We start from the raw sequence: 106,945 nt of genomic DNA on the forward strand, positions 1-106,945 counted from the left end.
AAAACACTAAATATACTGAGAATAACAAACAAGAAATGCGAGTGTATAACACTGTGTCATATGTATCATCCAGAAACCAAACTACTAATAATTGTTCAAAACCTCACAAAAAAAAAAGCTTGTCTACAATATTTTTGCAAGATCTTCAAAGTACATACAATGAAAAACATAACCCCCCCCCTCCCTCTCTCTACCACCCTTCTATAACAAAATCTTATGCCCTAATTATACATTAGGATTCATAAAATACAGTATTTTGACAGCTCAATGTTGTTCTATACAAATTTCGTACCTCACATAACTCCGATAAGTTTTATCTTGACTATTAATAACAAATGTAATTAAAGAATACAGTATTACAACCCAACTTAATCTTTCCATAATTACTGTATCCATATACTACACTCACACCTAACACAATTAGGACAATCGTGTTGAGCATGCTTTTCCATAGGCCCATGTACACTGTTTACCAATACAGTAAAAAATTACAACACTATGTGAAGATACGTATCCTTAGTTTATGGCTTCAAGATTATATCTACATTTCAACAGACTCTCAGCTGACAATTATCAAAGCCCCATAAAGATACAATTGCCTTATAGCAACAGTTACATTTGAAAAAGTGTGATGTCGCGGGACCGAGGAAAATACAAGATACGTTTGTTTTTTCCAACACTCTTGCAATGCCATAATTACCAGCAGCAACTCTTAAATATTATATTGCAATTTATGCAAATCGTGTACTGAATATACGACCAATTATAAAACTTTAAAACAAACAACATTTCAAGAATAGCAAGTACAATATAACACTAGACAAATGAAGAAAAATAAATTTTGAAAAATTCAGTCTTAACTCTGTAAATGCAAATACAAATTATTTTGACAAACATAGAACTTACTGTACAGTAATTACCACGTTCAAATGTTTGGTCGAGAAGTAAACTCGGTAAAGAAACAAAAGAATTTACCATTGTAATGACTAAATTAACTCATAACTATTATGAAATATCAGGAGTTCTTACATTCTTGTACAGCCACTAGGATGCATAGCATTTTGGGCAAGTCATTAACATGCACTAGCACACAAGCTAGCACGTGCTAGTTACTAGCACATTACTAGCACGCATGTGCAAGCCACTAGTACGCACGTGCAAGTCACTAGCACAGCCACTAGCACGCATAGCATTTCAGGCAGTTCTGAAAATGCTGAACACGTGCTTAATGCAAAAAAAAAACTTTAAGAGAAAATAAATGAATACCTGTACTTATGATTATAATTTCCTTCTGGTTCTTAATACACTAACAATTTCAAAAGTTTCTTGGTAACATTTATCACAAAAAATCAAACTATCTCGATATTCAATAATAAAAAGTAAAAATCAAATATGAAGTATATATTAAAATGTAATCATAAATAATTAAAAAAACTGCATATTAACCTTATCTTTTTGCCTGTTGATGGTGCATGCTATTCTTAAATAATTCAAATTCTTTCCTTACAGGAATACCTCCATCTATTTTACTGAATTAGTAAATCTCCTGAATAAGGGCAAGCATTTAACCATGACACCCTTGCCTGAAAAAATGCACAAAAGCCATATCTGTAAGTCATTATATTGACAACATAAAGCTTTACAGATCCCTGAGTAGATGTTGGCTGGACTAATCCTGTTTTGTGTAATCAAATTTTATGTTTACTGGTCATGATTTAATTCTGACTTAAGCACTTGTACAATTTGATTTACTACATCAAGTATAAAGAGAACATTTCCGTGACATATCCCATATCTATAGCGTGTTACACTGGAATATGGAAGCACTAGCACTACCTTTCTAAATGCTCTGGAAAACCACCATATAATTCTATTTCATGCTACATAAAGATATGACCAGGATTATGTTTCTAGATAAACAAAACACACACACACACACACACATGCACACAGAAAACATTTGTTACAAAAAATACTTCACTAAACAGTTCTACACACTTTAAAATATTGCTCTTATCCAAGAACTTATCTTTTGCCTGTACATTAATAGAACAAGGACTTGTTAATCTACTACTGTATCTGAATCATGCAAATAAAAATGACGGATATATTCTGCATTTATATTATTAAACTCTAGCAGACAACACCCACTGGTATTGTGCATCATCCAAACTTCATTATGAACCATTCATCCAAAACACCATGCACTTCACATGTTTCCAATTCCCTTCCTTTGCAGGAAGAATGGAATAAAGCTAATCTCTCATGTATATTAGAGCTAGACCTTTCCCAAACTATAAATTTAACATCTTATTTCTGAAAAATTAAGGCATAACATTGCACAAACTCAATTTTTTTTTTTTTTTACACAAAATATTTTCTAGGGTTATTTATTAAGGCTGGCCAGCAGTACATAGTAAATAATGGAAGAACCACAGAAAACACAGCCCAATGTAGCTAACTTATCATTGTCAAAAGCTCTTCCAACTCAGCACCTACAGTACTAGGTGTACCTCACTTTCAGTGACTGTAAATAGGAAGAGGGATGGAGCGAGAACCTTACAAGCAGGGCCATTGCTCATAAAACAAATTTACTCCATAAGAGTGCTTTTTCCTTCATGTAAACTGGCTATTCCCAAGTCCATATGTACAGCATAAAAAATAAAGTGCAAACCTTCATCCAATTACCACGTTCAAATTACATGGTGACATTACTCGACATTCTTAAAAGTATGGTAAATATTACAACCTAACCATTTACTTGTAACAAACCTCATAACTTAATACAGTAGTTTTTTTTATAAACGGATCAGAAGACAACCTACAACAGATAAACCACATAACCGACAACCGAACGAGAACTGAATCATCTCCAGCACCCAGCACTACCGGGTGGGTAAATACAAGGCAGAAAGGCCAGCTTCATTCTAGATTGACAGATGTTGCCTTTCTAGTCTCCCCATAAATAGTTTATGTATAAATGAGGCATTAATAGAAGTATCAAATACATTCCGTAAGTTGGTGGAAATACAGTGCCATACCAGTAATGTATATGATAATAAATCCACCCTAAAATGAGTCAAGTTGGAATTTGATGCAATGAGACTTAAGCTTCAGTATTGGAGAAACACATGGCAGTATTAAGGCTAACATACACTGTGAACAAAAAACTTGTGATTTGTAACATATCAAAAGGAAGGAAACATTTCCATAGCAAAGTACATCTTTCAGCAGCTTTCAGTTCCATTTTGTATAAACAACCAATATACTAAAACTACACTTCCACCTAAAAGGCATGTATTAGCTTGGATCAGAAGCTTGCACAGCAGCATCTCTCAATGCGGACACCACCACTTGAGGAAGGTGATGGCGCAGCATGAAAGGGGATATCAGGATCTCTGAAAACTCCTTCATTTCGCCCCATATGAACTTCCACTCTCCAGCATTACCATCAAGCCTGGTGGGGAAAAAAAAAAGTTTGGGAGCCTGTCTCGGGGAAAAATAACAATCATAGTTAATCCTCTTATTTTTAAGCATTACAGGCTCTTCTTATGGACATTTTGGACCTAATAATTCAGTTAGACAGAGAATCAATATCAAGAGCAAAGTTGTAAAGCCATTTTTCCCACTCATGATTCTTCTGTTCCCTCATATTCATTCTATGGCACCATGTGACATCTCGCTCTTGACATACATTACACAACTCTCACTGAACACTATTTCACATTCTTTATGTTTTTTTATCAGCACTACAAGCAACTTGATCTTTTACTCAGCTTTCCTCTTTTCTTTCCTGTTCGTGCATTTAAAACATTTGTATTATAGTGCGAGAAACATCCGCTTCATTTAAATGACAGAAAAAATTCTAACGAAATAATCAACCAGTCCCTCAATTGTTATTTCTACATCTTAAAAACATAATGACTGATGAAGAATGTGTGTTTAATTGTGTGTCCACACAATCCTGGCAAATTAAAATAAGAGCAGGAGAGAAAAATCAAGATGGGGCCATAATTACTGTACACAGCCAACTACATCACTCAAAAACTTTGTATCCAATGGTACTCATATATTCCACAGTGCACTTAAGCCACTTCAAATAGCAACTATTGGTCTTGTAACTAGATAACCGAGAGTTCCCAGCTGCTCGAGGCCTAGTGTTGCCCTAGGTCAGCCACCAGGAGTTCATCATTATCCATGCATGTAACCGACTCATTAATGTGATTTTATATGGCACCAACATGCTTTCTTCTTTCATCTCTTAACTTAATAAAGAAAATTAAACACCCTTTCAATATGCTAGTGCAAATTATATTGTTATGTCTATGAAGGTTTCTAGTAGCAACACTGAAGAGTAAACTATTACATCTCTGCCAACACAAAAAGCCTTACCAGTCAGAGAAACTAATGGCTTAAGAGATTGTGGACAATACCAAGACAAAAAATCTAACAGATCAACTCGATAGAAAACAACGATCTTAAGGCTGCAAGTTTGATCAAGATTTGCTTAATTAGGCTTAGGACAAGTTAGGTTATGTTTATCATTAGTATGTCCCTTTTAAAATTCTTAAAAAAAATTATTAAAAAAAAAATTCTAATAATTTTTTTAGTCCCTTTTAAAATAAATAAATTATATATATATCTATATATATATATAAACTGTAGTAACTATATGTATTATAATTATTAGAAGATGGGATTTAATTTGCTTATATAAATAGTGTTTATTATGTAACGTAACCTGCTTACTGAGAAGATGTGACACCCCTGTGTCAAGCTCTCATACTGTAACTACACTTTGGTAATTACACAAAATATTCCTCCCTATGATTGCACAGTCAACTAATGACCCAAAACATTCAGTTTGAAGCCCACACTGTATGGATAAGTTTGGCATACTTCCTTACACCTGATTCCTCTATTCACCTAACAGCACTAGTAAATAGGTACCTGGGTTTTATTAATGTTTTGTGGGTTACATTCTGGGGAGTCAGATGCAGGCCTTGGGGAACTTTGATAAGCTTACAGGCTTCCTGTTGTTGATAATAGGGAAAATATGTCTATAGTACTCACTTCTCTTCCTCTGGTAAGCTTGGGAAGCAATACAAGACTCGACCAGGTAGATAGAGAGGCGTTTCTGTGTGTCGTGGAACCTGGCACCTTTGAGATCCATTATCAGAAAATGTCACACGCACATCATCAATGCTCTCCTGCACAGAAGGGGATGATGTCTATAAATAATTGCAAAATATTAGAACATTGTTATACATCACCTTACATTATGACAACAATACATAATAAAGGACACACAAAAAGCTAAATATCAATTCTAAAAGTAATGTTGTTCTACAAACTGTAATATATCTACAGAACTTCACAAATACTTTAGGTATATACATAATTACACATTTAGTCTCAATAGTTATTTGAATATTTTAACAAAGGCATTCTTTAATGTGATAAGAGATGAATGCTAACAGTCATAATGAACAGCTCAGTATTAACCAACATCCAAGTAGCATGCAGGTGCAGGTGTTCACAAGTAAGTGCATCAAAGCAATGTTCAGCAAAGTAATCAGCATCCCAACAGATGTGTATTGCATTGCTCATGATGTGTACTGCTCACTCTTTACTGGGCTTGCCACATTTATTCAGTTTCTTGCCTCAAGCTAATGTTCTTTATTCATTCTTTACATCTCTGCCCACTATACCAAACATGGTTTATGAATTTAAGCTCCCTCAATCATACTGGCACTTACTCACATATAGCTATACCTTCCCACGGCATGTTCATGCTAAATATGTGAATTCTGACTGTAGAAAGGATTACTGTATTTGCATATTTGTATGAAGCTGTATTTGTATAAGCATATATACTCATGTTGTTTGCTGTCTAGTCTGCAAATCCCTTTGCTAATTTATTAGTAATTTAAAGGATTTTCCCTAAAACTGTCAGAAAACTTTTTGGCTGTGGGAGATATTAATTTATTAAATCTATAACAAACTGAATGATCATTACAAGAATATAACAACAAAACTGTGCTTATGCCATTTATGTTGGTGAAAATAATTAGGTAAAGATGTGTAAAGCTGCAATAACCAAGCAAATGCTGTATATGCTCATTTTATTCTCAAATTCAATTTAATTACCCACCGCCCATGAAACATGTAAGATATTAGATTCGTGTGATGCTTCTGCATTTTAGCCATGAGGTGTCACTTAATACCTTTAACCTCCCTTCCTTACTTTCCTCATCTTTGGCCAATTGCCACTCCCACAACTATCCCTAAAACACTTCCCATCCTCTCTGGCCATGTAACTTCCCATTAACAAGCAATTAAAAAAAAAATGTATCCAATACTGTGACGAGATAACTGAGAACCTCCCTCACCAAGGTAATCATCACTTACTGTTAACCTAAATGTGCTCCTAATTTTAGGAATTATGCACCTCTTACTCTGCTACTGGCTGTAATCACAGACATCTTGACTCGTGCATGCTATAGATTATAACATCTCTGACATTTAACACCGAGCAGCTACTTCACCTGTAGTCTTTATATAAATTAAATATGCTAGACCTTGCTCCTGTTGCTATACTACTCAACCTCTGGTATAATACCTCTGCAGTTTTGTTTTAATGTTAAAATTAAACAATAATGCAATTAAGCCACCATAACACTTTTATAAGAGTCCAAACAAAAAATACAGCACAGAAAAAACAAAACACATCATTACTATGGCACAACAACATGGGACAGAAGCGTTAATGCAACTATCAGAATTATATATGCAAGACTTAACCCATGCGTAAAGACCACAGCTGTCCAATGGTTCGTATTTACAACACAATCATCTGCATCTCTTTACAGCACCTACCTGCCATATTGGATGTGGATATAAATACAGTACTTGTTTACCATCTTGGGAATATTTGTATTGGAATATGATACATATAACAAATTTCATACTAATACAGGCATTACAAGAAAATTGTCTATGAATAGCACTGGTATTACTAAGTCAGTGATGTTTCTAAAAAGCTGAAAATATTTATAGAAAGCTGGAAATTGAGTACTTGATGAATTAATTATGAATTCACTACTTATGAATTAGACATACAAGTTCACTCGAGTAAATTTTACATACTGTATCCTGCCCTTTTGTGAACAGGAACACATTAGGTACTAAGCACAGGTAAAACTTTCAAATATTGTACTGCTACTTAAGATTTTTAATAAATCTGTTTCCTTTTTATCTCTTATCAGATGCAGTTTCTTACCATTACATAATTCAAATTTTTGTTTACACCTTTTGAAAATTATTATATAATTATCTATGATTGGAAGACCAAAATTGGATTGGAAGACCAGAACTAAATTCATAAAGAAGGTTTCTGTGTGAACAACATCACAAAAGAATGGCAAGGCAATGTTGAAATAATATAAAAGTGTTCAAGAGACATTTTTAAAGAAATTAACAAAGGTGAAGATACAGGGAGGTTTTCTACAGATGAGAACAAAGAATAGAAACCTATGTTCAGCTACTGGACAAGGATTTTGGGTGTTATTGATGCCCAGCTACTGAACCACCACCTTGACACCTACTGTACCCATTGTTGAACCAGGATCCAGAGAAAACCAGGAACAGTGGCTTTGGCTTTACAATAATGTAAAAATGTGACCCATTGAGAGGATTGCTTGAACTAGAGGGGTTACGTGGCCCATCAAATGAACTAAGAGATCAAGTGCTGTCAACCCTTCGTTGATACTGGACCAGGAGCTTTAGGCTGTTAAGGCCAATCCACTGCATCTGACTTGGGTAGTGACATTAAATTATTTAAAATATGTTTAGAGATTTGGGAGTATTTAAATTAGCTAACAATTTTAAACATTAACATTTCAATTGAAACTGTGTTCTATACCTAAATATCACAAGTGCTTCTGTAACCCATCCACTACAGTCCACAGGATGATTATGCGAATACTGTATATAATATCATAAAATTAAAATATTATCAACTTAATTAGCCAGCAGATTCATGCTACAGTGCAAGTCAATTGGAGTCCACGAGCTTTAATAAAGATGGCAAAAAAAAAGGGTTAATTCAGCCAAGGGACCATCCGAGTAGGGGAAATCAATATATACTACTGTATACACAAGACAATGAGAAGCGCAAATAATCCAACACAGTAAGTGAAAGAAAAGCATGAAGAAGATTCAAAATTACTAAAAATGGAAAAAACTGAAAAATACAAGGATAGGAAAGGTGGACATGAACACGTATTTGGGAGAGAATTTGGCTGGAAATAAATGGCAAGATTTCTTTCAACGTTTATACATGTTGTAATCAAGATGTAGTGAGTTACGTGTATGGCTCATGAACCTTGACTGACTGACTGACTGACTGCAGTAGGAAACAGCATATGAGAAGAGACTGATAAACAAGAGCTTCTTGTCTCATATTCACCTGTTTATCATGAAATCCAAAAACTGGGTTGAACTTAAGACACAGGAAACAACATATAAGTATTATGATAGCCTCAGGTTAATTAAGCATGATTTGTTAAAAAATAAAACCAATTTTGGTGTTACACTAGTAGATTACCTTCAATTAATATACAGTATTTAATACTGTATATTTTAATTATAACTCGTATTAACTTTAGGCAAAAGGACAATTTGTTCAGCCTGAGTTTTGATATAATACTTAAGGTAAAGCTTAGAATATTAATGGTGACTCAAGATATATATTATATCATGAAGCTAAATCAAACCAGTCATAATAACCAATGAATTGCAACAGACATTATTATACTTTTCACTATCTCCAACCAAAGATTGATCCAATGCTCCGCTTATTTAAAATATTTCTCACACTTTAAATGGAACAAAAAATGAAAAAGCCCAATAGCAGAGAAACCCCTATGGCAATTTCACCTTCAAATGTTATTTGTGACGCTAACCTCTGGCCCCAGTTCAGGACATGCACATCTTATAGTGGAAATAACAATGCCTACCACCTTTCCAATTCTTCCCCACATACACAAGTGCAGCATGGTTGAACACAATACCCCGTTCCTTAAACTGAATGGGGAGTTAAAAAACCAACTCTTAAGGTTAATTCTGCTCGACATTATGTTTGCAAGGTTCAAGATTCCATTTAAATCAAAACAGAACTTTGTTATTAATTCCGTACAATAAAAAGCACTAGTAGTCTCTGTCTTTAGTCTTCAGTATCAGACTTTAGAAATTATTGCTCTCCATAGTGATCCAGATTCTTTAGACATTTCTTAATTTCTTAAATTCAGTAATTGTAATCTTAGGGTTCATCTATTAGTGGCAGAGCTTAAACTAAAGCATATCTTCCAATTTCATTATCAGATTCTGTCAAGAAATATAGTCAGCACACTTATACAAAACAAAAACATAACTGCCATACTTACATAGGTAAAAGAATTCGAGGCACTGTCAAGAAGTGGACGGTCTAGAGATGGACTCTCAACCGAGTTTGCAGAGTTCAGTGATGCTGCAGATATACCAAACAACATGTACCAGCAGCCCTGAGCTAGTACACGGTACTGGCAACAAATAAAATAATATGTAACAAATTCGTTTTTGTCAGAAATCAAATATTCGAGGAAATTTTTTAATCACAAATAAGCTACAAAAAAAAAAAAAAATAACTATCAATACTGTACATCTGAACCCCATAACTTAACTCTTATTGTCAATTACAGAGTCCATTATTACCCATTACAGTGGCCCCTGATGCCCAGTATCTGAAATATATTGTTCAATGTTTTGAATATAACAGCCAGTTTGTACATATGTGCCATAAGCAGCAAAAACCCATGCGTTCAAAATTAACAAGATCATCTTTTATATACTGTATCCTAAAATCACAATTAAAAGCTCACCCTGACATATTGAATAATTGGAAAAGACTTAAATATGTCTTTACAAATAAAGAGAAATGAAATCAGGCACATCCTGTTTATAACACACCTTTAAAAAAAACAAGGACACACCTTTGGCTGACGACAGGTATCTAAAACACACATAATCTTGTGACGGAGGTCATGGAGGGAATTCATGGATAAGCGAGGCACAAGATCATCCCCAACGACTACCGACATCACAAAGCTCTGAAAATACCACTTCTTGTACTAATCATGTTAGATTTTCCATAACATTTCTACATCTATTACTCTTATCACACTCTTGTTCATCTCCACTTCAGTTTGCATCCACAGAAAATATTTCTCATTTTTTTGTGAATAAATATTTACGCTCAGTGCATCACCTTGTGATTCATGAGCAGTACTGTATACCCTGAGAAGGAAGAAGGGCGCGCACCAGGAACATTAAAGTCTCATCACCAAAAACGCTAACTTAAAACAGAATATTAAAATGAGAACAATGGTCTAAATTTTTGTTTTGCATAAAAGATGGACATATTAAATCACTTCAAGTTAAAACCGTAAATCAACTATACATTACAGTAGTGTACAGTTTGTACAACTGTACTTAAGAATCTCACACTTAATTTTAGAATTTCCCAGACTCCTAAGACTCTTTACCTACAAAAACAAAAACAAAAAAAAAATCTTTGACAAAAACAAGCTATTGTAATTATTATTTACATAATTAAAAAGTATTCTTTTTCTTCAATAGAGTAATTTAAGCCTGCACTCTTTAAAGCTATTACTGTACTGTCCTTTAACCCTGAAACTGCTTCTGTCGCCCCTCAAGAGAGAGAGAGACCAATGGTGGTTGTCACCCGTGGCAGATTTAATGCGATTCGTAATATTCAAAATATACCCCAAAAATATTTGCGTGGATGCGATTCAACTTTAGAATGAATGGCATCTACTTTAGGTGTGAATGGCATTCAACCTCTGACAAGCGTTTGCCATATTGGTAAAATATTATAATCCATCAACAATGATAGGAACCATTGATGCTATGCAAAATTTCAAGGCATTTTATGGACCAAGATGATATTTGTGATACAGTAATAAGAAATCTATTACAATTCTTTTTCTTGAAAACTAATTCTTGGAATTTGATATTTAAACATTTCTTCACCTCACTATAGCCAAACTAAAAAGCATTAGAAGTTTTTCCACGCATTAAAAATATGTTTTACAATATAGGAAACAAAAACTTTATTTTGGTATTTTTTTTTTATATGAACCAGGAAATCAACCTAAAAATGGGTGTACAGGTAGAGTTAATGTAGTAGTACAGAACTGTATTATCTTTAATTTAAGCTTGCAATATTATTTAAGCTTTAATAAGAAAGACAAGAATTTACCTGTGTAGCCAGAGCAAACTCCTTTGAGCAAAGACCACCCGGCGGGGAAAATGCAAAACACTTAAGACTGGGGTACTGCGGCCGCATCAGAGTTGCCAACACCACTGCCGTCCCTGCACCCAAACTGTGCCCTGTCAAACAATATCAATATATATAACACCACCTTTTCAATAGATCCAATGTGACTTACACTGGAGGCAACCGTTACCAGCTTCCTGGACCTCTATGTAGAACAGATAATTGGAGATACTTTTCACCCATATAGAAATTAACCCAAGAACCACATAGCAATCAGAATCCATTCGATTTGGCAACTCCTGCAGAAACTTGTTAAATTCAATCTTTAAAGGTTCAACCATTCTTCCATCCAACCCTTTACAATAAATGTTGGTGGGAAGTCAGGTTGTGGACCTCTGATGTGCAGCGTTATCTTATTGTACTTATGGTACCTGACTTTCATCGAGTTCATTCTACACCTCCTGCCACATCTATCATGCCAGTATCTTGTAATATTATTGTGCAAGTTTTGCACTACTCTTAAATTATTGTGTGTGTTTATTATGAGATGTTCATCTAGCTTCCATTCCAGGGAGCACAATTTTAGTACTTTGAGGCAATCCGAGTACAGAACTTTAAATGTAAAACTAAAAAATGCAAGTACACTAGACATTGCTGTATATATTTTAGCTACAGTATGTGCATTAAGAAATTGTACAGTAACTAAAAACATATCATGCAATAATAAAGGGAATATCACAATGGTGTAATTATTCTGATAAAAAAAAAATGCACTAGCCAGTTATGACGAGTCCATAGCCGGTGCGAGCAGACAACGCCTCAGCCAGGGCTCGCGTTTCTTCTAACCTGCGAAGGACAAACCTTGCTGCATGTACCATGCCTTTGTGAGCAACACAACCTTCAGGAATCCCTTCAACCTCAATCTAAACCAAAGAAAAGAGAAGAGCATTATTGTAATTCTATTTTGAATTGTATTTATTTGCTCATTTGATTACTTTGTTAGTGTGGCTCCAAGCTTCCTGTGTGCCATCCCTACAACTGATACACAAGACCATCCTATATAAATATACAATATCACATCTAACTATAATTATGAAACTATTTTAATCAGTTTTTCCAAATAAATTTTTTAATTGATTAAATTATGATGGTAATCTTCATGCAAAGAAAGCTCCACCAACACTAACATTGATGCTCTGAGCGTTGAGGTCAGTGATTGCGTCGTGGAGCGAGAGTGTTCCACGAATAGCCACCACAACATTTTGAGTTTCATCGTCAATTGCAACAAAAAATGGCACCTGAAAGAGAACATTATGGTGAGTGCACCATTACTGAAATATCATGCGCTGTCAGCAAATGTACATACTGCATTCACATAACTGAATTGGAGTAAACACAATACAGGCAGAAAGTGTTTTGATATATAAAAAGCCTGTCCTGATAATTACAAACCCTGTCAGCTCAATCTCTTGCAACATTAAAACTAGTACCGTTTATTATTATTATCATTAAAAAGATGAAATGCAAAGGACAGCAACCAGGAAAGTGATGGGACAGTCGATATTCAAAAGGACTTCTCTAGCACAAATCATCACTACACATTTGTGTAGAGTAGTTCATCAACTGAGTTAATGAACCTTAGGAGTAGAAAAAGTACTTGTGAGCAAGAGCTAGACTAGATCAGGTAGGTACTAGGAGGAAGAACAGGCATTTTAACATGGATGAAAAGGCTAAATACATATACAAATGTGATCAAGGCTCAGGAGTGAGGCTGCTGGCAGACAGTGTTGGCACAGAATGTGGTGTCTGCTCTAAAAAGTTGTTTTGTAGACTGTCTGATTTGCCATAATCAGTAATAATTATATGGGTTCCCACAGAATTGTGCAGAATATCTTGAGCTAAAGGAAGCTAAGCATGAGAAAATTTATGAGATTCATTTGAAAGATTTTTTGGTTAGTTTTTATTTTAAGGGAAGAAAATTTTGCGCAGTCAAAATAGAGAAGAATGCCTGGGGCAAAGAATGACAGCTACATGCAAAATGCAGGACTGCACACTTGTGGAGTGAGTCTAAAGAACAACCAACAAGGAAGGAAAGACTAACATCAGGAGAAGCACCAGAAGCCCCCTGGCTTTGAATATCAGCCATGGACAAAATGGCAAAGAAATTCATCAAAGCAAAGCAGTAAACAACTACATATCCTCAGCATAGGGACAAATGCTGGCAGACTGGACTGAACCACCATTGGGAGAAATTGTGAAAAGTAGATCTTGGAACATGAGAAATGGCAGACAAACAGAGCTTCAACCCCGAACAGTGCAAGGAGCACCATAAAAAAAATTCATTCAATCACAATCAAAATTAATCTTATAATTGGAGATCAAAATGTCTAAGGCAGCTGGACAAAGGCCACACCTACCTTACAAATGCCAACAAGAGCAGCTACCCCAAGACCAAACAAGATGAGATGGTATAGGCAGCAATTGAGGAATTAAGAGAAGTCAGATGAGAAAAAGAGAACACCAGTGGCAAACAAAACTAAGGAAGGATACTGAAGAAAGGAACAGACAGAAGGACTACAAAGTCACCACACTGTGCCACAGCAATTAAAGACATCGATGTAGCACTAAGAATGCCACCTGACTAACACAGATTGCACAAAAGGCTAAGAAACCCCCCCACACATGAATGTTAGCAGAGAACTGCAAACCACCAAGGCTTGGTGCATCAATGAGCTTTATGGAAAGGCAAAGCCCTGGGAAGGGATGGGGCCAAGACAAAGGCAAGAAAACTCAGGAACTAAGGCTAAACTAACCACAAGAAAGCCTGTTGGTGAACACAGCCTGCAAAAGAATGCAACCCACAAACAGCCCTTATCCATTTAACTTGGGAAGAAGCCCCTGGACCAGGAAAAAAAGAAAAGATAAGTCCATCTTCCACAGGAAATGGAAAAGGCACTCCATAAACTGGATGTTGCCAGGACCATGCACAGGTAAATCATGCCATCCTGCAAATAGTTGAACAGACTGCAAAGCCAGGAGGAGGAAGCCTAGACTGCACCTCATTCCATCGAATAGAATGGAAAGGAGAGAGAGAGAGGGCTACTGCGCAAATAGTTAACATATCCCGAAAGAGAGCAACACATCCAGTATGCATCTGGCACTTGCACGCTCAACACATTGATACACGGGAGATCAGGTAACTGATCACATGAAGACTCTTGCACAGTTGGCTACGGGCTCACTCTGTTCCTTACATGATTGTTACCTAATGTTGTTAGTGAATAAAGCTTATGCCTATTGATGCATATAATAGGATCATGAAATGTATGGGTCTAGCAGTAGGTTTCAAGTGAGCTGAGGTAGGATAACAGCTCTTGCTTGCAGTTTCACTAGGTATATCATTTGACAGCCCTTATGAACCCTAGTCTTTGTTATAATAATACAAAAAAACACTGATAACCATAGTTCAAGAAACCAGAAGCAAGGCTATCTGGCTATCCTTTGAGACTAGGTAAAATGTGCATGCACCACAGCCAAAATTCTTACAAAATCCACCGAGTCTTCTTGCAAATGTACAAATAAATAAAGTACAACATTTTATTACATCGGGGAGACTGTTCCACAATTTAAGACTATTTGCCAGGCATTTCCTTTGGTTAAGTTGATCCCAGAAGACATCAAAGAAACACTGTATTTATCGTGAAGTGTCCGAGTTCAATTTCAGCATTATAAAAAAAATTGAAGCACAGGATTAGTATTACAGTAGAGTGCTATAGACCAATGTGTGTGTAGTTAGAAAATCATTGTTATAAATCTCACCAATGACTTCATAACTGTGTATAACCTCTTACCTCTTGACAGATGGGAAACTATGCTATATACTGGAGCAAATTTTGTCAGATTACCTCATATATTTTGTTGTGGAAGGTGATGTAGGTGATATTGTCCTCGGTGAGATTAGTGATTGCCTTAAGTGCTGCTGTGTGGCAGAGGCAGCAGTTATCCTGCATAACGAACTCTGGAGATGATCTGCACATTAAGATTTATTTCAGAGTTATTTAGAAGTGATAAAGCATTAGTTGGAAGTGGAATTTATAAGAACAGCTCTGCTATCTGATGCATAGATACTGCATGGCCAACTTAATCAAATTTAAAGTAACTATTTTACCATGCTAATCCACATATTGTACTAAGCAAGCAACTCTTACGGTATCACAAAACAGTAGTTTGACATATTGACCCCCCCCACCACACTGTTGAATTAACATAGCTGTTCTTGCCTTGAAAAGCCCGATTATAAAACTTCAAATATAAAAAGTTAGTTTCACCCACCTGCAAAATGGTTCAGTAAATAAATTTTAACCTACGTGCTAATAATAATAAAGCCATTTATTAAGTTACTTATTACCTGAAGTTTTATTCCATATTATATTGTAGCAACATTTTTCACTTTTATGGAGCATCAGTCCAGTAAAAATAGAAGATCACTACAGTAGTACTGTATATGAAAAGAGCAAGATGTTCACACACCATTCACCCAATCTGCCAGACTACACAGCAACATAAAAGTCACACCACTATCACACCTGTAAATCATTCACAAGAGTATCCCTCCACTTCATAAGATTAAAAGTATAAAAGTAGTGTTTCTCAAAACATGTCAGTTAAATTATGTCACACAATAACTCCCTCCTGAGGAGGCCTGACAGCCGAGTGGACAGCGCTTCGGATTCATAGTCCTGAGGTTCCGGGCTCAATCCCCAGTGGAGGCGATAACAAAGGGGCGGAGTTTCTTTCACCCTGATGCCCCGTTACCCAGCAGTAAATAGGTACCTGGGAGTTAGACAGCTGCTACGGGCTGCTTCCTGGGGTGTATAACAAAAAGGAGGCCTAGTCGTGGACCGGGCCGCTGGGACGCTAAGCCCCGAAATCATCTCAAGATAACCTCTTAAACTGACTCCACCAAATCATGTTTTCTGCCACTATGCTTTCTTTTGAACCAAATTTCCATGCACACAAATTCACTCAGATCTTTGCTATATTTACTATACATTTCTTTGCTATATTTGAGCATTTTTGCATATACAGTACATCCATACAAGCAGTTTTTCCTTATTATGTCTTCTGCACCATTATGCTAATCTAATCTATAGATATATCTTTCAGCATTCTGCCTTCAATACTTCTCACACCAGCAAAACCAATCAGACTCACATTTGCACTTCATTTATAAATTTTGGTCATCAGATTTTAAAAGCACCATAGAATTCCAAAATTAATATTTGTTTGTTTATTGTCATGCATAATGCCATTACTCAAATAGTACTTACAACAGACCATACAGGATGGTATCGGGTGCATGCAGTGACCTGATCCCTGACCCATGATCTGTTAATAAGGAAAGATCTGTGCATATATTTACCTGCAGCACATACAACACCGCAAGTGCGACCATAGAGAGCAGCATGCACCACAGAACTGGCCATAAACAAACCAGGGCCAGCCGTAAGATGCCAGAGCATACTTCATAAAGTGATAGGCACTGCCAACTTTCATCCACTCAGGACGTGGTGACTGCTGGTACGGCAACCCTCCTTCATCCTGCAATGCACCTGAGGAAAAATCTTTAGATTTATAAACACAGTATTTATATAATCATAATGATCATGATCACAAATGTATTTGAACTGGCAAAATATTTCTTCGATTTTAAAAAATGTATTTAATGTCAGTGTCAGCATAAGGCAATAAATAAGACATTAAATGGCAGGGAGGCATTCATGTCTCTCCCATAGAAACTTTAAAAAACGCTGAAAATAAATTTATGTACAAATGAAATATGCAATTACCGAGTACTTTTGCAGTACTATAAATCATGACCTTCCCAATTAATTCAGACCATCTTCCCAAGGCTACAATAGAGATAACATTCCAGATGACAAGTCTAAAGGCATGCAATCAACTCAAGTTTTATATGTAAATGATAAATAGCTACTGTAAAACTTCATAAACAAACCCAAAGCAAGTATGGTTGTTCCCTTTAAATTTAATTTTTTAACACACATTTTCACAAACGCTCCCCCCCCCTCCCTTGTCTCTCCTGCCCCTCTTCCTCCCCCATCTCTCCTTCCCCTCCCTCCATGTCAACTTCCCCCGTCCCCTCCATCTCTCCCTCCCTCCCCCATCCCCTCCATCACTCCCTCCCTCTCCCGTCCCCTCCATCCCTCCCTCCCTCTCCCGTCCCCTCCATCTCTCCCTCCCTCCCCCATCCCCTTCATCTCTCCCTCCCTCACCCATCCCCTCCATCTCTCTCTCCCTCCCACCCCCGTCCCCTACATCTCTCCCTCCCTTCCCCATCCCCTCCTTCTCTCCCTCCCTCCCTCTTCCCTCTTTCCCTTGCAGTAATAGCAGTAATTTGCAGCCCTCACCAATGCTGGCGGTGGAGGAGCGGCTGATAGGTAGATGGAGGTTGAGCTTTCTGTTGGACTCCTCCCGTTGCTCCTCGTGTTTCCTCTTCAGCCTCAGTAGCACCAGAGCAGCAGCTAGGTCGGATGCCACCAAATCACTCTCCTCAAACAGAGAGGCAAATACATCTGCAAGTTATTGTGAACCAATATGAGTTGTGTGGAAAATAATGAAAAATGCAGATATATTAATGAACAAGTTATAACAATGCAATTTATCAACAAGATTTTATAAACCTTGGCACATGGCTTTGGTCCTTGTTCACAACCGACATTACAAATAAAACTAACATTAATATAAAAAAAAATCCCAGTTTTTTCCATTTTAAACATTATTATATACATATTACTGCAAAATTGTTATGAAAGTGTTACATCCAAATTAGATAGCCTAAAACTATTAAATTATTAATTTAATACTAAAATTAAAGTTACACAATGTAAACAAATTTTTGTTGAGAAGATAAATCGAGAAGATAAATCCATAAAACTCGCCTTACAAAATTTTAAGCCAACTCATTAATCCTCAAGTCTTGACTTACAAGACCAAATAAAATAATGTACCGATAACTTCCGATAGATTTCCATAAAATCCACCTGGGAAAGATCATCAGGGCAAATCGGGGGAACCTCTGACAAGCCACTAGCTTCCTGTCCTCGTCAAGGCCACTAGTGTTAAGTCACCCTCAGGTAAATTCAGGTAATTGTAATTTCTATGAGGAACAATCAGGGATACCAGCAGAAGATGTATAGTGGCAAATGATGGCTGTCTACTTGTCCAATTGGCACCAGTGATGATCTCATCATTAAAGTTCACCACTTTACAAAATAGAACCACTACATAAAAAATAAAATTATTGTAATTCCTTTACAGGGGAAAACTCAACACTATTCCATCTTATTACATGCACCCTTCAGTCATAGTGCTTGTCTCTACCTGCAACATTTCTGAAGGCTTCAGAGCTATTCTCATCACGAGATCTGACGCAACAAAAAAAACGACAGCGGTTCTCCCACAGCTGAATATAGTGACTCCTGAAAGAGAGAAAAGTTACTGCCCTTAAGTATTTACAATGCCACTGAGCTAACAAAAATAGATAAATATACAATATACATATAGTACTGTACTCTACTACAATAATACAAACTGAAGCTGTGCAAAACTCTAAGCTTTAGGTATACAGTACAGTATATGAAAAGTATTTTCCTGAGCAATAAACTTGGATGGTCACTAAAGCAAAATTGTACTGAACCTTGGTTAGGATATGGCTTAGTCAAAGCAGGTTGACATACTACACCACAGCTGATGCAAACTGTACTTGACCTTTAATGTGCAGCTATCACAATATCTGCCACTTTGACCATGCACATAAAAAAAAATATGTTTTTTATAATATTATACATTTGCATGGAAAGTAAGGAAAATGTTAAAATTCAAATATCCAAGTTGTGTGTTTCAAGCTCATTGGGAGAAAGCCAGGTGTGCAAGTCAGTGCATCCGTGGACTAGTACCCACAATTTGCCGATTCAACATGTAGGGAAAATAGGTGTGATGTTCAAATTAGGTAGTTTATGCTCATTATTCACTTCAGTTTACACAATGTGTGAAATAACTATTTCTATGTAATTGACAACAATAGTGAGTACTGTACATAGGAATGCAATACAATAAAATATGTACATCTATATTGCTTGTAAATCATTTAATAGGACAACTAAAGGGAGTGTCATGCGGCCCATTCCTTTGCTGCTATTCTACCTGGAATCATCGAGAAACAGATTCACACAGGTAGAAAAGACCATATGGTGACTTGGTAATTATATTGCTTGTGATACAAGATAATTTCATCTATAGTAAGCAATTAAAAATCCACAGATGTAATATAACAATAAAATCCTAAAACCTGGGTGATAACTTATCAACATATGACAACCACATTTCCCAGGGTTCACTGTATGACAATAACTGCACTTTAAGAATTAAAGAACTGTACAACAGTCTGGATATCTTAACTGAAGAAAATTATACAAACAAATTTTTCTGCAATACCAAATTTATGAAAATTAGCTAGAAGAAATATTATATATCATGTACAATACAGTACAGTACTGCTTATTTATAACATGTACCCAAAACACCTCACAGCAAATGAAGCAACCAATGAGATTAAATGCATGCAAATAACAGGAAATAAACAAGCCCTACACAAGACTAGGGGGTCTCACCTACCCTAAGGCACCACCTTCAACAAGCCCTTGCCTGCTGGGTCGCTTCATGGGATCAAATAACAATAAAATCCCAATGAAAATGAGTCCAATGGCAACACAGGTGTAGATGACAAGAGCTGGAACAAGAGAGTAAGATAAGAGGAAAGTACATCAAATATAAATAGTAATGCTAAACAGAAAGTCCCTTACTTATAAGCTTACAAATTTCAGTTATAAAAAATCATTCAAGTTACCGGTACTTTTCTTTTACAAATTACTTTTGCCAAATATGTAGGCGTCTCAAAACCTTAAACTTTACCATATTCCAAACTCTTTGTAAAGTAAAATACTAGTATAGTATAACCAAACATTTTGGCAAAATAAATTTCACACAATTTACTCCATCCATCTACTGTTTGCAAAAGAAACTTTTCATAAATTTTGATGGTACCTTTGTTTTCTTAGCTTGAATCTATGGCCACTTTCTTTCTGTTCTGGGTTTTAAAATTTCCTCCTTATCAATTTTAGTGTTTAACCAAATAAATAATAACTGTAGACTAATTCATAAAATTAAATTTCACATTAGTATCACCTTTCATCAGAAGGGGTAAGGCTGTATCAGGTTCACAGTGGATCTGACCTGTCAGTATCCATACACTTCCCATTACATTCCAATGCAACCTCTGGAATACCAAACATAACTCTGCAAAATGTATCGGATGCAGCATTAGTCAAGCTCATTTATTATACATTAACACAAAAATAGACTAAGTAATACACGTAATTGCATTTCATACAATAACAAAATGTAAATGCAGCAGTATTATCAATAATATCTGCAGGTCTAAGATTGTTATAATTCATCTAAATAATAATCCAGTAACTGCTTACAGTAAATGTATTACACATACAGTATAATACTCTTACAGTATAAAACTGTATAAAATACGGGCTCACCATAGCCCGTGCTACTTAGAACTATTTGTTTCAGGTTCTGAATCTTTAACAACAACAACATAAAACTGTATACTGTAAGATACAGTACTTAAGTGTCCTACAGTATAAAATTTGTAACAAAAATTAACAATTTGGAAAGCACCTTGTCACAAGGAGACGAGATACACGTTTCCGGGGGGCAGTATTCATGATGGTGCCACGACTGCTGAAGAACACTAGTAACACAGTTATGATGAGCGTTGTTCCCAGAATGACCATACTGCCTATAAGAAAGAGGCGAAGGAGGTGGCTGCCACTGGTGCACCTGGAGGTGTCGGCTTCGTGGTGGATAAACAGGGTCAGTGTCAACCCAAGCCTGTCAGATCAGAGTTTAGCAACTTTTAACAAAACACAATTTTTGTTTTCTATTGACTGCACAAACTTTCAAAACACAGTACAGTATCTCCAAACTTTTGTAACCAAGCTCAGCAGACATTTTGAATAATATTTTTCCCCCTGGAAAATGCATTTCTCTCGGCCCTCGCATGACATTATGCACAATTCTTAATGGGTGAACAAACATTACGTACAAGTTTTTCTTTGCAAATTAAAAAATGAAAATTTACATTATAATATCGAAAACATTTATAAAAAAATCCATAGAGTATTTATTATTATTATTTAAAATTAACATCAATTCTGATTTTCTCCTAAAGAGCCATGAAATTTTAAAATCATACTTGTATGGTACACTAAGAAAAAACAAAAATGATTTCAAACTTAATTATTTTGCACAAATATGTTTATGTAAAATCACGTCATATGCTCCAAAAAAAAAAATTAATTTTTCTGGGAGGGGCTCCTTGAATAGCTCCTCACTGCTACAACCTGAAAGTAACCAAGCCTTGTAGAACACGTCAGGCCTCTGGGAACCTGAACTTGAATATAACCGCCCCCCTCCCTCAAAAGAGGAAAAAGGGTTGCTTAGGGAATAAGAGATCACTACAATATAAAAAAAAAGTGCACCATAACAAGAAACTGCTTAGACAAACTTGTAACCCTGATGGAAGTTTTCTTTATTTGGGATTTTTTTTCTTTCTTTCTAATGGGATTTCCACAAACTGCAATACTACCTAGCTTTGTCCTGCAACACATCCTGTGTGTTGCTCACACAGTCTTATCTTAATCACACACTATATCAGCCAATAATATTATCAATGTTCCTTCCTACCTTTAAATTCGGCCAAATACACTCTTCACCAGTCATTATTGAATCATTCAACATATCAAAACCATTTTAGTACACTTTCATTCCTTACTCTATTCTACCTACACTGCACATGTTTTTCAGACATTTCATTTCTGCTCCTCTAATTCCTGATTTTATACCTCTATACATAACAGCACATAAATTAGATATGCAAAATATGATACTGTAGCTCAGTCATTTTCCTACCTTTAACTTGTTGGTTAAAAGTAGGGTAATGGTAATGGAACAATGGTTATTACCCTACCCCATTACCATTACCAGGTAATGGTAATAGGGTAGGGTAATGGAACACACATTGGTTTTCATATGGATTCTAAAGCACTTACCATCCTGCACGCAATATAACTTCTATAATGCCTGGAATAACAAGGTCATCACTTCCAATGCGCCACCGTCGCTGGAATACCACTAATGCTGGCATCTTTCTTCACAATCTAGTATCTAAACAGGGAAATGAGATAGTGTAAATTACATGATCAAAAACTCATCAAAATCAAATACTGTAATCATTAAAATAATAATCAAAAACATGATTATTATTATAGTACGTATTATAAACTAACAAATGAAGTACTGTATGCTATAGAGCAGACAGAACAACAGCAGAGGAAGTTGCTGATCTGTACAATGTAATCAGTGCAGCAGCAGAAACCCAAGCCCTTATAACTGGAGACTTCCACCACCAAACAATAGACTGGGTGTATCTAACATCACAAGTGAAAGGAGAAAAATTTCTTGACCCCTTCATATGATCACAATAATATAAGATAACTACAATTATAGAAACCTTAGTAAAGGTCCTGGATGATAATTCTAAACTACCCTCACAGAGACTATTAAGGAATGAGAGAGGAATTGCAAAACACTTCCTGAAAGGAGTTAAAAGAAAATCAAGACATGGAAGTATAATAGGAAAGCTTCAAAAAGGTTATTACAGAATGGGTTAAAAAATATGTGCAAAGAAAGAACTAGACGAATGACACAAGCAGAGAGAAAAAAAAGCTGTAATAACCAAGCAAAACCTCTGGAGCAGGTATTAATTAAAATAAAAATAGATTATGAGATATTCAGAAAGGCTTTAAATTCAGCCAATTGGGAAATTATTAGATTAGCCAAAAGAAACTACAAAAGAAAGCCTGCTCAAAACAAAGGAGAATCCAGTATTTCTATGCCTATATAGAAAGTAAAACTAAAATAAAAGACTAGGTAGGAGGACCTTTAAAGGATGAGACAAACCAAGTTAAAATTGACGATAAAAGGGCAGCCAACATTTTGAACGCATACTGTACTCTGCATCAGTATTCACACTAGAAAGTTTAGACAACTTCCTTATACCAACACAAATGTTTGAAGCAGGTGAAGACAATGAATTAGGGGATATTCAAATAACATGCGATGTAATCAGGAAAAGCAGTGGCAAACCAAAAGATTCAAAAGCTCCAGGTGTTGACAGAATTCAATCCAAAGTTGTTCCGGAACTGACATTTGAACTACTGTTATGTCTGCCACTGAAACTTCTTTCCAGAAAATTAATCAACCAAGGGATAGTTTCCTTGGATTTAAAAATATGCAAATGTTACTCCTATTTTCAAAAAAGGCAGAAAGAACTTATAGAAAACTACTATTCAATTAGTTTAGGGTTTATAACCCTATGGGTGAAAATAGCATCTGTTTTGTCCTACATTGTTGTTTGTTGAGCTTGAAACTCTCCTTGTTTGTGTTACAACTAAAATTTTGAAGAAGCCGTCTGGATCTACATCCTCCAAATTGTTCAGTATTTAAAGTTTCAATGAGACTGGCCCTGTCATGTCTGGTTTGCAGTGTTGTTAGCCTTGAGGCCCTCAAATGTTTCTGGTACGAGACCTGACTTTTGTCGACTGGTTTTGAACTTTCACCAAAAAAGCTGCCTTTCTGAAGACAAGGTCTCCATACATTGTCACACTAATCCAAAGTGAGGGAGAGGGGGAGTCACATTAGACTTCAAGGAAAAGAAAATGGTTATTCAGCAGTAGCACACTTAGGTGTGCCCCATCTAGACTAGGGTACCCAAGCACGGAGACCTCGCGTTCAAAAAGTACACACTTGCTTGGAAAATGTTGAGCTATCTACTGGCAGGTGCACTAAGGCATCAAGCGAGAGAACGCATCCAGACGTCTCTGTCCTGCCCAAGAATTAATAATGGGCTAATTAATAGGTAAATACTGGAATTCTGAACATGTTACTGTACATGTATACTCCTGTATTAGTTAATGTGTTCATTTAGGTATAATGCAGTGGCGCATTTGGTGTTGGCAAAGATATAGCTAGGATGGCTGCTATATTAAGGGGGAGGGCTAAATTAAATATTACTGGGCAAAGTGATTGGGAGGAATGAGAAAACTCTTAAGAAACTAGCTATTTCCTGTGCCCACCAAGGTCACTCCTGTTGCAGGCTTGTGGTCAGCTACCTCCACCTCCGGGTCTTGCTATATCCTCGGATTACTACCACACACTTATACTTATATTAAGCTACACGGACTAGCACATGTTTCACATCCTCCGCCGCGGACGAGTTAGCTGGCACATTATCAACAGGTGACACCCCCACCAAAATCACCAATATTATCAGAGAACATCATGCATGACCGGAAGCGAGATAGGCTCAGAGAACACCCAATAGGTGTCTCCAGCACCCACCTGCCGGACACACGGGCATCTCTAAGCTGTAGTCTCACACACACACGCACCACGCCATGCCAGTGTCCCTGCAGGTGTTCAGGAGGTGGGCGGACCCATGGTGAGGGAGGTTGTGAGGGGCGGGGAGCGTGAGTGTCGCCTGGTGAGTGACAGCCCGGGTACTGGAGGTGTACGGGACCGCCTCCACCACACTGGGGCTCAACGCTCCATATACCACCACATGCATGAGCGCTTTCGTCATTTAATACCTTTTTTTTTTTTAAACATACTTAAATCAGATAAGCGCTCGGGTTATTTTACTGTTTCTCTCCTATGTGGAAATAAATAAATAAATAAATAAATAAATAAAATATATATATAAACACACATAGACACTCACCCTGCAAGTTGACTCGAACCCAAAGAGCCAGCTGGTTGATACCTGGATCCAGCTGTGTGTGCAACTGACATAACTGGTACGCCTAACTGACTATATACCACTCAGACCCTTCAAAAGGAATGGAAACTTCGGAATATTTCCGCAACATTTCCATCCCCCGAAGGCACCAGAGCAGTACATGGTCACATTACGTTTTTCATCAAGCAACTGCATTATCAGGGAGAACTCGTGTCTCTATTCACACACATTTACTTGCCTAAACACGCAAGTGAGAGGTTCGCTGTTCAGAGCCATCTGGAGGTGATGTTCGCTCCAGCTGGCTACCAAACTCACCACCTGTTAATTACGAAGTGCACAAGGGGACCGCGGTACCAGACAGAAGACTCCTGCCATCATCCCGGCTCCCCCACAAGAACCAGGTGCTGTATCTTCTGCCAGTGATTGATTGATAAAGATTAAGCCACCCAAGAGGTGGCACGGGCATGAATAGCCCGTAATTCTGCCAGTGGTGGGCCTGCCCCTGATGTAGGGTGGCCACTTCCTGGTTCTGGGATAATATGTCACCTACTGTGAGGGGACCACTCACAGCTGGACACCACAGTCAACTGGAAGTGGGGGATAAGGAACTGGATCAAAATGAGATAGATCGCAACCTCAGCCTCCCTATCACCTCGCCCTTGGGTCGCTCCACTGTTCAAGCAGTGGTTGCCCTTCATGACCGGTTGCAGGAACACCAGCAGCAGTCACAGCAGGAGACGGAGCGGCTGCAAGAGCAGCTCCAACATGAGAAAAAATCCGCCAGCGATATTGCGATGATGTTCACGTGTATGAGGGGACTTGTAAGCAATGACTGCCAAACTCCTCCTTCCACCCCTGAACCCTCCAAACATGTGTTCGGTTGCCCATCAGGGGAAACTTCTAGTGATCTTGAAATCTTGTGTAGTGGTGCCCTTCCACGCAGGTTAACTGCCAAAGTTGTGCTAAAGTATGTTCAAAACGACTCTATAGCTAGAAATGACAGACAAATTGCACTAGACAATTGGAGGCAAATGTGTGACATTGGTAATAAACTAAGAAGTGTTCCTGGACTTATATCGTATTGAAATAGATAATATATATTAAGTGGACTAATAATATCAATCTATATAATGCTTACTGTAAATGCACAAATAACTAAGTTATCCATTCTTAGCTGGAACATTGCACCCCTCAATAAAAGGTTCTCAGATTTACATCACAAAGTAACAACTGAACACATTGATATTGTATGTCTCCAGGAGTGCAGAGTTCCCGCAAGATTCTCACCCCCGAAATTGCCCTCATTTGTTTCTTACAACCTCAGATCCAGTAACTCTTGCATTCTATACATCAAACAATCCCTACCCCATCAACTTCTGCCAGAAAAACAAACTGCCGGTCAACAATATCATGGAGTGAGAATCTATGTGAGCAACTCTATCCTCAATGTATTTAATCTATATGCTCCAGCAGGAAAGTTAAATTATATTGATCTTCCGGCCTGCGCTCAAGCAGAGCCCACCATCATTCTTGGTGACTACAATGCTAGACACAAGGACATTGGTGGCTCTCGCTTCAGTAACGGTAATGGGAATCAACTGCTGTCGCTACTAAATAGTCACCAAGATGTGCAGATTGTGGGTGACCTTGAACCCACGCATATTTGTGGAGGCATTCTAGACCTCTGTGTTGGTTTCAACGTCTCTCACGTCTGGTACACATCATCTATTGTAACAGATTTGTTGTCAGATCATCACCCTAGATTGACTACTCTATGTATCGGAAATACCATCCTGCCGGTGGGACTTTTAAACGGAAACGGCTCAGTGTTCCTCCTGCTCGACGTGAAGACTTTGTTGCTCATGTGTCAGAGTGGTACAGCACACATGATCCCCACATTTAACGACGGTCTAGTACAGAACATTCAGATGTTCGCTGACTACTATGAAGAAAGCACCTCAAGGTAACCCTTTAGGTCGGCCCCCTGCACCATCCAATAGTTCAAATTCAAATTCTTTATTCAGGAAAAGTACATACATAGTTGATTTACAAACATAAAGTTGGATTTATAGATAGAGCTGGTACATACAATACCTAAAGCCATAATACGCATATAGCATTTCGGGCAAGGTGGGGGGAGGGGGGAAACCCCACTTAGACTAAACAGTCGGAACGATATGAAAAGTAATAAACACCAATGCCTTATACAATGACCTCAAACTACGTACTTTGAAACGCACTGCCAGACGAGTTGGACTTGCATATAGGGAAACACGTACGCCAGCAATGCTCAAGTTCTTTCAGAAAGTCCTATAGGGGTCTATAGGGGTATAGGGCTATAGCGCATGACAGAGCTCAGGCAAGATAACTGAGAAACTTTTTTTAATAGTCTCAACTCTCACACACCCCTCAGCCAGGCATGGAGGAATATTAAAAGAATTAAAGGCGATAAGATCGGCCAAGTAGCACACCCTCACCCTCTACACAGAACAAACGAGTTAGTCGATGCTTGGGCAACCATCTCTGGCTTCAATAATCTTCCCCAGACATACAGTTCAGATTAAATACTGGTTACGGAGATCGAGAAAGGCTCGTTGACTTCATGATCCACAAGGAAGATGAATGCAACGTGCCATTTACTGAGTTTGAATTACTCGCAGTCCTAAACAAAGTAAAGCCACATCCCCCGGTGAGGATAGTATCACTTATGACATATTGCGTCTGCTCCCTTTAGTACCAGGGAATCCCCTGCTTGAGCTGTATAATATGAGCTATGTTACTGGGGAACTTCCTATCTCTTGGACCAACAGTATAATCATTCCAATTCCCAAGTCAAATCAAGAGAATGCTTTCCGCCTAATTTCCCTTACTAACTGCATTTGCAAAACATTCGAGAGAATGGTCCTAAACCGTCTCCTCCATAGAATAAGAACCATGCTATCCCCCCAGATATATGGCTTCATGCATGGAAGGAGTGTGCATCATTGCATCACCACCTTTCTTACCCTGCACACTAAAAAGTCATATACCACCTTCCTAGATCTTAAGTCTGCCTTTGATATTGCAAATCGACATGTTATCTTGAGTGAGCTTGCAAGAATGAATATTGGTAGTCGGCTTCTTTGTTGGATCAGGGGTTACTTATCCAACAGGAAGTCATCTGTATTTTTCCAGGGGCATAGGAGTGTAACAAGAGACTTTGAACTAGGTACCCCGCAGGGTGGTGTCCTCAGTCCTACCTTATTTAATATCTTAATAAAAACGCTGTTAAACTCTGTACCGAGCAAACTCAACGTCCACATCATTAGCTATGCTGATGATATAATGATACACACCACTGGGTATGCTAACACGCAGAACACTCTTAACTCTGTATTAGACTCATGTCAGGACCTAGGTTTAGTTATCTCAGCAGAGAAAACAGAGATACTAAATCGGAGCCCACCCAGGCAGGGAGGAGCTGTTCGCAAAATGCAACTGTCTGATGGCTCCCAGCTTGACTGTGTAAACAGATTCAAATACCTTGGCCTTGAGGTACCACTGTATAGTCCTGTTGTATTCAGACTCTGTCGTCAGTATAAAGAGAGGCTCCGAGCTCTCAAGGCACAGCACCGTTCCTGTGCCAGGTAAGTCTACTACGGGCTCACCATAGCCCGTGCTACTTGCCCCCGCTCCTGTGCCAGGTAAGTTACGGGCTCACCATAGCCCGTGCTACTTGGAACTTGTTCCGAGTAGCTGAATCTATAAGAAATAGTCACTGCTTTCACAACAAAGCAGTGAAGTTCTGCGAGGAAGAAAATGTATTACCATGATTTGGTGATTAACCGACTATGATTAACCGAAGTAGCGCGCGCGCGCATCGAGCGTGGTACTTAAAAGCGCGCCTGCGGAATTCAGACGCCTCAACAGCACAATATTCAACACGAAGTTTGCAGAATGCATGGTGAACGATCCTAACCGAAATTACGAGGTACCGAACGAAGTAATCTTATTGGAATGTGACGACACCACACTGTTTAAGGACCTTTTCCCACCAGACTACGCCCAGTTCAAAGAAAAACATCAAATGACTACTAGAAGCAAGAAAAAATAGAAGAAAGCAGAAAGAAACCTACTGAGGGCAGCTGCCCTCTTCCCCCTCTTTAGGGAGATGGGGACCTAATTTTGCTCGTTTTGAGATGGTGGTACCCGACGTAGACTCCACACACCAAGAGGAAAGAAAACCTGCCACTGCCGCCTTCCAGACCCGTCTTCCAGCCTAGCCAGATGTGGGGTTGCTACAGCATCGACTCTTTGACACGCAGCTGGATCAAGCCCTGGCACTTTCTCTTCAACTTCATGATTTCCTCTCACCGACTTCTTTTCAGCTGTCCCCACTTCAATGCTCGCCCCAATGGACATCTCCTGTATCATTGTCATTGTCACTCGGCGAACTCTTGCTCGCCTCCTCCTCGCCAGATACACTATAAAACGCCCACCCTCCTCCTGGGAAACCCTGCTTCCCCGGTTTTACTTTCCAAGGGAAGACGCTAAAGCAGTTTGCTGGGGACACTTGTTCTATCTTGCAACGAATTTGTGTTACCTTGGGGGTGCTCCGACGGAACCCCCAAAGTGATAAGCCAAGAATACCAAGAAGTGGAATTACCGTAAATTCAATCATGCAACTTTCAATTAGAGATGTCTCTTTACTGTATTTGATTTAATACATTATCATTATAACGGCTATCCATTAATTTTATTTCTTTATAATACTTTATGGTTATTCAATAATCATTATTAGTCACCATAATTAATTCCACTTTAATTATCTATTTATTCGTTATAATGAGCTATTGTGCTTCTTCATTTAAGGATTATCAATTATTTAATCATTAATTATGACTATTATTATTAATTAATTATTTGTATTTATTAAATAATTAATTATTATTATTGTTATAAAATAAAATAAGTCCCCCACTCTGTGAGCGTTTTCTTCCAACCGCAGAACAACAACAACTCTCAAGGCGGAGGCCTACGGGCTCACCCATAGCCCGTGCTACATAGACACTTCGTTCTGAGTAGCTAAATCTAAAACAACAACTCTCAAGGCCAGTTACGGCCCCGCTCCTGTGCCAGGTAAGTCCACTACGGGCTCACCATAGGCCGTGCTACTTGAAACTTTTTGTTCCAAGTAGCGAATCTTAAACAACAACAACAACAACTCTCAAGGCTGTTGCAGGTTATCACTCAGGCTATGGTGCCAATGTCAGAATTGTCAAAATGATGTACCTTGCATACATCAGATCTTTAGTGGATTATGCTGCACCTCTGCTTGTTTTGATGCCTGAAAGAAAGCTTGGAGGGCTTGAAAAATTGCAGAACGAAGCCTTGAGGATACTACTTAGGTGCCCTCGTACCAAAAAAGATGCTTAACATGAGAAAGGAACTTAATATTCCGAGCGTTGTTGATCGTGTTATTGAAATTAACTGTCAAATTGGTTTAAAAAATGCTTAGGCTAACTCATCCTAACCCTTACACAGAAGCCCTCTAGAATTTCTTTATTGAAGGTCAGCATTGTTCCAAATGGATAACTAAAACTGGAAATGATCTCAAAATGTATCAGGTTTTAATATGTACCAAGAGAAACAACAACGGCACTTTCCTGTACCTTGGGAGATTACACCCATTCCAATTTTAATCCCTCCGTTTCCACCCTAGAAACAAATTAGAGATCAGCCCAAGCTTCGTCTTGAGGCAAAGCTCAATGCCTTAAGCCATATTGATGCTCTCTCCACAGAGCATTCTCTTTCTCAAATCATATACACTGATGGTTCCCTACACCGCCCCACGGGTGCAGCTGGAAGTGCAGTTGTTCTGACAATGGGTGATGGCTTATGAACTATAAATAATTGGGCCTCTACCCTTCAGACCGAACTATTTGCCTTGATCCTTGCACTGAAATGTGTACAAGTCTCCAAACTTGATACATTAATTGTAAGTGACTCCTTATCATCCTTAAATGCTCTCAACTCTTTAAGACATAATTGTAACATGCTCGTGTCCGAAGCTAGACACAAATACAACAAAATTATTAAGGATGGTAACAGAGTCCATTTCATGTGGTCTCCATCTCATGTTGGCCTCCAAATGCATGACAGAGCTGATAAGTTAGCCAAAGAATCTGCCTTTAAAGGAGCCGTTGAGTGTAACCTTGGATTGTCAATGAGCAATCTGAGAGCAGCAGTACACCGAGAACTTCAACAAGATCTTGTAGATCTGAGGCAAAGTGAAATCGACACCAATAATTCCATCTATCATCATACTATCATGCAAGAGGAGCCACACATCTATGGTTCATCCAATAAAATCAGCAGACTTCTAGATGTTACTACTGCTCGGCTTAGACTCGGTTACACGTATCTCTGGGAATTCTCAATATCTGCTGATGTAGACCTGACCAAATGCATGTAAACTGTGTCAACAAAATTATTCGCACACCCTCCGTCACTATGTGATGGAGTGCGAAAAGATACGTGAATTCAGAGATAATTCTATAACCAATGTTCCAGCAATGTGTAAATATTTAATTCAAAATGATCTGCTACCAGAAATTTTAGTAAAATATCCCCAGTTTGCTAACTGTAGGTAGTAACTAAGTGACTGTAACCTATCCACCGCTGCCCACTGGATGGGGGGCGGTGTGCAGGACAAACATATCAATTGTGACACTAGCTCTCCACCTATGTCAGTTGCTTAATTTAGAACCTGTACTTGTGGTCGATCTCGAACCTATTTATGATGTGACGACTTATACTGAATTTTGTAACTAGCTCATCAAGATTGCAACTTACTTAGCTAAATGAATTGTGGGGTTCAGTCCCTGAGCCCATTATGTGCCTCTGTAACCCTTTCCACTGCCGCCCACAAGATGGGTATGGGGTGTATAATAACTGAACTATAAAAAAACTAAACTTCTTAAATTTTCAAAAACAATTTTACATACTCTGTCATTTCTTATATTCACTTGGGGTAAGGTGATACAGGACATGATTGAGATGAGGTGATACAGGACATGATTGAGATGAGGTGATACAGGGCATGATTGAGATGAGGTGATACAGGACATGATTGAGATGAGGTGATACAGGACATGATTGAGATGAGGTGACAGTTGTATCCAGACCACGGTTGTGTGCGGTCGCAAGGTTGGCGCTCTTGGCGTCCGCTGATTGGTGGGAGGTGGAGGATTGCCCCACACTCTTCGTTTTTTGCACGTGGTGATACAGGATATTGTGCATTTGTTCTCGATTATTGACAACGTCGAAGAAATGGCTGAGGCGGTATGCCCAAGTGGCAGTGAGGAGGACAGACAAGATGATAATCGACCGTTTGAATTAGTAGTGAACAAAAAGAAACGGAGAAATAATAACAGACAGCGAGACAGTGAGAGTGACGATGAGATTGCAAAGAGACCAAAGAATGAGACCCTACTCGGCAAGACTCAAGACAAGACAAGAAGGAAGAGGCTGTTGTTCCCTACAACATGCCAATTGAATTTCCACCAAAAGCTAGAGTGGACGGTACGTTTGGCTAAACAATGTTTGGAATACGAACCACTTTTCAAGGAGGGTCTTCACCGGCCCTACATAACAGTTGGGACTGAACAGGCCGTGGAACGCCTCACGACGGTTGGATTTGAGAATGTAGTGATGGTTCCTCCAGAAGAAGGTATGTTGCACACAAAGATCATAGTTTTCAAGTTTCCAACTTATTTGGATCCTGACTGTCTTCTTCTTAACAATGATAATGTTGTCTGGGCCAAGAGGAACAGTGTTCGTGGTGACAAACGAAGCCAGGTTGTTGCCTTGGTAAAGGGTGAGGCGCCGGAGAAAATTTTTGTGCAAGGACTAGGCTATAGGAACGTTGCAAAATACGTTGAGGAGCCTATACTGTGCATGAAGTGTTCACGTTGGGGACATATGGCATGGAAATGCCAGTTTGACCCCAGGTGTCGGTATTGTGGGAAAAATCACGACTCGCGAGAGTGTAGAGTCAAGATTGAAAGAAGTGAAAAGATTATCCCATTTTGTTGCAACTGTCGAGGCAGCCACAATGCTGGTTCCTCTCTATGCCCCATGAAGCCTCATCTGAAAGAGACTAGAACGGGTCCTACAAGCAGGATAGATGTATCCTCGCAGCAAGGAAAAATTGTGCAAGAGGAACATGGAGGAAACAGTTGGAAGCCAACGGCAGTCCCTATGATCAATGTGTGGGAAAAAGGGACGGAGAAAGTAAAGGCGAGCTTAGGGAAAGTACATCATGCAGTGGAAAAACTGAAACCTTGTGACGACAAGGTTCAGGACAATATGGTCACCTCTGAGGTTGGTAATCAAATTTTGGAGTATCTAAAAAAACTAGATAAGAGGATTGAGGCATTGGAAAAATTGGCTATGGAAGGTGGACGGGGTAAAGATGGTGGTGAAACAGGACGTGTAATTGAAAGTAAAACGAGACGTGAAATGGAAAGTGAAACGTGCGTAGAAGAAAGTAATGATGTGCATGAGGTAACGATGATAGAGGATAGTCAGGAGAATACACTTTCTAGTAGTGTTAGCGGTGTTCAACCTCCAGCTGTTGTGACAAATGGTGAAAGAACGGTTAAAGTAAAACGGGTTACAGAAATAACAAAGAAAATAGATATGAAAAATATTACCTTCGATGTTAGTAGTAGTTGTGAAGGTGAGGAGAAAGAAAAAATGTTACGGTGTTGGAAGGAAGTTTCTAAGGTACTCTTGTATCTCATGGAATGTGACGGACAGGGTAAAGGTAGTTTTATTATTAATCATGGATGAAAGTAAATTGAGAATATTATCTTGGAACATTAATGGATTAAAAACTAGAGCAGTGGATGTACACTATTATACTCTTAGAGAGGATATTGACATAGTAGCACTCCAGGAAACTGGGGATAGGGATGGTAGCATACTGAGGCTAAATGGCTATAGAGGCTTTCACTTATATGCTGATGGAGGAACTAGGGGGGTCTCATGTTATGTCAAAAGTACCATACCTGCCGAGATAACTGGAATTCCTCAGAGATATAGAGGTATTGAAAGTATTAGCTTGCGGATACAATTAAAGGACCGAGAGTTAAATTTCATTAATCTATACATCTCTGATAGCTCCCTTGATTTACGATACTTGCCAGATTCCTTCTTTTCTGAAGATACACTTGTGGTAGGGGATTTTAATGCCAGACATCCAGCTTTAGGATCAAGGGGTAAAGCAAATAGGAATGGTGGCAGATGGTACCAGTTTTTGCAGGAACATGAAGATGTTCAACTGCTGGGCGAGCCCTCTCCTACTCATTTGAGGGGAGGGAGATTAGATTATGCTTGTTTAATAAATGCTGAGGGCATAGAGGGGAATTGTCTTACTGTGGATGAAATGCTAAGTGATCATTTTGCATTACAAATACAGCTTAAACTAGATAAAAAGCATGCCTGCCTTCAGAGGAAAAGGTTAAAGTTTAATGAGGGAGAATTAAGGGGTCTTGTCGGCCATATTAAGTCTTGGTATGATACTTATAAGCCGGTTTCGGCAGAAGCATTTTATGAAGATTTAATTAAGGAGGTAGATGTATTTAATGCAACATTGAACCGGAAACCATCTAGTATAAAAAGGCATCCCCCCAGAAAAGAAAATTATACACATGACAAGATGCTTAAGGGGTGGACATTAACAATGAGGAGAGCTCACAGGGATTGGAATAGGAATGGTAGGACTGAGGAAGGGAAGAATGCTTTACTGGCAGTTGCTAGGCTGTGTGGGGAGAAGAGAAAGGAAATTAGGAGCAAGTATTGGCAGGAATTTGCAGAGAAAGTTGGGAGTAACAGAAACTTGAAGGAAATCTGGCAAGACGTAAATAAAATAAGGGGTAAAAAGCACAATTTTGTTGCACATCCAGACCCGCAAGGAATTGCAAATGAGCTCGTAAATAAATGGGCGGAAGCTGCCAAACTTAGTTCATTACCCGCTGTAACGAGAGAGTCATTAGATTCTTGGAAAGATCTAAGAAAGGATTTTATACTTATAGCAGGTAACAGTGGTGATGTCACTTGCACAGGTATTACCAGAGAAGAACTAATAACGGCGATTAAAGTTGGGAAATCTACCGCACCTGGGGAGGATGGAGTAACTTATGAAATACTTAATGAACTTGCCACTATGACGAAAAGCCCACTTTTAGACCTCTTTAATATTAGTTATAAAGAGGGCAGTATTCCCAGTAAATGGAAAAAAGCTATGATCATCCCTATCCCTAAAGCCAATGGAGAGTATAGACCTGTGTCTTTAACCTCGTGTTTTTGTAAAATGATGGAGAGGATCATTTTAAATAGACTTTTATATATAATAGGTGATCAGCTGTCTAGTAATTTGTTCGGGTTCCTCAAAGGAAAAAGTACCTCTGATTGTATTATTAAATGTCTAGCTAATGAAAATGATTATTATAGAATTTTCATTGATTTACAAGGAGCTTTTGATAAAGCCAACAAAGAGGTTATTTTATATGAATTAGCTAGTCTTGGTGTTAAAGGGAAATTATTGCGTTGGATAGGGGATTATCTTTACGAAAGGAAGGCTCAGGTGTGGTATCAAGGTTGTATGTCAGGTGTGAGGTCTTTTGAACTCGGCACACCTCAGGGAGGAGTTTTGAGTCCCACCCTGTTTAATGTACTAATGAATAAGATAGCATCTGAGAGATACTCAAATGGGGTAACTCCGATCATATATGCCGATGATATTTTATTTCAGGGCAAAGATATTTCAAAGGTTCAAACAGTGTTGGACAATTTCGGAAACCTGTGTCACCATATGGGATTGGTGGTTAATGAAAACAAAACTAAGTTTGAATGTAGAAGTCGGAGCCCCATTGTTTTGAAAATAAACGATAAAAATATAGAGAGAGTTAATATATATAAATATTTAGGCATATATGTTGGATATACCCATGAGAGTTTGGAAGCTGAGATGAACAGACTGTTGGGTCAATGTCGGAAGAGATTACAACCTCTGAAGGCTTTGGCATGCTGTGGAAAGGGAGTGGGAGTCCCTGTGCTACGAATGTTATACTTGAGTACTGTAAGATCTCTTATTGATTATGCCGCACCTGTCATTTCTTGTTTTGGTAAAGGTAGGATGGGCAAGTTGGAGAAGGTACAAAATGAAGCAATGAGAATTATCTTAGGATGCCCAAGAAATGCTATGATTGAGATAATGAGGATGGAGTTGAATCTGCAGAGTATTGGGGATAGAATTTCAGAGATAAATGTAGCCTCTGCCATTAGATTAATGAGAGGTGGGGGAGCTAATGAATTAATCCTCTCGGTTCAAAAGGTGGGAAGTAGTGAACAGTGTATGATGAAGAAGAGAGTATATATGAATAAATTATGTTATAATGTTATAAAGTATGATGTTATTACAGAGTGTATTGCTGTGCCCAAGAGAAAATTTACACCACCATGGGAGGATTGTAATGTAGATGTAGTAATTACTCCCTTGCATAAGAAAAAAAGTATGTATGAAATAGGAGAGCTGAGGGCAACATATGATTGTATAATTAGAAAACTACCTACGGAAAACACTCTACATGTATATTGTGATGGGTCAGTAGCTAGGGATGGGAAGGCAGGATGTGGAGTCTTGATCAGGGAGTACACTGACATCGGCACTGTAGATACTGTTATTGGACGCCGCTTAACTGACAATGTCTCTTCAACGCAGGCTGAACTCCAAGGAGTATTAGCAGGATTACAGGAAGTAGTCAAATGTGGAAAAAATGCTTGCTTCTTTATTGACAGCAGAGGAGCGTTAGAGTCTTTAAATAGCAGACGCCCAGTATATCAGAATATTGTGATAGAGTGTAGAGAGAATGTTAAGAGACTAGAAAAAACTGGGTATAAAGTAAGATTCATGTGGATCCCTTCACATGTGGGAATACTGTTGAATGAGGTAGTTGATGACATAGCGAAGAGAGCCACTGAAAAAACTCTTGTTGATGTTGTATGTCAGTTAACCTTGAAACAAATAAAAACAAGACTCAAGGTGATTCAGGAGGGTGAAGAAATGATAAAGAGAATGGCAATGGTGGACAGTAGTAACACACTTAAGAATTATTCAATAATAAATACAAATTCGTCCTTCACTTATGGTAAAGGAAAGTCTACTTGGAAGGATTCAATTTACATGAGATTACGATTAGGATATAAATATATCTGGCAATACGGTGTTGATGTCAGTGAAAAAGATAAGGAGTGTAAATTATGTAGTATGCCGTCCGCCCACACCTTAGAACATTATGTATTAGAGTGTCACCTTATTGAAAAATATAGAAATAAGGAAATAAATAGTGTACCACATCAAATTGTTTGGATGTGTGATAATGGTATAATAGACAGTATACTTAGGAGCTACAAGAATTTTGCCCCAAGAATGTAACAATTATATGCTGTACTTGCTGTATGCAATGTTAAATGGGATTTTTGTACTGCTATATGTCTATTTGTACTCACTGAATTTGTGCGCCCCTTGAGGGACTTGAAGTAGAGGGGGGGTAGAAATAGCCTAAGCTACTCTATCCCTTTGAGATGTATTTATTGCTTATCTCAATAAACATACTTGAACTTGAACTTGAACTTGAGATGAGGTGATACAGGACATGATTGAGATGAGGTGATACAGGACATGATTGAGATGAGGTGAAACAGGACATGATTGAGATGAGGTGATACAGGACATGACTGAGATGAGGTGATACAGGACATGATTGAGATGAGCAAGTGAATCAATGGGTAGACCATTTCGTGTTTTATCTTCTTGCTTCTGTGTTAGTTCGGGGTCGTTAAGTGTCGTCGGGGTCGTCCTCGAGTCACAAAATTCTATCATCTTGAGTCTTCTCAACGAGAATCTAGCGAACCGCGCTAATCTCCAACAACAACAAGAAATAACCCTCCTCCGCGAGGATATTAGAAACTACAAGGCTAGCCAAGACCAACTACAGCATGATTTGAATGATCTCCATGAGGAAAACAACCTTCGGAAAACTGATGAAGCCTTAAAAAAGCAGGAGGAAGCTCTCAGCAAAATGACTGCATGTATCAGTACATTTTCAGCTCAACGTTCCGTCTCCCAGGAGGAACAAGACCAGCAAAAGCTGCTAGACTCATGAGCACCACACCAGAAATAAATACAGTTTTGATATTCCTAGAGTACGTCTTAATCAAACTAGAAATGCTCTGCAAATCAAGGGGCCCAGAATGTGGAATGACCTTCCCAACCATGTTAAAGACTGTACCTCTCTCAACCAGTTTAAGATAAAAACTAAACACTACCTAATAAATTCCCTGTAATCTACCTCACTCCTCTATTGTCAACCCATGTCTGTTATTTTTTTTTTTTTTTTTTTTAATCAACACTGTTTGTCAACCTATTGTATTTGTGCTGCTTTTTCAGTCATGTTCCCCCTTTTTTTTTTTATCTTTATTTGTATTTGTTCTCAACATCTTTTATTCTTTATGCTCAATTAGTATTAAGTTCTAGATATTAATGTTTTCTTGCCCGAAACGCATTGCGTAATAGTGGCTTTAGGCATTGTATGTACTAGCTCTATCTATATATCAATCCATTAATGTAACATCACTTGTATGTATATACCTTACCTGAATAAACATCTGAATCTGAATCTGAATCTGAAGTGGGTAGAATGTAATTATGTGTTAATTAGCTGTTGATTGTTGGTTTTGACTTTTTGATGTGTAGTGCCTCGCTGATGTCGAGTCTCCTGTTGTCGTTGTATCTGTCAATAATTTCTGTGTTGCTTGTTAAGATTTCTCTGGTGATGGTCTGGTTGTGTGAGGAGATTATGTGCCTTGATGAAGCCCCTGTTGTTTGTGCATTGTTAATCGCCTAGTTTCTTTCAAGGCGTTCTGTTTGGTGTCTGGAGAGTTCTTCATGAGTAGGTTGGCCGTCTTCTTGTTTTTGTAGTAAATTGTTAATTGTATCTTCTGATTTGTATCTGTGGGGATAACGTTCCTATTAATAATATCTTTCAGGACACTTTCCTCCGTTTTAAGAGAAGTCGAAAAGAAGTTCCTGTAAAACAGTCTAATTGGAGGTACAAGTGTTGTGTTAGTTGATTCTTCAGAGGTTGGATGGCATTTCACCTTTCTTTTAATGACGTCTTCAACATAACCGTTAGAGAAGCCATTGTTGACTAGGATCTGCCTTACCCTACAGAGTTCTTCATCGACCTGCTTCGAACCGCTCAGTGATCGACGTAAGCGTTGACAACACTCCACTTGTACCTGTCTGGGCAGTCACTATTGGCATTAAGGCACATTTCTATGTTCATTGTGTAGACTGCAGTGTAAATTTTGCTAGAAATTACCTACTTCAAATTATGATAGATTAAGGATCTGCCTGATACGCTATGCGTGCTAGTGGCTTTACAAGAATGTAAAACTTCAAGTCTCTGTACTCTAATAAACCCAATGTACCTTCTTATATTATATATATATATATATATATATATATATATATATATATATATATATATATATATATATATATATATATATATATATATATATATATATATATATACAAATAAATAAATAAACCCATGGAACCGCCTACCCACCGACGCCGGAACTGCCAAAACTGTGCTGAATTTAAATATATGCCTGGAAAAGATCACCAAGGCAAATGGAGAGATCTTCAACAAGCCGCCGGCTTCCTCTCCTCGTCGAGGCCAATAGGGTTAGTGGCCATCAAGTAAATCAGGTACAATTTAGTGGCGACGACCATCAGTGTCGTCGCTGATCATAGCGACGACTAGCTATGCATGCTAGTGGCTTTACATGAATGTAAAACTTCAAGTCTTTGTACTCTCATAAACCCAACGTACCTTCTTGTATATAAATAAATAAATAAATAAATAAATAAATAAATAAGTAAATAAATAAATAAATAAATATCGTGGGATTGCAATGTAGAGATCGTACTAAAGAGAAAGTGGCTTGTTAAACATCCTCACAGAGTTCGTGTAATCGTATTTTAATATTCGTAGCCGTAAGAATGTACCATTTAATACAAACAAATCTGTATTTAAATAATACTAATATACAATAAATATATATACAGATTTTTAAGCAATAAAAGCATAAAATAAACTTTTCATACATTATTTTGTACAAATAAAGGGTGGATTAAAGGTGGGATTGGTGTAAAGGAATGTTGTTGTTGGTTGCGGGTCGACGACGAGCGAAGGTAAAGGAATGAAGATTAATGAGGAACGGGGCTGAGGAAAGAGAGAGGAGCATGTAAACATGAATTGATGGTAGAGAGATGACGTTGTGTTTAGCGTCTTGGCTTCACACCAAACAATGGAATTCCACCTATTGCGGCTCGGCACTAATAAGAGATATATCTTGAATCCACAGCAAGATCGTGTAAGTGCAATGCTATTTTTTTTATACATAATTCCAGCGGGTATTTATACAATGTTTACTTCCTGTAAATATTAATAGTTCCCATTGTCAGGGACAGGAAAACTGTGTATGTAATTACCTAAGTGTAGTTTCAGGATGAAAGCTACGCTCGTGGTGTCCCGTCTTTCCAGTACTCTGTCATATAACGTACTGAAACTACTGACGGTTTTGGCCTCCACCACCACCTCACTTAACTTGTTCCAACAGTCTACCACTCTGTTTGCAAAAGTGAATTTTCTTATATTCCTTCAGCAGCTTTGTTTACTTAGTTTAAATATATGACAACTTGTTCTTGAAGTTCTAGGTCTCAGGAATTCTTCTCTATCAGTTTTGTCGATTCCCCGTTTCTATTTTGTGCGTAGTGATCACATTGCCTCTTTTTCCTCTATCTTCTAGTTTTGACATATTTAATGCCTCTAAACATCTTCCGTGGCGGCCACGGAATATGCTCCCACAGCTGGTCTACGATGGCTTCTAAAAATTGTGATCGTTGAGACTAACAGTCATCACGTGGGCATGTATAGCCATTGACGACAATGGTCTAAAAGGAAGCTCAAATTAAACACAAGAGTTCGAACTGGTGACCCTGTGAACACCGGGTCCGACCTTCCCGTCTGACCACAACGCTTCTTAGTGTTGCATAGGCTCCTCGCACGATGTTCTTTATATGGTCCTCAGGTGATAGTTTTCTGTTTAATGAGGAATCTTCAATCAGTTATTTCAATTCAATCTAGAGGAATCACCTCTAGATCTTTTTTTTTTATCAGAATTCTTTAAGGATTTCTCACATAATTTATGGGTTATGTGGGGTCTATGTTCTCCTATTTCACATTCCATAACATGGCATTTATTCACATTAAATTCCATTTGCCAAGTGGTGCTCCATATATTTATTTTGTCCAGGTATTCTTGAAAGGCATGACAATAATCTAAGTCTCTAATCTTCCCTATTATCTTAGCATCATCAGCAAACATGATCATATAATTCCGTATTCCATCTGGTAGATCATTTATGTAGACAATGAACATTACCGGTGTAAGAACTGAACCCTTTGGTACTCCGCTTGTGACATTTCTCCAATCCAATACATTGCGTCTGATTACTGCCCTCATTTTCTGTCGGTTAGGAAATTTTTCAGCCATGTTAGAAGCCTACCTCTCACTCCTCCAATATGTTTCAGTTTCCAGATCATCCTTTTATGTGGAACTCTGTCAAAAGCCTTTTTTAGGTCCAGATAGATGCAGTCAACCCAACCATCTCTTTCCTGTAAAATCTTGGTGGCTTGATCATAGAAACTGGGTAAATTCGTTACACAAAATCTTCCAGATCGAAAGCTATACTGCCTGTTATATCGTTTTTCTCTGGGTGTTGTACCCATTTAATTTTAATTATTTTGTCCAATATTTTGATTATTACACTTGTCAATGATATAAGTCTATAATTGAGGGGTCTTCCCTGCTGCCACTTTTGTAGATTAGAACTATGTTAGCCTTATTCCACACATCTGCTAGGACTCCTGTACACAAGGATGTCTTAAAAATCAGTTGAAGTTGAATGCTGAGCTCATATGCACATTCTCTCAGAACCCATGGTGAAACTTCATTTGGGCCAACTGCTTTTTTCTTGCTTAGCTCCTTGAGCGTTTTTTCCACTTCCTCTCTAGACACCCCTATGAGCTTTTTGTTGTTCTCTGGAATTCTAACTGTGTCTTGTTCTCTGAAGATTTCATTTTGTACAAACACACTTTGGCACTTTTCATTTAAAGTTTCACACATTTCTTTTACATTTATCTAGAAACTGTAATAAAAGCAGGTTTTTATATCAGAAAGACAGAAATATAAGCTAAATTTTAAATCGTTTGTCAAAAAATTAACTGAAGTGAAAGCAAAAATATATACATTTTTATAGTTACTTGATGGCTAACTCAAGCTAAATTCTCTCCATCAACCCATAAAATAACTCATGTTGCTGTATTTTGTCTTATTTAATTTTAAGAATTACCCCATTAAACTTATAGTTTCCTAATTTTTATATTATGCCCAAAACCCTCTGCCTATTAGTGACTTTAGGCAATGTTCATGTATCGTATGTATATATATACTCTTGCCTAAAATAAATATTATTTTTATTACAATTATTATTTTTTACTGCTGAGTGAACAGACACATGAGGTGAAAGGAAATGTGCTCAACCACAGTATTTTTCTCCCGGGTGGTAATCAAATCCAGGAGCCCCAAGTGTTAGTTGAGAATGATGCTACAGTCTGGTTAAACTTTATATGCTTTTCAAAATGCCATTAGATCATCTCAGGACTGATGGCAAATCACAAGTTGAATTTATTTATCATATGTACATGTACCCTTCTGTTCACAAAAATATTAATTGTCTGAAAGTATACTGTACCACCATATTCTACAGGGTTGCAAAATACTGTAAACTAAAGACATCAAAATGCTGTATATAATTAATGATACTGCAATAATACTGGAGTACAGTACTGTACTGAATTAGGGTTCTCACCAATGGTCCAGGTGTTCCTCCATATATGATCTTGGAATGATATCTAAGTGAGTATGGTGGTGTAATAGGAGATGTAAGTTGAGGCAGAGATGCTAAGAGGTCAGGGTTATATGGAGGCTTGAATTTGAGCTCTCTTAACAATATAAAGGTAAAAAAGAAACTTGAAAGTGAACAGGAGTTTGCACCTGTATCTTAATTTAGAGGACCGATTTATGGGAACAGGCTATGGAAACTTGATCTCAAAACCTTAGAGGAGAGCAGGGGTAGAGGTGGATATGAACTCTACATACTAGATTTGGATGGGGAATAGACAAGGTAAACAAAGACAGTCTTTAAACAGAGAAAATAATAAGAGAACATCGGTAGAGGTTGGAAACACATTTGAGTCATAGAAATGTAAGAAAAAACACGCACCCCCCTGTATGTGTGGTCAGCAAGTGAAATGCAAGCAAGTGAATTGTCTGAAAGTATTGTCTGCCCGAAACGCTTTTCATAATAGTGGCTTTAGGCATTGTATGTACTAGCTCTATCTATAAATCTATCAATTTTTGTAAAACCTCTTGTATGTATGTACTTTACCTGAATAAACATTTATTTATTGTTTTATTATTTATAAATGTCCTGAAAGAAAATGCCATCAAAGTCACTTCCATCCACATCTTCAAACAGAAATACTGCAATGAATTTGAATGTCAAGAAATATCAAATTAATGCGCCAGTTACAAAAGGCTTAGAGTCAGAGCAAAAACAGCTGAATCTCATCCCAGTCTAGTTACTGATGTATGAATACTGATACACTTATTACACCATAGTTCATATCTCAAAATATGATGGCTTGTGGATGCAGTCTCTCTTGATCAGCTATTTTTAAAGCATCTAATAATACTGTATATAGTTTTTTCATGTGGGGATGTTTTTACTTAAGGGAGTGGGAGTGATAGAATGTTTAACAGGATCTTTGTTGATGAAGTGTGATGATGATTCTGTTTTCTGTTCAGTATTGTACAATAAACATGACTACAAAACTTTCTGGTTTCCAGTTCCTAATCGGGCGAAACAATTCATGTGATTTTATTTTTACGAGTCCTCACATCTCCAGACAACACTGCGAAATCCAGCGTGTACCTCCCAATGGCACCCTTATCATCAAAAACCTCAAGGTACAAAAATCTCAAGGCCTTTCCTGTAGTTACATGATCTGGTAATATATAACTTATCATAGAATATTGTACAGTATTAATAAGTTTTACTCAAATAGAACTGTGTTAGTTTAGTAAGGAATTACCAGAATCAATAATATCTGGGAACTGACTGGCAGTACAGCTTTCACTTAACATTGTTGGGATAACTTTGTTATTTCACCTAAAGAATAACACAGATTTAAGGCTCAAAATTTAGAGTTTGCAGATAAGGCATGATATAAAGGTACAAGACTATAATTAAGAAGTTTTTTATTTGTAACATGTAAAGTTTTGGGTAACAATATTCAAAGAGTATGGGGGCTTTCTGGGGAAAGCTCTCTTATGGCTCCCTGTAGCTAACATCTCCGATGTATGTAATGTCTAAGAGTTGCCATCAGTCACAGAGTTCTCTGGCCTACTTGAGACATAAGAGTCAGAACCTGGCCTCCTCACATAGGTGCAGGGAGCAGTGGCATATATCTTTTTTTATATGACACACGCACACACACACGCACGCGCGCGCACACATGTGCACGCACGCACACACGCACGCGCACACACACGCGCGCACGCACACACACACGCATGCGCGCGCGCACACACACGCACGCGCGCGCACACACTCACGCGTGCACACACACACACGCACGCGCGCACACACACACACGCACGCACGCGCGCACACACACACGCACGCGCGCACACACACACGCACGCGCACACACACGCACGCGCACACACACACACACACGCACGCGCGCGCACACACACACACGCACGCGCGCACACACACACACACACACACACACACACACACACACACACACACACACACACACACACGCACGCACGCACACGCACGCGCACGCACGCACACGCACGCGCACACACGCACGCACGCGCACACACGCGCGCACACACACACACACACACACACACACACACACACGCACGCGCGCACACACACACACGCACGCGCGCACACACACACACACGCACGCGCACACACACACACACGCACGCGCGCACACACACACACACGCACGCGCGCACACACACACGCACGCGCGCACACACACACGCACGCACGCGCGCACACACACACGCACGCGCGCACACACGCACGCGCGCACACACGCACGCGCGCACACACGCACGCGCGCACACACACGCACGCGCGCACACACACGCACGCGCGCACACACACGCACGCGCGCACACACACGCACGCGCACACACACACACTCATTCACTCACTCACTCACTCACTCACTTGATAGGGGCAGAAAGATTCACTACAAACGACAAGGAAGTGTGCGAGGAACTCGATAAGAAATTCCAGGAAGTCTTCACCTCAGAGCAAGGAGAAGTCCCAGAGATAAGGGAGGGAACACCAACCTAGACACCACTAGAGGAGTTAGAGATTACCAGTGGGGAGGTGAGGAAGCATCTGCTAGATTTGGACGTGACAAAGGCTATAGGCCCGGATGGAATCTCGCCATGGATCCTTAAGGAAAGAGCAGAGGCTCTGTGCCTACCACTGTCCATAGTGTACAACAAGTCACTGGTAACAGGCGAACTGCCAAAAATTTGGAAGACGGGCAATGTAGTCCCAATATACAAGAAGGGTGATAGGAGGCACTGAACTACAGGCCAGTGTCCCTAACTTGCATTCCATGCAAGATGATGGAAAAGATTGTGCGAAAAAAGCTAGTGGAACATCTGGAGCAAAAGAACTTTGTAACACAACATCAACATGGGTTCAGAGATGGCAAATCATGCCTAACAGGATTAATTGAGTTCTATGACCAGGCAACAAAAATCAGGCAAGAGAGAGAGGGCTGAGCAGACTGCATATTTCTGGACTGCCAGAAAGCTTTTGACACAGTACCACATAAGAGACTAGTGCACAAACTGGAGATGCAGGCAGAAGTGAAAGGGAAGGTACTCCACTGGATAAGAGAGTACCTAAGCAACAGGACACAGCAAGTCACCGTGAGAGGTGAGGTCTCGGAGTGGCGGGGAGTCACCAGTGGAGTCCCGCAGGGATCAGTCCTTGGACCTATACTGTTTCTGATATACGTAAATGATCTTCCAGAAGGAATTGACTCGTTCCTCTCGATGATGACGCGAAAATTATGAAGAGGATCAGGACAGAGGAGGATAGTATGAGGCTACAAGATGACCTAGACAAACTGAAGGAATGGTCCGACAAATGGCTACTAAAGTTCAACCCAAGTAAATGTAAGGTAATGAAACTAGGAGAAGGAACTAGGAGGCCAGTCACTGGATACCGAATGGGAGATGAAGTCCTTCACGAAATGGACAAAGAGAAAGATCTGGGAGTTGATATTACGCCAAACCTGTCTCCTGAAACCCACATCAAAAGAATAACATCAGCGGCCTATGCGAGGCTGGCTAACATCAGAACTGCTTTCAGAAACCTGTGTAAGGAATCCTTCAGAACCTTGTATACCACATATGTAAGGCCAATCCTGGAGTATGCAGCCCCAGCATGGAGTCTGTACCTAGTCAAGTACAAGGTGAAGCTGGAAAAAGTTCAGAGGTATGCCACTGGGTTAGTCCCAGAACTAAGAGGCATGAGTTATGAGGACAGACTACGTGAACTGCACCTCACGTCACTGGAAGACAGAAGAGCTAGGGGAGACATGATCACCACATACAAAATTCTCAGGGGAATTGACAGGGTGGACAAGGATGGATTATTTAACACGGGTGGCACACGCACAAGGGGACACAGGTGGAAGCTGAGTGCCCAAATGAGCCACAGAGACATTAGAAAGAACTTTTTCAGTGTCAGAGTAGTTAGTAAATGGAATGCACTAGGAAGTGATGTGGTGGAGGCTGACTCCATACACAGTTTCAAATGTAAATATGACAGAGCCCAGTAGGCTCAGGAATCTGTACATCAGTTGATTGACGGTTGAGAGGCGGGACCAAAGAGCCAAAGCTCAACCCCCGTAAGCACAAGTAGACGAGTACAACTAGGTGAGTACATGCTCTTCTTTGGTTCTTGGGTTTTTGTTCTTTTGGTCCTGGTGGTTGTTTTGTTAATATCTAGTCCGCTCCTTCTTTTCTGGACAAGGAAAGAGTCAGTTGGATTCCAAAGGTGTCCCCTTGGTGATTGAGGCTTGAATGGTTCAGCCACAAGTGCATCATGTCTTGTGTCCAGTGGTGGCTCTGCATCGCTACTTTTACATCACCTCTTCTGTGTCAGTACTAGAGGCCTTGTGAGTGGTGCATTAAACCTAGCTAGCCTGTGGTCTACCCTTGTGCCCATGATATTCACAGATATGCCACCCGCTTGGCAGTTTTCACTAATATGTCATGGGTTGACACTTGGGTACTGTGGTTCCCGGTTGACATTCAGGTCATTCGAACAGGGGTTCAAACAAGGTACATCCGTCAGCTCAATACTGTACTTGGTGAATATCACTGGGCTGCAGCTTCCTTGTGTGGCTTTGGGTCAGCTGTCTGAGCCTGCCATTTCTTTGTTGTGATTTCTATGGTGCATCCTCCTTCCTAGTAAGTCCCATTTTTCTTCCCTATGGGTAGATAGCTACAGGAAGCCACAAGGGGCAGCTCCCCCCAGAAAATTAGGGTTGAATGTAATGAAGCACCAATTTCTGGGTGAGCCCCATGGCTCCCTGTCACTCTCCCACCCCCAAGGAGTTGGATGTTTTACATCATTTGTTGGACTGACCGGCTAGTGGACTGCCAGCTGCAGACTGCACCCCCTACCCCCCCCCCCCCTCAGTCCCCCAAACAAGGACAGGGGGAAGGAAGTTAATAAGCGTGAGCCAGAACAAATGTTTTTCGTTGTTTGTTTATCTAATTTGGGAGAGTTCTATGGGCTGTTTTTGAGTTTACAGGCACAGGCAGTAGTTAGCTTTGGTCTGTTTTGTCTTATTGAATTTCTGGGTGCAAACCTGGTGGTGGCATAGAAAAATATAAATCTCCCTGTGCCTCTGTGAGGAAGCCAGGTTCTGGCTCTGGGTCTCCGGTAGACCAGAGAACTCTGCAACTGATAGCAACTTTTAGACAGTGAATACATCGTAGATTTTAGCTACAGGAAGCTACCAGGGCTCACCCAGAAATTAGAGTTCATTACGTTCAATGCAGATTTTTTGTTTATTTAATGTAGTATGGTTACAGTTGGGTGTTAAAAATGGTACAGTTGTTAGAAATTGTAGGATAGGACAAGAATACTTGTGACATGCTGCTGGTGGAATCGGGTAAGATGTAGTGCTGAAGTTGCCTGAAAGTCGAGAGCTTGTGTGAGGCCTGGACAGAAGAGCTCAGATTAAGGCACGAGTTTATCTAATTGAGTGAAGTTATTATCAGAGCTTTATCTAATTATCAGTCTTATCTAATTATCAGAGCTTGAGTGAAGCCGGGGATGGAGAGATGGAAGGAGGGCAAGAACAAAGAGCTTGATAAGGTTGGGAGTGGCTGGCTGCTCTGTAGCTAGGCTTGTGTTATCTGGTGTGGGAGTTGAAGAAACTAGATTGTCAGTTTGCTTTGTCTCCAGCTGTTTTATACCTGCCTCCACCTGGCCATGTGGACCCAGTTTGATCCTCACTTGGCAGACTGATCATCATTTGGTTTGATGGAAAGCTTGCTGGCTGTTGTCTTAAATGATTCGTAGAAACTTTGGAGATTATTGGGAGCCTTTAAGTAAATACGATAGAATTTCTTGGAATGTGGAACAGCTTGGGAATACAGTAATTTAAGTAGCTAGCACATTATCTCTAATGTGGTTTGCTATAGCAGTTATAAATTTGTCATGTTTGCCTATACAGTAATAAGGATTGTTATTAAAATAATGCATGCTATATATGTAAATTGTTATACAGTATTTTGTAATAAGCTGGAAAGGGTAGGAATAAAAACAGTACTGCATAATGTCTTTCAGGGCACCAACTCCACCTACGTTGATGATCTTCATCTCCAGGATGTCACTAGATATGCAGAACTCCGAAAAGGATGTAAGATCGGGTTGGGTGTTCCCCTTTCACATGTCGAGGATGGCATAGCAAATAATAACTATGTGTTTTTACAACTCTGTCAATCACAGCCTACGGAGGATTCGATAGTAAGTTTTTCTATGTAGTTAAGGATTAATTGTTTCTACAAATACTGTGTATGTTTAACTTTAATAAAAGCTCTTAACTAATCTGCTGTCTGACTGTCTTCTTCATATTACAGAATTAGTTTAATTTGTTTACTAGGTGAAAGTCTTGCTCAAGTACAGCATCACAATTTCCCAGTCAAATCCTTCTCCTTTCAATCTGCTGTTTCCTGAGGTGTATGTGATCTAATGTGATGTATGGAAAGGATCATACACAGTTAGGCCGGATGAAATAATATAATGGTATCACAGAGATCTTTTCTAGATGTCACTGAAGGTCCATATTATTGCAAGTGCTAGGAAGTAGCTGGATAAATATTAATCCGATCAATAATGACAGGTATGTAAATAAAATGCTTGTTTATATGGTGCACTGCTGTCATCATTTGTGGACTGGTTGTATTGGCTGTATTTGGTATCTGTTCTTATAGTGTGTGTGTGTGTGTGTGTGTGTGTGTGTGTGTGTGTGTGTGTGTGTGTGTGTGTGTGTGTGTGTGTGTGTGTGTGTGTGTGTGGCCCCAATGCCTGGGGTTCCTGCTTGTTTAGCTGCCTTCATGCCTTGGTAATCCCCTTGTGGGTCTCTGGTGTGGTCCGTTATGCATTGGCCTGTCGAGCCCGCACTGGTTAAATGCAAGCTTGATGGGTGTTCATTGTTTTTGCTACCTGAAGATGATCATTCTTTCTGCATCTGCTGTGCTACCTGCTGGGTTAGTGACACCTACGACCCCATGTTCTGTGAGGATTGTTCTTACTGGGTCTCTTCCCTTACTGATTTGGCTTTAGATTTGGAAGTTTTTCAGTTTCATGCCACTTTGTGAGCTAGGTTTAATTAAGTTAGGCATTTGCGGCATATTAATCATCTGGATGCCCTGATGTTTAAGGTTTTGGAATTGGAGGTGTTGGACTAAGTCTGTACCTCCTCCTCTTTTCCTTGTGGGTGTAGTTCACCCTGCTTCTGTTCTTTTCCCCCAATCCCCCAGTTCCAGTTCTAGCTCTGAAGCATCTGAGAGTCTCGGAATTGAGTCTGGATTTAACTCTGGGTGTAGCTCGGCTTTCTTCAGGGGTGGTCCCATCCACTTCGATGGTGGAGGCAGTTGAGCCTTCTGGTCCTACCAGGGTTTTAGGGCATTTGCCTCCACAACCTCTCTTCCCCTCCCCTCACTCTGAACCTTCTCCTACATGGCAAGCTTCTGGGGCTGGAAGAAGCCTGAAGAGGGTCCTTGGGTGTCCTTCAACCCTTCTTAAACCTTGGTTCCTTCTGCAGAGTATCTCTTTCCTTCAGGGAGAGTTCTTCTTAACATCCTGTCTCTTTCCTTCAGGGAGAGTTCTTCTTAACATCCTGTCTCTTTTCTTCAGGGAGAGTTCTTCTTAACATCCTGTCTCTTTCCTTCAGGGAGAATTCTTCTTAACATCCTGTCTCTTTCCTTCAGGGAGAGTTCTTCTTAACATCCTGTCTATGTCTGAGTATGATCACTCAGCTGCTTCCCTTCTGGATCCCATTTGATGCATCAGTGATGTCATGTTTCCAGAGATTTCTGTCTTCATGGAATTTTGTCTTCAGTGGGCCTTGTTTGGAACTCTCGGTTGGCTTCTCTGTTCCTGCCTCTGGTGGGTTTGCTCTGCCTGCAGCTTCATCGTCATCAGGTGTTGGATTGGCCTTAGGTGACTCGCTGGTTGGTCAAGTGGGTTTACTCTGCCTGCAGCTTCATCTTCATCAGGTGTTGGATTGACCTCGGGTGACTTACTGGTTGGTCGGGTGATTGTGCGGGAGCTCGAACTTTGCCTGCATGGTTTTTCCATAGGGTAGGGTTTGGCTCCAGGCACTGTACTGGTTTCTATGGTTTTGGAAGTTTTACTGCTCCTGGGATTGGCAGGTTCGAGCCCCACTTGCCCTTTTTCGACTCGTACTTTGCCGGCTTTCCTTTAGAGTTTTTTGTGGTTTGGTTTCATGATGCCATCCTCCCTAGTTGCTCAATGTGTTCAGACACCTTGGGTCTGGATTGGGGCTTCATGACCAGTACTCACAAAGCTGCAGAGGATTGGTGGTCAGGTACATTCCATAGGGCACACAGTGCAGTGCAAGTTTGTGGCTGTGTGGCATGCCCTATGGAGGATTCAGCTTCCTTCAGGCTTCGTGCACTGGCTCTACTCTAATTGCTTTCATGGTTCATAGCCTAAAACAATTGCGAGAGTGCTTCGGTCCATTGACCTGTGGAGCTGGATGCTTTGAGTACCTTGGCTTTTGAATCTTCAGGTTTAGTTCTCCACATGGTTCACATGCAGGGTGTGTCCAAACTTGTTGTGAATGGGTTATCTCGCTTCTATTACATTTCCACAGAGTAGGCCATGAATGATGTTTTCTTCCATTGGCTCTGCGAGATTTTAAATTGCCCTGAGGTGGACCTCTTCACATAGGTGTGGAACCAGTGCCTTACCTTCAATGTGGCTCAATTCCCCAATTTCATGGCTTTCACAGTGGATGCCTTTCAACTGGATATTCCTTTTTTATTTTCCTCAAGTTCATACGTTGCTCCTGGTTTTGTTCAGCCTGGAGTTGTACTCAGGGAGGTGTGATCCTTCTGGCTCCTTGGTAGCAAGCCCAGCCTTGGTTTCTGTTGTGTCTCACCCAGTATCCATAGTATTCAGCAGATTGGCCTGACAACATATTTCACTAATTCGACTTTCTCTTCTGCTGCATGCATCAGGAGTTTTTTTACTTGGGGTCTATCACCATTTGTATGGTGAGCAGGTGGCTGGTTTATTGGTATCCCACCTGTGTCTCATTTCGCCATCTGATTCTGCATCATCTTTCTTCTGTTATGATTGAGGTCATCCTGCCCTTTTTGCTTTAGTTGTTTCTTGATTGGCCAGCGTATGCTGCTCCTGCACCTTCCTGGTCTATTAACTGGGTTTTGGTCTTTCTTCCTTTACCTCAGTTTATAGTTTCCTCTTCAGTTCATGATGTCTTTCTAAAGGCTGTGTTTTTGTTGACTCTTGCCTTCAGCTGTAGGGTTGGGGAGCACTTCTCTGGAGGCATGGGTTCTGTTCCTTTGGCCCTGGTGAACAGTTTGTTTGCATCCTTTTCCTTCTTTTCTGGCAAAGAATGGGTTGGCTGGCTTTGGAAGGGGTCCTTTGGTAATTGATGATCAGTTGGTTCAGCCGGGAGTGCAACATTTACTGTTTTCACTGACGGCTCTTCACCGCTACCTGCAGACCACTGGTTCTGCCTCAGTGGACATCTTGTTGGTTGAGCCTGTTTCAGTGTTCCTCCTTTTCCAAAACTTACATTTACTGTGTCATCTGCAGTGTCATTAAGTCTAACCAGCCTGTGTCTCCCAGCCTGAGTTCTCTTCTTCCTAGTGCCTTCTGCTTCTCCTCCTCCCAGGTAAGTCTCAATTCTCATCCTCTGTGGTTAGCTAGCTTCAGGGAGCTTCCAGAGGGTTTCCCCTAGAAACCTAGTGTTGGATGTAATGAAACACCTCTTTCTGGTAGAGCCCTTGTGGCTCCTGGATTCCCTCTCACCCTTCCAATTTCATCATCAGCTCTAGAAATAAGTAGGGTAGTTAGCTGGGCTTGTTCCCTGTGAATTGTTTGTGGAATTGTTTGGCAGGTTTGAGGCTTCATATTCTGTGAACCCTCCAGTTGTCTGTAATTGCTCCAGCGGAGCAATGGCCTATAGAATTGCACATGTGATTTGGAGCATTTTACGTCTGCCATCGACTGGGTCAGGCACACAGAAAGGTAATTATCCTAAAACAATCAACTATTCTAGTTGGAACTACTACTGAAATGTCAAACGAGTGGACAGAACCCCCCAAAGAAAAACGAGCACATGAGCATGACGTCACCACATGCCGCGCTTCCGTCTGCGCAGCTCTTCCCCTTCTCAGGAGGGGGAAGGGGGAGCCCCAGACCCCTCACGCCGACTACCCACACCTTCAGTTCTCGGCTGATGGGTTTGAGGCTTGGTTATGTGACTCCAGCTCCTGATTTCTATGTTCAGGGCTGTGTCTTGTGTCTAGTGCTGTCTTGAGGATAGTGCATGAGTGGGAAGTAATTTCACAGGTGCTCAGGCTGCATGTGCTTAGGGATGCCTTCCCTAAGTGCCCAGTAAGTACTGCCCTTGGGGCTTGGGTCCATCTTCCTAAATTCACCTTGGGGTCTACTTCTGTTTGGTCTTTTGCTGCTCGGTAATAGACTGCCCTGAGTGTGCTGGTGGGTTTCTTCCTCTCTTGTTTACCTTAGGGTAAGGGGAAGTTTGCACTGGTAGGGGCGCGGGGGTACTGCACAGCTAGTTATCACCTATTAAAGTGGCCGGCTCTGTTCTGCCTGGGTACGTTGTCCTCTTACAGGGTTTTTCTTTTGTTTTTGTTTTCCTGCCTGGTGGGGGGTCTGCATTTGGTTAGTTACCCCCTATCTATACTTAGGATTATATATATATATCTGTGTTTCTGGGTGGTGTTCCCTGTTAGGCCCCCCATGAGTGGACACGTTTCGGGGGTTCAGATTTTAGAAGCTTGGCACCATTAAGGAACCCTTAATGACACCAGTCTATGGACCCTAGAAAACCCCGCAGGGGAGCAAGGGAGTTCGATAGATGCAGCTCCTGGGTCCCATCTCGCCTTGTGCGAGTTTGAGGGATGCTCTCTCTTTTCGTCTCAGGGTGACTCACTGTTTTTGCCTCCATCATGCTACCTGTTGGGTTGGTGACACCATCGACCCAGAGTCTTGCGAGTTTTGTTGCTTGTTAGTGACTCTGATCACCCAGTCCACTGATGACTATCAGTGGACTGTGATCCGGGTGCAGGCAGCTCAGGCGTTGCATGCTAGATATAGGTTGTTGCAACGCGCTAGGTCGATTGCTAACCCAGAAGCCCTGAGGCTGCCCCGTTTTGCTTATAGGGACCCGGACTTGGGGGTGTTGGTCGCTTCAGCCTTGGTTCAGTCCGCACCTCCTCATTCTTCCCCTGCTGTGGAGCATTCTGGTTCTCCCCTTCCCCCCTGCTTCTTGCTCCGAAGCGTCTGAAGGCTTCGAGGTCGGGGCAGGGTTTAGACAGTTCTGAGACTCGGGCAGTCTTGGGGGTGGCAACAGAGGCATTCGAGACGGTTCCTCCAGCCGTGGCGTCGGGATCTGACCATTGGGCCCCCCTCCCTCCCTCATTCCTGCCTTTCCGGCTGCCCCGGCTTTTTCTTTTGAGGCCGGGGCTTTGGAGGATGACTCAGCCCCGGGTCCTGCTGTGGAGGTTTCAGGAGTTGGGGAGGGGCTGACTTGGGGGCCTCGGGCCCCATTGAACCCCGCCTGGGTTTTTCTACCCTCCGAGCGGGGCTTACTGTTGCAAGGAGTGGGGTTTTCTTTCCCCCCCCTCCTCTGTACGAGTTGGATTGGGTGTCGGTTTCTCTCCAGGTTCAGTTCCGTGTCCCTTTGGGTCCGTCGGTTCTGTCTTTCCAGAGGCTTTCGGCTTCCCACATCCAGCCTCATGAGGTACAGGCGGCTATTGCGGCTTACTTCCTGCGCAATCCGGATTATGCCTCTATAATGGATCTGTCTTCATTCAGGTTTGGGTCTTCATCTCCCTACTGGGTTCGTTATGAGGCTCTGGAGTCATCCTGGCTAGCAGACTGCCCTTTCGTCTCGTCTTTGGATGCTTGGAGTACTTTCTGTCGTACCCGCATGTTACGTCTTTCGTTTTGGTATCAAATTGTGCGCAGTCTGAAGGCGCTCATTTCGAAACCACTCCCAGATTAATCGAATAAAATTTAAATTTTTAACAAATATTTTAATGAGTGATGCCGGACCTCGTCACCGGAGTAGAATCAAGAGAAAAATTTGGTGCGCCTACGACGTTTGATGTCGTAGGCGCACGAAAGTGTTAATGGGCCTAAATGAATGCTCATGCCATTTTCAGTTGGCTCTGCTGGATGTATGGGCTCCCGGAGGTGGACCTTTTCACATCAGCTTGGTTGAGGCGTCTCCCAGTATATGTGGCGCCCTTCCCCGATTGCAAAGCCGTCGGGATCTATGCTTTTTGGCAGAACTGGTTGAGGTGGGGTTACCTGTACCTCTTCCCTTCCCCCCCGTTTTAGCTGTTGCTCCAGGTTCTAGCTCGCTTGGAGACATACCAGGGGAGAGTAGTCCTCTTTACTTCTTGGTGGCAGGCCCAGCCTTGGTTTCAGGCACTGCATGCTCGGTGTCTTGATAACCCAGGGGGTTTTCCCGCGGCTCCACCTCTTTCAGTAAATCGGTCTGGTCTGTTGCGTGGCTGGTTCGATCTTCTAGAGTCTTTGTATCTGGTATTTTTGACTTGAGTCTATCACCATCTGTGTGATTATCAGGTGGCTTCGTTAATGGTGTCCTACCTGCATGCTTCGTCTTCGAAGTATGAAGGTAGGACAGTATGAAGTTTCCTGGCAGTCCTCCCATTTCTTTTTTGTCTCTTCTTAGGTGTACTTTTCTTTCTGTTAAGGTGGTCTTGTTCTCTGGAGGTCGGGTCAGGGAGCTTCATGCTCTCCTCTGGCGCATGGGTTTCTACTCTTTTGGATCTGGTGATAGGTTTGTTTGTTTACAGCTGTCTCCTTCTTTTCTGGTGAAGAATGAGATGGCTGCTTTCCAGAGAGGTCGTTGGGTTGTTGATGCTTGGTTGGTCAGGCCGGGGGTGCATCATATGTTGTGTCCGGTTGGCACTTTCCGCCATTATTTACCCGCCACGGCATCTGTGTCCAAGGACGTGCTTTGGGTTGATCCGGTTTCCCTTCTTCCCTGTTCCAGGGTTCGGATCTCTCAGGTTGTTCGCGGGGTTATTCGGTCTAGCCAGCCTGTTGCCTATCCCTGTGCCCATGACATTCGTAAGTTTGCTGCTCTTCTTGCCGTCTTCGGTAACATGTCTTGGGCTGACATTCAGGCATGGGGCTTTTGGCGGTCGAACAAGGTCCTGGCTGCGCGCTATCTGGTCGTTGTTCCTGGGCCTATTCGGACCTGTGTTACTTTGGGTCGGCGGTAGCAGCCAGTTGTCTCGAATTCGTGTTGAGGAGCGAGTGCCAACTGCCTTTTGGGTAAGTCCCTCTTGTTTTCGTCTTTTTGGTAAGTAGCTCCGGGGAGCCAAAGGGGCTCTCCCCAGAAAACCAACATTGAATGTGATGAAATGCCATTTTTTGTGGGCAAGACCCGGAGGTTCCCTGGCATCCCTTCAGTCGGCGTTTTTTTCGCGTGTTTTGACATCCAGCCTCTGAACTGAAAGTGTGGGTAGTTTGCGTGAGGGGGTCTGGAGCTCCCCTTTCCCCCTCCCAGGGGGAGGGGGCGCTGCGCAGACGGAGGCACGGCATATGGTGATGTCATGCTTGTTTGTTCGTTTTTCTTTGGGGAGTTCTGTCTACTCGTTTGACTTTTCAGTAGTAGTTTCAACCAGAATAGGTGTTTGTTTTGGGATGCTTACCTTTCTGGGTGCCTGACCCAGTCGTTGGAAGACATAGAATGCTCCAAATCACATGTGCAATTCTATAGGCCATTGCTCCTCATGCCTCTCTGAGGGGGTCAGGTTCTGGCTCATGGTCTCCAGTAGGCCTAAGAACTCCATTCACACTGACTGATGCCAAAGTCTAATATATCCATATCAGCCTGGATAGCTCTGGGGGAGCCTCTGGGTCTCACCCAGAAAATGGCATTTCATTACATTCACTGCTGTTTTTTTTTTAATTTTGTATAATAGTAAGTGTTGATGGCCAAAATGAGGAGGAGGAAGCTGGCCTGTGTATAGTCAAGCCTGGCCTGGCTCGGGGGAGTAGAAGAACTCCCGAAACCCTCTCCAGGTATGATGTCAACAGTTGGTGCAGGTGAGGACTGGTATGAGGGTTTGTTGGGTTAGATATGCATTAATCAGTGGATTTGGTCTCAGTTTCTTTTATGTGGAGCTAAAGTGGTGAGTTAAGTTAATCTCAGTATTTCTTTCTTCACTTTGTTAAATTCATTCCTCTTTTTAGTTATGTGTTCTAATCTATTATAATCTATAATCTATTATAATCACTAGGTCCTAATCTATTTTTTTTGTTGATTTCTTCAACACTGAATGTAGTTGATCCATCTAGTTTTCATCATTTTAAGAGATTTGTTGCAAAATGAAAGGTGGTGTTGCACTCTGCAAGGTTCTTGTATTGGTTGTTGTGGTTTGTGATTGTGGGGTACACTACCTGTGTACCCTAACTTAATTCTACAAATTGTTTAGATAAATGTAAGTTTATCATTGTTTATTGCAGAATGTGAAACAAGAGCAGGCAAGAGCATTATCTTCAGGGGACCATGCTGAACCTTCAGGAAGTGATGCTAGTTTCATAAACAAGTCTTCAGGTCTTCAGACAGGATCTCAGAAGCATGGTCCTGTCAGCCACACTATTGATCATACAATTCAGCAACCTGGATCATCCAGGCAAAGTATCCAAGGAGTACCATTATCTCGGGCCAATGTTGGTCATCCTTTGGCATCTAAATACAATTTCACATCTGAAAATCCCTCAAATCTTGGGCTTCAAAATACAGATACAAGACCGCTTCCTCTCGTTTCCTTACCACAAACCACTCGCAGCACTTCTACAGTGACACACCTGCCACCGTGCAAGCCCATGAGGCATCTGTCAATGACACAAACACAAAGCAGGATTCAAGAACCATTATCAGAATTGCACCTACAAAATAATGACCATGACAGTCCTCAAGGATTATATGTTTCAAATAGCTTAAGTTCTGAATGTAAAAAAGGTTACCCAAATCAGATGGCAGCATTACCAATAACATATACAACAGCTCGAAGCCAGTCAGATATTCAGAGTGAAGATGGTATTTATGAACCACAGAGTGAACCCCGGTCTGCACAAGGACACCAAGGGATGAATAAAACACATCATGAGCCACGCGAACAAATTCATCATGAACAAGATAATAAAAATGCCTTTAGAGAAGTTCATAAAAATAGTTCTCCTATATTTCATCAAAAAGATGAATCAACGTCAAGCCTCTGTAACCCAAAAGCTGCTGTCCGCAGTAGTTTTCATACTGGATCAGAATTCCTGGTGCCTAATTCTAAACAGATAAGAATACAAACTCGGTTGGAGCAAGACAGTCATCAGACGAAGCCTTCGGCAAGGATAGCTCCTGTTCAGATTCAGTCTTCAAATAATCTTTTGCCGATTTCTGACCTTTCACATAGTTCTTCCAATGTTTTACCTTTATATCAAATTCCAAAAGATTATAGAATTACTCCATCTTTGCATAACATTCCAGCAGCTTCTGAAGACGTATTGCCACGGAATCAACTTCCCAATGATTCACGGCTGCATCAAACTTCACAGCGTTTGACTGATCGAGTGCTGAGTGAGAATATTCAAGAAGGTAATTTACCTGTAGAGTCAAAGGTTTATTCTGATAAAGCCTTAGCCTTGAGCATTGACAACGAAGATTCAAATTTAGGAATAAATATTGGTTCCAGTGACACAAAAAGTGGTTCACTGGTGGAGAAATCTACTCCAGAAAACCGAAGAAACAGACAGACACACGAACCTAACGTCATTGTTGTTGACATTGATGACATTGATGACAATGATTCATCCATGAGTATTGATCTCACTCAGTCTGACACAGAATCTTTACAAACGAATAGAATAAACAATGTAGATGCAAATATAAGCTGTGACAAAGATAATGAGCTCATAAAGGGGTTACAGACAGAAGAGCAAATTAATGTTGCTGATGAAACTAGAGGTAATTTAGCTCCAGTCAAAAAAACAGATGTGTTAGGCAAGAGAAAGAGAAATATTACTGAGAAATCAATTGAAGAAATGAATAAAAGTGTTGAAAATCCTAACAAATATTTGAAGAAAGTTCATCTAAGTGAGTCGTCCAAGTTACAGAGTGAGAGAGAAAAATCTTCAAATGAGCAAGTTATGAATACTGATTCTAAAGCAAATGAAAGTAAATATTCAACAGTAAAACCAATTTCCCTAAAAGAAACTTTAAGAGACTGGAGATATAAAAGTTGTTCAATAGCTGTTGAAAGATTACCCTCAGCTTTATTAAATAAAGCTAGTGAGGGTAAAGTAATCATATCGGATGAAAATAAGAGCATAACACTGCAATCTCCAGTGTCTGAAGTCAATAAGACACCATCTCCAGATGGTATAAATGTTCCAGTTAAGAATAGTTTGCTTATGCTGGATGATGATGATGATGACGATTTACCAGATATAAACATGCCTCTGGTCAGTAAGAAGCATACTTCTCATTCTCCTTTGTTGCATAGTTCAGAGTCCACTGAATCAAAAATGAAAATAAATGACCATTCTAGAAATGCAAAAGTAATTAAGAGAAGAGACAGCGAGGGCAGCTTTAGAACAAGTAAGATAAATGCGCCTGGAAGGAGACACGAGCGTCAAAGCTCACACGATTCTCTTCAGAGTACTGATGCAGCAGCAGATCAGGCTTTGCCTCAGGGAAGAGATATTATGGACAAGGTTGAACCATCATCTACAAGCGGTGAGAAGAGCAGGCTTCTTGATCAGGCTTGTTATAATAACATATCAAGTGCCATAAGGAAAACTACTGATTCAGTTTTCAATACATCAGAAGCTTCAATATCTAGAAAGAAAAAGTGCAGTAAATTGGACTCTTCAGCAGAAAGAATAAGTACAAGAAAAACATCTGATACAGCTTTTAATATATCAGAAGCTTCTACAGCTATAAAGAAAAACAGCAATGAATACATCTCGCCAGCAGAAAGAATAAGTACTGGACAAAATTGCATTGATGATGCAAGCACTTCTGATGTCCTTATAAATTCTGGCCTTCCTCCAAATATTAAAATAAAAAAGGAAAAAATTGAAGAGCTTTGTTTGGAAAAGATTAAAATAAAGAAAGAGAAAGTGGACAACGAGAATAGTGATATTAAGGTTAAGATTGAACGTGATGAAAATTCTGAACATGTACTCGAAAAAGAATTGGAGGAGGACGATGTTATTTGCATATATTCCCAAGTGGATGAAACTATATGGGTTTCGAGTGACGAAGAGGAGTCAACATCACAAGATATCTCCTTTGGTCCTATGCCCTCAAGTCCAGACTTGGATATTGAGGACCTGTTTAGAGAAGACGAAGAACAAAAACAGAACCAGGTTAGCACAAACCTCTCAAAGAATGATATACCAGAGGAAGAAGTTGCAAATGATGACCTTTGGTTCCCAGTTCTGTCTCAATCCTTTTTTGATGATGACATTGAGAGAAAGGGATCTAAATCTACTTCTGATATGAATTTTCAAGAATCTTTGCCTGGTCCAAGTGGAATAAATACAAATAAAGTTAATGATAATGATGATGATGATGATGATGATGATTTAAGTACCAGTAAATGGTGGCCAGTCCTTTCACAAGACTTTTTACATGAAATAAATAATGATAAGGTAGCTTGTGCATCTAAAGATAATCAAGCACCTCCAGACTGCTCTAGAAATCTTAATGCTATTATTGAAAAATTAGGAAATAAAAACAAACGAACCGCTCAGCTGACAGATCCCAAAATGCCACCGCCACGAACAAAAAGTAATAACCTTAGGAAAAGAAGCAGATCGCAAGAGTATTATGGAGTAAAATCACATCGTGATAGTTCTGATTATTTGTTTGATAGGAGGAGTAAAGATACTCGACATGAGAGGAGGAATGAGGAACCAGTTTCAAAGATTAAGAAATCTGAGGAGAAGTTTACCAGGCGAAGAACTATGTCTACTCCACCACAAAGAATGAAACACAGAAAAAGTTCGCACTTGAGGGAAAATTTAACCACTAAATTTAATCTTAAACCATATAAAGCAACAATGGAACACAAACCTAGGGAGAAACATCATCTTGTTCCAAAAGTAAAAAAGGAACACCAAACAGCCAAAGATGATGACAAAAGAAAAGCTGTTAACAGAAAATCACACCTAGTAATTGATCAACCACGTGCTGGTGAAAACATTTCTATTCAAAAAAAGAATGTACAAAAGGAGTGTCAGCCTCAAGAGAAACCTCGAACTAAAGTAGCAGCCAAAGTCACAAGAAAAACACGCTCTGAGAGATTGATTGATGTCGATATTTTTTCATCTTCTATAGTACCCTCCCACAAAAATAAAAAATCAAGTTATAAGATTCCCAAAAATTCTGAAAAGGATGCCATCCCCAAAAACTCTGAAAAGGATGCCACCAAGATAACGAAATCGAACGTTATTGCTCCTGAAGTTGGCCTTGTCTTAACAAAATCTAGTAAAAACATGTCAAGTAATATATTACCCCCTGTGAAGGAACCACAGAATAAAGTTGTTCTACCAGATAGTGACCAAGAAAATACAACCTTGCTCTTTCAGACCGATAAAGAAAACAAAATCTTTAACAATAATGGAGAAAAACCTCAAGGAAGTACAGGGATATTAAAATTGGCTTTTGAAACACACGACACCAAAAAGAAAAAAGTACATTTTCCATCTAATTCTGAGGATCTTGTCAGTACTTTGGCTATATCACCTCGCAAAGACTGCAATAGGATCGGAATACCAGAAGTGAGAGCACGAGAGGTTCTGCCCAAAGAACTTGTAATGTGGAAGAATCCCATTCCTCCAAATTTCATGGATCACTTCATCTATCATATATGCCGGTGGAATTATGACTGGCTAGAGGTTTACAAACTTGATCAGCAGAAACGTGAAATAAGTGGTAAAGGTTGTTCACGCCCACCACCAGTAGTCACCAGTACCAATTACCCAACTCTAATACTATACAATTCCTTTGATGATTATAAAGAAATATTCAGCAATCTCATGTACTTAGAGATTTGGGAGAGCATTTATCAAGATTGGATGAAGTACAAACATAGTAACATATGGCTGCCCACACAAGTAGATGGGGTGAGAGAAGCTTTTGTTGAAACTGGTAGAAATCCACTTAAATTTTGGACTCTGAATATGTTTACATTAATTGCACAAGATCAAAGCAACAAAGGGCTACATCCTAGGCAAGGGTCACTTATCTCTCTCAGAATTCAAGAGGGTGTTAAAAAGATGCACATCTTTGGCCATGTGGAATTTTTCCAAAAAAAGCGTAAGCGTATGATATCAAGAGAATTGGAACAAGCGTGTCCCTATGGTGAAGTATGCCTTATGATGGTTGTGCGAGTAGCCAAAGAAGTTATTCAGAAAGTTAGAAGTGGCAAAATTATTCTGATCAGTAATGTGTCATATATTCGACCAAGCACTCGCACATGGGAGGGATTATGTAAACTACCTTGCTCTCCTCTTTGTCAGGCAATCCTGCAACCAAGCAAAGATGTCTTTAAATGTGAATATGAGTATGGCCAATATTTAGTTGATGGGATGTCCCTCAATGATGTACAAGTACAGGCAGTTAGAGAGGTCAGTAGTAAGTGTGTGTCTAGTTATCACATGCCAAAAATGAGTCTGATCCATGGTCCACCTGGCACAGGCAAAACTCGCACGATCACAGCTCTCATAGCTCAGATTGTGAAGTTGTCTTCTGTTAGAAAGTTAAAATTTTGCCGTATTTTGGTGTGTGCCCCATCTAATGCTGCAGTTGATGAGCTGACATTACGACTCATCAAGCTTCGGGAAATTGGCATAGCTTTACGTGTTGTGCGAGTTGGTGTCAAAGGAAGTATCAACCATGAAATCAAGAACTGCACTCTAGATTCATTTGTTGAAAAACAAATTAAAATGGAACTTTCATCACCTAAAAATGTTTCCGCCAAGCAGGAGTGGGATCGAAGGAGTGCCACCGTGAAAGAGGCTGCAGACAAACTGCAAGAGGCCAGAAAGGCAAATGTAAATAAGGCGATCTTAACCCAAATGGAAATTCGTCTGAATCAACTAGTTCGATCAAAATGTGACTTTGAGAGAAGTTTTCGTTCACAGCCAACGGCACAAGAAAGATATGAGCTACAACAAAAGTGGCAGCATCAAATTCTTATCAATGCACAAGTCATAACAACAACCCTCGGAGGATGCTTGTCTGGAGCCATGTCAGACGTATTTGGTAAAATCCCTGATAGTTTTACCTGCTGCATTATTGATGAAGCAGGTCAGTGTAAGGAAACAGAAACATGGCTGCCACTTCTGTTTAAAATCCATAAACTGGTACTAGTTGGAGATCATCGGCAACTCCCAGCAACTGTACTCTCCCAGCTGGCACAAGACAAAAACCTAAAGCAGTCATTGTTTGAGCGACTGTATCATCGTTTTATGATAGAACTACAGTTAAAAGAGATGATACATACTCTGAATATTCAATATCGAATGCATCCAGAGATTGCAGCATGGCCTTCTCAGCATTTCTACATGGACATGTTAACCACCCATCCTAATATTGCTGATCAGCGGAGCTGTGACCTCAAGCCATACATAGTGTTTGATCTAAAGGTTAGTAAGTATAGTACTTTAATATAATAGATCATGCCTTGAGGAAATCACATCAAGGACATGTGTTTTTGTGTTTGAAATTGAAGATTTTCATGTACTGTACTGTACAATTTTATCACATAAATATTTGAGGTTATCCTTTGCTACGAAAAATTAATTCTTGATGGCCTATTAATTTTGTTATTGTTTAGAAATTTCCTTCACAATTCAGTTATCAACTCTAACAAAAGTGTTTGATGAATATTATATAATACCTAGATGTCCTAAACATGATGAATCCATGTTTTTCTTAGGGGAGACAAATAAGAGCAGAAGTAACAAATGCTGGCACACCTATCACTTGGGCATTAGGTAGCATCAAGGAATGCTTTTTATTTTTAATATTTATTGAATTTTGGTGTTAGGACAGTATTTGGAGAACACTTATCAACTTGACATTGTCTTGTGTATGGTGGTATACAAATCATCAGTGCAGTATCGTGTCAGTCATCACACACACACACTCACTCCTTGGTCCTACTTCCCTTGCTGTTAGAGATGCTTATTTCATATTATGAGAGAGAAGATTCATGTTAACTACTTGCAACATATTCCTCTTCGCCAAGATCTTCCAAGTCAAAGCCCTTACAATTTTGTGTAATGTCAATGATCCCTTGCACAATCACGCTGCCTGTTCAGTGACTGGATGGTGATGTGCTAGATATGGTACACATTTCTTTGGCCCAGGAAGGAAACTTCAGGCTCTCAGGATTTTTGTCAAATGACGTTCCCATAAAATCAGTGGGTCTTTCAAATACAGTATCATGGGACAGCACAAATCACCTCCAGGCATTTGGAGCATAGTGACCAATTGCTTGAGAGCATTTGGAGTGGTTTAAGTGTTAAGGAAGTGTAATAAGCATATCAAGTTTACAAATAGTGGTCAAATCCACTAAATTCACACGAACCATGTCCACTGCAGTCGCAACTTTAATATTCACAGCCACCTCAATCATAATACAGTATACACAACCACCACAATCACAATATACTCGACCACCTTAACTTTAAAACACACAACCACCTCAATTTCCCTTATGTGACTGAAACATTTAATTTTCATTTTTTAATTTGGTCGACATGTGCTGTATTTTTTTCACTTCAACTAGACTTCTCAAGAACAAAGGGACGAAAAAAATGAGTTGTACAATCCCGCCGAAGCATCGCTGATCCGTCTTATTATTGAGGTCTTGGAGCCACAAGTTGGAAATCAAAAAATTGGAGTCATAACACCATACCAGCGACAAAAATTTCATCTTGAAGAAAGACTTGGAAGGTACACTGGTCGGTTGAGTCTTGCTATAAATACAGTTGATGCTTTTCAGGTGAGTTATTTTCTGCTTTTAACTTGTTGTAAATTTGTATACAACAGTAAAACAGTTCACATGCTGATGTAATTGTGACCAGACGTGTGGTACAGTTCTGTATTTATTGGGTCATTTTAAGATGTGAATGCAATTCAAAGAATGGTAAGGGTGAAATAAAAGGGGGTTAAAAATACAATATTGTATGAGCACCTGTATCTAGTTAAGAAAAGGATTAAGTGGGACATTGGTTGCAGTTGCTCTTTAGTTTTCTGTTTCTACACACGACCTTGTCCTGTAGTGCATTCCCACCATTTGTAACCAAAACATTATACAGTACTGTATTTTCTCAGTCTCTCTCTCTTGTATGTTTTAACAATGAAATTTTCCTTATGCATCTTTTCACATCCCTTGATGTAGTGAAGAACAGGGAATAAAATATCATCTGGTATTAAAAGTCTGCTCTCATCTTGGTGTTGCTCTCCATCTCTTGAAGCATTGTCATGCATGAGGTTTTCCTTCTTTCTTCCATAGCAGTTCTCTCTAGTTTATTTTGCCCTTTATGCTGTATGTAGCTGATGTCTGCACTGATGTTGACTTGTAGGTATGTTTATAGCTGGTGTCTGCACTGATGCTCACTTGTATGTATGTTTATAGCGGGTGTCTGCACTGATGCTCACTTGTATGTATGTTTATAGCGGGTATCTGCACTGATGCTCACTTGTAGGTATGTTTATAGCTGGTGTCTGCACTGATGCTCGCTTGTAGGTAAGATTATAGCTGGTGTCTGCACTGATGCTCGCTTGTAGGTAAGTTTATAGCTGGTGTCTGCACTGATGCTCACTTGTAGGTAAGTTTATAGCGGGTGTCTGCACTGATGCTCGCTTGTAGGTAAGTTTATAGCTGGTGTCTGCACTGATGCTCGCTTGTAGGTAAGTTTATAGCTGGTGTCTGCACTGATGCTCACTTGTAGGTAAGTTTATAGCGGGTGTCTGCACTGATGCTCGCTTGTAGGTAAGTTTATAGCTGGTGTCTGCACTGATGCTCACTTGTAGGTAAGTTTATAGCGGGTGTCTGCACTGATGCTCACTTGTAGGTATATTCATGTGAGAGCACCACTTGGCTCCTACATATTCCAACTTGTTTTTGAGGAATGTTACAAATATAGTATACCATTAGAAGAATGCTTTTTGCTTTTGTCATGTTTTTCACTTCAGTAATATTAATATCATGTCATTGTGTTGCTTGAAACTTACAGCATTTATATATGATTGCAAAAGGAGGGTACCTATTGAAATTAGGCATTTTAGTCAATGGTTTCTATTACTTGAGCCAGTTTAAGTTTTCATCATGGTTAGAGCCATCTCTGTAGGATGTTATGACAGAATGTGATTAAGATATGTATTGTTTCTTTTATAGAACGTATGTATATACATTCCAATGGTCGTCATCAGTGTAGGAAATGTCAGCATTGTGGAGAAATGTCTGATAGACCACTGGGATATTATGTAACACAGTTTCAAACCAAATAAGATTTCAACTTAGGTTTAATAGTGCAGAAATTGTTAAATGTGGTCATTTGTTGTTGTGCCCTCTGCCTGTTGAGTTCTTGCATTCCTTCCCCCACTTATCTGGCTTTCAGCACTGCTGTTTTCTAACTCCTGCTTTATCTCTATATCTTTGCATTTTTTCATTATTTTCATTAGCTTCAGAATTGTCTCAAATTTTATTGATAATTGAGCTATACAGTTGGAAGATGATGTACATTAATGTAAAGTATTGGTGTTTGAGTTTTCATATTATTCTATTGCCTTTTGTATTAAGTATGTTTTTCGGTGAATAATGAATGTTGAAATCATGGTGAAATGGAAGATCAAATTGAGAGTATATCCTTGAATAGGGCTTCTTAGATACTGTATGTCTTGAGGCCTTAAGGCATAGGATATCGGGAAATTCAGGTATAAAATAAAAAATTTCTTTTTATAGGGGCAAGAGCGAGACATCGTCATTCTCTCCTTCGTGCGTGCTAACACAGCTGCCAACATTGGATTTCTCTCACAGCGTCAGAGGTTGAATGTGGCTCTTACCAGAGCAAGGAAAGTCTGCTATATTGTGGCAAGTCTTTCTTCACTCTCAAAGAACAAGGACTGGCAGTCACTCATCCAAAATGCAGAAAGTCGTGGTCTTGTTAGTGTCATAACAGAAAAGGAAGAACTGGATAAAAATTATATAAAGTCTATTTTGCAAAAGCAGTGAATGTTGTTAAAAACCTATTGTCAGTTTGTCAAGTACTGCATTGTATAATAAATTATGTACAGATCTTTATATACAATACAATACTGAACTGTTTCTTGGCCTGGAGCCCTAGAAGGCAGCACTTGAAATGTATCTGTACTGCATTTCAAGCTTGGCTAATTTAATTTTAAACTAAACAAATATTGAAGGATAAAAATAAAATTGGTGCTGCTGTATATTTTCCAGTTAAGCAACAAGATCTCAAACCTTTAGTGCAGTACTGAAGAATAGACAAGTGATATCCCCATTTGGAACAAACTATTGAAAATTTTGTTTCGATGTTATACATTTTATTTACTTAAAATTTATGAAAAATTCTTAAAGTATTTCATTGAAGAGGCTTGCTACAAAATGTTAAAATTCCCCAAGTTAGCTTTTATGATGAGACCAAAGCCTTGGGAGGCCATGGACTTTTACCAATGTTCTCATAATGAAAGGTTGATACTGTATTTTTGACATGACGTTTATATTTCTTTAGTTGGGCATCGGACATGTTCTCCATTTGGGAATAATTTGTTTTACATTTAAACAAAAATGCGTTTGTAAGAAAGAAAATATAATCGTTGTGTTTGTAAGAAAGAAAATATAATCAGTGTTTATAATTCACTTAGTAACCAGCATTACAATAAAGATTTTATGTATATAAATTTAGTGTGCTAGAAATTAGTTTTATGTATATTATACGGTACTGCCTTACTGATGTAAGTGCAAGTTGTTAGGATTTATACTCTGCATAAAATAAACAGATACATGACCACTTAAATTATTTTATTATAATTTTTCCTTGTGATATATTGTATAAGTCTTTCTAGTTCTCAAGCTGGGAATAAGGAGAGTAGCCCAAGAACACCTAGAAAATGTTTGACATGTCACGCCATTAAAGTGTACTGGCACGATGGAACATTAAGACTCCCAAGAACAAAAGCAGAGTTGTCAGCCAGCCAGCATGATTTCAGAACCTTATAATATAGCCAAAATGGTGATGCCAACCTGAACACACAGGAAATTGAGTCCTTCCTACCACCATTACAGGTGGAGAACGCCTCAGGCTAGGTAACTTATTGGCCACATGAGCTTTACTCATGGTTACTTAATTTAACAAACACTTGTCTTACTGTCATAAATGTCACACCACTAGAAGAATGTCATAATTTTTGGGACAAAGGAAAATCTTGTTTTAGCAATGTCCTTTGGAGTTGTCTCTTGGGGAATCTGATACAAATGACATTTAATATCTTCTCTTGTATTGGCATCCTGAACATTATCTACATTTTTTACTTGTTTACTGCTCTATCACAGACAGTACTAAACAATCTTCCATACATGGTGCCTTCTTTTGATACCTGTCTTTGTACTTTAAGTGACTTCAGCTTGGAGGGATCACTCTGCTACTTAAATGCTCTAAGAAGACAGCCTTCACTGGTGTACTCATCGGTAGCTTGCTTGTTTCTTTGGAATTATAAATTGTATACCATACAGTAATTCTATTATATTTAATATTTATTTATATAATTTTACAAATTGTGTCAAATAACAATGCTAAAATATATACCATAAATATATGTACTGTATAACATTTTGGTTTTAAAAATCAAAACTATGAAACTATGAATTTTCATATGCTGGAACCAAGAACTTCAAGAGCTAAGCAAATAGCAATTTGCAAATCTGTTTTACAATATTTATCTGCAGTTAACCAGATTGTTTGTGCAAAACTAGAAAGCTTCTCTTCCATTAACAATTTTCAGATACAACCATGAAATGAGCCTTGAAGCATTTGTTCAAGTGTGTACGCTTCCTGTAAAACATTGTGCTATCCCAATTAATTGTTCCACAAAGCAAAGATCTTACTGAACCCCAGGGTAGGATAAATTTTTTGGTCAAAGCCGGTCAACATTCTATATGAACATAGCACAAAAGTTTTCAAACTGTCCCATTCTGGTCAAACTAGTGCTAGGAGAATACTATCACTGGAGAATACTCAATTTGCCTCAAAATGTAGCCAACACGTGCAATCATATAACTGAAATGACTTTCAAAATTGCTATGTGGTATCACAAGCACTGCCAAGCTTCCCCTTACTAACTACAGAATGACCCACTAGGTCATTCTAACTACCAGCAGGTGGCATCACCGATACCACAAAATTTTGACCATACAGTAGCTTCTTACATTCTTCCAAACTGGCTCTGGTGGCAGCTCTTTGGGCATATGGATAGCAGAACTACTGCACTGAGAGGCTTGGGTCGTGTGGCACAGCAGTCAGTGCAGTTGGGTCACAGCCGGAAGGTCCTGGTTCAATTCCTGCGGCAAAATAGATAATGCATTTGGGCAACAGTTCCTTCCACTCAAAGCCTAATTTTTAAATATTTAATTTACTGAAGGGGAAAGGAGTTAGTTTCATTTTGATAGGCATTTCTGAATGGTTAATTGTTTCACAATTCAAGTAAAATAGTATTAGCAAAAATTATGTCAGCAAATTATCAGTGGAAATGGTATATGGCTTTAAGTTCTAAGAGTATAGCAGTTAACTGGTAAAAAAAAAAAAAATGTAAAATAGAAAAGTTGCATGATAATACTGTAAATGGAAGTTTTCATCTCCAGATGAAAAGTAAACAGGCGTAAACAATTTGTTTGTTTAATTATCTGCAGTTGACTCCAACTGCCTCAGTCACAGTCTTGAAGCCATCACGTCTAAAAAGAAGAGAAAACCAAGATCATACATACTAGAGATAAACACTAAAATATGCTCACAACAATGCATTCATACATACTGTATATACTGTACATATAAACTGTACTGTATATACATATTATACATACATACTGTACTATGATGGAAATACATCATTAATTATTCAGGTATTCCTTGGGAGATTATAATCTCTAGTCATCCTGTCAGGCATATCTAAAACTACATACAATATAATGAATAAACTTAAACAAAAACACACCTTTTCTCCCACCTCTGTATGTAAAGTACATTAAAGTTTAGTCATAAAGAGGGAGGGAAAGAATGGGGGTGGTTTATGTGATTAATGCATGGGTGGTGGGAGGGTGGGTGTTGATGGAGTAGGTGATGGAGTAGGTGGTGGGAGGGTGGGTGTTGATGGAGTAGGTGTTGGAGGAGTGGGGGTACAGTATAACCAACTGCAAACAGGTGGCAGTTGTGTGATACTATAGTCAGGTGTACAGTCGGTGGCAAGTGAAGCAGCCACTTTCTAACATTATGGGAAACAAGCACATGAGCTCATCAAATAAGTTGCCACGACATGTACCAACTACAGTACCACCAATTTTAAATTTGTTACACAATTTTATTTTGTATTTAAAATCAAAACATAATAAAACATGCAGGTTAATCAATTTATTTCACATTATAAACATAAAATGAAAAATGTATGAAGCAACTACAACAGCTGCTTCTGTTTAGACTTCATTTTGCAAAGTTATCTATATCAAGAAACTTATTCCAATGCCATAGTGCTTGAACAAAGTTGAAGGAAAGACCCAATATATGTGCAAGTGTATTAAAAAAACTAATTTTTGGATGTAACATACATCTTTTCTCAAGGTGATGTATACTATGTTCTGAAAAAGATTTTAGGGGTTTGCACTTTTTGTCTGTCAGAGTGCCTCACTTTGTGTCCATCATTAGACGTCGTCGTCGTGATTATGCTCCCTCAGGGATTCTCCAAGGAATGTCAAATTTTCAGAGGAATGGAAATTTTAAGAAAAATTGAGCACTCTGAAAATTTAACATCCCTTGGTGAGTTCCTGGGGAGCATAATCACAACATCTAATGAATACTAATAATAAGTGAAGCTCTCTGTGAAAAATATAAATGCAGATTCCTAGAATCTTGTTCAGAACATTGTACAGTATACAGCACCTTGAGAAAGTATGTAGGTTACATCCAAAAATTGGGTTTTTAATACACTTACATGTATATTGGGTCTTTCCTTCATCTTCAATTACTGTATTTTATCATAATCCAACTGTCTTTAAATAAAGAGCAAAGCTAATCCAGACAATCTATCCTCACCCACTGTAGTATGAAGGAAGGACTATGTGCTTGAGCCAGCTAAAGGGTCATTCCATAACCGTGCTAGTTATTGGTAAGTCAGAAAAATATGACTTATTGCACAAGTCAGTGAAAAAAATGTTGAGAAGGAACCACTTTGAAGAAATGTTCTCAGGGGGGATCAACCACTTTCCCTGATCCTTCCTAGCTCGCTATTTGACTGGGTGTGTTATACAGGTATCTTAAAATTTAACTGCCGAGTTTTATATCTTAAAATATAACTGCAGAGTTTTATATCTTAAAATATAACTGGAAAGTTTTATATCTTAAAATATAACTGGAAAGTTTTATATGATGCATTCAAATATGAATGTATAATTTGCATTACCTTAAAAGATCTTCTAGGTCACTAGTGATTTTCTGTACCAGAGATGGACCATGGTAGATGAGACCAGTATAAAGTTGAATGAGGCTGGCTCCTGCACAGATCTTCTCGTAGGCATCGTCGCCACTTGCAACACCACCGACGCCAATGATGGGGACTGACCCTGTTATTATATTAACATGTTGTGAGGTCTCTTTTATAGAAATAAATGTTTAGGCATTTCAGACAATTGTGCAATTGCAATATGGCCCTAACCACAATAACTTTGTAAGGTCACATTGTCGAGGTTATCTTGAGATGATTTCGGGGCTTTAGTGTCCCCGCGGCCCAGTCCTCAACCAGGCCTCCACCCCCAGGAAGCAGTCCGTGACAGCTGACTAACACCCAGGTACCTATTTTACTGCTAGGTAACTGGGGAATAGGGTGAAAGAAACTCTGCCCATTGTTTCTCGCTGGCACCCGGGATCGAACCCGGGACCACAGGATCACAAGTCCAGCGTGCTGTCCGCTTGGCCGACCGGCTCCCTACCCTACGAGGGTAACACAGCTTAACCAGCAGACATGGTCCTAGGAGGCAGACTGTTGCATGGCTGTGGTAACACATTATTTCAACTTGTATTTGTGGACTGTTAAATTTTATTTGCTTTTTATGTCACCAGCAGAATGTAACCACTTTTGCATTTAATCACTTAGTATATGTGATTAACTTAATATAAGTGATTAATATAAGATTAATAGAAGTGATATGTGGGAATTCCCATAACCACTTAATGTAAGTGGTTATATACTGCAGGTAACAAATACTAATTAATTGACTGTACATGTACTGTGCAAATATGGTACACACACAAATACAGCATCAAGACACATCAAGAATCTTGAACGCTTTCTGTTCCCTACAGCTAGTAGCTGTAGCCATCTCAAGCTAGTAGCTGTTGAGTGTAGAATATTGCCCCAGGTGATCCCAAGGAATTACCTCAGGTCAAGTCACTGCTGAGGTGACTCGGGGAAAAGACGACATAGTCATGATGAAACCAAGCCCACATGACCTCTGACAACCCATCGGAAAGCTACAAGACAGTATACCCATGCTGTTGAACAGTTTCTTGATTAGTGGAAGTAGTAGACAAGGCCCTGATAGTTGGATGTGGCGTTCGCCACTGCCCAAGTCATTCCCTGTCAGGACTCCTGTTCAACTCAAACGTGTTGTGTAGAACTATCCAGTCAAAATAGCTATACAGTACTAACATCGTCTAAGTCCTCTGGTAATGTCGAGTTAACTCAACTTCTTGTAAAGTAAATCTGCAAGTAGCCAAGAATCTTGCGGTACGATATATTTTAGGCAATTCGTAGTGAATCTACGATACAGAAGAATTCCCGATAAGGGAAACCAAAGTGAGTTTTGGTTGATCATGATGATCAACATGATCATCCAAGTGATCATTAGAGGAACTGACCAGTTAAGGTAATAAGATTGCAGTAGAGTTTATGCAAAGTGCAAGCAGTTTAGACTGAAATATGTCAGGCTTAAATTCATCTGTGAAATATAGATAAATTCTGTGACTGTCATTCATACATGTTGTGAGTCACCCATATGTGAACCCGTATGATGAACCATGCGTCTTAAAGTAGTAGACGCATAGTTGAAGACTCAGACCCTATATAAAGTCTGAGTCGTGATTCCGCTTTCCTGCTGACCATGTGTCATCGCATTCCTGAAGCAAATTCCCTCACGGCATCTCTGCATTGACTGGCCTCACGCCCGTCACCAGCCACCACCTGTGATATTCTTGCATGGTACAACCCACAGTCAAGTAAGTTGACAAGATCAATATACCAGCCCAGTATACAGGCCGCCTCAAGGAGTTGTCATGCTAAGTTAACCGAGTGTAAAAGGATGTGAAGGCCTGTAATTAATATAAGTATTCTAATTATGATTATCATTTCTGCTTGCATCATCTGGAACAGATGGAGATAGTGTTATGTACTGATGGTACATAACAGTTATATACTGATCTGGCAGAACTCTGCATGATACCATGTCATTCTACTGAGTAAGGTGATGTGCATGTTGAAACACACACCACACATTTCAGCTTGCATGTGCATGTCATAATTGATATATTTTGTGCATGTCATCAAGTGTTCCCAAGTCAATCTGTCCTCTTACAAATTACAGTAGTCTGAATTTGGCTGTTTGCCCGTATGGCCAAAAATAGATGTAAATTGAAAATTAAAATAAAAATAAAATAAATTTGGGCTTTTTTTTTCCCAAAGCAACAATTTAGGGTCCTCTGGTAGGTTAGGAGGGCAGAAAATTCTTCTAAAAGTTTCAAAACATCATGAAAAACGTTAATTGAAAGTTTCCTCTCCTAACCTTTCTGAGTAAGCCAGAGGACTCAAACAGAAAACTGGACAGTACATCACTTTCATGAGCTGATTTCACTTCAAATTACTGTACATCCATTTTTGGCCATAGCACACATACGAGCAAAAAGCAATGTTATTATTAAGAGAATGGGTTGCCCAAGTAGCCTAAGGAACTCGCATAAATTTCCTTGTGACCGACAGTCTTAGGATAAGCCGAGTCTTGTGATTATAGTTGTCAACAAGAGTGTCGATGCGTATCACCACATGATTGGTCAGCGAAACACGCAAAAGACTCTACGGCAATATTAGATTTGCATGACACCAATCAGCAAAGTAAAGTTTCTCTCAGTGAATTAGCAATCAAGTTCTTTAAATAAACATACTGTATACAGTATATTTGTAAGTTTGGTGTTTAGATTCTTCCTTTCCTGAACATTGCCATGGTACACTATTTTAAATACTGTCATAAGTGACCTGCTATAAGCTCCATAATGTCTAGGCCCTACTCAATATAAATAATTGATGTAGAGGACCCTGGGAAGGATCCCTATATTGCATTCCTTAGCTTTTGGGGACTTCCATGACCAACAGGATTCGAGATTTAGGTGAAGCTCACTGATAAAGATCTCCCAACAACTGGATCCCTTATTCAACAAAGTGCACCCTGGCCTTGGATACTTTGCTCACATCTTGCTGAATCTGTGCTTGCATTACTGAAGCCCTCTATCATTGCAAAGTTGCATGTACCAGAAATTGCAACCCAGACGAAGCAAAATCGATATGATCAGACAAATACTTTGCAGCCTGCCTCTAACTTAACAAAGGTTCTTTAAATCAAGTTTGGTGTTTAGATTCTTCCTTTCCTGAACATATCCCCACTATCTCTATTGTATTCCTTGTTAATATACAAAAATACCTGTAATTATTCTTCCTTTTTCATCTAATTATTTCTGCATACCAGAGTATATTTAAAATACAAGATTTTATCCCACAATATATGTTGAGTATATTTCACATAGAGCACAGTATACTTTACCTTTAGTGAGAAGATACATGTCTTTAACTGTTTGTGTGGCGAGTGACCTGAGGGGCTGGCCACTAAGGCCCCCCACTTCCTCTCTCTCTTGGCTCTGAAGCCACACTGGTCTGGTTACTGTTGTGTTACTCACTATCATCCCATCTATCCGCTTCTGTAAGGCAGTTTACTGCACTAACATAAAGATGCAAGACAAAATAAATCAAGATTTAAGTATTAATGGAAAAAACTTTTATGAGCAATATAACCAGTTTCTCCCTAAAGCAAAAGCTTACCAATACCTGGCTAAGATCTATAGTCCTGGGAAAATTTAAAATTCAGCACTGTGCAGTTTGGAACTTTATAAACTGTCCCGACTAGGCCATACTGGTGCCAGGGAGACAAAAATACTCAACCCAACCCAGAATGTAGTTAGAAAGTGCATTTAAATTTAAATGAAACTCGAAGCTTTTTTAGACAATTTGGCATCAAAGATTCTGTCAAGTAGCACCCAAGCAAAATGTCACACTGACTGGCCTACCATCAAGAACTGCCACCATAACAAAGCTCCCCAACTCAACCTCTCCACATTCTACCTCAACCCGATTAAGAAAAATCCATCACAAAGCACAGGGTAGAAAGGGAAAGGAAAATGAGAATGGTAACAAAATATTATACCGATTAAGAGTGTTTTTCATATACAGTATAGAGCACAGTACTCTACTCAAAAAGACTGATTTCTGAGCCATTCCATTTGGTTATTCTCTAAGACAAGTGTCAGTGGAAGTCACAATATCTAAAGTAAAAGCAAGGCTTGCCTAGACTGCAGAATGGTTAGGATAGAAGTCTTGTGGAAGAAAGATGTTTTAGTAACAGCTGCCACACCCCTAGCACTTAACCTATATATCAGCGAGTTTATAATTTCATAAGGATGCAAGTAGAATACATCCAAGGAATGTCAAACATGTCAAGAAATCCACCAAAAGGAGGCCTTGTCCAACTCCCACTCTATTCTGAACACATTAAAGTTGGGTAGGCCATTCTCCAGCACACTTAATGTCACCCAAATGTGGAGTGGTGTGAGGATTAAATCCTGAGAAGTCATAAGAGAAACAATGACCAACATTCAAAGCCAAAGTGTGAGAGACCAGGAGGAGCCTTCCTAGAGCCTCTACTTAAAGCAGGAATCACAAATGACAGGACAACCCCGACTCTCGAAAGCAGTGGAAAGAGAAGGAAGGGGGAAAGAATTCAAAAGTGAAACTGTTCAGCTGGCCTTTTAAGAAGTGATCCAATGCAATTGGCCTTCAGGTGATGTGCAGCAAAGAAGTTGAAAAGACCCACTGTTTAACAAATTGGGTTCAGAGTAGATGCAAAGGCCCTATCACATAACAGGACAACTAATCACATTTGCCCTCCACGCTAGGAAACCAAAATTGGGAGGAACCTGAGGAATACCAGAACAATGTTCTCAAGTAGGGACATGATGAACTGAACTCTGGACAAAAAGTTGCACCATACTAAACTGAATTAACCAACGCAGTATCCCTCCACTGCCTAGCTTAGAGAAATGTTCAATCCAGCCTGCAAAACCAGAACTCAACTACACAAACAAAACAAATTCCAAAGATAACACAAGCCACTAAAAGTTTGGTTCTTCTCACCTGCAGATATGATCTACACGTGGGACCAGTCAGGATAGAATGTGAAGTTATTAGATTGGGGGACTGTACTGTGGTGTTAGTGCCACCACCTGGTTAAGATAGGGGTAACGACATACTGTGCCATACAATAGTTAACTGGAGTGATGCTTGGCACTATCTTTGATGTCAAGCTGCACCTGGAAATTCTTGAGTCTTATGTAAATGAATATTGTCTACATTCTCAGTTGAAAATAATATTTTTGTGTTTTCCTGGAACTATTATGACCTGATAGGGACATGTTGACACTATCCCAGCTGCTCTAATGTGGAATATCAATACTAACCAGGTATCAGTAAGATCTTACATCAGGGAGGAACCAAGTAGGATAGCTTGAAAATATGTATTTCTGGATATGATATTACCAGGTACGTCTGAATTATAAGCTCTCTTATTGAACTACACAAGATGTGTAATACTGTACTATTAATTTCCATCAAGATGCATCACATGTACTACATATTTATAATTATTATTCAACAGGCACTCTGGCTAACTACATCCAATAATTCAATATTATGATGCAAATACAGTACAGTACAGTACTGATACTTTAAATATTCTCACAATATGATATTTTCACAAATCACCTTAGATGACATTTTTGCCTTAAAGTGTAGACGATACTGTATATTGCATATTAACATTAAAATTACACATACCCCATTTCTTATGACAACACTGGCTATGTTCTTTTTGTCATCTTCAGAAATATCTGGTGCAATCTTGAGCAGCACTGGAGGTTTATGAGTGCCTGGTAGAGCATCTCGTGTCGTCACTACGGCACTGATCAACTTCTCTAATTCTTCTTTACGCTGCAAATTTCTCAGTCCTGGTGTGTTGGGACTGTAAAATCTAGCTACAGTATTTGCGAGAAAATGCTCAAGTTCCTCAATCACTCAGAAGTGAGGGGTGTAGATCATAAATCATTTTAAAATGATGAAACAAAATCAAAATGCACCTTTTTATACAGTACTGCAGTGTACAGTCATTCACTATAACTTCAGTTTTTTATTTTCAGAGTGGGAAGGCATGAGCCAGGAGAAAATGTGAAATAGTGAAAGACCTTACAGAAATAATAAAAAAAAGGAAACAACAATTTTTGCCTATAGTAGGAAAATGATTCAGGAAGGCCAGTTATGAGGCCAGTTGCCACACACCCCTATAATGCAAGCGATGCAAGACCATAGTGGTGATTGATTAGGGTCACTGCATCCATACCATTGTATACAGTACACGATACAAGGACATGAACATTATCGTCAAGCTCCTCAAAATCAGTCCAGAACTAAAGCACTGAGCACCAAGCTGAAAGCTACAGGACTCAACTCTTCATTGCTATACCAACCTCTCATTCACTAGCTGCTTAAAAAAAAATCCACTCCTTGTAATCTCGAGGATTCTGCCCCTTTGTTTCATTGTTTATGTAGGATACACACAAATGTATGCATTTATGTATGTAGGTTAGATTAGCATTGTAAAAACACTACAGTCACCTTCTGTGGTTGATTGTTCAATAAATCACTGAACTATATGTATAACAGATCTCTAACCATGTCCATGGAGGACAGAAGCAAATGTATATATGCTGATTGGTATTGTAAATGTGTGGCCACATCTGTGGTAGAATATTACAATAATAACAAAAAGTCAGGGCTGGAAGTTGTACATTATTGTCATTCTTAGCTTTCATACTAACATTCCTTCCTTTCATTATATTATTAATCTCTCCTCTCACACAATCTCTTAACACATACTGGAAAAAAATGCTTTTGTCCAAGAGAAGCAAAAAACTAATAAACAAAATATATAATGACTATAATGTGATTACAGATGAATAATGTTTAAACTGAACAAACTAAAGGTGAGGTAAGGTAATTATGAGGATAATTATCACACACATGATCATTTCAAAATCATACATACCTGTACTGTATATGCCTTTTGAATTTTATATTTAATATAGTAATGCACTGCAAAATATAATAAACCAATCAAGTTTTGAAGCTAATTTAAAAGTATAAAAGAATAACCCACAATCTTTAACAAGTTACTGGAAACATTTAAAAATATCAAAATAATCATTTCAGTCTACAATAAACATAAGGACAGTGTTGCAAATCCTCTTATCAACTAATTATACTGAGCAACAAAAATTATATTCTAAGAAGTTTAGACAAAATTTAACCCAATTAAATTTCGATACAACGCGCTCATTACCTGGAAACATTGATCACAAGGTAGTCGGCAATTGGACCAAACTTTTGCACCCCGAGTGTATAATCTTGCACATGATCTGCCGAAGTCTTATTCTTTCCAAGATTTACCCCTAATATTGCTTTCCGATGTCCTGGAGGAGGCAAGTGTGACAAATGTTCAAACACTGCTTCATGACCGTCACTGTTGAAACCATACCTGTGAGTAAATAATAACAAGGTCTCATTGATTCTATAGCTTCCTCTCCGTAAATGACATGCAACTTTTTTATCTTTGATCCTTTTGCCGAGATATGTGGCTACAATTGAATCATGACAAACTCTTTACTTCACAATATGACTTTAGCCAAGTGCACTGAAAATTTAGTTCCGACATCCTGGCCTTCTGAACAGAAGTTTGGGTTTGGTAACTCCAGCCACTTGACAGCAATTTAGAAGAAAATCATCAAATGTGGCAGATTTGACTCCTTCAATTACTGTACAATTAATCCTTGTTTAAGACTTGGCCACCATTATGAGTGCTATATTGGTTAATGGCAAATATTAAAATGAGCATAAATTTAACCATGCACATGAATTATGAGAAGCCACAGACAGGAAAGTACCACCAACAAAGGCTTCATTTTCCTTCCAAAGCATAGCTGAACACCACAACTTAAACAAGTAAGAAAAATACGAACAGGATTAGGCCGTGAACCCCACGGAAACTCCCCCAAAGAGGCAGAAACTCCAACTGCCTCTTCCAGCCCTTTGGACTCGGATACTTGCCAGCTCTTAAGACTAGGTCTTTTCATAGCCTTAATCAGCAGAGGGGGAGGGGGGGCTGTGAGGAAGGACAAGAAGATGATGAAGCGCTGGAAGGTCTACATGCAGAAAGTGTGAAAGAAGGCAAACACTAGTCATAATTGGCCAAAATCAACTCCAGAGCGTCATCAAAATACAGTAGGAGGAAGAAGCCACAGAGGAGAAGCTTCTGTAACAAGCAGTGCACACCCATAAACTAGCAGCTGCTAGTTTGCTGCTGACCGCAAAAGGGCTCATCCATAATATTGGTCCAACAACAAGTGTTGCACACCCGAGGTTGAAGAACACCCTGGACACAACAGCGTAAGTGTCACAGAACACTGTGACGCTGTAAAGCAACAATATTCAGTCTAGGTGCTGGCAGGGAAGCCATCATGACTCAGGCAGCAGTGGAAATAAGACAAATAATCCTACCTGATGCTCAGAAAATGCACATTCCCCACTGCCCTTACCCTCTTGAGTGCTGTTCAGTTAGGCAGTGTAAGGGTGTGTGGGGGTGATTTGCTAAGACCTCTGGTGGCTTGATGCATGAGGGACAAACAAGTGGTTCAACTTGAGTAATAATTGCTACCGTAATTCAGGGGTCAGCATTGTAAAAATTATCATGCTGTCAGTTTTGGTGTACTCTACCTTTCTGGTGGCTTTCTCATGGGTATTGTGGTTGATCCTAGATGACCATACTACTCTGCCTCTAACGAGGGAGCCAGATTCTGGTCATGGTCTGTGGGAGGCACATGTGAATCAGTAGAACGTGGTGGAGTTCTTAAGTGCACATGTCAGTGAGCCAAGTGGCTTGCTAGCAGAGATACCCAGGGGGTTCCTTCTAAAAATGTGATTATTATTGATTGTACAGTAATTATAATCAAATGCCATGTCTTGGGAACACTTATGGCCTGATAATGAGTTACTTGGTCCATATTTTATATTAGAACATGTAAATTCTAAATTATATTTTATTTTAATTGTTTTTTTAATGGTGCTACTGGAAAGAATAGGTTACAGGTATTACTACACTGTGAACAAAATTATTAATATAAAATTAAATTTTTTGGTTCCATGTACAGTAGATCCAAGAAAGGTATGGGGCAAAAATGAGTAGTACAGTAAAAGGATTAAAGATATCCATGTATGCTTGCTTGCATGCACGTGTGTGAGTGTGTGTGTATGAAAAACTAGTATTACTGTTTTGTATAGAAACTAAACTTGTAAACAATATAATGATCCATAATTTCTTATCAGTAGAGAACAAAGTACTTACAAAGATGTAGAGAAATGCCAATAGAAAACTCTATTTGGTTTTATCAGGGTTGATAAAATTACTACAGGCAAATCATCTTCAGTAGTCTAACTCACATTCTGGTGTTTCTCTACATCAATAAATCAATTTTATTGATTTATTGATGTACAGAGACTTCTCTCTACATCTTTTTCTCTACTTTTCTCTATTGATGTAGAGAAAACAATTTCTCTACATCAATAAGCTTTTACCTTTTAATCATATAGAGTAATGCAATACTGTATATAATAACCTGTTAATGACACCCTGGTCCTTTGTGAGGCGAAAGACCCGAGGCTTGGGGTTGCCCGGCTGAGGCAGTGGGGTCACAGAGCCTACTTCCACAAAACTGAAACCCATTTTAAACAGGCCCTCAACAGCTTCCCCATTCTTGTCAAATCCTGCAGCCAGGCCAATGGGAGTCTTGAAGTGTAGACCTAACACTCTTGTCTCCTTAAACATACAAACATACAAAATATAGTGACCTATGATAAGCATAGTGCTGTACTTTATCACCACCTGCTTATCTAATTTCAGGTACTGTACCAGTAGACTGGTCAGTAGAACGACGCCCTGGCTTCTTGCTGGGTTGACGTTCAATCCCTGATAATCTAAGTGGTTGGGCACCATCCCTTCATCCCTACCCATATCCCAGTTCCTTGTCCCCATATTCCTTCCAAGCATAGTTGGTAAAAAAAAACAATCCACTCCAACCCAGGGAAAAGGGGGGAGGGGGTTGAGTTTTTATCTATCTAACCAACAGATAAAAAAAAATGCAACTTTAAATTTAAATAAAAACACAATAACTACAACCCACCCGGGTTTTTTAAACTAAAAAACCTGGCCTAGCTAGGTAAGAGGATAGGTACCATGACAATCTTGCTTCCCAGGGCAATACTGTAGTGTCACACTGAGTGCTTTCTCATCATTATTTCCTCTCCTTTGTCCATTTGCAGAACTACAGTATTTGCACAATGACATCACAAGATCATGATATATTTATGTTCTCACTATGTTGAGAATCAATCCCACCACATGGCCTATATTTTTCCCATTACAATGTTTTCTTCCAATCATCAGAATATGAAATATTATAAGCATAAATAAGAATTGAAGACTAACATTTTCATCCGGCGGCGACACAGTCTGCGTCAATAAATAAATTGACAGATGTTCGCTGGTGACACGACCAAAGAGCCAAAGCTCAACCCCCGCAAGCACAATTAGGCGAGTACATGTTGCGTCAAAATTTAAAATATTTGTTAAAATTATATTTTTTATCCGATCATTATGGGACTAGTTTTAATAGAGCGCCTTTAGATAGCGAACAATTTGATACCAAAATGAACGATGTACCACGACAATTGTGGTCAGAACACTGGAAAGATTATAAATACTTGTGGTGATGAGCGTCCAAAATTAAAATATTTGTTAAAATTCCATTTACTGTTCAATTATTATGGTACTAGTTTTAAAATGTGTGCCTTGAGATTGCAAACGATTTGATACCAAAATGAACGACGTAACTCGAAAATTTATGGCAGAACACTGGAAAAGTACATATGTTAGTGTGGGTGGCCGCTCCAAGGAAACCCCAGGTTGAGGCATGCGAAAGTGTTAAATACAGACTGTAGTAAAAAGTTTTATAGGCAAAATTTCTTCTGAAGGAAGAGTGAACATTTCCACATGATTATAATTTAAGTTGCAACAATTCAGGTCATATCAACTAAATTTATAATTTATAAGATTTCATAGTAAGATGAAAATATTATTCCAAGAAAATACAACATAGAACCTGCAAATTACAGAGCCCACATTGTTAAAATTTTATACTGATCCTAGAGACCAAGAATTTGTTCACCTTACCAACCTCAGATTTCTTTACCAACAATTTAGGCTTATGTTTTTTTTAATATTTTATTTAACCTAAGATACTGTACTCAGATAAACAAACAAGCATGCATACAAAGACATGAAAATGATCATGCTCTCAAAAACCCCAGTACAATTCAAATGGGTAAAGAACTTTATTGAAGGAAAGACTACACCTTCAGATGAACATTGCATCACTAGGAAAAACCTCAAAAATAATCAAGATCATTCCAGAACTACAACATTTTAAATGCCAGACAAGACTAAATGTTGTAAAAATAACTTTTCATGCAAGACATGCCCTAGAGAATATCTTGACAAAATTTTAAAGTCACTAAAATGGAGAAAGAGCTTAAACCACATTCACTTTTTCATGCTGTCTATTGCTAGCTATAGTAAGCAACTTCCTCTTGCAAAACTGACAATAGGAGTACTTCTTCCAGAGATTAATGATCTTGCAGAACAACATACTGTACCACCCAAAGTTATTAAAGCAAGATCAGTACTCGACTTTGTTACAAACTGAAAAGGATACAGGCGTTCCCCACCTGCAAACGCGCACGCTCTTGTTCACTCTCTCTCTTTCTCTCTAAACCACCTAAATCATCATGTGGCTTGTTTCCCCCTGTGACAACATGATCAATGACATCACCCACCAATGGTAGGGTTGGATAAAGTTGACGTCATTTGAACTGGGTCATGGCTGGGACAGTTTGTGCCTCTCTGACCTAGGAGTAGGCTAGCCAGAGCAGGACATTCCCCACTGTAGAGTACTTTAGAATTAGAGCTGTAGGTTAAGGTGTAAGCTCATGTATTTTCTACTTGCAGCACAATTTTTCTGCAACCTTACAGTTTTCTTACGTCCAGTAGTAGGCAGCTGGTTTACTGTTAAACATATATATATATGCTGTACTGTATTGTCTTATGTAATTACTCTTGCAAGTGCACTTTAGTTATTTACCTTTCTGTTTAGTTTGAGTTCTAAGTCTCATGACAAATTCCAGAGTTTTCAGGACAAATTTCTGCATGGTGTTTCCTCCACGGAGCCTTTGATACTTTCAAGGCAAAGTAACCGTAAGGACTGAGAACAGGCAGAGGTTATCTTGAGGTTATCTTGAGATGATTTCGGGGCTTTTTTAGTGTCCCCGCGGCCCGGTCCTCGACCAGGCCTCCACCCCCAGGAAGCAGCCCGTGACAGCTGACTAACTCCCAGGTACCTATTTACTGCTAGGTAACAGAGGCATTCAGGGGTGAAAGAAACTTTGCCCATTTGTTTCTGCCTCGTGCGGGAATCGAACCCGCGCCACAGAATTACGAGTCCTGCGCGCTATCCACCAGGCTACGAGGCCCGGGTAACAACTTAATATTCTCAACTACTCCATTTCTGTAAATGTTCAGTGTTAACATGGCTACTCCATTTCTGTAAATGTTCAGTGTTAAAGATACTGTACTTAATGTAAAAGGTAATTAATGTAAAATACCCAAAATTAGGAGGTATGTTTATAATACAGATTTCCTTAAGAATCAAATACTGTACCTGTATGGTAAATACAGTTCAATACTTGTTTAACCAAAATGAAACCAGGTACCAGTATAGAATCCACATCAGATTTATCACATTCTTTCAACAGGTCAGATACAAATTCTCCAATTGATGATTCTATAAACAAACTCAAATACTGTAATGAGGATATTACAAATATATAAATTACTAACCAGCAGCTTAGATTCCTTGAGCTTCACCTCACGGACCAAGTTGTATTTGGCTGCCTTCACTGCCAAGTTGTGAGCAGTCTCAGGGTCTAGCTTGTGTAGAAGAGGAATGACCCATGAGTCATAGAACTTCTCATTTTGAAAGTACATACTGATGCCGCCAAAGGTAAGCGCCCCACCGATGCCAACTCTGATGATGTCACGTATTTTTTTCTGTAGAAGAATGCTAGCATTAGTATTACTGTACCAGTGTAAGAAATAGTTATACTGTAATTTATTAAATATTGTACTGATTGTTAGAGGCCAGATATTTTCCCCACAGTTTGGACAGTTCCAGGTTGTAGCATCAGGACCTACCGAGAAAGCCATACCAGAAAATTTTATGTCTGGTACCGGAGATCTCCCAAGTCCCCACACATGCTATGCAGGTGGTTCATAATTTAGTTGATGTATAATATTATTCTGAAAGATACTTTCAACTTTGTGTTAAAAACTATTAGACAAAGAACATTTGTAATGAAAGAGAGGCTCTGGTAGTGGATTACAACATGAATGGAACTTGATTTACCAGAATGCTTAAGACCCCCTGTAATTTAATGTAACAAGCCAGTTTCTATAATTTTACATGTAATGACAGCAGTTTCCAACCTTGATTTTGAATCGATTCGGGCTGTATTTTGGCCAAAACATCTTTACACATTTACGAACTAAACCATAATGGAATTTGTATACAGTATTTTAAGTTGACATGGCAAAATATTGAAACATGACAAAATGTTGTAAATTCTTCCTGGAATTCACTTCCACCAGTTCACCAGTACCAGCTATTGATGTACAAGAGGAACAATTAATTTTACTGAAGCATATACAGTATACAGAAACTCACAAAACTTGTAAATTTTAGGTGATTATTAATAATGTATTTATTAATATGCTAGTCATTTATAGTATTCTTCGAATGCAATAATTTTACATTACGAATATAAAAAGAAAAAGAAACTGTACATATATATATATATTACAAAATTCACATGCCTGTTGAAAAATTTGTGCAATGTTGTACAGTATTACCAAACTTGAACATTTCATTTACGTGTAGAATAGAGAGATTTCTTACAAGGAAAATATTTAATGCTATCAAGAATGCTAGAGGCAGGAGGGGAAATTGACTGTACGCAACTGTGTTAGGGAGTATGAATGCAGCCCACTCTCCTGTTTACGTAGTACTTATAGTAACGATGAGGACCATCATACATATATTGACATAAAGGGCAATTAGAAGCTAGAAATTGTAACTACTGAATTTGGACAAACCAGAAAGATATTGTATTTATGTTGCAAAGAAAACCTAAACTAACCTTCCTAGGCCTAGTCATGCTAACTTATATAGTTAGTACTATATAACTTATATAGTACTGTACATACAGTGGCACCTCGACTTGCGACTGCCCCTACTTACGAATTTTTCGAGTTATGACAAATTTCGTCAGAAGATGGACTTGACTTACAACCTTTGCCTCAACTAGCGACTTTGTTGATATGCATATGGGTCAACCAATCGCATGGTTCCTGGTGGCACGGCGACCTCGCTCGGTTTACCAGAGCCGCCCGCTTAAGAGACGATCGTGCGTGTAAAGAATTTCATTATTTTTGTGATGACTTTGCTAGCTGTCATCTGCAACTATTAAATACTATGTATATTTTTAATTACCTGTGAGATTTTGAGTTCTGAAAGAGTATTTAACAAAAATACTGAATGATATGGTTCATAAGATACACCTAATTTACAATACACTTTGTGAATTTTTCTTCATTATATATTTATTGATAGTAATTTTCAAATGATTTTTGTAGGGGGGGTAAACATATAATTTTGTGCATGTAAATATAAGCTATTATTATTATTATTATTATTTTTTATACAGTATATACAAGAGTTCTTACATTCTTGTACAGCCACTAGCCCGCATAGCATTTCGGGCAGATCCTTAACCCCTAATTTTCACACACATCCCCAGGAAGCAGCCCATAGCAGCTGTCTAACACCCAGGTACCTATTTACTGCTTGGTGAACAGGCACATCAGGGTAAAAGAAACTCTGCCCATTTGTTTCCACCGGGGATTGCACCTGGACCCTTAGGACTACGAACACCCATGCGCTGTCCACTCAGCCATCAGGCCCCTCCTTTATTCATTCATTCATTTGTTGGTGGACCAAAACCCATGCAACCTATCCACTGACAAGTACAGTATGTTATACAATGGGTTAATCCTTCAACACCTCTAGTTTTGGGTAAATGCTCACCTTGAATGTCTTACTGACCACGAGTCTCCTCACAAACGCACTCATTCTTCCTCCTCCCACGGCAGGCAAACTCACACCACTCACAGCAATTTTAACAATGGTCAACTGTTGGTCATAATTTGATAAGGTTTGACTGTCAGTTTAGCAAGAATCAACTGTTGGTAAATGGTTAACACGGATTAACTTATGGTTACAGCTTAATGAGGATGATCTGTTGTGAGCGTGATGAGGATCAGCTGTTGAGAGTGTGATGAGGGTCAGCTGTTGAGAGCGTGTCGAGGATCAGCTGTTATGAGCGTGTCGAGGATCAGCTGTTGAGAGCGTGTCGAGGATCAGCTGTTATGAGCGTGTCGAGGGTTAGCTGTTGAGAGGGTGATGAGGATCAGCTGTTGTGAGCGTGTCGAGGATCAGCTGTTGTATTTTAATCACTGAACTTCCATTCAGGGTCCCTGCCGCCGGCACCATCTCCCTATACGTTCCCTGGGAAGCCTATAATACATACTCTTCCCTTTATGCTCATCACATTAAAATACATAAAGTATCATTGTACATGATAAGGTAAGGAACTATAAGCCTTAACCATGTTTCATATTATTTTAACCTTATATTTTGGTTTGCATAGTGATCCCTAATATAAGATTTTTTTAACTGCAAATAATAAAAATACTAATCTTAAGAATGGTTAATTCCTTTCAAACTAAGCTTCATATGTTTAGTAGAAAGTGAGACTTTCTTATGCTTGAAATCACAGCCAAAAAGATTTATAAAAGATAGGCAACTTCAGGTGAATAACCCAAGCTTAATATAATTTGTGTAACTTAGGTCTATGTGCACTGTTAGTACCCACATTGTCTAAGTTTAACCTAATCTTGATATACGTTGATAATATGCGTAGTATGGGTGGATAACGATTGCAAAATATACAGTTTTTAGTTATAATTTTGAAACAAAAATAACTAGTGTACGAAAGGCGTCGTGTATGAAGAGGTTGAGGCAGCGTGCACTTGTACTTCACCCCAGAGAGTTTTACCTGAATTTACCTGAGGACCACTAACACTAGTGGTCTCGAGAGGTGTGTGTTGTAGCCGTAGTACTTGTAGTACACCCTAGTGAGGTAAGGTGTAGTCATAGTACTTGTACACCCTAGTGAGGTATGGTGCCATAGTACTTTATGCCCGAAACGCTTTGCGTAATAGTGGCTTTAGGCATTGTATGTACTAGCTATACCTATAAGTTAAACAATCCTTGTAAATATTTATTGTATGTATGTACCTTACCTAAATAAAATTGTATTGTATTGTATTGTACTTGTAGTACACCCTAGTGAGGTAAGGTGTAGTCATAGTACTTGTACACCCTAGTGAGGTATGGTGCCATAGTACTTGTAGTGAGGTAAGGTGTAGTCATAGTACTTGTAGTACACCCTAGAGAGGTGTGTTGTAGCCATAGTACTTGTAGTACACCCTAGTAAGGTGTGTTGTAGCCATAGTACTTTTAGTACACCCTAGAGAGGTGTGTTGTAGCCATAGTACTTGTAGTACATCCCTAGGCAACAATGTGTCTTGGATAAGTCGCTCCACAACATTGTCGCTTAGACCGTCGACTTGCTTTGGTGTTTTTGCCATAGCGTAACTAACTTTTGCCACTAACGTAATGCCAGGAAACTTCGGGTGTCTTGAGTGGCTATGGGTAGTTTTGGGTAATTAGTTTGACCCACTCATCATAAACAACATATTTCCAAGCATTCTGGTCTATTAACCTATACTGTACATTTCTTCCTTTACACATGCAGTATGATACCAGACGTACACACAAATACATTTATGACTAAGTACATAGACAAGTTGCAATAGACATTCAGACAATTCAAAAAGTTACACTCTTGGTGTAAAAATAATTATATCTCTAAAATGTCATCAATCTTTCCGTTGTGACACATCCAGATAATTTGCTCAAGAACGGTCCTTGTCTCGGTACAGTATCTTTATATACTGTACATTATCGAGACCACAATGGGCGAGGATGTGAGACCTTAACCTACCACATAGTTTACATGTTTACACTTCGTTTCATTACCGTCAACAGATGTTCCATGCAGAGATGTGTATGATGCACATCAACAGGTCACTTCGCCTACTCCAACCACAGTAATTTGTTTAGATATAAGTTACTGCACCCAAGACAGTACATGTACTGAAGTATTCAAAATGATTCCCGAGAGGCAGATACAAGTTACTTTACTTTACTGTATTTATTTTTTAATTTTCTTTTATATACAGAAACGTATAATGGGTTGTGAAAGAACATAACATTGGTGTTCTTACATTCTTGTTCACTAACATGCATAGCATTTCAGGCTTTATACATAAGATGACTCCCAGTGGATGACTTAACCCAATTTAACCTTCCCCAACCCAGTCCAACCAAACTCGACCTATCCTGACCCAGTGTTACCTAACACAACCTAAAATAATCTCGCACAGTCTAACTTAACAATGAAATAAAAAATAGAAACAGAAACATGTTCAAAATGCCTGTTCAACAATAGCCATAGACTTGCAAAATAATCAATGCTGTAAATAACTTATTATAAAAAAATGCTGTTATCAGAGTATAAAGTCTTTCAGTATAAAATAAATCATATGTATGTTCCACTCTGTTTTGGTAAAGATATAATCATACTGGAAGATGCTTAGGGCTTTCTGTGGACTATTTTCAGATTTCCTGATTAATGAATACAGGGTTCATCGTACAGTGCCGATTTTGTCAATTTATACTGCAGGCATAAAATACAGGTACATTTCAGTACCCCACAAGTCTATACAAGTATTTATATTCTCCAATTACTCCCGAGAAAGCACTGCATATTTTCCAGTATGCAGTGCTTTCTAAAATGGTGTGGTAAATAGCTATGCCTGAAACATTATGGTTAGAAAACTCAGTATGTTTCAATCAAATGTGTGATGCTGAATTGTGTTAAATAAGGTTAAGTGTGTACTATTTAAAAGTTTGTTTATTTTAAAAATTATTAATAATATTGTAAAGTAGTGAGGTTAGTTTTGTTTAAATTAATAAACTGATGCGGGTGTTCTGTGATGCAGCCAGTGACACAGGTGTGCACCTCTCCTCTCATAAGCTTCATCACTCCCGATAAAGATGGGAAGAAAGATTCCAGCTAAGAAACACAGAGGAGTGAAGGATCCCTACAAGCAACAGGAACAACGTCTTAACAAGTAAGCTGTTTTCATACCATTATTGCAAATTATTTATTTGCATTTTATGCCACAGTTTTGTGCTTAAATTGATTTTCCTAATGAGTGTACTATACTTTAATAACTTAATAATTCTATGTGAACTATGTACATAATAATTTCTTTAAACATTAGTGATTGCATTTAGTTGATGCAAATATTTTTTTGTTTTACACAGAATAATTTTAATTGTTTACTTAGGATAAAGGACAAGCTAAACTGCAAACCTTCATCTATTGATGCTCAGGAAATACCAAGAAAGCTGGAAAATATAGCCAAGTTTATGAATTCTGACAATAAGGGAGAGATTATGGTAAAGAGAAAGAGAAAGAGAAGACATAGCGAACTTCTTGATGGAACCAAGTAAGTTATTTTCAATTGTGAATCTGTATTTCTAAAATGGCCATAAAACACAGCTTTATGATATCCAGGTATCTTGGAGAATAACTATTGTCCCTTGCTATGAACAACCATTGTATCCCACTTATTTGTAAACTGTCACTGACAAAGGGTACGGATATGGAAATTTAGTGAACCCTTTTTTTTTTTTTTTTTTTTTTTTTGTGATGTCCAGTCTTTATTTATCCTATTTAATTTTAGTTCTCATCAATTTTGGTGCACTGACTCCTCTTGAAGCTTATTGGAAATTGATATTTTGTTCTGGCTTTTGCTATTTTGTGTCCTACCTATTACTACTGGTAGTCAAGACAACCTTCGTTATATCTTATGTGTCCTTTTATTCTACCTATATCTACAGTGCTACCTCCGTTTTCAAATTTAATCAGTTCCCAGAAACGGTTCAACAACCGAAAATTTGAAAACCCAAAACAAAGTTTCCCATAAGAAGTAATGTAAATTGAATTAATCCATTCCACACTCCCAAAAATATTAACTTAAAAATACATTTTATACATACTACTACAGTACTCATATTTTGTACTACAGTATATATGTACAAGCATATCTTGCATTTATTGAGGAGGACTCTTGTTGGCGTATGAAAGACGGTGAGGAAGGGGGGGAAGAGGAGAGGTGTTAATGTTTGGAAGGGAAGTTCCCCTTCCATTATAACATCAGGCAGTGATGACATTTCTGGGGTATTCTCTCTCTTATGTTTTGCAGGCATATCACTAGGACCTGGTTGTGGCTCACTGCTTGTTTGTCTCGCTGAAAACCTGTCTATTGACACTTGTTTTTCCCTACGTTTTAACACTTGTCTGAAGTGGGACATCACATTGTCATTAAAAAGATTACCACAGCCTTATCTGTTTTAAACCTGTTACAGCTTTATCTTGGGTGAGTTTTTTCAGCAAAACTTTACTGTTCTTCCCATACTGCACACATTTTCTTAATGAGGAAGGGACATCTTCTACTGCCTCTACCCACAACTATTTTCTTAGGTTGGTTAATTGGTTAATGAACCAATCAATAGTTAGAGACCTCATTGGCATTCACCTGTAATGCCAAGAAAGGGTTGAGAATAACTTTTGAGTTGATAGGAATTTACGTATTTTGGTCATTCTGGACTGGACTGAGTAATCTCCAGTGATTCTTATAATAACCCTTCCAGGAATGACTTTATTATTAATAATAATAATAATGAACAATGAAATTATATTCTTATTTTCTTGTGTAGAGAATATCACAATTATGGGGCTGAAAATAAATAAATAAATCTAACCCCCACACACGTGAAATTTATTCCATAAACAAACAACCTTGTTGCTAAAGCTGCATCTACCTAAGACATTCTGAAATCAAAACTGATTCATTGTTTGTTCAGTTTTGTGTTGATGTATTTAAGACCTTATTTATATTCCGTTTGTTAACCTTTCCATCCATTTATATACTTCAATCATGTCACCGCTTATTTTCCGTCTTTCAAACAATGTAAATTACCATTGAGTTTTTCTTAATCTTTTCATAAGAGAGATTTCTGATTCCTGGGATTAACTTAGTCATTCTTCTACATATTAATTAAAAAGAATTTGTCCATTTTATAGTACAGAGACCAAAATTGAATTGCATAGTAAATAGAGACTAATAAGGGCAGGATTAAGCTTAAGAATAATACTGATGTCATATTGCTATCACTTTTAGAAATAAATCCTAGTATCATGTTTGTTTTAATCCGTACATATTTGCATAGATTTTTTGGCTTAGGATCCCTACTGAGTATGAATCGAAGATCATTATTGCATTTGGATTTCAAAATTTAACATTGTCAAGATAATATCTAGTAACTCTTTATTTCCTAAACTCAGAACCCTTAATTGTTAGTGATGAACTGCATCTATTGATTTTTTTATCAATTTAAAAAACCTATCTAGATTGCCTTTTCAAGAGTTTGAGTCCTTATTTGAATCCATTTCCTGCTCTATTTTTGTATCTTCTGCAAATTTGCAGATGTTGCTGTTCCATTCTGTGTGTAAATCATTTATATATTATGTGGTAGAGAACAGAGGTCCCATGAAAGTTCTGGGGCACTCCACTTGCAGTTTTGTCCTACTCATGACTCGGCTTTCTTTTAAATAATCAAATAGTTCAAAAAATGTACAATGGATCTACACTTGGTACATGAAAAATAGCTGACAAAGCAGCCACATGGCGCTAATAGCTATGCAGATATATGTGTAATGCACTTCACAGCCACACAGCAATGATGTAAAAGTAGCACTGTATGCATATGGTAGATGTGGGAGCTTATTCATATAGCAGATCCAAATGCAAACTGGGGACTAGGGATGCTGTTCATAAGATTGGATGTTTGTAAATCTAATGTTTGTAAGCTGAGGACCCCTTGTAGTATATTCACGTAATGTGTTTTCTATTAGCCCTGTAATATTCAGCTCTTTTCATCTCATCTTGATTTACATTTTGCTTTGCATTTGTGTACAATTGTCTGAAGTCTCATCTATGTACTGGTGTGTGCATAAATGCTTGAATGTGGGGGGTCATTAATATTATTTCTTTAGAGTATGCTTGACGTCTTAATTCTGTAATGTTATGCTTCAACTTGTTTAACCATTAATTAATACTCTGAATTGTTTTTCACGTATTATTCTTAGATTTGTTGACCAAGAGATGGACGAGCCAGGCATGACCAGACCTCTCAAGATGATTCCCGCACTCAAACAGCATCAAAATGAAAGTGTAAAGAAGTTCATGAAGAGGGTTGACAGGGCAACAAAGGTTGGTTAAGATAAGAAGTATCATACTTTACTGTCTACTTTGATACAGGTATATTAAATTTGTGCTTATAAATCAATGTTTGATGTAGAGTCTGCATTGGGGTTTCTTCTCATCTGTATAGTACAGTACAGTACCACAGTTGGAATAAATGCATTCAAAGAGATGATGGTTTGGTTTGAACATAAATTAAGATGTAGCCTTTGTGGTGTTAAAACAAAAACAAAAATAGGTAGTGTGTGAAAATGTCGTAGAGAGAATTAGAGTGCAAAAACATCAAAAAGCTACCAGATTGAGGAGAGCCTACTGAGATGATTTGGGCATGTTGAACACATGGATGATTACAGATTGCTAATGAAAATGTATTTAATTTGTCGATTCCTGTCACTATTGTGTGTGTTGTGATCATATTGCCTCTTTTTCTTCTATCTTCTTGTTAAGGCACATTTAATACCTCTAGCCTCTCCTTATAGCTCTTTTTAGTTCTGGAAGCCATTTAGTAGTAGTATTTTTACAACCTCTTTCATTTATTGATGTACTTCTTGAGATGTGTGCATCACAAAACTGTAGCGCATTCTAATCTCGGTCTCATTAATGTCATAAACAGTTTCTATAGTATTCTAGGTATTGTACTCTATGGGAAAACCTCATTTTCCATGAACATACTTTGGAATTGATTGTTTAGTACAGTATTTCACATATTTCCTTTTCAGCCGTTAGGAATCTGTCTCCCATTTTTAGTCTTTGGATTTTGTTTCTTACATCTAATTCCAATTTGCTTTTCATGAATTTATACAAGAGGGGATATTAAAAGAGGCAATCTTTGAAAACAAGTTCCAGATGGATATAATGCTTTGCAAACAAGGCAATGTTTTGTTTGTTTCACAGATTGGTGACTAAACCCTGGCTATCCAAGTGTGTTTTGTTAGATTTTTCAAAAGGATGAATTTAATTTATCAACTCCTTTCCCACTGTGGTGTGTGTGCTGACAAACTTGTGTACACCTAATTATCTGCCTGGTTTCTATCATCTTGTCTTTTTCTCTGCAAAAATTAATGTGTGTGTTGGAGTTTTAATTTAAGAATATGAGGCGAGATATAGAACCAGATAGACAGGGTTAGGTTGCCATTCTTGGCCTGTCTTCTGTTGCTGGCCACTGGAACCCGTTCCTCTCCCCCTCCCCTCCCTAATTTAATTTATAGTATTAGTATGGAAAATATTGACAATTTTGAACAAAATGTTTTGCATCATTGTTTTTTAGTGTTTGCCAAAATAGTTAAATCTGGAGTACAGTATTCAAAACATTAAGTGCTTATTCATGGGCTAATGTGGTTAAATATGTGAAAGTAATACAAATGTTAATATTAAAAAGAGGCAGCCTCTTTTTAATAAACCTCTCCCTTTTGTTTCTGCTTTAGGTGATATTAAAAGAGGCAGCCTTTGAAGACAAGTACAAGGTGGATGTAATGCGTGATGAACAAGGCAATGTTACTCAGGTGAAACAAAGAGAGAAGAATGAGCACTTGCTATCGGAAAAACAACAACTACAAAATGAAGAGCGAGAAAAGAGAAAAAAACAAGCACAAAAGGTAAGCACCATTGAGTTTGATGCATGGCTAAGTATTTGTATAAGCTGGCAGTGATATACTGAATAATGCTGTAGTTTAGAATATCTACAGTATTTATTATGCTAAGGGATGTTATAGTTTACATCTATCTACTCTTCATCTCATGATACCTAGTTTGTTTTGCTTTGACAGCACAAATCCAGGGGCCAGATTCACGAAAGCACTTGAGCAAGCACTTACAAACGTGTACATCTTTCCTCAATCTTTGACGGCTTTGGTTACATTTATTAAACAGTTTACAAGCATGAAAACTTCCCATTCAACTGTTGTTATTGGTATAAACATTCTCCTGGTGCTTCGGAGCTCATTAACTGTTTAATAATTGGAAACAAAGCCACCAAAGATTGAGAAAAGATGTACAGGTTCGTAAGTGTTTGTGTAACTGCTTCGTGATTCTGACCTGTTACCGAAGGTACCCAGAAAAGGGTCTTTCAATTCATTCAACATTTGATTTCTGTGAAATTAAACATTGTGATGAAATGCCCTTACCTGGTGGCTCCCCTAGAAGTTGCTATTATTATTATTATTACCTGAAAAGAATACATCCGATGCTTATTTAACAAAGGTATCCAACACTTACAGGATCGTGATGCACGAAGAAGACAAAAAAACAAGAAAAATGTTGACGATGATGATGAATTTTCTTATTATCAAGACAAATTTGAATTTGGGGAAGTTGTGTATGAACCTCCAAGTCTGGACACAGCAAAGCTCACCAAGAAACTTGGTGGCATAGTAAAGGTAACTATTTAAGCATAAGATTAGGATCTTAACAGTTACAGAATTGGGAGCCTGATTTCTTTTCTTAAACTTAATATACCATGTAATGTAGCAGTATATAATATTTCTGCACAGTCATTATCATCATTACCATGCTTTAAAGTTTCCTAGCACAAGACGGCATCAGCCTGGAGAACCTTGGTGACAAGTCTAGATAAAGAGGACCAAAGATACTGTTACAGGTATCAGCCACATGTATGGTAGAGTATATCAAAAGGAAGGGGCAGCAGGCTGGTCCCAATCCCTCATTAAGTCATTGTTTAGCAGTCATTAACTCTGTAAAATGCTCATTATTGTCAGTTATCTCTAAGGTTGTACGGAAAAAAATGCCCATTAATTTGCTAATTCAGTATATAACAAAAAATTACAAATATTAACTCTAGTAGAAAATAGTAGCTCTCCTCCTGTTACTACACTTAAGTAATTACTGAGTAACCCTTATGCTGGGCCACAGACACAAATTTTATAATAATACGTAGTGCAACATTCTTGCTTGTACTGTAATGTCATACATAGCATTATGAATATTCTAGTAGGTATGGAAATTTATTTTGGAAACACTTTTATTGATGGTTAGTAAGAATATTTTGTCACAGCTACGTACTTTTAACCAATAGGCAATTTATCGCGCTTTCTTAGAAACATCATGTCACACAAAATGCATAAATTACGTGCATTAACAATTATCTCCTCTTATCAGCAATATGAAGTGTCCTGCAGGGAATAAATATCCTCCCTCTAATTTTATTTATAGAAGAGGTACCCGGCGGTGCCCGGGATAATCTGTTCTCCCCCACTTACCATTCACGGTTCTCTCTCATCTCCCCCACTTACCATTCACGGTTCTCTCTCATCTCCCCCACCCTCTTCCTTCTTTTCCCCCTTCTCACTGACCGAGTAATACTTCTCACCGACACACGGCATGCTGTTAAAATTTGTTTGGTACTCGAACACAGCCTGACTACAAATAGGATAAATCTGCCACTTTTCATTGGTGTCATGGACTTGTTTGCATAGTAAATTGGAAACGAGGAGTGCTGGTCACACATCCTACCGTCAGGCACAGATGTAATAAATATGTTTCAGAGAAAAGTGTAATAGTGTGCTGTACAATATTTTTTATACTTGTATAATATTCTGGTTATATATAGAACCCTTGCCAGTTAATGTGCCCTGCATGTTCATTTGTCAGTTACATTTAGGCTACATTTTAGATTAAGGAACATTGCTGCATTTTTCTACCCGATTGTTTCTCGTGATTTATTGCCATAACAAATATTTCTTTCCATAGCCCAAAACGTTTCTGTTTATGGATAAGCTGAAGGAGGCAGGAAATTCAGAAGATCCTGCCTCTAGCAGACTAGCTAAGAAGCCAATGAAGGAGACTCCATCTGCAGCAAGAAAGAGGATCCTGGAAGATGAGAGACTTCGTGTAGTGGAAGCATACCGCCAAATGAAGGCCACAAAACACCACAATGTTCCTGGGATGAGTGTTTAGTAAAACTTGAAAACCCTGTGTTTAGAATGAGTATAGAATAAATATATTAAATTTATTTTAAATATATTTAACAGATTTATATTTTTATTCCACATTCTTTCTGAGAATTCTCCATTTTAGAGGGAGACCACATTCAGAATCCTCCCCAGGTATTCTAAAAGCCTGTGAATGTTTCTTAGTCTCATGAAGGAGCACTTTCAAAATTTATCTAAGGATGCCTAGTGAATTGGAGGTTGTAATGGGCTGTTGAAAAATGTAGCTACCTGTGGTCATGAGAGCATTAGTTAATAGAAGCTTCTGTTCTGGTGTGGGAATTGAACCCGGGACCTCTCGGCTGTTACTTGACCACAAGGTTCCTAACTTAACTAAATAATCAATCTGCTAAACTATCCTAACCAGTTCCAATCCTACCTAACCTAATTGACTCCATGAGCTGCTAAAATATAAAAAAAAGTTGTTTCATAAATAACATAAGGTGAGTATGAGTACTACAGATGGGTATGAATGTCAGGAAGGGTGTGGGGTGCATGATGAGTACGATTATCACAGTGGGTATGAATGTCACAGGAAGGGTGTGGGGTGCATAATGAGTACGAGTATCACAGTGGGTATGAATGTCACAGGAAGGGTGTGTGGGGTGCATGATGAGTACGAGTATCACAGTGGGTATGAATGTCACAGGAAGGGTGTGTGGGGTGCATGATGAGTACGAGTATCACAGTGGGTATGAATGTCACAGGAAGGGTGTGTAGGGTGCATGATGAGTACGATTATCTCAGTGGGTATGAATGTCACAGGAAGGGTGTGTAGGGTGCATGATGAGTACGAGTATCACAGTGGGTATGAATGTCACAGGAAAGATGTTTGGTTCATGATGAGTATGTTTATTGGGGCCCTAATAAGAAAGCTAGGCTAATTTTGTTTTTAAGATTCAGCTACTGGGAACAAAATGTTCCAAGTAGCACGGGCTATGGTGAGCCCGTAGTGGACTTACCTGGCACAGGAGCGAGGCGGTAACTGTGAGCTAGGCTAAGGTATATGTATATACCTTATGCAACACTGATCCAAGTATGCAGAATAACCAGATGTGAAAAATAGAGAATGCTTAACGCGTTTTCGGCTAATTCGCCTTCATCAGAGCAAAGTAGAATGTCATTCTACTTTGCTCTGATGAAGGCGAATTAGCCGAAAACGCGTTAAGCATTCTCTATTTTTCACATGTGGTTATTCTGCATACCTTATATGTTATATATGGCGTGTATATATATGTGACTAGTCAATATCACTGCTGTAACTTGTTTAGCTAAACCCATTGTGCCTTTGTAACCTTCACCACCACCGCTCGCACGAGAGAATGACTTTCATAATAAATGAACGAAACTAAACTTAACGTTATGTGTTGTCATTATTACAAATACAATATCGTCCGTCGTTACCCTTCACCATGAAATAATGTGTGCAGCAGATGGCCCATGTAACTAATAATTATGGCTGAATTAAAATTTCCTGTGGGTTGCCGCCAAGACATTATATTTCAGGTGTTTCCGGGAGGCGGCTGTGAGCGGAAGTTGTGTCGGGTGTTGGCCGAGGGAAATATCTCCGGCCGGCCGGCCAGCCTCCTCCCCCCACGCTTCTGGGAACACTCCGGCATCTATCCACTTGCAACCTGGCTCCTTGTAACCTCTTGTATGGAAATGTCTCTCGTTATATCTTATCATAAGCTCATAAATAATAGCAATATATGGTGCTTCTCTGAGTGGTGTGACTTTGGGGTCTCGTGGGGTGCCACGAGTCACGGTTGGGGTGTAGTTTAACTTTGCGTCGTGGGGTAAACGAGTCATGTATAACTGCGTCGTGGGGTACACTAGTCGTGTATAACTTGGCGTCGTGGGGTGCACGAGTAACTTGTTTTGTAGTGCAACTTGATGTCGTGGGGTACACGAGTCACGGATGCTGGCTGGTGTAACTTGGCGTTGTGAGGTGCACGAATCTACATTCCGGAATCCCCAGCAGGGAGGGAAATAGACCTTCGGGTATGACCACTAACTCAGTGTTGGTGAGTTTCTCATCAGATAACCCGCTGGGAACATGTTCACACCATGAAGGCTGGTGATGGATGCATCATAGAGGCAGGTGATGGCGGCAAGTAATGCTTGTGTAGCCGTGAACGCTGGCTGGGAAACCCCCAATTCCATCTTACAAACTAGTAATAGCACTTGTAAGAACAAAACAACAAAAAAATCTACCAGGAAACTGTTGTTCAGTTACATGCTTTTAAAAGTCGACAGGAAATTGTGGGAAATATTGTAATCACTGGTAGACGTGTTTCACTTTAAACTTTAACCTAAAATTATTAGATCATCTAATAGGCTATCATGCAGTTGCCATAAACCTTATTCACATTATGACTAAAAATAAAGCGAATGAAGAATTTTTGTATATACTCTTAACATGGCTTGTTTATTTAATATATTAACATAGCTTAATATGTTTGAGATTGTAATTATTTACAAACTAACAGAATTCTATGCTAGCACTCTCTTAAGGGAATATCGCTGAGGACCGAGCTCCCTGCTTCTCCGAGGTATACATACACGGTGAATTGGGTATACCTATACTGGTTGGTCAGTAAACTATTGTGGTGGCCGCAGCAACCCTACAGATGACACTTAAGCCCAACGCCAGGCCAAACAATATAAACAGCCCTGGTCAAAATATAAATGTGACTGACGATGGAGATCTTGGCCAGAAATGACTGCGATCTGTATTCTTCCGTTAATAGCTACGGTGTCAACAATACTAACAATCTTCAAGGAATTAGTAATGCCCATCACACACCTTATAATTATATCCTACTCCTCCTGAAGGACAATTTTCATTCGCGGCCCAGCCATTATATAGGCAGCAACTTCCGGCGGCCGCCTGGCAGGAGACTCACGTCATTAGCAGCTCTGTGATGGCGCCGCCACCAGACCACCATGGAGGCCGGCCTCCCACCCAGGCCTCTACACCACCGACCCCACACCCACCCAGGCCTCTACACCACCCTCCCCACACCCACCCAGGCCTCTACACCACCCTCCCCACACCCACCCAGGCCTCTACACCACTCTCCCCACACCCACCCAGGCCTCTCCACCACTCTCCCCACACCCACCCAGACCTCTCCACCACTCCCCACACCCACCCAGGCATCTACACCACCCTCCCCACACCCACCCAGGCCTCTCCACCACTCTCCCCACACCCACCCAGGCCTCTCCACCACTCTCCCCACACCCACCCAGACCTCTCCACCACTCCCCACACCCACCCAGGCCTCTACACCACCCTCCCCATGCAACATGATTTCTTTTTCAGCTCTCCCTTGATAAAGGGAGAGCTTGGCCCTCCCTTAAGGCCAAATTGTCATATACATCATAATGTTTGAGGCAAATTATGTAGACCTATGGTTGTGCTATGGAGAGAAAGGTATGCAGGTACTTAATATTATACCTGCTCGCGAGTGAGATCACGAGCCTATTCTTAGCCCTGGGTGTAGTCTTAATGTCTAAACTGCTCAACTTAATGTTTTAGCGTTCATATTATTTATATATTATACGGCCTTGCACCATATTGGTAAATAACAAAGTTAACCCCGCGACTATGATTGACTAGGCGCCAGTCCTTAACTGTACACCTCTGTTCACCCAGCAGTGATTGGGTACCTGGTTGTTAAGCAATTGGCGGGTTGTTTTCCAGGAAAACTGGTGGGTACGGTTTATCATGAGCTAAGGGAAGGGAAAGCTGCCAACCAGACGCTGTTCCTGTATCTACCTATGCTTACAAATATTGAATGAGTGCATCGTATGGGTCAATAGGCTTTCTGCTGTGTCCTTTCGTTTTATGTTCTTACATTATTGCACCCCATTATACTCGTAGATGAAGTAGATGTGTGTATTGTGGCTTTTATATTATCTTTGAGATCTATATATTATTATCAATAAATAGGAGTGGGGTAATCAAATATATTGTTTAATAAATTCAAAATAAAACGATGTGCCTTTCAAGGTTACAGATCACTAACAGGGATCAAGGGGTCAAGGGATGGACAATTTTTGTCAGGGGGCTGACCGGGATCAAGGGGTCAGGGGGATGGATAAGTCCTGGCAGGGCTGACGTGGATCAAGAGATCAGAGGATGCAGAGGTCCCTGGCAAGGAACTGACATGGATCAGGGCATGGACACACCTGTGAGCCTCTGCCGTGAGGATTTTCGACCCTGTACTTACACAAATTCATCACTATGCAAGCTAGCCTGGTCAGCAAACCCTGATACAGCAAATTCTCCAGAGATTACGGCTGATTGTCGATGCTTGGCTGTCAGCTGGCTAAATCAACGACCGCCGGTCCAAATTATTTTCTGTTTGATGGTAATGAGGGTATAAATAATCAGATGGCATGGTGATTGTGGCCGGGACGGCAGCTTGCGGAATGTACACAAAGTTTTATCTCTGACGTTCATCGAATCTGAACTGAAGAGAAGCAACACTTGAGAATAACAATACTACCCGTTGTCGCCCACTCATAAACTAATGGGTAGGCGGTTGAAAAACTAATGCTGTTTTTATATGTGCAAGAAGATACCCTTAAGCTACAGCTGGTGTGGTCTTGACGACCAATTGTGTCTCAGGGATACAACGACTTCTCTCCTTCTCCTATAGCAGGTAGAGTATCCATCGGGGGACCTTAGTCCTACAGTAGGTCCATCGGTGTGGTCACTGTGAAGGTCCTTGGGACGACGGTCTCCCTAAAGTGACTTCGTAATACAATTATTACTAATATAAAATATATGACAGGTCTGATTCCAGTTTTACAAAATGAATATTTTATCAGTTTTATGAAGCCATTAACCGCGCGCAGCAGTTTGAAAATGATAAATAAGGTTAACTTTACAAGCAGGACCAGCGGTAGCCTAGCATCGCTACGTTCCCGTGTATAACGTCGTAATAACAGTTTACGTTCAGCAGCCTATAACCGTATATAGGTATACAACTTTAGAAGGTAAACATACGCATATGTGTGTGTTTTGTTGCGGTGGGAGGGTGAAGGAATAGGCTAGGTATGTGTGTTGGCGTCACAAAGAGGAACGATTATTTGTTATTTCTTGTGTTGAATATTAACGATACACACACACTGCGACCCTTGTTTTAGTCTTCAGGAAGGTGTACCCATAACCCTTCACTCATCTGACTCACCTTTTATTCATCTTGCTCACCTACTCACCTGATTCACCCACCCTTCATCTTCCCAATTTCCGCACAAATGACTCACCTTCCACTCATCTGGTTCATCTTCCACACACCTGATTCACCATCCATTCGTCTGGCTCACCATCCACTTATCTGGCGTACCATCCACTTATCTGGCTCACCATCCACTTATCTGGTTCTTTTTCGTCATTTTCGTTTTGAAAAACATTATTTCTAATTACTGTATATTCTTTACCAGTAGAACTGATGACATTATGTACTTTGCTTCTAAACAAAAGAAAATAGAAATTGTCGTGATTCTTTTATATGTGCGTTCGTAGGCAGAGCAAATCGCTGTAAATTCATGTTATATATAGAGAGAATAGTCTGGGTTTCACATTTTACATTTTTGTCTATAATTTTTGCTAATATATGTCTCATTGGTATTAATGGTGAGACATATATATATTATTGGCGACAGGGTGAATTTCCCGCGTCTTCCCGGCTTGGTGTCTTCTTTTGATAATTTCTTATTACGAATAAGTTGGCATTCAACTTATGTCTATAACTTCTTTAGTTCAGCAAGAATTCCAAAGATTAGCTTATATTTGTTACGAATAGATCTGCCAACTATTACTAATTGTCAAGGTAATTGTCAGGCGAAAGCGCCCAACTAGTATGGTTGCATAGCACTCTGAAGGGATATGAGAAGGAATGGTGCCCAACCACTTAGACCAGCAGGTGGGAGTGCTCGGAGGCTGTGACCAGCAGGTGGGAGGGAGTACTCGGAAGCCTGCAGGTGGGAGGGAAGTACTCGGAGGCCTGCAGGTGAGAGGGAGTACTGGGAGACCTGCAGGTGGGAGGGGAGTACTGGGAGACCTGCAGGTGGGAGGGGAGTACTGGGAGACCTGCAGGTGGGAAGGGAGTACTGAGAGGCCTGCAGGTGGGAAGGGAGTACTGGGAGACTTGCAGGTGGGAGGGGAGTACTGGGAGACCTGCAGGTGGGAAAGGAGTACTGGGAGACCTGCAGGTGGGAAGGGAGTACTTGGAGGCCTGCAGGTGGGAAGGGAGTACTGGGAGGCCTGCAGGTGGGAAGGGAGTACTGGGAGGCCTGCAGGTGGGAAGGGAGTACTGAGAGACCTGCAGGTGGTGCTGGTGGGAAGCCTCGTCAGCTGACTGAGTAACTCAACCCTCGTCAACAGCGGCCATTTGTCCTCACAAGAGCGGGAGCTGCACAGTTCCATCAATTTAAACCTGTGAGAAGATAAACATCACCCATTCGAGCTCCGGGGTTGTACACTTCACAAATTTGCATGCAGTTTCTTCCATTTTCTCTGACAGCGTTCAAGCTCTCTGAAAAACGCCTTAGAATGTAATTGTTTACTGAATCTGACAACCAAACACTATTACGTAATTTGTGAACTCAACCCTTTAATAGCCCTTGTAGCTGTTTTTTATGTTACGATAAGTTATACTGAAATATTTTAAAGAATGATAAATATATAACTGAATGAAATAAACTGAAATTTCGCTAATGCGTCGTGAAATATTAGTAGGCTTTGGTCGCGAGGAACGTTCCTACCCCCTGGGCGTGGGAACCTATATGGTGTTGACAACTAGTAATAATCAGTAGAGTTAATCCAAATCAATTCCTATTAAAACTCTTAAGTCATCCCGAGACTTTGTAATTAAAACATGCGGTTAAGGAGTCGATATTCCTTCGTGTTCCCCCGTGAAGCTGACGATATGTCACGGGTTTGTATATGAAGGATGAGCCAGAGATGCCTATATAGTGGTGGTGGCGGGACAGGTGAGGGGAGAGACGGGCTCCGGCAACCCCCACTAACACACACTATTGTATGCCATGGGACTATTCCCACATTGTATCAGCATTTATAAATCCACATTTATAACATTCCCACCTCGAAAATGTAATCTTTTATAGTCTTGTTATTCGGATGTTGTTCATGCTGGTGGATGTAAAGTAGCTGAAACTGTCCATATCCATTCAGTGTTGATCCTGGCGCCCCACAGCCGGTGTTGATCCTGGCGGATCACGGCCAGTGTTGATCCTGGCGGATCACGGCCAGTGTTGATCCTGGCGGCCCACAGCCAGTGTTGATCCTGGCGGCCCACAGCCAGTGTTGATCCTGGCGGACCACAGCCATGCAGTGTTGATCCTGGCGGATCACGGCCAGTGTTGATCCTGGCGGCCCACAGCCAGTGTTGATCCTGGCGGACCACAGCCATGCAGTGTTGATCCTGGCGGATCACAGCCAGTGTTGATCCTGGCGCCCCACGGCCAATCTTGATCCTGGCGGCCCACAGCCAGTGTTGATACTGGCGGATCACGGCCAGTGTTGATCCTGGCGGCCCACAGCCAGTGCTGATCCTGGCGGCCCACAGCCAGTGTTGATCCTGGCGGCCCACAGCCAGTGTGTGTAGCGTGGCCAGCATATGGGCGTGTCTCCAGGGCTGGTTCTTGTGCTACAGGCAGAGTATCTAGCGGGGACCTAATTAAGCCTTCAGAACGGCTGGCTGACAATGTGATCTTGTGCACCAGGTCTTTGATTTGCTTGACGTGTACACTGGCTTCATCCTGGCCCCTGGCCGCCAAGTATGAGGACTCGTGGTGGTGCGTAAAGCAGCGCTCCGCTGGCAACAGGTGACAGCTACACAAGGGGACCAGCTGAGCTCCACCGACTTGCGGCCATTATTCCAAATGGGGAGAGGGGTGGGGGGAGACACCTGTCAGGAATGTTGCGTACACGTGGGTATGACAAATGGGTTGTGTTAAGGACGGGTATCATTAAGGCCAGCTTCCTTCCCTCCTGCAAGTGTATACCTTCATGTAGGTATAGTTTTGGCGCTGGTGTTATTAAAAATAGGACAATCAGCCACGATGACTCTGTTACACTTTGAGATTTGAACAAAATTCAGATTAATGGTAAACTCTGTGTATTTACACTAAAGACAAAACAAAGTCATGTGCTTCTCGATGTGTATAACTGTAAGAGAGTTAAGGCTTATAGTAAGTTCTACGTATGAGTGGATCTTGTACAGTTAGTTACCTTTGGTAGGTTTGTTGCCCCGGGAGATTTACCCCTATTTCCTCCCCATTTTCCCTCCTTACCACTACTATAGTCGTCGCAGTTTACTGAATGATGTAGTTAGGTCTAAATATGTTTGCCTTCTGTAAATAACTGAAAGCAATTGTTTGATTGATTATCTACAATTATCTACACAAATTAATATAAGGGTAGCAAAATATATGTTAAGATTCCTATCAACACAAAAGTTAGCGAAGCTAATAAATTTTAATATGGGTTGTAATGCAATTATTACTATTATTATTTTTTTGCTTACGACCAGAATATAGCGAACATGACGCAGACGACTTTCTTAGAAACGTTGGGTCAGGAGCCGCGTTGCCTCATACGTCTGGCTGCACCGTCCGCCTGCTTCTGGAAGTAAGAGTTTAACCATTTATCAACCCATTTCATTATTAATTTAGTTACATAGTTAAACTGATAGTTCATGTATAGTATCTTTGAAGAAATGGTATTAAACATTATTGTAGCAGTGTATGCGTGAAATAAGCTCTATCTTGTAGCAAACATATGCAGAAATCAGGCCGAAGAAATGATAGGCTATCGCGAGTCTTATAAACTTATTCTACGCACTTTGGATTTTGCGAAGCATTGTTTTCTTTCAGTCTTCCAGGAGCGAAACTATGATTGTTTTTAGCCGGTATTTTCGACATAAAAAATGGCAGATGGAACCCAGTGATTAGGTGAAAGGATGTTTCAGGAAACCTTTCCACAAAAGGATTCTGATTATATGTTGAATAATTTCCTTATACCTGCTTTTATCCCTACCAATATTTCTCCTCGCATAACTTGCGTAACTATTGAGATTTCACATTACACAAGCACGCAAC

At 39.5% G+C, this 106,945-nt stretch overlaps 4 protein-coding genes across 11 annotated transcripts; 2 read left to right on the plus strand and 2 right to left on the minus strand.

The window, feature by feature from the left end:
• Positions 1-2,541: 2,541 nt before the first annotated feature.
• On the minus strand, positions 2,542-25,035 carry LOC123765002 (diacylglycerol lipase-beta). The gene is given in 17 exon segments (XM_045753316.2): positions 2,542-3,457; positions 5,074-5,231; positions 9,447-9,581; positions 10,032-10,148; positions 11,321-11,451; positions 12,117-12,261; positions 12,526-12,636; positions 15,244-15,367; positions 16,761-16,950; positions 17,767-17,931; positions 18,740-18,837; positions 20,033-20,147; positions 20,603-20,684; positions 20,686-20,713; positions 21,110-21,322; positions 22,543-22,657; positions 24,893-25,035. Coding segments are annotated over 16 exon segments (2,064 nt in total). The 5' UTR covers positions 22,638-22,657; positions 24,893-25,035; the 3' UTR covers positions 2,542-3,300.
• Positions 25,036-40,574: 15,539 nt separating this feature from the next.
• On the plus strand, positions 40,575-68,505 carry LOC123765001 (uncharacterized). Of its 3 annotated transcripts, none has more exons than XM_045753315.2 (6): positions 40,575-40,781; positions 44,382-44,501; positions 49,459-49,638; positions 57,922-64,110; positions 65,259-65,425; positions 67,440-68,505. In XM_045753315.2, the coding sequence occupies exons 1-6, from the start codon at positions 40,716-40,718 to the stop codon at positions 67,525-67,527; spliced, it is 6,810 nt and encodes a 2,269-aa protein (XP_045609271.2). In that variant the 5' UTR covers positions 40,575-40,715; the 3' UTR covers positions 67,528-68,505. The 3 variants fall into 3 exon arrangements, with proteins under 3 accessions (XP_045609271.2, XP_045609268.2, XP_045609269.2); XM_045753312.2 differs by having other exon boundaries at positions 40,605-40,781; positions 65,259-65,474; XM_045753313.2 differs by lacking the exon at positions 44,382-44,501 and having other exon boundaries at positions 40,605-40,781; positions 65,259-65,474.
• Positions 68,506-69,227: 722 nt separating this feature from the next.
• Positions 69,228-87,762, minus strand: Dhod (dihydroorotate dehydrogenase 2). Of its 3 annotated transcripts, none has more exons than XM_045753326.2 (9): positions 87,624-87,762; positions 85,128-85,337; positions 81,793-81,992; positions 79,464-79,658; positions 77,906-78,089; positions 75,564-75,717; positions 72,161-72,320; positions 70,328-70,442; positions 69,228-70,052 (listed from the first exon to the last, which is right to left on the minus strand). In XM_045753326.2, the coding sequence occupies exons 2-8, from the start codon at positions 85,272-85,274 to the stop codon at positions 70,391-70,393; spliced, it is 1,092 nt and encodes a 363-aa protein (XP_045609282.1). In that variant the 5' UTR covers positions 85,275-85,337; positions 87,624-87,762; the 3' UTR covers positions 69,228-70,052; positions 70,328-70,390. The 3 variants fall into 3 exon arrangements, with proteins under 3 accessions (XP_045609282.1, XP_045609280.1, XP_045609281.1); XM_045753324.2 differs by having other exon boundaries at positions 87,430-87,729; XM_045753325.2 differs by lacking the exon at positions 87,624-87,762 and adding an exon at positions 85,482-85,508.
• An 86-nt stretch (positions 87,763-87,848) lies between these two features.
• LOC123765005 (coiled-coil domain-containing protein 137) lies at positions 87,849-97,841 on the plus strand. 4 transcript variants are annotated; one of them, XM_045753329.2, is made up of 7 exons: positions 87,849-87,987; positions 90,531-90,662; positions 90,882-91,043; positions 93,749-93,872; positions 95,288-95,458; positions 96,080-96,238; positions 97,569-97,841. In XM_045753329.2, the coding sequence occupies exons 2-7, from the start codon at positions 90,586-90,588 to the stop codon at positions 97,773-97,775; spliced, it is 900 nt and encodes a 299-aa protein (XP_045609285.1). In that variant the 5' UTR covers positions 87,849-87,987; positions 90,531-90,585; the 3' UTR covers positions 97,776-97,841. The 4 variants fall into 4 exon arrangements, with proteins under 4 accessions (XP_045609285.1, XP_045609283.1, XP_045609284.1 ...); XM_045753327.2 differs by lacking the exon at positions 87,849-87,987 and adding an exon at positions 88,308-88,543; XM_045753328.2 differs by lacking the exon at positions 87,849-87,987 and adding an exon at positions 88,309-88,501.
• Positions 97,842-106,945: the final 9,104 nt, after the last annotated feature.

This window comes from Procambarus clarkii, chromosome 29 (genome assembly GCF_040958095.1).
Source record: "Procambarus clarkii isolate CNS0578487 chromosome 29, FALCON_Pclarkii_2.0, whole genome shotgun sequence".
Taxonomy (NCBI): domain Eukaryota; kingdom Metazoa; phylum Arthropoda; class Malacostraca; order Decapoda; family Cambaridae; genus Procambarus; species Procambarus clarkii.

Excerpts from the sequence above, each read along its gene's own strand:
- LOC123765005 (XM_045753329.2), top strand. The coding sequence starts at position 90,586 with ATGGGAAGAAAGATTCCAGCTAAGAAACACAGAGGAGTGAAGGATCCC. Across the intron at positions 91,044-93,748 it reads GAACTTCTTGATGGAACCAA|ATTTGTTGACCAAGAGATGG; the intron begins GTAAGTTATTTT and ends TATTATTCTTAG. Across the intron at positions 93,873-95,287 it reads GGGTTGACAGGGCAACAAAG|GTGATATTAAAAGAGGCAGC; the intron begins GTTGGTTAAGAT and ends TTTCTGCTTTAG.
- Dhod (XM_045753324.2), bottom strand. The coding sequence starts at position 87,474 with ATGAGTGCGTTTGTGAGGAGACTCGTGGTCAGTAAGACATTCAAG. Across the intron at positions 78,090-79,463 it reads CTTGTGATCAATGTTTCCAG|TCCCAACACACCAGGACTGA; the intron begins GTAATGAGCGCG and ends TAGATTTTACAG. Across the intron at positions 70,443-72,160 it reads GACCTAGAAGATCTTTTAAG|ACGTGATGGCTTCAAGACTG; the intron begins GTAATGCAAATT and ends TCTTCTTTTTAG.
- LOC123765001 (XM_045753312.2), top strand. The coding sequence starts at position 40,716 with ATGGAATTCCACCTATTGCGGCTCGGCACTAATAAGAGATATATCTTG. Across the intron at positions 49,639-57,921 it reads AGCCTACGGAGGATTCGATA|AATGTGAAACAAGAGCAGGC; the intron begins GTAAGTTTTTCT and ends TGTTTATTGCAG. Across the intron at positions 65,475-67,439 it reads ATACAGTTGATGCTTTTCAG|GGGCAAGAGCGAGACATCGT; the intron begins GTGAGTTATTTT and ends TTCTTTTTATAG.